Consider the following 144,179-nt stretch of genomic DNA (forward strand, 5'->3'; position numbering starts at 1 on the left):
TAGAAAATATCAGAGATTGAAAATATTCAATTTAGAAAAACTTTGTGATTATAATAATGGCAACATAGGTAACACTGTCAAATTTGGGTGTCATAAACCAGTATATTTTTATTCCTTCACTGGTTCTATGTTGAGCTCATCTTCGTTTGATAACATTCTGCAAAGCCCATGGATGTGAATCCATTACATGGTACAGCTCTGCTATAGAAAGATTCCACAATTAATACGTGTGTGTGTGTGTGTGTGTGTGTGTGTGTGTGTGTGTGTAAAAAGAGTGGTGTTCATGCCTTTGATGTACAGGTTATCAGAATCCAATTTTTGTGCCTACGTGTGTTTCTGCCGCTAGACCACCAGTGGGGGACAATGCAGGATGTAGTAATAGTTAACTACTAGTTTAATTTTAGTACGTCTGCAGCTGTGGAAGTATTAGCATATTCATGCTTGCAGTAATTAGGTTCAGCTATTGACAATGTGCATTGTCACCAAACACAGAAAAGTCTAAGTAGTTAATATTTAATAAAGAGCATAACTTTCTTGTCTGTTTATAGAAGAGAACAATTAACTGCTTTACTAAGTACAATTTAACGTAATCTCAGTCTACTGTAGAGCCAGTTGCTAAATAACATACAGTAAACACCTTCCCATTAAATATCTTCCGAAGAAAAGTATTTATTAACCAGATACATTGTTATTTGATAACTCATACGTGTGGTTCTCTTGTAAAATTAATGACCTTGCATAATTGCATTTTCATCACTGTAGGCAAAAGAGGTATCGTCACTGTTGACAAATGTGGAAACTGCAGCATTTGACAGTATGAAGAGTCTATGCTGTTTATTATAGGGTGCAATGAAACAACCTGTTTCAGAGGAGATGTGACTGGATTTTGGTGCCATAAACTCAAAGCTAACCTGGAAGTAACACGGGCAGGACTCAATTAACAGCATCGTGGTTAGGAACAGTATAGATGACAAAACTGTAGTAAAACCTGCCAAAATAGGCAAGATATTTAAGGGATGCTGTAAGTATCTGTGTTTTAGTCTACTTGTTTTCAGAAGCTTCAGTGCCCAGGAGACTGCAGACATGAGTATGCAGGCAGGTTGCAGAATTCAGGAACAGTCTAATAAGATAGGGGGGAAAGTGCAAGCTGAGGCCAACAATATTCAGAGAGCTAAAAACATCATGAAAGTCCCACTTAGAAGTAGTCATGGGAGAGGGATGTCAACTAATACAGAAGTCTTTTTGTTGTGAATACCAATTATTTTTAAGTGCATCCTTTGGAAGTGTCACATGATGTTTAGGCTTTCTGGGGGAAAGATCTTGGTGAAGCTGATGTAGTCATTATTGGTGCCAGGAAAATAACAGGTTGGACCATAAGCTTAAGCTATGCAATGTAGGATGCTGTCAGACAAATTATTGAAACTGTTCCTCACGTTAATGTGAGTCAACAAACCCTCATCAAAGTGTTAGTTGAGCATGTAAATTCAGGTCATTAGTAGTAGCTCAACAGGATCCAAAATCACATGAAGGTGTAGCTAGTGTGTCATTCTTTTCGTGGTCATGCATCAGACACAGTATAATCTGCATATCAATGTTTCCAGTAATAACTTACTTGCATGACTAATCTCCAGATCGAGTCATTGTAACCAGAGTACTGCCTGCCCATTCCCTGTAGTTTCAGTAGGTATTTCTAAGGTTAATATAGATTTCTTAAAACAGTGATTTTCATAACTTAGTGACAACAACAGTTTCACTTATCTTATTATCAAAATGTTACTCTATTTTTGTAGTTCCAATTAATTTACAAACAATAAAATTTTCTTTTGTGTTAGAAGTTCTTTATTTAAATAAATACTTGTACAATTCATAGACAGAATCATTTAATTATAGGAACATTTTTTTGTGCCAGATAAGTCAATATATTCCCTATGTGGTAAAATGTTTTTATTTGACTAACCTTTTGTTTCATAGGTGTGATAATTAAGATTTCTATGTAACAGCACCTCAAGTGGTAAGAAAGATACGTCTTCGGTTACAGGACTGCAGTTGAGGCCAAAACAAATAGCTGATTTGATATGCTGTGGTGTTAAAATTAATTTGGTGAGAGAGTTGTCAATCATCAGTGTATTTTTCTAAATGCACCTAAAACATGTCCGGTAGTAAACGAACAAATGAATGAATGAATGAATGAATGTTACATCACACCACACTTAACACTCTAACTGGGAAGATCTAATGGCTGTTTAGAATACTGGGGTGGGGGATTTTTTAATTGGAGTGATGTACAATTATTATTGCTTATATAAATGGGTATACACATGGGACAAGGTTATCTGTTTTCTGACTTGTACTGAATATGCATGTATCTAAGAATGAATATGTATTTACTACTATGTGATCTGTTTTTCTTCCTTTCATGAAAGAGATAATACCTATCAAGTTACAGCTGATTTATTTAAGTTTTTACATATTGGTAAAACTAAAGGATCTGCCTGAGCACATGGTCATCAGGTTAAGGGGAAAGTATGCAGCCATCTATTCAAAATGCTTTTTAATTGTGTCAGTACTACCTAACATGAAAATAAATGAAATAGAAGTCAGTCAATTGAATAATAATGGCTCAATCATTCCTAAAATAAAAAAGTAGTACATTACTCAATTTTGTTAATCAATATTAGTACATTGATAGGAAGCACCAGCATCTCAGGCATAGGTTTCAAGAAGTTTCAAGATCTTCACAATTTTGAAGCACATATTTCTCCCACCCCTTATTTGCTAAATGGTCCAATGAGAATTTCAAAAGGTATTGCTTATTTTAAATCAATTATAGTTTAACTAATGCTGTAATTTACACAACCACAATATAAGAAATAAAAATAATGTCTCTGTAGACTTTGCCTCCGTAGCCAAGATTCTGAATCAAAGGGAGTTACAACTCGCTAGAAGGATGAAATGGTGAGTCACTGTCTGGCACAAACACAAGATTGAGAACAATGCTAGTTTTTGGCTATATCTTTCTTTAGAACTATAGAGTACCCATACACTAACATACGTACACAGCAAAAATTGAAAAGGGTAGATTGCTACTTACCATATAGAGGAGACTTTTACTTGCCGACTGACACAGTGAAAAGTCTGTTATACATTTAAGCTTTCTGCTGAAAGCCCTTTCTCCAAAGTAGAAAACGCGCAACTCTCACACATTATCACTTTCTCTGGCTGCTGTGGCCAGACTGCGGACAGCAACTGTGCTTGGTGGGAGCAGCAATTTGGTATGGGTGGGTGGGGGGGGGGGGGGGGATAGCAGGGTAGGGGGTTAGGGAAGGTGTAGTGCTGCTTGTGAAAGTACGCAGGGACATGGTGGGGACAGGTAATGAGCTGCTAGATGCAGCATCCTTTGTGGCCAGATGGTGGGTATATGGAGGTGTGGGAAGTGGTATATGATGAGGGATAAGGTATGGGAGATCTGTTTCTAGACAAAGTTGGGAGGGTAATTTTGGTCTGAGAAGACCTCAGTTAGGCTCTTGGTATATTTCGAGTGGGATTGCTCGTAACAACAGATGTGATGGCTCATATGGGTACTCAAACAGCATCACCCTGTGCTAAACTATTCATGGGCTGTCTAGAGAAATCCTTTATAACCACCCAGAATCCCAAACCCTCACCTGGTTCAGAGTCATTGATAACATCTTCATGATCTGGACTGAGGGTGAGGACACCCTATCTTCATTATTCTACAACCTCAACACTTTCTCCCCCAATTGCTTCATTTGGTCCTCCTAAACCCAACTAGCCATCTCAATGTTGACCTCCACTTCAAGGATGACCACATCACTACCATTTCAAAAGCTGCCCTGATTCTATACCAAGAAGTCCCTTCCATACAGCCTAGCCACCCAAGGTCGTCACATCTGTAGTGATTCTCCAGATATCCTAAGGGTCTCAATGAGGTATTCACTGACCAAAATTATCCTTCCAACCTTATGCAGAAACTCGTCTCCCATGCCTTGTCTCTCCAGTCACCTAACACTTCCCACATACCCACTGCCGGGCCACAGAAGAGCACTCCCATCATGACTCAATACTACCCAGGTCAGGAGCAACTGAATCACATTCTCCGCCAGGGTTTCGGTTACCTTTCATTGTGCTCTGAAATGAGGGATATCCTACCCACTATCCTTCCAACCCTCCCACAGTAGCATTCCACCACCTACAGAACTTATGCAATATTCTTGTCCATCTCCACTCCACCCTTGCTCCCAACTCCTTGCCTCATAGTTCGTATCGCTGCAATAGCCCTAGGTGCAAGACCTGTCCCGTAAATCCTCCCACGACCACCTACTCTGGTCTAGTGTATCTCCTATCCCAGCAATGGTTGCACTACCTGTGAAAGCAGTCATGTGATCCACAAACTGGGCTTCTCGGTCTGAGAAGACCTCAGTTAGGCTCTTGGTATATTTCAAGTGGGACTGCTCATAACAACAGATGTGATTTGGGTAATCACACAGCATCATCCTGTGCTAAACTATTCATCGGCTGTCTAGAGAAATCCTTTATAACCACCCAGAATCCCAAACCCTTCACACAATCACTGTGCTGCTTTCTACCTAGGGATGACAATTAACAAGATGTCTATTTGCATGAATGGCCACAGACAAACTGTGGCTAAGAGATGGCTGGTCTGCTCAGTTGCTGAGCATGCTGTCCAACACAATGTGCATCACTTAAATGACTGCTGTACAGCCTGCACCATCTGGATCCTTCCTACCAACAACAGCTTTTCTGAATTCTCACTGCAATGTATCCTATGTTCCTGTAACTCTCCTGGTCTCAACCTTTGTCCTCCACCTACCTACCCACTTTCCTGCTCCCCCTACAGTACTACACAGCCTTCAGCCTTCTATTCCACCAATGCACCCACTAGTCTTTTTTCCTCTACTCTACTGCCTTCCTTTTCTGCCTCCCAACACCCCCTCTTCCCCCCCCCCCCCCCCCCCCCCCCCCATCCTCCCTAATCTCCTGAATGCACCTGACAGTCCTACTGTGTCCCCACTACATACCTGCTCACTCCCACAAGCAGCACTACACCTTCCCCTACTCCTGCCATACTATCTCCCTCCCCTCTGCCCCTTGCTGCCTCTTTACTTCCAATGCCCATGCCAGATTCCTGCTCCATCAGGTGCAGTTGCTATCTGCAGTCTGGCCACAGCAGTTGTGCTTGTGTGAATATGTGTTTGTGTTGTATTTTGGAGAATGCCTTTTGGCCAAAAGCTTTAATGTATAACAGGCTTCTCATTGTGCTGTCTGATTCAATATCTTCTCTATATGGTGAGTCGCAATTTTTGCTTAGTTGCAATTTATGCCATTTGTGATACTCTTGTTGTTCCATCCTGGGCTTTCCACTGTTTAACATCCATACATGCATCTGTACATCTGCATCTCTACGTCTGCTGACTTCATTGGGCCAGCACTGCAACTCGATTAGGACACTGGGTTGTTATGGGTGAAAGGAAGCAGGGAGTGGGAGGAAGGGTTGGTGAAGGATGGCTGATGACTGAGAGGGAAAGGAAGAAAGTGCACAGGATCAAAATGTGACACTGGAGATCTTGTTTCAGCCACAGGTGGGGGGAATTGTGTTGTGGAGGAGTAGATTGGTAGTGGAGTTGGGTGTACCAGTTTTGTGTATTGGACAGGTTGTGCCTGGGTCTTTTATAGGGGTGTACCCATGTGGCAAGGTGGTGGCTGTAAGTGCAGCATGAGTATTGGCTAGGAGATTGTCAGATACTACTTTGAGAGGGGTGGGAAGGGTTGTGGGTAGGATGTTCCTCATTTTTGGGAATGACTGTGAATAACTGAAGCGTGATTTGTTTCATTAGGCTTACGTTCAGATAGGCAGAGCCAACAGTTGGTGAAAACTTTATTGAGTCCTGTCTTCTATACCATCTGGGAAACACCACAAATTTTTCACCAATTTAAATGCGACACTGCATCATCTAAATAAATTTAAAGCTAGTAGGAACTTTACTGACATTCACAGTAATGTTAATGTGCACAAAAGATTATTAATAGGTGTGTCAAAAAATAATTTGATATTATGTATATATAAAATTTATTTTTTTAAAGTATTTAACATTAAACATAGTACATATGTATTTATAAATAATTGCATAGTTCAAATTATTATATGACAAGTAAATTTTCACTTTTGATGTGTGCTTCATCATCTTTGGAAAGTTTTGTGAAGTCAAGTTATAACAGTTTGTGTGTGACCAGTCTTACAACTAAGTTCTGTTTCACAGTACTAATTTTGCATATCTGCTGGAAGCCACATAAATAAACAATTAGTTTATGTAATTGCTGATTGGCTACTGTTCTTGTTCTTCCAGTTTTCTTTATTGTAATATGAGGAAACAGTTCTGGACAACACTTTGAAGCTGAAAAGACATGTCGCCAATCTGCAGTAGATGAATGCAGTTTCATTATTAATCAACTTCTAGTTTCCGAAAACTTCCTGTTATACCAAACATGTCATTTTCTCTGCCACAGTACATCCCCTTCTTGAGAGCAGACACTGCACCTTCTTTTGCTGCTGCACTGTACATTTCTTCTCGGATCTTCATCTCATCATTGGCCAATAGTATGTCTCTGGATTGTCTCAGCTCCTCTTTCCATAAAGCTGTGAAAGGAATTGCGGAAAATTGTATCTATTGTGCATATGTTTGAAATTTGCATATAATTTATAATACAAGTAACAAAAGGCCATCAAAATTACAAAGCCATAAATAAAGATCACTAAATAAATCTTCAAGGTTAAATAGTTTTTCCATTGCATAAATTACTTTCACATTTTTTTATAATTTGCCTGCAGACTGGAGACTGAGCAGCCAAGTCCCCATACTGTCTGCCTAGCTACACCACAAGGAGTGAATACGGTCTGATTCACCAACTTGTATCAGCCATTCCACAGTGTGCCTCTTAAACCAATAGCAATGCAGTGCTCATACATCCTGGAGGATGTTTATTTTTCACAAAAATGTTAATTCTGTATGGAATACAGAAATTAGTAACTTATATAACTAATGCACAAACATACATGAATAGAATCTACGTAAATCACTGCATGCCGCACTACCTTGCTATAGGGAAAATTGATTTTTTGGGGCTGTGATACTCATTAGGAAAGTTCACTTCCTCCAGCATGAGTGCTGCTCACTCTTTAGTTTACAGACAGATAATGGGAATAGTTTCAATGTCTGAAATAAGATTTTGAATGATTTGTTACATAGTCACATATTTTAAGTACAGTAATTATATATAACTCCCAGTTTTAAGCCATACTTATCATGTCAGCCATTGGCATAACACCTCCATATTCTTTAGGGAGGAGTTTGCGATCTATGAAGTCCAGTGTGTCTTCAACACAAGTGTATAGCTGAAAAGAAATGAACTCTGTATTACTTCCATATTTACAGAAACATAAGAGATGGCATAAAATTTTGTTTATATGAATAAACTGTCTTTTTTTTTTTTTTTTTTATAGGAATGAAAACAACACCCACTATGAACATGTTATTGTAGCATAGTGGAACATTTTTATTTTTTATCTTTAACCATATTATCACTATGCCAAGGAGCAAAAGAATAATAGTCATATCATATCACCTTGATTCGTTTCTTGATCTTTTCTGTTATCAATGAAAATCCAAAGTCCAATGCATATTTCAGTGAAGGATGAATATTAAACCCATGAACTTCCTTGTGTCGCATTGGAAGGGTGCGCTGCAATAAAATATATTTATATTTTATTAATATGTGTCATACGTAAAAATATAAACGCTGATCCACAGGTATCCAAACTTACCTCTCCATTTTTAACTATCCGAACAGCTTCTCGGGGCGTGAACAATGTCAAATATGGGAGGCCAACACCAGCTCCATCACCAAAGTGTACGTATCCCCGCACTTGATTTTCTTCACATTCCATCAAAGTTTCCCATGCAATCCCATGAACACGACACATGTCCTCATTTGTGAATTTATATGGGTCAAACACACCTACAGGAAAAAACATTGGTGACTTATAATCCATAGTTATCTTGTCTATATACTTTGAATATGTCAAATGCACCCTATATTATCTGATTGTATTATGTGCAGGTTAGTCTCAATGAACAAAACTTAAGTGGTAACAACAGTGTTTGATTTGTGATGGATCGTACCGGTATGCTGTACTGGTACCTCTGATGGAAAAAGAAAGAGAGAGAGCTGCAGATATTGAGATGCCTATTTGGTGTGTTTTATTTACACTTTTGAAATGCTTAGAAAAGCATGACAATAATAATTTAAAAATTGTAAATTTCAAGTGCACCCCCACAGAACGTCACAGTATCAAAACCTCATTTGTTGCATCTACAACTACATCGATATTCCACAAGCCACAATTCGGTGTGTGGTGGACAGTACCCTGTACCACTACTTGTCATTTCCTTTCCTGTTCAACTTGCAAATAGAGAGAGGAAGAAACGACTGTCTGTATGCCTCCATATGAGACCTAATTTCTTGTGTCTTATCTTCATGGTTGTTACACACAATATGTGTTGGCAGCAGTAGAATTGTTCAGCAGTCAGCTTCAAACACCTTCAGCTGATACACGTCTACAGAGTGGCACGTTAAGTGTTTACCTCTTTCCGTGTTTTCCAACTAGTACATTTATTAAATTTTTTTCCTGTTTCTCTGTTTAAGAGGTTTAATCTCGTGTTTTAGTAAGTGTAAATTCAGTCAGTCTGTAGCACAGTAATTGCTCATTTCTTTGAAAGCAACCATCGGTTTGTTTAGTAAGCCAGTTTGTAAGACTCTAGCTCTCAGGTGATACATGTCTACAGAGCGGCAAGTTAAGGGTTTATCTTTTTCTGCAATTCCCATGTAGTGTATTTATTAAATTTTACGCGTGTTTCTCTTTGTAAGAGGTTTAATCTTGCGTTTTTGTAAGTATAAATTCATTCAGTCTGTAGCGCAATAATTGCTCACTGAACAGCCAGCTATGAGATTATTAGCACATCAGCATCCACTGGTAATGCATCAGGAGGGTAGCAACTTGCATATCTAGGATTTTCTGTGCTTTCATAGTTCACTTCCTCAGTTAGTCTTGCTAGAATGGCTAGGACGTGTGCAAGCTGTGTGCGGATGCAGAAAGAGCTGGCTGCAGTTTGTGAACAGCTGAACGTACTTTTTGCTACAGTCAGTCACCTTCAGGCTACTGCCTTGGGGTGTAGTGGTGGCGTCGGAGAATCTGATGCATCACATGGGACATCTCAGGTGTCACTTGTTTTGCCCATGGGCTCTGCTTCCGAGGCACCTCTTAGTGCACCTGACGCGGTGGATTCACCCTTATAGCTGACAGAGTGGCTGGTGGTAAAGCATTCGTGTTGCTTGAGGCAAGCCATTCATCCTATGAGTGGGCAGGTAGCTGCTCCTTCAGCAGGATCCAAGCAGGCACATGGGAGCTCTAGCGTTGGACGTGTTATAGAGCCCCTTAGAGAGATTGTGTGCAGGGCTGGAAAGAAAGCCAATGTGCACTCAGTATGTCTGCCAGGTGCCTCATCCAAAAAGTGGAGGCAGCATTGACTGTGGCTATTGAGTGTGCTGGGTGCACTCGTCTGCATGTTGTGGCTCACAGCCGCACTGATGAAGATTGTCACACGGGTTCTGAGGCAATCCCCAGTTCGTACAGGTGGCTGGCAGAGGTGGTGAGAACCGCTGGCCTTGTGCACAGGTGCAAGCAGAGCTCACAATTTGCGACCCAGAGATGATCAGAGTCCTTTGGTTTGGAACCGAGTGGAAGGTTTCAACCAAAAGCTTCGTTGACCCTGTGACAGTTTTGGGTGCAGATTTCTAGACTTGTGTTATCGTGTGGGGATTTGCAGGACTCCCCTTGATAAGGCAGTGGTGCACTACCAAAAGGAAGCAGCTATTTGGGAAACAGGAAACTTAATGGAGTGCACATGGGGGTTTTTATGCTCTGATGAACACTCGCCAGTCGATATGCAGCAAGGGAAGTCAACTAGCATTCAGAATAAAGACATTTTGACTGTCATAATTTTAGCAGTAAACTGTCCAAGTATGCATCGTAAAGTTCTCGAATTTACTACCCTTCAAAAAAGTTCTCGTACTCAAATTATCCTGGGAACAGAGAGCCAGGTGAAACCAGAAGTGGAAAGCTCTGAGATATTTAATGAGTCGTGGAACATATAACGGAAAGACAGATTAGAGGCCATAGGAGGGGGAGTGTTCATTGCTGTTGACAAAAATGTTCTCTCTATTGAGGTCAAAGATGAGTGTGACAGTGAAGTCATCTGGTCATGTGTAACAGGTGTAGGTGAAACCTAGTTAATTGCTGAATGTTTTTACTTGTCACCCGATTCTGCTGTGGCAGTTCTGGAGTCATTCACAGAAAGTCTACGGTCAACAGGATTTAAATACCCAGATCATGCAACACTGGTCGAAGGTGACTTTAGCGTGTGGAGTACAAACTGGGGTGTCTATGGATTCATTTTGGGGGGGGGGGGGGGGGGGGGGGTACAGACAGTCATGCAAAATACTTTTGAACACATTATCTGAAAATTGTCTTGAGCAGCTAGCCCAGCAGTCCACGCACAATGGAAATATTTCAAACCTTGTAGCTACAAATAGGCCAGATCTTATTGACATTGTCAGTATGGAAATGGGGATTAGCAGTCGTGATGTCATTATAGCAACTATGATTACGGCAGTTAATAAGTCAGTCAAGAAGGCCAGGAGAGTGTTTCTGCTATTTAGAGCAGATAACCAGTTATTAACACCTCACTTAGACAGTGAATTGGCATCACTTAATTGCAGTAAGATGGATGTAGAGGAATTATGGGCAAAGTTTAAGCAGATTGTAAATTGTGGTCTGGAGAGTTATGTGCCTAGTAAGTGAACAAAGATAGAAAAGACCCACCATGGTTTAATAATGAAATTAAGTGGATGCTGAGGAATCAGAGGTTGTTGCACTTGCAGTTCGAAAGGGAATGCATAAATGATGACAAGCGAAGGTTAGTAGAGATTTGTGCATCTTTGAAAAGAGCTATGTGCGAAGCATACAACTACCACCGTCACAACTCAGCAAAAGATGTGGCAGAGAACTCGAGAAAATTCTAGTCATATGTAAAGTCGCTAAGTGGGTCTAAGGCTTCCATTTAGTCCCTTGGTGGCCCGTCTGGTGTGGCAATTGAAGATATCAAAACAAAAGCTGAAGTTTTAAATTCACGTTCAAGAAATTATTCACACGGGAAAATCGTATAAACATACCATCATACAGACTCCTGTATGGATGATATAGTAATTAGCATACCTATCATACAGAAACAGCTGGAAGATTTGAAAACAAATAAATCACTAGGTTCGGATGGAGTCCCATTTCTGATTTGCAAAGACTGCTCTACGACATTGGCTGCTTACTTAGCTTGCATTTATCATGACTCTCTCACTCAGAGCAAAGTCCCAAGCTACTGGAAAAAAGCACTGGTGACTCCAGTATACAGGGTGGAGAAAAATTGTCACAAAATTTTAACCCTGGATAGCTGGTGCCAATAGGAACCAAAATTACTAATGTTGTGTTGGTCAACAACACACAATTTTTAAACTACAGAAACTTTGCGCCACGTGCTCCAATTGGCTGCAGAATTGTCCTGTTGCGATGCTCTGGACAACACATGACCGTGAATGCTTTGCCTGCTGGAGATCGCGATGTATCCAAGGTGGCCCGCACGCTCGGTGGTAGTGCGCCAGCCCTCCACTCTGGAGGCCTGGGGGCGAATCTGCTGGGCTCCCAAAACATCCATTGTAGTTTCATGATAAGATGTACTGGGAACAAACCCATCAACAGCTGTTAGTTGGCATACAGAAAGTCTTTTACAAATTGTGTCGGCCCTGAAAAGGGTCTTTTTTGCAGCTAGGATGTTGTTTACTTAAATCAGGTGCTCGAATGGTGACCTTCTGATGCAACACAAGCTTGGTAACATCGAACGGTGTTTAGCCAAACTCTTTCAAAGATTCCTGGGATTGCCCCGATGTGATTGGTGGCATGTTGAATGGGATCCATTAATTCCTCTTCATTTCTAGGTGGTTCGTGTCCTAGTGGGTGAACTAGAACCTTGAAGAATCCCCACAGGAAAAAGGCCGGTGGCATGAGGTCTGGTGATCACAGGGGCTATGTCTTACGACCACCTCTGCCAATTAACCAGCCATTGAAGAGTTCATTTAAATAACTGTGCACAGTACGACTGCTATGTGCAGGTGCCTCATCATGCTGCAACCAATTGCGTAGCCTATGTCCAGGGGAACATCTTCCAGCAGGCAAGGTAGAGTTTCTTGCAAAAAGTGAAGGTAATTTGCCCTGATAAGTCGAGGAGGTAGATGGACCGGCCCAGTCAGATGGTCATCCACAGTGCCTGCCCAAATGTTGAGCAAATACGTTCCTGGTGTCTGTGGATGTATGTGACATGAGGATTTCCCCTTGCCCAGTAATGAAGAACATTTGAGTGTTGTAAAGGCCATCCTGATGGAGGGTGCACTCATCAGTGAACAACACAATAGTGGGGAAGTCAGGATCTCATACAGCCCCTCGCAGAAACCACTGGCAAAACTGTAACCTATGTTCATAATCCACCACAGGATTTAGGTCTTGGCCAGGGTGGAAACTAAATGGGTGCTGGCCATCATCCCTCAAAACATCTCAGACTAACCGATGAATGACCATCATGTCATGTCCATCATGTCAAGTACTTGTCATAGGTGCTTCCTTGAAGCTCTCTTCAAATGCAGCATCCTGTCATGTTCGAGGTCTTCCAGCATCACCATGAAATCCATCTAACGAGCCTGTTTAGCCAAGTCGCTGGTGAATTGCTGTAAACATTTGCGGGTAAACGTTTGTGGGTACATGTTTGCAGGTGTGGATGGTGTCTTGCTGGGTACTGTTCCTCATACAACTGTTGAGCTTCATGCGCATTACCGTCAGCTAGTCCATAAACAAAACCATGTCTCAGTGTTCTTCAAATAAATGCTGTGCCGCCATGCTTACTGTATGACTAAATCACAGGTGACAAGTGTGTGCTCCGAAGTGAAGCTTACATGTGAATGAGGTGGAGACCAACATTAAGAGCTATTCATCACATGTGCGTATCACCTTGAGGCAGTGATGGGGTGAGTGATGTTTGTATGTGCAAACTGACAACCATAGCACTGCTCATCAACTGACAAATGGCAAGGCAATCCCACGGCCAATCGGAGCACGTGATGCCAAGTTTCCATAGTTTAAGAATGGTGTGTTGTTGACCTACACATTAGTAATTTTGGTTTCTACTAGCATCAGCTATCGACGGTTAAAATTTCGCGTCACAATTTTTCTCCACCCTGTACAGGAAGGGTAAAAGAATGGACCCACAAAATTACGGACCAAAATCCCTAATTTCTATTTGCTGCAGAATTCTTGAAGATATTCTCTGTTCAAATATAATAAATGTTCTTGAGACTGAGAAGCTTATGTACATAAATCAGCATGATTTTAGAAAGCATCGCTCATGCAAAACTCAGCTTGCCCTTTCTCGCATTATATACTGAGGACTGTGGATGAAGGGCAAAAGGCAGATCCAATATTTCTAGATTCCTGGAAAGCATTTGACACAGAGCCCCATTACAGGCTGCTAATGAAGGTACAAGCATGTGGAATAAGTTCACATATATGTTAGTGGCTCAAAAAGCTTCTTAAGTAATAGATCCCAAATCGTTGACCTCAACAGCGAGTGTCCATGAGAGACAAGGATGTCGTCAGGAGTGCCCCAGCTGTTCTGTATACAAATAAACGATTTGGCTGACACAGTGAGCAGCAATCTGCAGTTGTTTTCTGATGATGCAATGGTGTACAGTAAGGTGTCAAAGTTGAGTGAGTGTAGGAACAGACAAGATGACCTACACAAAATTTCCATTTGATGTGATGAATGGCAGCTAGCCATAAATGTGGTGAAATGTAAGTTAACGTAGATGAGTAGGAAGATCAAACCTAATGTTTGGATACAGTATTACTAGCGTTCTGCTTAACACAATCAAGTTGTTTTAATACATGGGCATAACTTTCAAAGTGATATGAGGTGGAACGAGCATGTGAGAACTGTCGTAGGAAAGGCGAATGGTCAGCTTTGGATTTTTGGGAGAATTTTAGGAAAGAGTTGCTCACCTGTAAAGGAGACAGCATGTAAGACGCTGGTGTGACCTATTCTTGAGTACTGCTTATTTGTTTGGGGCCCGTTCCATGTCAGACTTAAGGAAGACATTGAAGCAATTCGGAGGCATGCTGCTATATTTGTTACTGGTAGGTTCGAACAACACATAAGTGTTACAGAGATGCTTCAGGAACTCAAATGGGGATCCCTGGAGGTAAGGTGACATTCTTTCGAGAAACACTATTGAGAAAATTTAGAGAACCAACATTAGAAGCTGACTGCCGAACAATTCTACTGCCACCAACATACATTACATGTCAGGACCACGAAGATAAGAACTGAAAAATTAGGGCTCATATGGAAGCATACAGACAGTTGTTTTTCCCTCTCTCTATTTGCAAGTGGAACAGGAAAGGAAATGACAAGCACTGGGTAACACTAATACTTTAATTTCGAGTAACTGTAAAATCCACTGATTTCTTTATATTAGAATTATACACACATCAAAAAAAGTTTTGCATCAACGCAGTTACCAGAACTCCTGAAGATAGGCATGACTGTTGATATTGTATCACAGATACAGTCCCTTTGACTGTTCAGAGATGTCTCTAAACCTGCCCAAAGATGTAAACAACCAAACATGAGCAGCACCTATTACATGGAGGGAGGCCGACAGCCGATCAGTTCTAGTCATTCCACCAGGAAGGAGGTACATGGCCAGTGTTGTCTGTAGTTCAACCATGTCTATACGGTCAGTACCATGGTTCGATCTCGTCTGCATTGTTACTTTGTGCCAGGAAGTGTTTTCAAAAAGGGAAGTGTCCAGGCATCTCAGAGTGAACCAAAATGATGATGTTCAGACATGGAGGAGATTCAGAGAGACAGGAATTGTCTATGACATGCCTCGCTCAGGCTGCCCAAGCGCCACTACTGCAGTGGATGACTGCTACCTATAGATTATGGCTGAGGAACCTTGACAGCAATGCCATCATGTTGAATAATGCTTTTCGTGCAGCCACAGGATGTCGTGTTATGACTCATATGTGCGCAATAGGCTGCATGATGCAGATACACAACTTCACTCCCCAATTCCCTGGTGAGGTCCATCTTTGCAACCATGACACCATGCAGTGTGGTACAGTTAGGCCCAACAACATGCTGAATGGACCCGCTCATGATTGGCATCATGTTCTCTTCACCGATGAGTGTTGCATATGCCTTCAACCAGACAGTCGTCGGAGACATGTTTAGGGCAACAATCAGGCTGAATGCCTTAGAGACACTGTTCAGAAAGTGCAACAAGGTGGAGGTTCCCCGATGTTTTGGGGTGGCATTATGTGGGGCCGATGTACGCCACTGGTGGTCATGGAAGGCACCATAATGGCTATACAATATGTGAATCCATCCTCTGACCGATAGTGCAACCACATCGGCAGCATATTGGTGAGGCACTCGTCTTCATGGATGACAATTCATGTCCCCATTGTGCACATCTTGTGAATGACTTCCTTCAGGATAACGATATCGCTCGACTAGAGTGACCAGCATGTTCTTCAGACATGAACCCTATCGGACATGCTTGAGATAGATTGAAACGGGCTGTTTATGGATGACGTGACCCACCAACCACTGTGAGGGATCTATGCTGAATCGCCATTGAGGAGTGGAACAATCTGGACCAACAGTGCCTTGATGAACTTGTCGCAATGAATACAGGCATGCATCAATGCACGAGGACGTGCTACTGGGTACTAGAGGTACCGGTGTGTACAGCAGTCTGGACTACCACCTCTGAAGGTCTCACTGTATGGTGGTACAACATGCAATGTGTGGTTTTCATGAACGATAAAATGGGCGGAAATGATGTTTATGTTGATCTCTATTCCAATTTTCTGTGCAGGTTCTGGAACTCTCGGAACCAAGGTGATACAAAACTTTTTTTGAAGTATGTATTTTAGACTTAGAATCATTACTTGATTTTTTTGGATATTAATTTCTGTCCCTTAATTCAAAATGTCAATAAAGTTCAGTCTCAAACCAGTACTTTGTGTTTAGGAATTAACTGATTGTATTGTGAGGACTGCAAGGCATTTATTCCATTTTAGTTTTATGTTCTGAGTCTTTTTGATATATGCAAGTACTACTATAGAAAATGTCACGCCGGCACTGCAACTCTGCAACTTGATGGGTGTGTGGGTTTGTGTAGAGAGAAATGGGCAAGCGAAAGAGGAGGTAGGGAGCAGGAAAAAAGGATGGAGGAGAGTGAGTGACAAATGGAGAATAAAGCAGCCAGTTCACGAGATACGAATGTGGTAGGGAGGGGGTGGGCTCACACACTGCACAGTGACATGGAGGCATGGATTCAATCTCATTTAGGTGCCTTTTGATGAATTCATGCTGCTGCTTTCTGATGAGTAATCACCTTTACTCCTTAAGTTATATACATTCCACCAGGACTTTCCATTACCATTTTTTTACAGCTGATCACTCATAACTGAAATCAGTCACATCATCAAGTGTTTCACAAAATTTTTTAGTGTGTTGGGAAAAGTTTGGGGATATGACAGTAGATGTCATGGGTAATGCATTATGGAAGCCAAGCATATTTTGATTAATGTCTACCATTTTGCAGTTTTATGTTTTGCTCTGTAGCTACTGTACAGCAGTTTTATACAGCTTTATGAACTGCTTACTTTGAATAGAACAACAGATCTTCTGAATGAAATCATTCATCCATTTCAATGTGGAGAGAAAGGGGGAAGCTGCACATTTCAACTAAGGGTACATTGTGATGGCCTGGAATCTCTTACATCTTACAACTGGTGGCAGTCTGTGGTGCAGCTTAAGATTGAGTAAAAGTTTTGGAAGGCACAAGTATCTTATAGTACACTGTTCATCATTTACTGTAGCAAATGGGTCTTTACAGCAGATAGTTTACAGCTTCATTTATGCTGTAATACCACCAATTAAAAATATATGAAAATACAGTAAAGTGAGTTGTGAAACACAGGTACAGGTTGCTTGGTAAGTTAAATACAGCTTCCTGTTACGTGAGGTCACTGCAGAAGATGCTTTTTTTCCTGAAGAGCACACAGAATGCATACATTCTTCTGATGTAGTATTATGCTTGATAGACATTTGACTGGATCACCTGGGACCAATGGCTGCTTTATCATGCTAATGTTGTTGTCATTGTTGTTGAGCACCTAATCCCCTTGATGACTGAAATCTTCTCCAGTATATGTGACAGTTGTTCATCCTACAAGACCACAGTCAAGCATGTTTCATACGTTTGAATTCCGGTTGATGTCTTGGTCTCCTAGTATGCTGGATACCCAGCCTATGAGAAACAAATGTGATACCATTAAGCACTCACTCACAAACCATCTTGTAATCAACAAGAACTGATTTGTATATGAAATGGTGTCATTCACAACTGGCTATGTACTAAGAACTTTCGAATACACATCATACTGTATTTCAAATCCCTTATTTGTTGAAGATGGAGAAACATGATGTTAATGTAAAATGATATGTCTTGTTTGAATGTTTTCTTTGGCCTTGCATTTGGAGAAAGAGACTAAATGTAACACAATTTTAACAAATTATTAACCCTTAAAACATTGTGTCAAATATATTTATCAGTTTCTTCAATTAGATTACAAGCCAGCTGATATAGCACACCAGCCACACAAAATAAGCTGCATTTGAATGTAAAGCCTTCTTATATATTTGGTGTCTCAAGCATAATAAGCCTTTGTCCAATAGAATGAAGCTAAGTTTGTAATATTTACCTGGACGATAAATAACAACACGGCGCCCCAGTTTATCTCTTTGTGGTGTTGCAAAAACATACCTGCAATGAAAGTGGCCAAAATTAATACTGTATTGCAAGAGCTTACCATTAGTAGGATTATACATTTTTACTTGTTAATCAGATGTAACTTAAAGATCATTTAAATAAATCCAACAAGGCTCGTGCATGTGGATATTTCTGTAATTATTTCACTTACCCAGCAGAAATAAGATAGTCCATTCTCGGGTTGTTAATGTCTAAGTTTCGGAATGCATGCGAGAAGGTCTGGCGTAAAAGTAGATACCTCTCTAAACTTTCCTGGGCCATTGGACAGCTGAATTTCTTTGTTCTCAAGAAGCGAAGTAAGAAATTAGCATCTGTGGAGGTTGAAAGATGAAAATTGTGTTCACACCACTTTGATCCATGTGCACAAATATAACTTTTTCTGTTAAGATACATGTATCACTTATACAAATCATTTATATCTATACAAACAAATTATAAACTACAAATGACTTTGTTAATTTAAAGCTAGCTTCTTATCATACAAACACAAATCTGTAGCTTGTTAGTGTAATACTGAAATAAAATTATCGAAGTATATCCATTTAGTAAGATCTGTAATGTGTACTTTCATTTGTGGATAAACTGATTTCCAGTAATAATAAAAATATAACTATCAATACTTTCCCTCCTAATACTCTGATTATGTCTCCTCCAAGTCACATATGTCTTCTTTTAAACTGATTTTAAATTCATTTGTAATCTTTGTTCTTCTCTTGAAACAAAAAATGGGAATAAATTAATATGACAGTATTTCACAGATACAATTAAAAAAGGTAAAATTAGTACACTTACCAATTGTAGGACAACGATAAAGCTGACAGCAATGCAAGCATTAAAAATGATCCTATTTTTGGCAGCTAATTATGAAAAGAAAATAAGTGTGAAGATTATGATACTAATTTTAAGTCATTCAGAAATCTTGGCTTAGAGTCTTAGAAAAATCCTGACCATAAGGTACTGTAATGGACAAAATATTCTCTTTTAATTTCTGAATTGAATGATTACAATTTGAGTCTATGGCAATTTCTTCAGTTCAGTGTGTACATTTGTAATTTTGCCTATAACTGAAAGTTCTGAGCCAGTAGAAACATGTTGTCAAATATGTACCAGCCTTCATGAAGTAGATTTGACACTGCTCACATCAACATGTAACTGCTGAACATTAATAATTACTGCACTTATATTATACACATGGCAAAATTTATCCTATTGTCTGTGAATTCAGATGAATACCATGTGCAGGGTAATGACAGAAAAAAAAAAATGCAAAATGAGGGGACACTGTACAGAGGATAAAACTTGCATCTGAAAAGTATGAATGTCAAACCAATCAACATATCAGATGAGCATGTGGAGAATTTTAATCTTTGACAGTTGAAATAATGTGTGAAAATAACTTCTAAGAGTTCTTTGTTACATGGCCTCCATTTACTTGGGTTGCCAAAAACTATATGCTCAAGAAATCAATAAATGCAGTTGTTGCCAGTTTTAAGTACATAGTATTTTATTAGAAATGATTCTGGGAGAGATGGGACTGATCACCAGGCCACATCCTGTAATCTGTACCCTACAGCAGTAATTAGGCTGCTTATAAATGTTCCATTGCATATTTGTTATAAGTTTATATCCATTATGCCTGCACCTATGACAAGAACATGAAATGACAGAGCCCAGGAAGAACCTTCTTCTGGGTGCTAATAAGGATAGTAAAATGCATCTCTATAGCCTCATGTTGATCCATGATGTCATGTGTACAACCTGTAATACCTTTTGTGAGTAGATGAAGAGGCATGTGCAGGGAGCTGAGGATGAAAGTGTACTTCAGTACATAGGGAGGATAGACCTACCGTCCCTCACACAATGCTGTCACTACAGCCATGCTTTCTGCTCTCTGTAGTGTGTGTGTCCTTACTGTGGACAGTGGGTTTCTGTTTCTAAGAAGAAGTCAGAAATAGCACCCACGATTAACCAGGAACTACTTCGTCACTCATTCTAGTACAAAGGCAGCATAGCAAAATTGTAATGTGACATTCCACAGTGGCTTCTGTAGTGCTACTGCACAACATATTGCTGACAGTGGATATATGTAAAACTCTTCTGGCCCAAAGCCTTCCCACTTCTACAGATTCGGAATTAGGCACCCCCCGAGGCTCAAGGTTTACTAATAGCAGAGAAGCAATACTGTACTGGCAGCATCATGGTACTCTTTAGATAATGTAATGTTAGATCACAGCTGCCTAGTTAAAGCAACACCACCATCAAATGAGATATGTATAATTTGAAGAAAAGCTTTTAATTCATTATGATATCATATACAGCAAATATAATATCATATACCACTAATTTGATAGTAACTGGCAGTAACTGCTGACCTATTCCTTCTTGTTTAATATTCAGAGTTATGTACCTGGGGCAAATTTATTATACAATCTCACATCTAACATAAAGCAAGAATTGGGAATCCCAAGGAGTTCAAAAGAAAATTAAAAACATAGCTCGAGAGCTATTACATTCAAGTACTGAAAAGTTCTGTTACCTATGTGGCAAGTAGCACCTTCATTTTAAACCTGCAGGATAAGAAGTAATATGTTATAAAGAAGACTCTGTGTTTACTTTGTAGGAAACTAATTCCTTTAAAATACCTTTGTAAGCAAGCAAACATTAAGCTAAAATAGCTTAATGTATTTAATACATTTTTATAAGTTCAGATATGATAAAATCACTTTGTTTGTGAATGATGACCAAATATTAATAGGTGTCCATTGTGAAAACTGATCTGCTTACCGTATTCATGTCTTGATCTCCATGTTTCTCTCCAGTACTAAATTGATGATTCCTTGATGCTTCACAATGTGTCCTATTGACCAACCCCTTCTGCTAGTCAGGTTGTACCACAAATTTTTCTTCTCCCCAGTTCTATTCAGTACCTCCTCATTAGTTATGTGATCTACCTACCTAATCTTCAGCATTCTTCTGTTGCACCAAATCTCAAAAGCTTCTATTCTCTTCTTGTCTAAACTGCTTATCATCCCTGTTTCACTTCCATACATGGCTACACTATACCAATACTTTCAGAAAGGACTTCCTGACACTTAAATCTATACTTATTGTTAACAAATTTCTCTTCTTCAGAAATGCTTTTCTTGCCATTGCCAGTCTACATTTCATATCCTTCCTACTTTGACCATCATCTGTTATTTTACTTCTCAAATAGCAAAACTCATCTACTATTTTGAATGTCTCATTTCCTAATCTAATTCCCTCAGCATCATCCCATTTAATTTGACTACATTCCATTATTCCCGTCTTCCTTATGTTGATGTTCATCTTATATCCTCCTTTCAAGACACAGCTCATTCCGTTCAGCTGCTCTACCAGGTCCTTTGCAGTCTCTGACAGAATTATGTCATGGGTAGACTTCAGAGTGTTTATTTCTTCTCCATGGATTTTAATTCCTACTTCAAGTCTTTCTTTTGTTTCCTTTACTGCTTGCTCAATATACAGATTGAATAACATCGGGGATAGGCCACAACCCTGTCTGACTCCTTTCTCAACCACTGCTTTCCTTTCATGCCCCTCAACTCTTGTAACTGCCATCTGGTTTCTGAACAAATTGTAAATAGCCTTTCGCTCCCTGTATTTTATCTCTGCGACCTTTAAAATTTGAAAGAGCGTATTCCAGTCAACATTATCAAACACTTTCTCTAAGTCTATAAATGCTATAAACATAGGTTTACCTTTCCTTAACCTATCATCTATGAGAAGTCATAGGGTCAGTATTGCCTCACATGTTCCTACATTTCTCCAGGAACCAAACTGATCTTCTCCGAGGTCGGCTTCTGCCAGTTTTTCCATTCTTCCGTAAAGGATTTGTGTTAGTATTTTGCAACCATGAGTTATTAAATTGATAGTTTGGTAATTTTCACACCTGTCAGCACCTGCTTACTTTGTAATTGGGATTACTATGTTCTTCTTGAAGTCTGTGGGTATTTCACCTGTCTCATACATCTTGCTCACCAGATGGAAGAGTTTTGTCATGACTGGCTCTACGAAGACAATCAGTAGCTCTACTGGAATGTTGTCTACTCCTGGGACCTTGTTTCAACTTAAGTCTTTCAGTGCTTTGTCAAATTCTTTACACAGTATCATATCTCCCTCCTCATCTTCATCTACATCCTCTTCCATTTTCATAATATTACCCTGAAATACATCTTCTTTGTATACACCCTCTATATCCTCTGTCTGCCTTTCTACTTTCCCTTCTTTGCTTAGGACTGGTTTTCTGTCTGAGCTCTTGATATTTCTCCAAAGGTCTCTAATTTTCCTGTGTGCAGTATCTGTCTTACCACAAGTGATATGTGCTTCTACATCCTTATATTTGTCCTCTAGTCATCCCTTCTTAGCCATTTTGCACTTCCTGTTGATCTCATTTTTTAGACATTTGAATTCCCTTGCACCTGTCTAATTTATTGCATTTTTATATTTTCTCCTTTTGTCGATTAAATTCAGTATCTCTTGTGTTATCCAAGGATTTCCATTAGCCCTCGTCTCTTTACCTACTTGGTCCTCTGCTACTTTCACTAATTCATCTCTCAAAGCTACCCATTCTTCTTATACTGTATTTCTTTCCCCTGTTCTTCTCAGTTGTTCCCTAATGCTCCCTCTGAAACTCTCTACAACCTCAGGTTCTTTTAGTTTATCCAGGTCCCATCTCCTTAAATTCTCAACTTTTTGCAATTTTTCCAGTTTTTATCTGCAGTGCATAACCAGTAAATTGTGGGCAGAGTCCACATATGCCTTGCAAATATCTTACAATTTAAAACCTCGTTCTTAAATCTCTTTTTTACTGTTATGTGATCAATCTGAAATCTTCCTGTGTCTCCAGGTCTCTTACACATATACAACCTTCTTTCATGATTCTTAAACCAAGTGTTAGCTATTAAATTATGCTCTGTGCAAAATTCTACCAGACATCTTCCTCTTTCATTCCTTTCCCCCAGGCCATATTCATCTATTACTTTTTCCCTCTCTTCCTTTACCTGCTATTGAATTCCAGTCCCCCATGACTATTAAATTTTCATCTCTCTTAACTAACTTACTGATTTCTTTTATCTCATAAAACATTTCCTCAATCTCCTCCTCATATGCAGAGCTACTTGGCATATAAACTCTTACTACTGTGATGGGTGTGGCCTTCAGTCTATCTTGGCTACAATAATGCATTCACATGCTGCTCATAGTAGCTTACCCATGTTCCTAGTTTGTTATTCAGTATTAAACCTACTCGTGCATTACCCCTATTTGACCTTGTATTTATAACCTTGTATTCACCTGACCAGAAGTCCTGTTCCACTTTCCACTGAACTTCACTAACTTTAAGCTATCCATTTCCCTTTGTAAATTTTCTAACCTACCTGCCCGATTAAGGGATCTGACATTCCACTCTCCGATCCATAGAACACCAGTTTTGTTTCTCCTGATAACGACATCCTCCTGAGTAGTCCCCACCCGGAGATCTGAATGAGGGAATATTTTATCCAAGAAGATGACATCATCACTTAACCATACAGTAGAGCTGCATGCCCTGGGGAAAAATTACAGCTGTAGTTTCCCCTTACTTCCAGCCATTCGCAGTACCAGCACAGCAAGGCTGTTTTGGTTAATGTTACAAGGTCAGATCAGTCAATCATCCAGACTATTGTCCATGCAACTACTAAATAGGCTGCTGCCCTCCTCAGGAACCACACTTGTCTGGCCTCTCAACAGATACCTCTCTATTGTGGTTGCACCTATGGTACGGATATCTGTATCACTGAGGCACGCAAGCTTCCCCTACAAATGGCAAGGACCATGGATCACAGGGAGGCAACATGATATATGGAAGGCAATATGTATTATTATAGACAGACAATGATTTTTTGCATCAGAATTTTTTTGAAAATTTCATATTGCTGCTTTAAGGTGAATTTACATAAACAGCCAATTATGATTAAATTGACTGATTCATTATCATTATTTTAATATTTCTGCTCCAGCAACAAAGAGTTAGTTGTAGATAAGACGCCTCCAACTTATCTTGTTTATTTGATACCATTTGGTGTTTTGAATTGTGAAATCTGTGAGGATGTCCTTCTTTCAATAGTTAGAAGGACTTCCTCTGGGTCCTTCCCTGGAACACTTTTGTCAACGTAAACCTGAGGTGTCCCATGAGGCCATCCTCTTTGTATGCCCATACCATTTCAATATCTTCAGTTTGAGGATCTCCTGCAGGTTTCTTTCCAACCCCAGCTGTTTTTGGACATGTCATTCCTTATTTTTCTAATCTGGTTTAATGCAAACAAGAATTAAGGAACTTCAGTTGTGTTGCCTGGAGACAGTTCTTATTTGTTGCTTCTAGTCTATATGCTAGTGTAGGCATAAGTAAGACATATCTTTTGAACAGGCTAATCTTAGAAGGTTATGATGATGACCCTTCCAAAGTATCTGTTGTACTGTGTAGTAGAACTTGGAAGCTTTTGTTATTCTTTCCCCAATCTCTTTCTCTGAGGAATCAATACAACCCAGCTACAGTACTGGAAGTTATTAGCCATATCTGTCTCCAGTTCTTAAATGAAACGTCTAGAGTTTCTCTTCAACACTGAACCAACTGTCTAAGTTTTGCTGATTTTAAGACCCATTTTTGTGAATTCTGTATGACAAATATATCCAGTTTGGTTTATTCCTCCACTTCTGTCTCACCCCATACCATTACATCACTGGCAAAAACTAATACATTAGTTATTGGTCTCATTATTTTGACTGCGTCTGGGACTTAATCATTACCATTATTATAAAAAAAGAGGAGTAGTGAAAATCAACTTCCTTCTTGACTCGACTCCTTGGTTCCATCCAGCCTGGCTTACTATTCAGCTCTTCATTTCATCATGTGCCATCATCACCCTACTCATGCTATACTGTTATCATGAAATTTCTTATACCCGACTCATTTTCATATATGCATGTGTGGTATATGCCCTAGTTCTTTTTAAATAAAAAAGTTACACTTTTTTATTTTACTGCCAGTACTTCTCATACAGCCTTCTTGTGACAAAAACGAGGTCAGTATCTGATCAATGAAATCTAAAACCATGTTCCTCCCCATCCTCAATTGCAGACTCAACAGGTTTCCTTATTTTGACTAAAATGATGGTCTGATTGAGATTTAGTGGCTAACAGAGCTACATCTTTGTAGATGGTGCACTTCTTACTGTCACACTTTTCGACCTGTAAGCCCAGCTACTCGTCCAAGTCGTGGGTGATGGGTAGTGGCATGAACTACGTGACTGTCTGTGGGGGATTTCTTGTGCCCCGAAAAGGTAGGGCCCTATGGGAACCTGAAAAAGCGACGGTTAAAGGGGCTATGGTCAAGCTATGTTAGGCGAAGCTGGTCATTGGTGAAAAAAAAGCATGCTGTCAAGACAAAAAGGAGCCTCAGATGTAAATGAATCGATCATTTGATGAAATAGTGGCTGGCTGATGTACTGTTTTCATAAAAATAGCACCAGCCTCAGTTAAAATGCGGAGACAATCCAGGTTTGATTCCTGATAGCGAGGAAAAGAGGAATAAGTTCAATAATTGCGAGAATATTGTCATTTGTTAAAATGTTTATACAATGTGGGCTAGTGTATCATGCGCCATTACAGTGCGCTGTGAGGTAAACGTACCGAGCCGGCAGTTGACGATGCGCGGGTTGGAGGTGATCCAGGAGCGCATCTGCTGCAGCGCATGCTGCCGCGTAGCGGGGTCCTCGCGAAGCTCGACGCGCGCCAGCTCCTGTGTCTCCTCCGATAAGCTGCAGACGTACTCGTCCGCGGGACGCACCCACTCGCGAGCCATTCTGCGGAACAGCAAATCAACAATCACTACGCGTCACTCCAGGCGAGAAACAGTTGATCGCTGGCATTTTCTGTGACTGTACCAACGGTTTCCGTTTTATCTATTATAAAAAAGAAATTATTAATATACTAATTATTAATAATATTAAAACCGTATGCATACGTGACGGGAAGCTGTATTGGGGGGAGGGGACGACAGTAACAAACTATAACCCCTCTAGAACCAAATCACGTGTCCGCTACGATGCTTTCGCTTTCTTTCTATATAGTGGCGATGTTTTAATATAGTAGTGATAAAAAAGTAGTCGACTAATTCGAATCTTGATGAATCGATCTTTTTATCAAGTCTCTTGAAAAACTACAAAAATCGACACAATCCTACATTTTTTGGTACAATTAATAAACGTAACCGATTATCATGACAGACTGCCCCGCAAACACACTATAACTCGAAGTCAACGGCTATGTAATACTAGGTAATTCAAATTGTTTCGTCACTCAGCTGTTCGCAATACTCCTTTGTTTTCTCGTCATGCATAGCCCAGTACTGTAAATAAATCAATTGTAAAAATAACTTCAAAGAGGTGCAACAGTTTGAGTTTTACAGGAAGAAATATTTAATCTGAAACTCTTAGCTCAGGACAGAACCAAGTAGAGGGCACTACATATGGCTCAAGTTGGAGAGAATAGTTGACCATGCATTGGATAGCTACATACCTAGTTGAACAGTTCATGGTGGGAGGGACCCTCTATGGTATACACCCAGTGTAAAGAAACAATCTACTACGTAGTAAGTGTAAAACAAGCATGTGACTATAGACAGAGAGGCGATGAGTGAAACGCGTTTGGCTGTAAAGAGATCATTGCGGAAAGCTTTGAAAGACAACCATAGCAGAATATCGTCAAATTATCTTTCACAAAACCTGAAGAAATTCTGGTCATGTGTAAAGGCCGTTGGTGACAGAAAAGTTAGTGTCCACTTACGGTCGAGATTGGAACTGAAACTGAGAATAGCAAAGAAAAAACAGTAATTATTAACTCTGTTTCCAAACGTTTCTTTACAAAGGTAACCCCAGAAGTATTGCCCAAATTTAATTCTCGTATCTCTGAGAAGAAGGGTGACATTGGGGCTTTGAGAAACAGCTGAAATAGTTAAAACTGAAGAAAGGCTCAGGGGATGATGGAACCCTTATCAGATTTTATACTGTGCCCAAATGTAGCTGGGTTATCCAGTCTGTTAATCATAATCTATTGTACGAGGTGCATTCAAGTTCTAAGGCCTCCGATTTTTTTTCTAATTAACTACTCACCCGAAATCGATGAAACTGGCGTTACTTCTCGATGTAATCGCCCTGCAGACGTACACATTTTTCACAACGCTGACGCCATGATTCCATGGCAGCGGCGAAGGCTTCTTTAGGAGTCTGTTTTGACCACTGGAAAATCGCTGAGGCAATAGCAGCATGGCTGGTGAATGTGCGGCCATGGAGAGTGTCTTTCATTGTTGGAAAAAGCCAAAAGTCACTAGGAGCCAGGTCAGGTGAGTAGGGAGCATGAGGAATCACTTCAAAGCTGTTATCACGAAGAAACTGTTGCGTAACGTTAGCTCGATGTGTGGGTGCGTTGTATTGGTGAAACAGCACACGCGCAGCCCTTCCTGGACGTTTTTGTTGCAGTGTAGGAAGGAATTTGTTCTTCAAAAGATTTTAGTAGGATGCACCTGTTACCGTAGTGCCCTTTGGAATGCAATGAGTAAGGATTACGCCCTCGCTGTCACAGAACATGGACACCATCATTTTTTCAGCACTGGCGGTTACCCGAAATTTTTTTGGTGGCGGTGAATCTGTGTGCTTCCATTGAGCTGACTGGCGCTTTGTTTCTGGATTGAAAAATGGCATCCACGTCTCATCCATTGTCACAACCGACGAAAAGAAAGTCCCATTCATGCTGTCGTTGCGCGTCAACATTGCTTGGCAACATGCCACACGGGCAGCCGTGTGGTCGTCCGTCAGCATTCGTGGCACCCACCTGGATGACACTTTTCGCATTTTCAGGTCGTCATGCAGGATTGTGTGCACAGAACCCACAGAAATGCCAACTCTGGAGGCGATCTGTTCAACAGTCATTCGGCGATCCCCCAAAACAATTCTCTCCACTTTCTCGATCATGTCGTCAGACCGGCTTGTGCGAGCCCAAGGTTGTTTTGGTTTGTTCTCACACGATGTTCTGCCTTCATTAAACTGTCGCACCCACGAACACACTTTCGACACATCCATAACTCCATCACCACATGTCTCCTTCAACTGTCGATGAATTTCAATTGGTTTCACACCACGCAAATTCAGAAAACGAATGATTGCACGCTGTTCAAGTAAGGAAAACGTCGCCATTTTAAGTATTTAAAACAGTTCTCATTCTCGCTGCTGGCGGTAAAATTCCATCTGCCGTACGGTGCTGCCATCTCTGGGACATATTGACAATGAATGCGGCCTCATTTTAAAACAATGCGCATGTTTCTACCTCTTTCCAGTCTGGAGAAAAAAAATCGGAGGCCTTAGAACTTGAATGCACCTCGTAGTGCCCCCGAACAAGAAAACATGCCCCACAGTTGGGAAAAACCCACAGATAACATCCGTCTACGAGAAATATGGCAGAAGTGAGCCACAAAACTACTGTTCAATATCTTTAGCATCCATTTGTTGTGTAATACTAGAAAATATTCTGCGTTCAAACACAATGATGTATCTCAAACAAATTAACCACCTCCATGCCAACCATCACGGATTTCGAAAACATCGATCATGTGAAAACCAACTCGCACTTCAGGTAGAAAAATATTTGATTCAGTACGACGTCTACGCTTATTATCAGAAGTACGATCGTATGGGATATCAAGCGAAACTTGTGACTGCACAAGATCTGTTAAAAAATTCCGGGACATTCGTAATTTCGCGCCAATGGTATGTTTGAGGGAAATGCAGTTTGCATCCGTGCATTCCTGTGTTTAATGTGTAACTGCCGGAAGTTCTGTATGTCTGTTAGTTATTGTTCAGAGCTCTACTGAGAAGAACGTTGTGTCCCACATTTTGCGAATTTCGAGATGGCAGAGTAGAGGTGCCACGCATCTGCATTAAATTCTGCGTGAAAATCAGAAAGCCTTTGCAGTGGCGGTGATGAGTGCTTAAGCGTACATGATGTTGCGATGGTTCATGCGGTTTAAAAATGGCCGGATGGAAGCTAAAGATGACCCTCGTTCAGTACGCCTTTCGACCTCTACCGCGTACGCTTATGTCAGGAACGTCAACGAAACTGTGCATGTCCATTGAAGACTGACTGTCCGAGAGATTGCAGAAGAATGTAACATTTCTGTTGAATCGTGTCATGAAATCCTGACAGAGCATCTTAGAATGCATCATGTTGGTCCCAAGTTCGTCCCATGGCTGAAGAGTCAAGACCAGGAAGACCTTCGCCTTGCAATCTGTCAAGAGCGTTTGGATCGCGCAATTGAGAACGAGATTTTCCGTAAGTGAATCGTAACTGATGATGAGACGTTGGTCTACGGTTATGAGGTCGAGACCAAGGTTCATTATTCACAATGGGTCGGGAAAGGTTCTCCAAGACCAAAAAGGCTCGTCAGGTCAGGTTATTTAGGGGGAGGAGACTAGACAGCGAGGTCATCGGTCTCATCGGATTAGGGAAGGATGGGGAATGAAGTCGGCCGTGCCCTTTGAAAGGATCCATCCCGGCATTTGCCTGGAGCGATTTAGGGAAATCACGGAAAACCTAAATCAGGATGGCCGGACGAGGGGTTGAACCGTCGTCCTCTCGAATGTGAGTCCAGTGTGCTAACCATTGCACCATCGGTCGTCACGTCAGGTCAAATGTCAAAGCTGTGCTGAGAGTTTTCTTTGGCTGTTAATCGATGATTAAGGTTTTCCGTGATTTCCCTAAATCGCTCCAGGTGAATGCCGGGATGGATCCTTTGAAAGGGCACGGCCGCACATTCATCCCTGTTGCTGAGTGACTACTCCACAAAAAACGAAATCACTGCGCTGTCTCATCCTCCGTACTCTCCAGACCTGGCCCCTGCGAACGTTTTTTATTTCCAAAGTTGAAAAGCCCGTTGAAAGGACGAAGATGTGCGACAGACGAGATAAAAGAAAATTTGCAGGCGGCACTTCATGCGATCCACCAAGAGGCTTACGAAGCCTGGTACCGGAAGTGGAAACGGCGTTAGGAGCGGTACATTAATTGTGGAGGGGAGTTTTGTGAAGGAGGCCATGTGCAGACAAATTTTGTGGACAATTTTTTGAGTAGACGTCGTATTGGGGATTTTTTGATAGGGAGGACGTAGCAAGTTATCTCAGCTGGAGAGTCACTGACAGATGTATTATGGAAGTAACTTGGGGCATGTTGGGTCCCCTGCTATTCATGTTATATATTAATGAACTTGCAGACAATATTAATAGCAACTTCAGGCTTTTTTGATAACTCTATCTTCAGCGAAGAAACTGCACAAATATTTAGGCAGATATTTCAAAATGGTGCAAAGATTGGAATTTGCTTTAAATACTCAGAAATGTAAAACTGTGCCCTTCACAAAACGAAAAAAAAAACTTGGTGTCCTGTGACTATAGTATCAGTGAGTTACACTCGGAATCGGTCAACTCATACGAATACCTGGGTGTAACACTTTGTAGGGACATGAAATGAAACGGTCACATAGGCTGAGTCGTGGGTAAAACAGGTGGCAGACTTCGATCTATTGGTAGAATACTGGGGAAGTGCAATTAGTCAACATGGGAGATCACTTTTTCGACCCCTTCTAGAATAATGTTGGAATGTGTGGGACTCGTAGCAAATAGGACTAACAGATGATACAAAACTTGTATAGAGAAGGACAGCATGAAAGGTCACACGGTTCAAACTTCCTGGCAGATTAAAACTGTGTGCCGGGACCAAGACTCGAACTTGGGACCATTGCCTTTTGCGGGCAAGTGCTCTACCAACTGAGCTACCCAAGCACGACTCACGCCCCGTCCTCACACCTTTAATTCCGCCAGTACCTCGTCTCCTATATTTCAAACTTTGCAGAAGCTCTCCTGCATGGCTTGCAGAACTAGCACTCCTTGAAGAAAGGATACTGCGGAGACATGGCTTAGCCACAGCCTAGGGGATGTTTCCAGAATGAGATTTTCACTCTGCAGCGGAGTGTGCGCTGATATGAAACTTCCTGGCAGATTAAAACTGTGTGCCGGACCGAGACTCGAACTCGGGACCTTTGCCTCGGTCCGGCAAACAGTTTTAATCTGTTAGGAAGTTTCATATCAGCGTACACTCCGCTGCAGAGTGAAAATTTCATTCTGGTCACAGGTTTGTTTGGCCCATGGGAGAATGTCACAAAGATAACGCTCCCATAGGGATCATGAGGACAAGATTAGATTAATTATAAGACACAGAGAAACATTTAAACAGCCATTATTACCATGTTCCATACGTGAATGAACAGAAAAACCCTCCAATAACCTATAAAATGGGATGTAACCTCTGCCATGCAGTTCGCAGTGGTTTGCAAAGTGTTGGTGTAGACGTAGAAGAGGCAGTTTGTTGCTGTGGCATGTGGAATGGAAAAAAAAGCCAGTATGCAGTTCACGAACCAATGTGCAACCAGAAATGTAAAAATGCACTGCAGCCGCCGACATGTGTAATTCTCGCCTTCTGAATCCCCTAGAGTAATATGCCTTTTATAAAAGCGATGACTGAAATTTTAGACGCTGACAACAGCTATTAGGAAGTTAACATTGAGTTTGATGGTCTAATACAGATTCTAAAGTGCCGAAATGCACGCTGCCAGGAGACCGCATCAGATTGTGGCACATTTGTCTCTCATGTCTTCGTTCTCTTAACGGACAGGACTGCCCCGCGGGGTAGCCGTGCGGTCTAGGGCGCCTTGTCACGGTGCGCACGGTCAGGGGCGCCTTGTCATGGTTCGCGCGGCTCCCTCGTCGGAGTTTCGAGCCCTTCCTCGGGCCTGGGTGTGTGTGTTGTCCTTAACGTGAGTTAGTTTAAGTAGTGTGTAAGCCTAGGGACCGATGACCTCAGCAGTTTGGTCCCATAGGAACTTACCACCACTACGGGCAGGAGTTTTGTTTCAGCAGAGCACGTAGACGGAAGTGAAACTCTTTCCTAGGACCAGTCGTGTACTGTTCAGTGGTATTGTGAAAAATTTCCGGATCAAAACACTGCGGCTTTTCCTAGTGCTGGGTAACACTAAAATAACATGCATTCTTTGTCACAATTCGAGGATGGCTAGAAGCCCACTAGTGCGTGGAGTGCTTCTGATCGCTGTTTCAGAAAATATGTCGTTGACCATGTGTTTCGTTTTCTATTCTCACGTCATATATTTTATTTTCTGACAGCCTCTGTTGAGATAGCTCGTAAGTCAGGGACGGTTAACCTTTGTTTATCTACTGCCCAATTTTGCATGTCTGTATAAGTAAGATAACCCTCTGGTTCCAGAGTAATGGTAATTCATAAAATAGGAAAGTAACTTTACTTTTATAAAATTTTTACAGCAGAATCAGAGCAAGTAGAAGCACATAATACTAATAATTACGTACCAAATAATTTATGTCAAAATTTTATGAAAACTTGTTAATATTGTTTTCGAAGTCCCTACCGCCCACCAAGAAAAATGCAGCGCCCACTGTTGGGCGATAGGGATCAGATTAACTACTACTGTCGTAAGGGTAAGCCAACGGTTTTGCCGCAGTGGTAACACCGTCAGATCACCGAAGTTAAGCGCTGTTGGGCTTGGCTAGCATTCGGATGGGTGACCATCCGGTCTGCCGATCGCTGTTGTCAAGTGGGGTGCTCTCAGACCTTGTGAGGCAAACTGAGGAGCTACTGGACTGAGAAGTAGTGGCTCCGGTCACGAAAATTGAAATGATCGTATGGCATTGTTGGCGTGGAGGCCCCATACGGGGAATTTCGGCCGCCGCATTGCAAGTCCGTTTTAGTTGACGCCACTTCGGCGACTTGCGAGTCAATGACGATGAAACAATGATGAATGACACACAACACTCAGTCCTCACGAGGCAGAGAAAATACCTGACCCGCCGGGAATCGAACCCGGGACCCCATGCGCAGGAAGCGAGAACGCTACCTCAACTCCACGGGCTGCGGAAGGGAGAGCGGTGTGCTGACCACATGCACGTCGATATCCGCATCCAGTGATGCCGCTAGGCTGAGGTCGCCCAGTACCGTTGCGCCTTCCGAGGCCTGTTCGGGTGGGGTTTAGTCCTAAGGATAAGTGTGGGCTCCTGCCCACTCGTCTATAACTGGGTGTCTAGGAAGCTGTTTTTTCGGATAACTAGGCAACATACAAGCAAATCGTATTAATGTAGTTTATTACAGTAATTGAATTGACAATACTTAACTTTCGTTTCTATATGATGGGACGCAAGCAATGGGCGACATGCAAATAATCAGTGACCTTTGATAGATACAGTTTCCATGCAAGCTGATCACACAAGTTCATAAGCCACTGCTGTCGTTTATATCCCTGCGGCTCTTCTAGTGCTCTCTTCTAGTCCGGGTCTACTAGTGTGGCCGAGGCTAGGCGGCGCGCCGCTTTCATTCTCTTGGTGCAGAGGCCGCTCCAGTCGTGGTGACGTCCTAGTCAGCGCGCTAGTGGTTGACGTCGTCTCACAGCCCTCTCCGCTGTATCGCCCTTGATCTTCGTGCAGGCGCTTGTCGTTACGTTGGAACAGTAAGAAAATTTAATCGATATGTTATATGTAAACCGAAGGTGGAGGGGGCAGAAAGAAAGGAAAGGGAAGGGAAGAAGGGATTGTTGGTGTCAGCTGTATAGGGACTTCAGGCGGAATCAGCGGCGACGAGTGAAAATGTGTGCCGAAACCGGGATCTCCTGCTTAATAGGCAGCTGCGTTCACCATTGGGCCATTTATCGAACTGTGTGGACTATCTCGGTACACTCCACCTGGCACCACCTATCCGCAGTCGCCTTCCATGTCCTCCATGGTTGCTACTTCCAGATTTCTGCAGGAGGTGAGACGTGATCGTGTATCCGCGCTGAAACAGGTGGGTTCGTTGCCCATCGAGGCGGGGCAATTATATGACACCTTGCCTCAATGGACAGCGAATCCACCTTCTTCAGTGCGGATGCACGATTATGTCTCACCTCCTGCAGGAATCTGGAAGTAGCAATCATGAAGGACATGGAAAGCGACTGCGAATAGGTCGTGCTAGCTGGGATTGTACCGAGATAGTCCACACAGTTCGATAAATGCTGCGTTCGGTTGGCCCAGTGGTGAACGCAACTAGTCGCCGCTGATTCCGCGTGAAGTCCCGATGCAGCTGGCATCAATAATCCCATCCAATCTCTTCCAATCCCTTCCCTTCCCTTTCCTTTCTTCCCCCTCCACCTTAAATTTACATATAATGTATCACAGGTGCGGATTCCACGCATCCATATAATTGATCGATATGGTCCTGTCCGTCTTCTGTGTAGCTGCTTGACATCTTACGAAGCAGCCGACGTTGCGCCACGTTCAAGAAGAATGGTAACATCAGCCGCCGTTTATGGAACATGGCCGTTTAATGTGCCAGTAATGTAGCTCAGTAATGGGCTGAAAAACTTTAAAAAGTTTATGATTTCCGGGCACGAAAATGAAAAGAAGCAAAAACGTTCCAATAAACCTGGGTTTACGAGCTGCCAATCACTTTAATATGAAACATTGTTCTCGTTAAATTAGTTTTTAGATGGGATCTGCCTTGAGCGATACACAACTCTTTTTTCTTCTTTCACATATGCTTTTTTCACTGCTGTTGCAACTTCATCGGTAGGTTTTTCTTTCTACTAAGCAACTGAGTGGAGAAACTTCAGGATAAGGAAATCAGGCACAAGTACATAACAGCGATCTCAGAAAGGTACCAGCTAGTTGAATGTAGTCAATTACAGTCATTGGAAAAGGAATGGACAAGGTACAGGGTCACAGTACTAGAAGTGGCTAAGGAATGTCTTGGAACAGTAGTGTGTAAAGGTAGGATGAAGCAAACAGCTTGGTGGAATGACACAGTCAAGGCAGCTTGTAAAAGGAAAAAGAAGGCGTATAAAAATGGCTACATACTAGAACTCAGGTAGACAAAGAAAGTTATGTTGAAGAAAGAAACAAAGCCAAACAGATAATTGCAGCATCCATGGAGAAATCTTGGGAAGACTTTGGAAACAGGTTGGAGACTTTGGGTCAAGCTGCTGGAAAACCATTCTGGAGTGTAATTAGCAGTCTTCGAAAGGGAGGTAAGAAGGAAATGATGAGTATTTTGGACAGGTCAGGAAAACTGTTGGTGAATCCTGTGGATTCCTTGGGCAGATGGAGGGAATATTTTGAAGAGTTGCTCAATGTAGGTGAAAATACGATCAGTAATGTTTCAGATTTCGATGTACAATGGGATAGGAATGATGATGGAAATAAGATCACATTTGAGGAAGTGGAGAAAATGGTCAATAGATTGCAGTGCAATAAAGCAGCTGGCGTGGATGAAATTAAGTCGGAACTCATCAAATACAGTGGAATGTCAGGTCTTAAATGGCTACACAGGATAATTGAAATGGCCTGGGAGTCGGGACAGGTTCCATCAGATTGGACAAAAGCAGTAATCACACCAATCTTTAAACATGGAAACAGAAAACTACAGAGGTATCTCTTTAATCAGCGTTGTGGGTAAAATCTTCTCAGGTATTGTTGAAAGGAAAGTGCGAGTATTAGTTGAGGACCAATTGGATGAAAATCAGTGTGGGTTTAGGCCTCTTAGAGGCTGTCAGGACCAGATCTTTAGCTTACGGCAAATAATGGAGAAGTTTTATGAGTGGAACAGGGAATTGTATCTATGCTTTATAGACCTAGAAAAGGCATACGACCGGGTTCCTAGGAGGAAGTTATTGTCTGTTCTACGAGATTATGGAGTAGGAGGCAAACTTTTGCAAGCAATTAAAGGTCTTTACATGGATAGTCAGGCAACAGTTAGAGTTGACTGTAAATTGAGTTCATGGTTCAGAGTAGTTTCAGGGGCAAGACAAGGCTGCAACCTGTCTCCACTGTTGTTCATATTATTTATGGATCATATGTTGAAAACAGTAGACTGGCTGGGTGAGATTAAGATATGTGAACACAAAATAAGCAGTCTTGCATATGCGGATGACTTAGTTGTGATGGCAGATTCGATTGAAAGTTTGCAAAGTAATATTTCAGAGCTAGATCAGAAATGCAAGGACTATGGATTGAAGATTAGCATCTCCAAAACGAAAGTAATGTCAGTGGCAAATAGATATCAACGGATTGAGTGCCAAATAGGAGGAACAAAGTTAGAACAGGTGGACGGTTTCAAGTACTTAGGATGCATATTCTCACAGGATGGCAACATAGTGAAAGAACTGAAAGCGAGGTGTAGCAAAGCTAATGCAGTGAGCGCTCAGCTACGATCTACTCTCTTCTGCAAGAAGGAAGTCAGTACCAAGACTAAGTTATCTGTGCACCGTTCAATCTTTCGACCAACTTTGTTGTATGGGAGCGAAAGCTGGGTGGATTCAGGTTACCTTATCAACAAGGTTGAGGTTACGGATATGAAAGTAGCTAGGATGATTGCAGGTACTAGTAGATGGGAACAATGGCAGGAGGGTGTCCACAATGAGGAAATCAAAGAAAAACTGGGAATGAACTCTATAGATGTAGCAGTCAGGGCGAACAGGATTAGATGGTGGGGTCATGTTACACGCATGCAAGAAGCAACGTTACCCAAGAGCTCATGGGTTCAGCAGCAGAGGGTAGGAGGCGTCGGGGCAGACCAAGGAGAAGGTACCTGGATTCGGTTAACATCAGAACAGGCACCAATGGTAGCACTGAATAGGGGATCATGGAGGAATTTTATAAGGGGACTATGCTCCAGACTGAACGCTGAAAGGCATAATCAGTCTTAAATGATGATGATGATGATGATAAGCAACTGAAAAAAAACTTCTTGTTACCGGCTATAGACATACCCTGTAACGACATGCTCTGTCTTTCGTGGTTTTTTATGTTTAGCGTTCCAGTTGTTTTCCTTCAACTGTTTATCATCTGCAACCATATAGAACTTTATACAGGATAGTCCATTGATCGTGACCGGGCCGAATATCTCACGAAATAAGCGTCAAACGAAAAAACTACAAAGAACGAAACTTGACTAGCTTGATGGGTGAAACCAGATGGCGCTATGGTTGGCCCGCTAGATAGCGCTGCCATAGGTCAAACGGATATCAACTGCGTTTTTTTTTAGGTAGGAACCCTCATTTTTTATTACATATTCGTGTAGTACATAAAGAAATATGAATGTTTTAGTTGGAACACTTTTTTCGCTTTGTGATACATGGCGCTGTAATAGTCACAAACGTATAAGTATGTGGTATCAAGTAACATTCCGCCAGTGCGGACGGTATTTGTTTCGTAATACATTACCCATGTTAAAATGGACCATTTACCAATTGCGGAAAACGTCGATATCGTATTGATGTATGGCTATTGTGATCAAAATGTCCAACGGGCGTGTGCTATGTATGCTGCTCGGTATCCTGGACGGCATCATCCAAGTGTCCGGCCGCGCGGGATTAGCCGAGCGGTCTTGGGCGCTGCAGTCATGGACTGGGGGGCTGGTCCCGGCGGAGGTTCGAGTTCTCCCTCGGGCATGGGTGTGTGTGTTTGTCCTTAGGATAATTTAGGTTAAGTAGTGTGTAAGCTTAGGGACTGATGACCTTAGCAGTTAAGTCCCATAAGATTTCACAGACACACACCACTTCCAAATGTCCGGACCGTTCGCCGGATAGTTACGTTATTTAAGGAAACAGGAAGTGTCCAGCCACATGTGAAACGTCAACCACGACCTGCAACTAATGCTGACGCCCAAGTAGGTGTTTTAGCTGCTGTCGCGGCTATCCGCACATCAGTAGCAGACAAATTGCACGAGAATCGGGAATCTCAAAAACGACGGTGTTGAGAATGCTACATCAACATCGATTGCACCCGTACCATATTTCTGTGCACCAGGAATTGCATGGCGACGACTTTGAACGTCGTGTACAGTTCTACCACTGGGCACAAGAGAAATTAAGGGGCGATGACAGATTTTTTACACGCGTTCTATTTAACGACGAAGCGTCATTCACCAAAAAATGTGGTATTTGCAGGTAATCACGCTGTAACAGCATGCGTTCTCAGAAATGATAAGTTCACAAAGGTACATGTATCACATTGGAACAACCGAAATAAAATGTTCAAACGTACCTACGTTCTGTATTTTACTTTAAAAAACCTACCTGTTACCAACTGTTCGTCTAAAATTGTGAGCCATATGTTCGTGACTATTACAGCACCATCTATCACAAAGCGAAAAAAGTGGTCCAACTAAAACATTCATATTTCTTTATGTACTACACGAATATGTAATAAAAATGGGGGTTACTATTTTAAAAAACGCAGTTGATATCCGTTTGACCTATGGCAACGCTATCTAGCGGGCCAACCATAGCTCCATCTGGTTTCCCCCTTCAAGCTAGACAAGTTTCGTTCTTTGTAGTTTTTTCTTTTGACGCTTATTTCGTGAGATATTCGGCCCGGTCACGATCAATGGACCACCCTGTATAGAAAAGTTATTTACATTGAAAATTTACGAATAGGAATGTCTGGCTTTAGCCTTATATTAATAAATTCTATGCAGAAGACTGTGTGTGTGTGTGTGTGTGTGTGTGTGTGTGTGTATGTATGTATGTATGTGTGTGTGTGTGTGTGTGTGTGAGAGAGAGAGAGAGAGAGAGAGAGAGATGGAGGGAACGAGGGAGGGGTAGGCAGAGGGTGAGGGAGAGGGGGAAGAAGAGGGAGAGAGATTATGGGTTAGTGTTGTTTGACAGTTCTTTGAGCGCAAAGAACAGAGTTCCGTTGCTGAGACCTGTGTGTTGTTTATCATTTCTTTTTCTTCAACACTGGCTCTCTGTATCTGGTAGCTCTCTTCACTAATTAGTTTTTTTGAGGAGCTGTTGCCGCACTTGACAATTTATATGTCAGTGCCGCTATCTGTTGGTCTGTGTTCCTTGTCCATGAGTTGTTTAGAGAATGCATAATGAAAGCTATTACCTTACAGTGTGCTCTTCTGTATTCAGTGTACCTAACATTGAAATTTCGACTGTCCAATATAAACTGATTTTCAGGCCTGACAAGTCAGTTGCTAAATACAAGGCATGTTGTATTTGTGTTTGTATTGATTGTCGTTAGTTTTATCTGTACTGAATTATCTATTCTGTAGAGTATGTTTAATTATCGTTGTCTGAGTATGTCGCCAACCCCGCGGACTGCTCTATTGCTTTAAGTTGTCCTAGTTAATACAAATGTAGACGAGATGTGGCTCAAATTCAAAGATATAGTAGCAACAGCAATTGAGAGATACCTCATAAACTGGTAAGAGATGGAACTGATCCCCCATGGTACACAAAACAGGTCCGAACGCTGTTGCAGAGGCAACGGAAAAAGCATGCGAAGTTCAGAAGAACGCGAAATCCCGAAGATTGGCTAAAACTTACAGACACGCGAAATTTGGCACGGACTTCAATGCGAGATGCCTTTAATAGGTTCCACAACGAAACATTGTCTCGAAATTTGGTAGAAAATCCGAAGAAATTCTGGTCGTATGTAAAGTACACAAGCGACAAGACGCAGTCAATACCTTCGCTGCGCAGTGCCAATGGTACTGTTACCGACGACTGCGCCGCTAAAGCGGAGTTATTGAACGCAGTTTTCCGAAATTCCTTCACCAGGGAAGACGAATGGAATATTCCAGAATTTGAAACACGAACAGCTGCTAGCATGAGTTTCTGAGAAGTAGATGCCTTAGGGGTTGCGAAGCAACTCAAATCGCTTGATACGGGCAAGTCTTCAGGTCCAGATTGTATACCGATTAGGTTCCTTTCAGATTACGCTGATACAATAGCTCCCTACTTAGCAATCATATACAACCGCCCGCTCACCGATAGATCTGTACCTTCAGATTGGAAAATTGCGCAGGTCGCACCAGTGTTTAAGAAGGGTAGTAGGAGTAATCCATCGAACTACAGACCCATATCATTGACGTCGGTTTGCAGTAGGGTTTTGGAGCATATACTGTATTCAAACATAATGAATCACCTCGAGGGGAACGATCTATTGATATGTAATCAGCATGGTTTCAGGAAACATCGTTCTTGTGCAACGCAGCTAGCTCTTTATTCGCACGAAGTAATGGCCGCTATCGACAGGGGATCTCAAGTTGATTCCGTATTTCTAGATTTCCGGAAAGCTTTTAACACTGTTCCTCACAAGCGACTTCTAATCAAGCTGCGGGCCTATGGGGTATCGTCTCAGTTGTGCGACTGGATTCGTGATTTCCTGTCAGGAAGGTCGCAGTTCGTAGTAATAGACGGCAAATCATCGAGTAAAACTGAAGTGATATCAGGTGTTCCCCAGGGAAGCGTCCTGGGACCTCTGCTGTTCCTGATCTATATAAATGACCTGGGTGACAATCTGAGCAGTTCTCTTAGATTGTCCGCAGATGATGCTGTAATTTACCGTCTAGTAAGGTCGTCCGAAGACCAGTATCAGTTGCAAAGAGATTTAGAAAAGATTGCTGTATGCTGTGGCAGGTGGCAGTTGACGCTAAATAACGAAAAGTGTGAGGTGATCCACATGAGTTCCAAAAGAAATCCGCTGGAATTCGATTACTCGATAAATAGTACAATTCTCAAGGCTGTCAATTCAACTAAGTACCTGGGTGTTAAAATAACGAACAACTTCAGTTGGAAAGACCACATAGATAATATTGTGGGGAAGGTGAGGCAAAGGTTGCGTTTCATTGGCAGGACACTTAGAAGTTGCAACAAGTCCACTAAGAGACAGCTTACACTACACTCGTTCGTCCTCTGTTAGAATATTGCTGCGCGGTGTGGGATCCTTAGCAGGTGGGATTGACGGAGGACATCGAAAGGGTGCAAAAAAGGACAGCTCGTTTTGTATTATCACGTAATAGGGGAGAGAGTGTGGCAGATATGACACGCGAGTTGGGATGGAAGTCATTAAAGCAAAGACGTTTTTCGTTGCGGCGAGATCTATTTACGAAATTTCAGTCACCAACTTTCTCTTCCGAATGCGAAAATATTTTGTTGAGCCCAACCTACATAGGTAGGAATGATCATCAATATAAAATAAGAGAAATCAGAGCTCGAACAGAAAGGTTTAGGTGTTCGTTTTTCCCGCGCGCTGTTCGGGAGTGGAATGATAGAGAGATAGTATGATTGTGGTTCGATGAACCCTCTGCCAAGCACTTAAATGTGAATTGCTGAGTAGTCATGTAGATGTAATGTAGAAATGTATATGAAATGTAAATCTCCGTCTAACTACTTTCAATTTTCGCCCATGGGCCATGGTTGGGAAATGTGGTACATGCATGCTTGGGTAACGGTACATATTGTTGCTGAATCTAAAACGAGAAGGTTCAAATGGCTCTGAGCACTATGGGACTTAACATCTGAGGTCATCAGTCTCCTAGAACTTAGAACTACTTAAACCTAACTAACCTAAGGACATCACACACATCCATGCCCGTGGCAGGATTCGAACCTGCGACCGTAGCAGTTGCGCGGTTCCGGACTGAAGGGCCTAGAACCGCTCGGCCACTGCGGCCGGCTTTAAAATGTGTAGGGTCTTACACGTGGGTCATCGATTTTGATCAGATTTTGAAAGGAGATCCAGTAATGAAAATAAAGGAACTCGTGTTTCGGCCTTTTATAGACACTCCAAAGTTTTTGAAAAACTGGAGATCAAAGTTGATGATGGAAAATCGTATTTTAAGGGTATAAATCGAAAGATTGTCTAAAAACAAATATTTTGTATTAGTATAACAAGGGGTCCAAAGTTAATAATGTGAGAGTTATTAACGCTTTTATGTTTTCATGCTGTAGCGCAGGTACTCGTCTTTCTGCGCATATAGCAGAGCGAGGATAGCAATCGAGTGGTCGAAGCATGAGACCATCAAACTGCTGGTCCGCTTTCGATTTTTAGTTGTAGCTTTCTTTGTCAGAGATTTCTTTTCGGTGTATCTGATAAAACTGTGATAATGTGAATATCTTTCTTTGTTGTAAACCATCGTGATGTGCGACAAATAACCAAAGAAGTAAATACAGTGTATTGAAAGTTATTTTAATAGTGATACATGATGAGCTACGATAAGACTTTTGTAGATGATGGCCTGCAGCGTGAAACTGATACCACCGAAATGCACTTCTCTTTGTCAACCGTGTGACGTTAATTTTTTCCGGCAGGTGAAGAATTTCATCACATGACTTCAAAATCTTGCGAAATCACAGCAGAGTAGAGATTATTAGATAGGTCGCGTACTTTCAAAATTCATGCGTTGGTCCATAACCAGTTGTCCGCGCCTGCCTTTCAAGATATGATTTTACACGCTTGGTACGCGTCCAAATTGATATCTGATAGATTTGTTTTCAGCAAGGTGAATCATATATGTTTTCTACAAACAATGTACCGCAAAACATTTACATTGCGGCGAGATTTTGTTTGTGTGTTGCGCATGGTGCGAGAAACATTTATGAGTTGTCTGTTTCTACGATAAGTTTCAACCCATTGATTGCGAAAACGCTCACGAATAAGCGATAAGTTAGAATTACGTAATAATACGTGGGTGTATTTTTGTACTAAGTATCACGATGAAAATAACTGTCAATGGATTATATATTTATTTGGTTATTAATAGTACATTCCGATGTTTTACTTAAAAAAAGGCAAAGAAAAGTATTTCAATTATCAGAATATGACAAGATTCACCGAAAAAAATATCGAATGAAAAAAAACTACGACCGCGTATCGAATACACACCAGCAGCTTATGGCTCGACCACTCTTCTAGATACGTAGAATGACTGGTACCCAAGCTACAACACGAAATACAGACACGTTAATAGCTCGAACATTACTAACCTTAGGCCCTATATTATATTAATAAAGAGTTTTTGTTTTTAGACAAACTTTCGATGTATAGCATTGAAAATACGATTTTCGGTCATCAACTTTGATGACACATAAGTGTGTCTAACATAAAAAAAAAAAAGAAAAGAAACACATGTCTCTTTCTTTTCAATCTAGAACGTCCTTGCCAAATCTGAATCAAATGACTGTCCAACATGTCAGAGCCTTCCCTTTTAAGATGACATCTAACTCGCCAGTTTGGTCCAAGATGGATAAGTTGAGCAGGTGCACTACCCTGGCCTACAACGTCACCTGACCTCAATCCTATGGATTCTTCTGCTCGGGATCAGCGCAAAGTGAAGTGTACAACACTCCCGTTGACACAGTTGAAGAACTGCAACAGCTAACTGAACAGTCTTGTCAAGATATACAACATGCGCTTGTCACGGTTTACTATATGTTTGAAGGAATTTGTTAAGTAAGCACAGAGACGAAAGCAATGTTGCATTCAAATGCGAGAACCACACCCGGAACACCTCCTTTTAACACTTACATATGTAGAGTAAAGAGTAACATGCAATGCGCTGAAGTAATCGTACTGTATTGTATTGTATGTTAACCGGGGGCCTAGAAACGACAGAGGCTCCGTCACCGCCGCAGCCGCAGTGGTCCGCAACCCCACGACGACTACCACAGTCCACTCCTCTGTCGCCCCACACCGAACCACTATTTCAGGGTTATTGTGCGGTTCGGACCCCGGTGGACCCCCCCCTCCTCCGGGGAAGGTCTCACACCAGACGAGTGTAACCCCTATGTTTGCGTGGTAGAGTAATGGTGGTGTGCGCGTACGTGCAGAACTTGTTTGCGTAGCAATCGCCGACATAGTGTAGCTAAGGCGGAATAAGGGGAACCAGCCCGCGTTCGCCGAGTCAGATGGAAAACCGCCTAAAAACCATCCACTGACTGGCCGGCTCCCCGGATCTCGACATAAGTCCGCCGGCCGGATTCGTGCCGGGGACCAGGCGCTCCTTCCCACTCCGGAAAGCCGTGTGTTAGACCGCACGGCTAACCGTGCGAGCTACTGAAGTAATACTATATATCTTAATAAAATAGGTCAGGTGTGAAATTTGAGCATAATCAGATGGAGACTTAATGGAACTGTTCTTTCTTTACAATGCATTTGTAGTAACTAGGATAATGTTTTATAGCGAAATCATTTCCTAAGCACACATCTCGCAAACGGCTTGTTTTCAGTCCTGTGTTTTCTGGAAAGTTTTCGTTTGTATTACTGTTATCGTATACTATCAGCCTTGTTAATTTTCGCTATTTTCTTTTAGCGATGTCACTGAAGTTGAGGCGTCTCATGTAACTTTTCTGCTAAACTGAAACAGATTTTCTAGTTTGCGGTTATATAAGGGCCGGTCAAAATTTTTCCTTTCGAATATCACATTAATCCCTTGCCTACAAGTCGGTGCTTATACACCGGCGTCAGAGACTCGCTGGGTTGCTTATATGCTGCAGCAACGCCCTCAAACGGAAATTTTTATCGCTTCCCCTGTTCGTCGATTACTCGTACACATAACAGACTGAAAGTATTGTTTCCCTAGTTCATTCGTACGAAATAACGACCATGACAAGCAACAGAGTGCACAACTTGAGACTTCTCGTGTCTCATGTAGGGGAAAGTCGGACAAAGGTATTCCTATTTTTTAAGCTGAGTAGCAATGGACCGAAATGCTTGGAAATGACTGTTTGTAGTCTACAATTATCGAAGTATAGTACGCAACAGTGTAGTTTTTTCAGCACCAAATTAAGTGTTGAAACAATTCAATTTTCACGAAGTGGCAGAACGACCACTTTGTCAGACATTAACGGCGAAAGCTATCACTTGGCTTTAAACTTAAAAATAGGGATAAAATACGTAACGAAGAAATAAATACATTTTACGCTGAAACATGGTTCGAATTACACATTTCACAAATAAAAGTCAAACTATGTCCCTCAACTCGTATACAGAGTTCGTGGGCACAGAGGGAGCACATTTGTCACTAAATCAACTGTTTTTCTGGCCTTGCGTTTGAAAAATTTTCTTCGTAGTACATGCACTCTCTATCTTCATCATTGCAGCCAAAAACAGCTCTTCTAGGGTTGGGTTTCCTGCTTTTTACACTCTTCCTTTTTACAGCCTTTCTGCTCTTCGGCTGCTTTCCGTTTTTCCTTCTTTTTACTTTCTTTTTCTTCCCTTTCTTTATTTGACGCTGCTAGGTCACTGTTATAAGTGCTCGCTATCAGTAGGCCTATGGCCATGGAGTCCTTCTTTCGGCTGGTGCTTTTACGTTTTCCCCTTACACAAAGTGGCCAGAAGCTACCGACGAGGTGGCTATTTTGCCCGCATTGATGCCTTTACACAAAAGCTGTAAACCCTCTAATAGCCTATTCGAAATGTCATTCGTAGCCGTCGATTTGCTTCGGACGAAGTGGTGTACGTCTGCATACAATTATCGTTCGTAGGCAACCGAAAACATTTTTCCATGAAGGCACTGACCGTATTGTCTCGCAGTGGGGTAAATGGATTAACAGTTATGGCGAATACTTTTGAAATAATGAACAGCTTACTTCCTTTTTTCCATTTGTCTCTTTTTCCTTTCACTGCCCCTTATGGTATAGTCACAACGGGTTTCAAGAGGGTAAGTGTTGCAGTTGACGAAAGAAGTTCGCACCCGTTGTGGAAAATAACATGGCGGAAATGAACAGAATGCCCCAGTTATAATATATTACGAAAGCGCTGATAGCTTCTCCTTTCACGGCGCGACGAGTCATGGTTACGTCATCCTTTCTCCGTTGAGCAGACCACGCAGACGGCCACCAAAGCTTTGCTCTGCATAAAACGAGCGGTTCAAACTGCTACGGTGGTTTGGCATTTGCGACAGAAGAGAAATAGCCGTGATTTATCAGTTCAACTGACAGTAGCTTTCGGCTCGGTAGTGTATACAGTACTTATAGTCAGTTCCACAAGAAAGTGTAAGCCGTTATCTGTGTGAAATAAAAGGCACTATTATAAATATGTATTTACATGAAAATGCATGTTGTTACTAATTGCACAGTTACCTAACAGTTGGTCCATTCGCCGTCATTATCGATTACAGCATGGCACCTTAGTCCTCTCTCCGGTGAATCACTCATGTTTCCAACCTGTAAATATCGTTTGACCCACTTCGCAACGAATGTGTTTGACTTTCTAAGAATTTTAGCAGCAGCTCCACATGAAAGCTTTGGTTCCTTTGGTGAAAGCTTCGGTTCCTTTGGATGATTTACAAGGAACACTGCCTCGTGACGCTGCAGATATTTTGCACTCATTTTAAACTGCAACCGACAAAACAAAACATTCAGCTCTCACACTGTTTATCTGTACACTGTGCAAAAGCGCACTGGTTACAGGTTCGAGACCACTACGAGAGATATCGCTGAGGACGTTACATTTAAAATTATGGCATCTACTTTCATGTGGAACTGACTGTGTTCAGATATCAGGAAGCCTATCCGATATGGATAATTTAATTTTAAAATCGCAAAAGATTTACTAAGCCCATTAAGTTGGTACGACGGATATATCCGTTCGCAACATTCTATGGCTTGTAGCTAACTGGAAAAACGTGTTTCAGGCGAAAAGATGTTATAATGCAATTATTTAATGCTTTCTTCACCAGATGTCAAGATAATGTATTCTTAATCAGTTGTAACATTTTCCACTGTTGTACTGGCAAGGGCACAAATTGCAACAACCACTATCTCTTTTTCTTTTGAGTTTCTCCCCGCATCAAACGGTTATTAGCGAAATGGTTATTAGCGGATTTATCATGTTTAATTTAAGGGGTGGCCGGGTGCTCTTCCTGTCATCACACCGCTCATCCCCACCCGCAACAAAGTGGATATAGACACGAACGTTCGTGTAGTGGCAATATTTTTACAATGAAACGCCCCACAGAAAAACAAAGTGAATTTAATTTTGAAATTCACATTGCTTTTATAGATTTTGAAAAAAAAAATCTTGATCAAGTTGATCGAAATAAATTACGGGCAATAATTAATGACATTGGCTACCCACCACACCCCACAAGGGAAATCAAAAGATTATATTCTGAAACCAAAATAGTAATAAATACAGGAAAGAAAATAAATGAGATGAAAAAATAATTAAGGAGTGAGACACGGATATTACCTTTCACCCACTCTTGCTTCATTACGTTAGATGCAAGTTATGGCTAGCAATTAGCAACAGAGTAATCGAGCAAGTCTCACATTTTAAATATTTGGTTACGATAAGGGAAGAGGTGAAAAACCGCACAAATTTCAAGCAATCTGCGGAACAATAAACAGAACACTTTAACTATAAACCCGCAAGGACACAAAAATTAAATTTTATAAAAATACGGCGGCACGATTAATAATTTGTGGAAGCTAGAACTGCATAGATAAAACGAGAGATGACAGAAAAATGCAAGCAGCTAGATGAGATTCTTGAGGAGAGTACGGGGCTACACAAGACGAGATTTAACAAAGAATGCAGATGTTAGAAATGATTTGAATGTACATACTATTACTGAAGAAATAACGTAATACTGAGAGAGGTGGCAATAACTTACACTGAGGTGACAAAAGGCGTGGGATTGCTGCTAACATCGTGTCGGACCTCCTTTTGCCCGGCGTAGCGCAGCAACTCGACGTGGCACGGAGTCAACAAGCCGTGCAAGCCCCTTGCAGAAATACCGAGCCATGCTGCGTCTATCGGTGCCCATAATTGCGAAGTGTTGCCGGTGTAGAACTTTGTGCACGAACTGACCTCTCGAATACGTCACATAAATGTTCGATGGGATCCATGTTGGCCAATCTGGGTTGCCAAATCATTCTCTCGAATTGTCAAGAACGTTCTTCAAACCAGTCGCGAACAATTGTGGCCCGGTGGCATGACGCAGTGACATCCATATCGTGATGTCTGTAAATGGCTGCAAATGGTTTCCAAGTAGGTGAGCGTAACAATTTCCAGCCAATGAACGGTTCAGTTGGACCAGAGGACCCAGTCCACTCCATGTAAACACAGCCCACACCGTTATCGAGCCACCACCAGCTTGCACACGGCCTTGTTGACAACTCGGGTCCACGGCTTCGTGGTGTCTGCGTCACACTCGAACTCTATCATCAGCTCTTACCATCTGAAATCGGGACTACTCTGACAAGGCCACGGTTTACCAGTCTCTGGGGTCCAACCGATACGATCACGAGCCCAGGAGAGGTGCTGCAGGCGATGTCGTGCTGTTAGCAAAGGCATTCGCGTTGCTCGTCTGCTGCCATAGCCCGTTAACGCCACATTTCGCTGCACTGTCCAAATGGGTACGTTCGTCGTACGTCCCACATTGATTTCTGTGGGTATTTCACGCAGTGTTGCTTTCTGTTAGCATTGATAACTCTACGCAAACGCCGCTGTTCTAGGACGTTAAATGAAGGCCGTCGGTCATTGCTTTGTCTGTGGTGAGAGGCAATGGCCTGAAATTTGATTTTCTCGGTACACACTTGACACTGTGTATCTCGGAATACTGAATTCCCTAGCGATTTCCAATATGGAATGTGTCATGCTGTAGGGAAGCAGCCTACTCACGCTGTAGTAAATTCACATCAGTTTCCATTGTGTGCCAGCCAGTCTGCTGTAACTAGCTCTCATGTCATAAATGTTGCGCAATACCTTAAAAATCAAGCAAATGACCTAAAACCTTTCTAGCATGTCAGGAATAATACTAAATTAATGTGTGTTAAATATCAGTTCGATAACTTCAGCCATTTTCGAAATTTGGACGTTTTTCTGGAAAAATCATTGGCGCAACAGAAAAGAGCTAGAGACTTCAAAATTTATATTTAGATTCATCTTTCATAATGATTTAATAAAAACAGTACTTTGGATTTCACAAATTAAGATTTTAGTGGAAATTCATGATTTTGTGGCTTTCGTCTCAAAACTGAAGGAAGCAAGATAGATTAAGTAGGCTAATAAATAAGGCTACGATGTTTAGATTTAAATAGGTTGGAGGTCCGCTATGACTATGAAGATGTGTAAAGTTTCTTTTTAATACCTATAAAATTATAGCGATAGCGGATCTCAATAGGGCCAGTTCAGAGCTCATCTACTGCGTGCAGTGTAATTTAATTAATTCTCTCGCCCAAAATATTTAACTTAGCCACGTCAAAATTTTATTATCAATACTTACCTGCGTGCTGAATGCACGTTTAAATTAAGAGCTTCATCGGCCATCAGCAAAAGAAGCTATAAATTATTATGTAACTTGAAGTGGTGCGTTACTAGCCCAGCGGCTAGTCGGGAGAGCCGAAAAGATCAGGCGTTCCCTTAGCCGTCCGCACCGCGGCTTTATATATAAGAACGCTGCGCGAGGAAAAAAGGCCCCAGTTCTCTCCAGACGCTGAATGACACGCCATCTGTGTCGGGAGCCGCGTCGCGTCAGTGTCACTGCTACAAACAGCCTCGGGTGCCGTATTAAGTTACTAGAGATACGCGGAACCAGGAAAACATTTCAAGTGAAGTGTTAAGTCTGGGATGGTTTTCATTATCTAGCTTCAGTTTGCGTATTGTCGTATTTTCACGTGCCGTCGCGGGACAGACATTCTACCAAATATTTAGCGTGGCGTTTGATGAAATACTTTCATCAAATTATGGCGAGCATTCTTTTTAACATTTAATTCGGACATTTATAGTTGCATCAGCGCATTAGACTCTGAACTGCTCTGTTAGTTAGGTTGTAGGGATACTTGTGTTTTTTATCAGTGAATTTCAGAATATACTCAACTATTTTGGAAAACCGTTTTTGATTAGAAATCCCGGACAATCTCCTAATTCCTCAGAGCTATAAGCTGCAGCTATAATAACATTCTCAGATAAAGTGGGCACTAGGATCTCTAATTACTGGTTCCATGTTTTATTAAATCACTTTCTGGGTGCCAAAAAGTAAATAGAGAGCCAGTGTTGAGAACGGTGAAAGACAGCATTAACAACATTCTAAAAGCCAGAAACTGATTCAACATGCAAGCATTTATACAGCAATTTAATTATTTTTACAAACTCAACCGCCGCCCCACAATGCGTACCATTCCGTGTTCAAAGTTCATTCCTGTCGAATCCTGCCTCAGGCATGGATGTGTGTGATGTCCTTAGGTTAGTTAGGTTTAAGTAGTTCTAAGTTCTAGGGGACTGATGACCACAGACGTTAAGTCCCATAGTACTCAGAACCATTCGAACCATTCCTGTCGTGCGGCCATTATCACATCGGAAACCTTTCTACATAATCACCCGGGTACAAATGACAGTTCTGCCAATGCACTGTCCTTCCAACCTTCTGTACCTATACTATCGCCGTCTGTGTATGTGCATGTCGTTATCCCATGGTTTTCGTCACTTTAACGTATGCTTGGAATGAAAGATGATCGATTACACATGAAATTGCTGAACTAGAAAAATGTTCAAATGTGTGTGAAATCTTATGGGACTTAACTGCTAAGATCATCAGTCCCTAAGCTTGCACACTGCTTAACCTAAATTATCCTAAGGACAAACACACACACCCATGCCCGAGGGAGGACTCGAACCTCCGCCGGGACCAGCCGCACAGGCGATGACTGTAGCGCCTAGACCGCTCGGCTAATCCCGCGCGGCGCTGAACTAGAACCCGAACAGGGAACAGGTACATGTCTAATAATCGAACGTAAGAAGGCGACGATACCGAAACGTGCAAGTTTCATTTAGAGACCGTTTCCGTTCCCCCTGCCCTGTCAAGCTGAGTCAGAGATTGTAATATCTTTATAGACGATCTACTGTAACTTTTATACAGTACAAACTAAGGTCAAATACAGAGTTAATTCGTTGTTTCTTACACAATGATTACCGACATTTACGACAGATTTCCTGCTCCGCGTGTTAGTTGCCAATAGAAATGAGAAGATCGCCAAGGAAACCTCGAGGCAGCAGAATGGCCACTCGGCGTAGCTCGGCCCTTAAAGAGCTGACATTACATGAGACCATTAGAGAGATGGCTCGCTGGCAATATCCTCTAAGAGAATGTGGAACTGCAATCTTAGTTGCGTATTTTCGCACGTCGTTGCATAACAACAAAAAGCGCAAGTAAGAAACGGAGGTAAAAAGAAGAAGTGTGATTGCGGAAGTCTCGCGCCAGCGGGAACGCCTGCCCACACACTCTCTCGGGAGAAAGTGGGTTCGCCAGAGACGATGACGCAATAATAATCGCGGCCGCTGTGTTACCGCACAGCCTCCCGGCCGCGGCCGGCCGTCATCTTTGGCCGCGACCAACCGCCAAAGTGTGGTGCTGGCGAGCCGACTCCCATGTCGAGCTACGGCGACACTACATCCACTAGATTACTCTGCAGTTCGCACTTAACTGTTTGGCAGAGGGTTCATGAACACGCTCTCAAATTATTTTTCGATCGCTCCACTCTTCAATAGCACGTGGGGAAAACCAACACATTAAAGGCCCGCCGCACGGTGCACGCAGCAGTGGCAGAACGGAGGCGGCGCGGCACTCGTAAGGCACTCTTTTCGATGAAGCGCCGCACTCTGGACGCTACAGTGGCGCAGGGCAGGACAATGGGCCGTATAAATAAAACGGAGAATATACTTCAGGCACGAAATTTCAGAGAACATTCTTAGGTTCGCGTGAATAAAGCGAGTCAGACAATATATTTCACACGAGGATGTTCTCAGAGTGAGTAAAGGGGTTGAGAAGGTCGCTCAAAACAGTGAATATTCTCCGATTTCGTGTGAATAAAACTAGAGTAGCTCCTCACAAACGGAGAACATCTCCGTTTTTTGAAGTGAGCTCTGTAGCATACTTCGAGCTGAGTAAGTTCTGTTGACGTTAAGTTACACCGAGCTTTTATTTTAGTAAAAATGTCAGAATTACTTGGAAGGTAAAAATGGATATGATTAACCAGAAGAAATACTGAAGACAGAAACTGTAGTACTTTATACTAGTTTAACAATAAAAACATTATGTACCTGGAGAACTTACTTTCCGAAAATCATGAATAAGGGCCGGCCGGAGTGGCCGAGCGGTTCTAGGCGCTACAGTCTGGAACTGCGCGACCGCTACGGTCGCAGGTTCGAATCCTGCCTCGGGCATGGATGTGTGTGATGTCCTTAGGTTAGTTAGGTTTAAGTAGTTCTAAGTTCTAGGGGACTGATGACCACAGCAGTTAAGTCCCATAGTGCTCATAGCCATTTGAACCATGAAAGAGGAGGCGCCCTTTCAAAGAAGTTAAAATTAAAATATTTTTGTTCTATTCAGCATATACAAGTTTTCGGACTGGTTTATTACGAACCTAACGATCTGATGGTCGTAACGAGCCGCACTGGTGACCGCTTACGTACATGATGTGCGAGAGGACCAGTATGCGTCGTATTTAGCCAAAATTATATCGCGTTAGAATACTCCGACAGAGTTCGACTTGGAGTAGATGAAAATGTCATGTAATTCTAAGATTTCGTTCGGATAATGTGTTCATCTAACTTCAATAACAAAAAAGTTTCCGCACGCGGAAAATTCGGTAACATCGCAAGACAATGCATTTTCGTAAACTGTCCGTAACTAACTTAATAATTTGTTGCCGTACATAAAAATAAAATCGAAACGTTGTGCCACTCTTCCGGAACACACTGATGCCAGTTCCATAGTTGTACACTGAATAGTTTGCATGTTTGAGCGAGCTGAATAAAATGTAACATTACTCAAGTGTTCTAAGTCGGACACGGCAGACGACACAAACCGAGAATCTTCTCGAGAAGGAAGGGCGGTATTAAGGAACTACTTCAAATTTTTTTTATTGATACGAAACTGTAAACTTTCTCAGAGAATATTCATTTGCTCTCAGAATCTTGTCTAGAGAATATTTGTTTTTCTTCACACGACCCTCTAGGTGCAGATTCCAAAGCGTCATTTGTCAGCTTCATAATGAACTGCCCGTCATTTCGTTAATGGTCATAGATCGTGATATTTCGAGATTAGGTACTGTACTACAAGAAATTCTTGAAGTTTGCATTGAAAAATAGGGTTCGCTATTAATGTTGCTACGTATGAAATGCAGCTAACGTCTTGAATTATTCTTTGAACTTGGAAGGATATCGCTACCCGTCTCCAATCTCAAGAAAATGGATCGTATTTAAAGCGCTCCGTCCTAATCGTGCGTACCAGCAAGAAAGCCAGAGTGAAATATTCACAAATCCCTCGTATTTCACAAACAGTTTGAGATATCGAAACAAGATTTTGGTAAAAGCTCGCATACAAAGACGAAAGTATTTTGCCATTGATTAATATGCAAAATTTCCATGTGTATGGCGATATTCAAGAAACTACTGACTTTTTCAGTGAAATAATGAAAGATGAAACTGGGAGAAAATTGCAGAGGCATTGCATCATAGCAATGTACGTATTCTTTATTATTCGATTTTTTTTGTGTGTGAAATCTTATGGGACTTAACTGCTAAGGTCACCAATCCCTAAGCTTACACACTACTTAACCTAAATTATCCTTAGGACAAACACACACAGCCATGCCCCCTCAGCCGGGACCAGCCGCACAGTCCATGACTGCAGCCCCTAGACCGCTCGGCTAATCCCGCGCGGCTATTATTCGATTTATTTATTTGTTTTATATGCACCTTCACAATAAACGTTTAATATTAACTACGTTAACTTCTTCACTTTAGTAATGGCGTCTTTTATGATTGCATCGTGCCAGTGATCTGAACCTACTGGTAAGTTGAAACATTCGAAAAATCTTTCTCTTCCAAGAGAAGCTCTACTCATATTGCTACACCTGCTTATAGCAAGTGACAGAAGTTAATTAAAATGAACACACTTCATACGCCGCGACCACAGTGTGGACGCTTTTATTGCTTCAAGATGACTGGTTTCAAGAGTCTTATGCTGCCATCATCCGATCTTCTGAACTTGCTATAAAACTGCCATGTTACATAACAAGAAGTCAAAGCTTAAAAGGTACTCCCCACCCTTACATGTCTTGATAAAAATCCAGTCGATAAAATACAAACAGTTGGTAAAATGCACACAAATGATAAAAGACGCACAGTTAAAATCCTCGTATCGGCTGCCGGCAAGCTTATGAGAATCATGGTTGCCGCCAACTTGCATGGATTTTAATTGTGTCCTTTTTATCATTTGTGCATTTTACCAGCTGTGTGTATTTTATCGACTGGATTTTAATCAAGACATGTATGCGTGGGGAGTGCCTTTTATGCTTTGACTTCGTGTTATGTAAAATGGTAATTTTATAAAAAGTTCCACAAGATTAGACGATGGCAGCAGAAGACTGTTGAAACCAGTCATCTTGAAGCAATAGCAGTGTATACACTGCGATGGCGACGCATGATGTGTGTTCATTTTCAACCACGCCGGTCACTCCACAGCACAGCATTTGTACCTTCCACAGAATCTGGTTAGTAGCCAGTGCTCCCTTTTCCACCTCCTTGGCGAGACCCCTTGACAAAATGTTTTCAGTTCGCAATTCACTATGCAGTTTACAAACAGCCATCACAGTTATACCTATTGTCTCTAGCTTACATTCGAAAAGCCGTTTAAACAGACGGAATCTGTTACTCAGTGTACCAAAGGCACACAGAGTACGAGAACGTCTGTAGATAAGAACTTTATTTTTGTCGTTAACAGTAACTCTGCATTTATGATACGTCCCATTGAGTGTTTTAATAACGGAAATGTTTCGTCACCTACGAAAACGTAAAAGGCTCCTGATGTAACTGCACAGACAGAGCCACGGTGGACATAGCAGGGTGCTCAGTGCTTCGCGAGTGCTGGACGAGTACTCAGCTGTGCCGTGGCTCTGCTGCTGACCTGCAGAAACTCTGCTGCTCTGGCCGGCTCCTGCTCTGCCTCCCACTGCTGCGTGCAGTGTGAGGCGGGCCTAAATCTTTTTGTGCGAGCTCTGGTTCCTCTTGTTTTATCACGATGGTAATTTCTTCCTAAGTAGGTGGGGATCAGCAAAATATTTTCGCATTCGGAGGAGAAATCTGATGATTGAAATTTCCTGAAAAGATACTGTCGCAATGAAAACTACCTTAAATGATTGTCATCCTTCCTCGCTTATCATATTCGTAACATTTGCCCCCTATTTCGTGGCAATACAAAACGAATTACCGCCGTGAACTTGCAAAACGAACTATCTCCATGAACTTTTTCGATATTCTCAGTCAGTCCTATAAAAGCCTATCTGGTAAGGATCCCATACTGCGCAGCAGTACTCCAGAAGGGTAGCGTGGGCAGTCTGTTGCATCTTAGGAAATCTGTTGCACCTTTAAAGTGTTCTGCCAATAAAATGCAGTCTTTCGTTTGCCTTTCCTACAACTTGTTATATATGACGGCTCCAAATTAAGTTGTTTGTGACAGTTTTAATCTGCCAGGAAGTTTCACAACAGCGCACACTCTGCTGCAGAGTGAAAATCTCATTCTGAGCCGACCGCGGTGGTCTAGCGGTTCTAGGCGCTCAGTCCGGAACCGCGGGACTGCTACGGTCGCAGGTTCGAATCCTGCCTCGGGCATGGATGTGTGTGATGTCCTTAGGTTAGTTAGGTTTAAGTAGTTATAAGTTCTAGGGGACTGATGGCCATAGATGTTAAGTCCCATAGCGCTCAGAGCCATTTGAACCATTTTTTCTCATTCTGAATCGACATTCTTTAAATTTGTTTTATGTCTTGTATAACTGGAATTTAACGGCATAATTTTAGCACTCATTTGGAATGCATCACACCTTTTATTGTTTAGTGACAATTGAAATTTAAAGAAACATGCAGATATCTTGTCCAAGTCATTCTGCAAATCGTTTAGATCTTCTGTTGACTTTACAAGACAGTAAACGACAGCATCATCTGCAAACAACCGAAGAGAGCTGCCCAGATTGTCTCCTAAATCGTTTATGCAGATTATGAACAGCAAAGACTTGTAACGCTTCCGTGGTAACCCCAGATATCACTACGTTTTCTCTAGATGATTTCCCGTCAACTGCTACGAACTGTGACCTTTCTGATAGGAAATCAGGAATCTAGTGGCCCAAATGAATCGCTTCTCCACAGGCATGCAAATTATTTAGAAGTCACTTTCACACGTCACTGCAGAACTTCAACCAACGAGTCAAGCGTCTCGATTACATGTTAACGTCCCGATTATCACAATACACTCCTTCAGTGCGATTGTGCAGATTAAAGTGTGTAATATAATCGAGTGGCTTTCAGTCGATCAATGCGAGCATTGTTGTGTGGCGTCTTAGTATCAGAAAATCGATTTTCAGCACCAAATGGATCGATAGAAGCATTTCGGGCTTCCGAGTTCTTTGATTACGTTTGTTAACAGTTATAAATAATCTGCTTGCTTCATCTGTATATAAGCCTGGAAGTAAATTTAAAGTATGTTACAGTAAATGCTATAAATTAGTCTAAATGTTGTGCAATGAGACTTTGTCAATAAAAAATTAAATATTTGTAAATATTTGTCATTAATAATATCATTTTTTTTACGTTAAAATTGTATGACTGAAGAGTGGAATATTGAAAACAAACGACAAAAAAGGAGAGAACAGTCATTTTAAGGTAAGCTTCTTTCCAATTCGTTTCATGCTGGTTTTGTATTTTACTGTACGAGGTCGCCTTTTGTGCATAGCTCGAAGGCTACGTCTTTATATTCCATAAGCAGCGTGCGAAGTGAAGCAAGTGTTTGACATAATTAAAGACTGTCTGTTTGGTCTAGAATTCAGTTTTGATGAAACCTCGCGTACTGGCAGGCCGAAAGAGAGCAAAAGGAGGGGGGGGGGGGGGGAGGAGGAGTAGAGTGGTGGGCACGAGGGACAGACATTCCCCTGTACGACGAAAGTGAGGGGTGTGAGTGAACAGTAACAGTTTCCATCATCGGCAGAGTTTCATATGCCAATGGTCAGTGGCAGGTACGGAGGGTAACTGTTGTCCCAGAAGATGCAAAAGAAGGCAAAGCAATCCAAAGGGGCGCACACTTGAGACTGATACGAAAAATGTGATCTGTTTGATGTCATTTGTGGCTGATCGGTAAAGTTATCTCACAAGGGAGTCACTTCACGTCGAGCAGATAAAACCGAATAAAAATTATTTTAAAATACGGAGCGTTATCTGTTCTAATACCCATCGAGGTCGTGTCTCTGTAAAACCCCGTATTTGTATACAGTCGTTGTTTGTAGGCTAACAAATGGAAAGCCTAAAAAAGCACAAGTGACTGAAGTAACAATACTATGTAACAGACACTCAGGAGCAGCAGAGTCACAAGAGTCATAATGTGTGACAGTAGAGAATTAGGGCGAGTTAAATTTCGAAATTCCCCAAAAGCATTTGAGATGCGAAATTTTCTGTACCCTCATCTTCGACAAATGAGCAAGCTTGTACACAAATGGTTTTATTATAGTTCTAATATTTATTAAATAGACTGAACGTATTCTCAAAACATTATACTAGTATATAATTTATGTCCTAGATGTGTTCATATATTTGTTCTGTATTTTATTGTTTGTTTGAGGTACTAGTTGGGTGGCGAGGGGCAAATGGAGTTTGTCAGCAGCCAGCCCTACGTCACAGCAGGTGCTGCACGTATCTGCAGCCGGCCTGCGGAGTGCCAAGAGACACCTCAGGGTGCTCTGTTCTATGAAAAACGATGGAGGAGCAAGTTAATCATGACAATGAGAAAATAAATTTGGAATTTACGTAAAAAACAGATAGTCGGATTTAACTTTAGCTCTAGCTCATAATACACACTTGTACTGATTCGTGCAATAAAAGTTAACCGTTATTTGAAATTTATGGAAGGTATTTCGAAGAAAATAATAAAAGAAGGTAACTGAAATGAAAAGATTGTATGGCACTGACGGCCGGGAGGTCATCTGGGGAAGTTCGGCTGCCGAGTTGCAAGTCTTTTCAGTTGACGCCAAATTGGGCGACTTGCTTGTCGATGATGAGGAAATGATGATGAGGACAGCCCGATAGGGAATCAAATTTGAGCCCGCTGCGTGACAGTCAGACGCGATGACCACTCAGCTAAGGGGGCGGGCAGAAGACAACTAATTTATTATAGTTAAAGAAGGTCAATAATCCAGAATTGGTGCCAGCTTTCAGATGAAATATTATTTGGCAAAAGGGTAAACATTTACTTCAAACAGTGCGTAGACTGCTGACCATTAAAAATACAACACCATGAAGATGGCATGCAACAAACATCGAACTGTTCCGAAATGTACTACATCCTTGTATATTAAAATTATTAGCATTTCAGTGCAACCATAGTGAAATATGTAGGAGTAACACTATCTATAGTCTGTATATAACGAAAGATTACGGAACAAGTTTCTCTTTAACAAATCGCATTTGAATGTTGTTTGTTTGTGGGAAAAACGTATGTAATACTACGGGTAAGAAGGAACAATTCTACCAGCACTTGTCGGAATTCGACAGCGACAGAATCCTGCTCTATCGAAACTGAAATTTAGCGTGTTGATCAGGATCCCACGACTGTTACATGAATATGGAATCAGTAGGTTCAAGAGAATTATACTCTACAACTCCACGCTACGCAGTGGCCCCAGGCGACTAGTGCCCGAGAGGACAGAAATATTGCCAGTGTAGGATCGTACTTTGTGGTGGTAAATGGACTTGTTTGCGGCAAGACAAGCATCTACGCTGAGAGTGCACTTCCTCTGTAAGCACAGTGGCTACTGTTGCAGCTTCCCTACGACAGAAGCAGAAAGAGGTGCGAGAACAGTAGTGCACCCAACAACACTGGATATTGGAGCGGCATCCAGTTGTCTCTTGAGACATGTACTGGATCTGCATACAGCATACCTTTGTGGGGGCTCTGAGGAGAACACACATTGAGAGACTTCGTTCATCACCACACGGGTGTAGCACCTGTCAATATGATGGGGTGCCGTTGGACACACGACACAGTTACCTCAGGTTCACATAGCCGGTGATCTGAAGAGCAGCCGTTACATTTATGATGTGTTAAGGCCGGTGGTGAGCCCTATCTTCAAGATCTCCGTGACGTTGTCTTTCAACAAGATAACACAAGACTGTGTACAGCTCGTGCTGTCTTATCCGACCTCGATGTAAGGGGCGTTCGACTGTTGCCGTGGCCAACATGTTCTCCAGGTCTCTCACCTGCTGAAAGCATCTGGCCAGGGGTCGCGGAGAGACTGGCACACCACCACTTGTCAGCCACTAAAACTGATGAATTCTCCCACACAGTTGAAACAGCATGGAATGACGTTCCGTCATCCGAGCTCAGTTGCAGTCGATGCCAAGCCATGTTAGAGTCTTAGTTATTGCCAGAGGTGACAGCTCTGCGCAATAAATGTCGCACTCCACTTACCCCAAAGTCGCCAACAAATTTAGTCATGTATCCTTCCTACAATACTGTATATTCTCAAAAAGTAATATTTCCTTACTTTCTATCCTTCCTGGTGCTGTAATTTAATAGACATCAGTGTATGTTTACACTTGCAGTACTATTAGAGCCGTTTTTTTTTTACAAAACAGGAAGTGCTGTGTTGTCACGAGTTCTTTCCTTATTCGTCATCGAAGAGCAAATATGGACTTTCAGTTAAGAGCTTACGACACAGCGCGGAATACAACATTAATGGACCCTTTTCAGGGGCAACACGTGGACATGTTACATAATTTGTCCTCAATCCTTATTCACTCAACGGAGGAGATGTTCTGTCTACTAAAAAGTAATAACACGTGAGCATTAAACATGCTCAATATTTCTACAAATTATTTGGCCTAAGGAAATGCGCCTGCAATTGCCAATAGAATTGTTCTGTGTCTGTGATAATGCAGCTGCTACTGAGAATAAAAATCACACCCTGCTATAGCTATTCTGCTTGTCAAGTGCTTGCCATAATAGAAACACAGTAGACGACTCATAAGAAGCAAGTGCTGTCGAAAATACATGTATGAATACGGAGATAGGCATCAAATATCAACCGAAATTGTACTAAGAAATTCTCTGAAAATTATTCCGAGCAGTTAGTTCATGAGTACACGCGAATAGTAAACGGTTGCGAAAATACACTAGATCTCTTAGCAATAAATAATCCTGAGCTTATTACAAGCATCGAAACGGACACAGGGATTAGTAAACACAAGGTTGTCGTAGCGAGACGGAATATTGTAACCCTCAAATCCTCCAAAAATAAACGAAAAATACACCTATTCAAAAAAGCAGATAAAAATTCGCTTGACGCCTTCTTGAGAGACAATCTCCACGTCTTCCAAATTAACAATGTAAGTGTAGGCCAGACGTTGCTTGAATTCAAAGAGATAGTATCGACAGCAATTGAGAGATTTATACCAAATAAATGAACAAATGACGGAGCTGATCTCCCGTGGTACACAAAACAGGTCACAACACTGTTGCAGAAAGAACGAAAAAAACATACCAAATTCGAGCAAATGCAAAATTTCCAAGACTGACGATCTTTTACTGAAGCTCGAAATTTAGCGCGGACGTCAATGTGAGATGCTTACAACAGTTTACACAACGAAACTTCGTTCGCCCCTGGTAGCTGAGTGGTCAGCGCGACGGAATGTCATACCTAACGGCCCGTGTTCGATTTCCGGCTGGGTCGGAAATTTTCTCCGCTCAGGGACTGGGTGTTGTGTTGTCGTTATCATCATCATTTCATCCCCATCGACACTCAAGTCGCCGAAGTGGCGTCACCTCGAAAGACTTGCACTAAGCGAATGGTCTACCCGACGGTAGGCCCTAGCCACACGGCATTTCCATTTAACGAAACTTTATCCAGAAACCTGGTACAAAATCAGAAGAGATTCTGATCGTGTGCAAAGTATGCTAAGGCGAGACACAGTCAATACCTTCTCTGCGAGATACCAATGGGAATACTATCGACGACAGTGCTGCGAAAGCAGAATTACTAAACACAGCCTTTCGAAATTTCTTCACCAAAGAAGACGAAGTAAAGATTCCAGAACTTGAACCAAGAACAGCTGCCAACATGAGTAACTTGGAAGCAGATATCCTCGGAGTAGAGACGCTACTTAAGTCACTTAACAAAAACAAGTCTTCCGGTCCAAACCGTATACGAGTTAGGTTCCTTTCAGAGTATACTTAAAAATCGTATACAGCCGTTCGCTTGACGAAAGATCCGTACCCAAAGACTGGAAAGTTGCACAGGTCACACCAATATTCAAGAAATGTAGTAGGAGTAATCCACTAAATTACAGGTCCATATCATTAACGCCAATATGCAGCAGCAGGATTTTGGATCATATATTGTGTTCGGACTGTGTGAATTACCTCGAGGAGAACGCTCTATTGACACACACTCAAGGCGGATTTAGAAAATATCGTTCTTGTGAAACACAACTAGCACTTTATTCACACAAAGTGTTGAGTGCTGTCCGCAGCTCGTGGTCGTGCGGTAGCGTTCTCGCTTCCCGCGCCCGGGTTCCTGGGTTCGATTCCCGGCGGGGTCAGGGATTTTCTCTGCCTCGTGATGACTGGGTGTTGTGTGATGTCCTTAGGTTAGTTGGGTTTAAGTAGTTCTAAGTTCTAGGGGACTGATGACCATAGATGTTAAGTCCCATAGTGCTCAGAGCCATTTGTTGAGTGCTATTAACAAGGAATTTCAAGCTGATTCTGTATTTCTAGCTTTCCAAAAGGCCTTTCACACTCTACCACACAAGTGGCTTGTAGTGAAATTGCGTACTCAGTTATGTGACTGGATTAGTGATTTTCTGTCAGAGAGTTCACAGTTCCTAGTAATTAACGGGAAGTCACTGAGTAAAACAGAATGATTTTTGGCATTCCCCAACGTAGTGTAATAGGATCCGTGCTGTTCTTTGTCTATTCGAACGATTTAGGAGACAATCTGAGCAGCCGTCTTAGGTTATTTGCAGATGATGCTGTCGTTTACCGTCTAGTATATTCATCAGAAGATCAAAACAAATTTCAAAGCGATTTAGAAAATATATCTGAATGGTGCGTAAATTGGCAGTTGAACCTAAATAATGAAAAGTGTAAGGTCATGCACATGAGTGCTAAAGGAATCCTACACAGGGAGAAATGACCATCTTAATAAAGTAAGGGAAATCAGAGCTCGCACGGAAAGATATAGGTGTCGGTTTTTTCAGCGCGCTGTCGAGAATGGTATAACAGAGAATTGTTATGAAGGCAGTTCGATGAATCCTCTGCCAGTCACTTAAGTGTGGTTTTCAGAGTATCCATGTAGATGTAGATGTCAGCTGACCATTCTTGATTGCGGAAATGATCTGTTGCTTAACTCACACTCTTGGAAAATTTCGCTATTCCAGCGTTATACAATAAATGGTACCTAAAAGAGGAGCAAGTTCTTTGGTAAAATCCATGGCAACTCTTTCAGGAATCCATTCAGATCCACTTGACTTCCCTCTGTTGATTTAGTTGATTTTCTATTCCGCAACCTTTCATCTCTCAATATCTGTCATTTCTCCCATTTATACCGTTTATGTGCAGTATGATCACAGAGCGACGGTATAGACAACTTTGATACCAAAATTCGTTAGGTTTATTGGTCAGATCGCTAGAAAAAATATAATTTTAATTTCGTATTGCCACACTTTGTTTATATATTTCTTTACTTCTTTCCTCGCAATAAGGGATTGGATAGCACTTTGGAATAAGCGTGATATTCGTTTTCAGGAATCGCTGTCGGTTTGGAAGGTGGTTCACACAGAATGACAGCTTTCATATGCGTCAGCTCCGCATGTGACGGAGGGGGCTGTGGTACCAGTAAAGTGAGCGAGGAGTATTGCAACTGAAAAGGAACTTTATCTCATCTTCATAGATTGGACACTTAGCTATTTCTCGGTGTTGCTTTGTTCGCTAAATTGAGAAGAGAAATATATTGGCTTGAGGCCAGTGCAGTGTAGAAGCAGCTGCTGACCGCTTTCTCTGGTGGTCTCTGGTGTCGATCCCGTAACGGCGGTCTGCATCGCCCTGGTCAGGAACAGCAACGAGTTTTGTTTTCCCGCAGTGTCCTCCTTTTGCACGGTAGCTTTCACCGGGTTGCAAGCACCTGCGACATGTGAGACTCTCTTGCGCAATTGCTGGTGCCCCGATGCTAAGAAATTTTGAACGTGACGCTGAATAGTGCAACCACTACACGGTTTCAGGTATTTCATTTGTTGCGAGCTATAACCAGTTAAAACTTCCTGGCTGAATAAAATCGTGCGCGAGACGGGGACGTGGACCTGGGACCTTTGCCTTTCGCGGGCGAGCGCTCTTGCGATGGAGCTATCCGTCACGACTCACGACCCTCCACTGCAGCTTTATTCCAGCCGGTGCCTCTTCTCCTATCTTTCAAACCTTCATCCAAGTTCTCCTGAATACCTTGCGGGGCTAGAACTTCTGTAAGAAAGCGTATTGCACAGAAATGCTTGGATAACTCAGCCTGTCAATAGGCAACGGTCCCAAGTTAGAGCTCCGGTCCGGTACGCAGTTTTCACCTGACAAGAAATTTCAAATTCGGGCACTGAGTTAAAGAGTGAAAATTAATTCTAGAAACAATCCCCTGGACTGTGGCTACGCCAATCCTCTGCAATACCCTTTCTTGCAGAAGTACTATTCCTGCAAGGTACACAGTAGACCTTCGGAAAGTAGGAAGTGAGATACTGGCAGAAATAAAACTGTGAGGGTGGGTCCTGAATCGTGAGTGGATAGCTCACTCGATAGAGCACTTGACCGCGAAAGGCAAAGGTCCAACGCGCAGTTTTAATCTGCCAGGATGTTTCAAATCAGCGCACACTCCGCCGCAGAGAGAAAATTAATTCTATAATCAATTGTCTCTAGACCAAATTCGCAAGAAAACAGAGAATTTATTTAAATGAATAGGGAGAGTATCAAAATGGCGGCGGGCCTGAACTTTCATATTGCTTCTTACAAACAATGCATTCGATCTGAAATACACGACTTCCATACACACATATACATAGATACTCCGCAAGCGGAGGAAGGGACCCTGTACCACTACTTGTCATTTCCTTTCCTGTTCCACTCGCAAATAGAGCGAGGGAAAACTACTGTCTGTATGCCTTCTTATGAGCCCTAATTTCTCCTATCTTATCTCCGTGGTCGTTACGCGCAATTTTTATTGGCAGCAGTAGAATCGTTCGGCAGTCAGCTTGAAATGTCAGTTCTATAATTTTCTCATTAGTGTTTCTCGAAAAGAAAGTCGCCTTCCCTCCAGGAAAGTTCCCGAAGTATCTCCGTAACACTCATGTGTTGTTCGAACCTACCGATAACAAATCTAGCAGTCCGCCTCTGAATTGCTTCGATGTCTTCCTTCAATCAGACTTAGTATGGATCCCAAACTTTCGAGTAGCACTCACGAATAGGTTGCAGCAGCGTCCTACATGCAGTCTCCTTTACAGGTGAACCACTCTTTCTTAAAATTCTCCCACTAAACCGAAGTCGACAACCACAGTTCTTACACGTCCAACCCATCTCATGACTGGGTCAAGCAGGACACTAGCAATACTGTATCCGAACATTACAGGTTTGATCTTCCTAATCATCGGTATCAACTTACGTTTTTCCACATTTAGAGCTAGCTACCATTCATCATACCAACTGGAACTTATGTCTAAGTCGTCTTGTACAGGGTTAGAATTATTGAACTAGCCCGCCCGGTTGGCCGTGCGGTCTAACGCACGGCACTCCGGGCGGGAAGGAGCGCCTGGTCCCCGGCACGAATTCGCCCGGCGGATTTGTGTCGAGGTCTGGTGAACCGGCAAGTCTGTGGGTGGTTTTTAGGTGGTTTTCCATCTGCCTCGGCGGGCGAATGCGAGCTGGTTCCCCTTATTCCGCCTCAGTTACACTTTGTCAGTGATTGCTGCGCAAACAAGTTCTCCACGTACGCGTACACCACCATTACTTTACCACGCAACAACCACAAGGATGGGATATCTGTGAAAGGCCATACAAACGTGTGGTTCCTGAAGAGGAGCTGCAGCGTTTTTAGTTATGGGGGCAACAGTCTAGATGATTGACTGATCTAGCCTTGTAACATCAATCAAAACGACTTTGCTCTGCTGGTAATGCGAACGGCTGAAAGCAATGGAAAACTACAACCGTAGTTTTTCCCTAGGTTCAAAAACGGTTCAAATGGCTCTGAGCACTATGGGACTTAACATCTATGGTCATCAGTCCCCTAGAACTTAGAACTACTTAAACCTAACTAACCTAAGGACATCACACACACCATGCCCGAGGCAGGATTCGAACCTGCGACCGTAGCAGTCGCGCGGCTCCGGACTGAGCGCCTAGAACCGCTAGACCACCGCGGCCGGCTTTTCCCTAGGACATGCAGCTCTACTGCGCGGTTAAACGATGATGACGTCCTCTTGGGTAAAATATTCCAAAGGTAAAATAGTCCCCAATCCGAATCTAGGGGCGGGGACTACCCAGGAAGATGTAGTTATCAGGAGAAATAAGAATGGCATTCTGTGGATCGGAACGTGGAATGTTAGATCCTTTAATCGGGCAAGTGGGTTATAAAATTTAAAAAGGAAATGGATAGGTTAAAGTTAGACACTGTGGGAATTAGTGAAGTTCAGTGGCAGGAGGAACAGGACTTCTGGTCAGGTGAATTCAGAGTTACAAATGCAAGGTAAAATAGGGCAATGCAGGAGAGGATTTAATAATGAATAAGAAAATAGTAATGAGGGTGAGCTACTATGAACAGCATAGCGAACGCATTATCGTAGCCGAGATGGATACGAAGCCCACGCCAACACAGTAGTACAAGCTTACATGCCAACTTGCTCCGCAGATGATAAAGAGATTGAAGACGTGTATGATGAGATTAATAAAAATTTTCAGATAGTTAAAGGAGACGAAACTTTAATTGTGATGGGGGACTGGAATTCGACAGTAGGAAAAGGAAGAGAAGGAAAAATAGTAAGTGAATATGGATTGGGAGAAAGAAACGAAAGAAGAAGCCCGCTGGTAGAATTTTGTACAGAGTATTATTTAATCATGGCTGACAGTTGGTTTAAGAACCATGAAAGAAGGTTGTATACGTGGAAGAGACCTGCAGACACCGGAAGGTTTCAGATTGATTATATAATGGTTGGACAGTAATTTAGGGACCAGATTTTAAATTGTAAGACATTTTCAGGGGCAGATGTGGACTCTGTCCGCAATATATTGGTTATGGATTGTAGATTAAAACTGACGATCAAAAAGGCAGGAAGTTAAGGAGATGAGTCGTGGATATGTTGAAAGAACCAGAGGTCGTTGAGAGTTTCAGAGGGAGCATTAGCTAACGGTTGACTAGAAACGGAAAAAGGAACACAGCTAAAGACGAATGGGTAGCTTTGAGAGATGAAATAGTGAAGGCATCAGAGGATCAAATAAGTAAAAAGACAAGGCCTGGTGGAAATACTTGGATGACACAAGAGATACTGTATTTAACTCATGAAAAGACGAAATCATATAGAGTGCCTATACAAGAGAGATGTACTTGAAAGCAATAGTATAGAAAGAGGAGTGGACGTAGATGAAGATGAGATGGGAGATATACTGCGAGAAGAATTTGGGAAAACTTTCGAAGATCTAAGTCGAAACAAGGCCCCGAGCATAGAAAATATTCCGTCAGAACTACTGATAGCCTTGGGAGAGCCAATCATGACAAAACTCTTCCATCTGGTGTTTAAGATGTATGAGACAGGCGAAATACCCTCAGACGTCAAGAAGAATGTAGTAATTATAACTCCAAAGAAATCAGTTACCGACAGGTGTGAAAATTATCGAACTATCAGTTTAATAAATCATGGTTGCAGAGTAGTAAAACGAATTCTTTACAGACGAATGGAAAAACTGCAGAAGCCGACCTCGAAGAAAATCAGTTTGGATTCCGTAAGAATGTAGGAACACGCGGGGCAAGACTGACTCTACAACTTATCCTAGAAGAGAGGGTTGCAGATTATCCCCGATATTATTTAATACGTAACGAGGAGTAAAGGAAAACAATGAAAAATTTGGAATAGGAATTAAAGTTTAGGGAGAAGAAATAAAAAACTTTGATGTTTGCTGATGACACTGTAATTCTGTCAGAGACAGCAAAGGGCTTGGAAGAGCAGTTGAACGGAATGGACAGTGCCTTGAAAGGAGGATATAAGGTGAACATCAACAAAAGCAAAACAAGGATAATGGAATGTAGTAGAATTTAATCAGGTGATGCTAAGGGAACCAGATGAGGAAACGAGACACTTGAAGTAGTAGATGATTTTTGCTAAAAAATGGTTCAAATGGCTCTGAGCACTATGGGACTCGACTGCTGAGGTCATAAGTCCCCTAGAACTTAGAACTACTTAAACCTAACTAACCTAAGGACATCACACACATCCATGCTCGAGGCAGGATTCGAACCTGCGACCGTAGCGGTCCCGCGGTTCCAGACTGAAGCGCCTATAACCGCACGGCCACTCCGGCCGGCGATTTTTGCTATTTGGGCAACAAAGTAACTGATGATGGCCGAAGTAGAGAGAATATAAAATGTAGACCAGTTATGCTGAAAAGAGCATTTCTGAAGATGACAAATTTGTTAACATCAAATACAGATTTTAGTGTTAGGAAGTCCTTTCTGAAGTAATTTGTCCGGGGTGTAGTCATGTACGGAAGTGAAACATGGACAATAAACAGTTTAGATAAAAAGAAAATAGAAGCTCTCGAAATGTGGTGCTACAGACTTATCCTGGATATTAGATGGGTCGATCACGTAACAGATGAGGAAGTACTGAGCAGAATTGGAAAGACAAGAAATTTGTGGCACAACTTGACCAAAAAAGGGCACATTCTGAGACATCAAGGGATCACCAATTTAGTGTTGCAGGGAAGTGTGGAGGGTAACAATCGCAGAAGGGGACCATGGGATGAATACAGTAAGCAGATTCAGAAAGATGTAGGTTATAGTAGTTATTCGGAGGTGAAGAGACACGCACAGGATAGAGTAGCATGGAGAGCTGCATCAAGGCAGTCTTCGGACTGAAGACCACAACAACAACAACGCCAGTAGTGCTTACATTCGAAAGAAAGGTCCTCAGGAACATATATTGATCAGTCTGGGGCGCAATTCCTGGAGAATGGAGAAGGTGCCACAATACAGAACTAGAAGAACGGTACAAGTAGGCTAACGTCGTTGGAGTGATGAGAAGCAAAAAACAATGGGATGGAAACGCAGTGAGTATGGGAGAAACGAGATGGTCTAAAATTGCAATGGACTGGATCCAACAGGCAGCAGACCAATGAGAATACAGGATGAGACAGATAGACGGTGTAAGGCAAGACTTGCTGTATCTGTGAGTCTTGGAGAACTGAAGATAGGTAGCAGAAGACAGAATCTTTACTATGACGTTGCACGGTCCCCTGGGCCTGGACGCGTGAAGTAAGCAAGCACTTTAGATATACAAGATCTTCTCTCCTAATCTGTTGTCTTTTGTGGTTGATCTGAATCCAAATACGTTCTCAACACCATTTATGTACATTACTTACAAGAGCGGTTTTTAAGAGAATGTGCAGTGAGGGAATTATTACAGAACAACAGTTTGGCAACTGAGGCGTTTATGAAGTAATGATTGATACGTTTAGAAGCAGATTCAAGTAGAATTGTGAAGATTTATGCACCTTACATTAACAGTATAATTGTATATTACAGCATATCTTTCGCCAGAGGGACTTAAACATTCAGTTCCCGAGAATGACCGAAAAGGTCATGATGATTACTACAAGCTCATATAATTGTTGCCTATGTTGTTAAAAGTTTCTGAGAAGAAAATACACAGTGGAATAGTTGTCTATTTCTCCCAGCACAACTTACTATCACTTTCGCAGTTTGGTTCTGGAAATGACTCATCAGTTGTCTAGTTGCACCATATTGAGGATGGTAGTGGAGTAAAAAGCTACGGCCATTGTAAATGTTTTGTATCTTTAGGAAGGCTTTTGATGTACAGACCATGGCGTAATCCTATACAGGGTGAGTCACTAACTACACTATGTGATCAAAAGTATCCGAACACCTGGCTGAAAATGAGTTACAAGTTCGTGGCGCCCTCCATCGGTAATGCTGGAATTCAGTATGGTGTTGGCCCACCCTTAGCCTTGATGACAGCTTCCACTCTCGCAGGCATACGTTCAATCAGGTGCTGTAAGGTCTTGGGGAATGGCAGCCCGTTCTTCACGGAGTGCTGCACTGAGGAGAGGTACCGACGTCGGTCGGTGAGGCCCGGCACGAAGTCGGCGTTCCAAAACATCCCAAAGGTGTTCTATATGATTCAGGTCAGGACTCAGTGCAGGCCAGTCCATTACAGGGATGTTATTGTCGTGTAACCACTCCGCCACAGGCCGTGCATTATAAACAGGTGCTCAGTCGTGTTGAAAGATGCTAGCCGGCCAGAGTGGCCGTGCGGTTCTAGGCGCTACAGTCTGGAGCCGAGCTACCGCTCTGGTCGCAGGTTCGAATCCTGCCTCGGGCATGGATGTGTGTGATGTCCTTAGGTTAGTTAGGTTTAATTAGTTCTAAGTTCTAGGCGACTGATGACCTCAGAAGTTAAGTCGCATAGTGCTCAGAGTCATTTGAAAGATGCAATCACCATCCCCGAATTGCACTTCAAAAGTGGGAAGCAAGAAGGTGTTTAAAACATCAATGTAGGCCTGTACTGTGATAGTGCCACGCAAAACAACAAGGGGTGCAAGCCCTCTCCATGAAAAACTCGACCACATCATAACTCCACCGCCTCCGAATTTTATTGTTGGCACTACACACGCTGGCAGATGACGTTCACCGGGCATTCGCCATACCCACACCCTCACATCGGATCGCAACACTGTGTACCGTGATTCGTCACTCCACACAACGTTTTTCTACCGTTCAGTTGTCCAATGTTTACGCTCCTTACACCAAGCGAGGCGCCGTTACGCGTTTACCGGCGTGATGTGTGGCTTATGAACAGCCGCCTGACGACGAAATCCATGTTTTCTCATCTCCCACTTAACTGTCATAGTACTTGCAGTGGATCCTGATGCAGTTTGGAATTCCTGTGTGATGGTCTTCAACTGTAGGCGGTCTCTGTCAGTCAACAGACGAGGTAAGCGTGTACGCTTTTGTGCTGTACGTGTCCCTTCACGTTTCGACTTCACCATCACATCGGTAACAGTGGACCTAGGGATGTTCTGGAGTGCGTAAATCTCGCGTACAGGCGTATGACACAAGTGACACCCAGTCACCTGACCACGTTCGAAGTCCGTGAGTTCCGCGGAGAGCCCCATTCCGCTCTCTCACGATGTATAATGACTACTGAGGTCGCTAATATGAAGTACCTGGCAGTAGGTGGCAGCACATTGCACCTAATATGGAAAACGTGTGTTTTTGGGGGTGTCCGGATACTTTTGATGACATAGTTGCTTTCATAGTTGCTTCAAAATGCATGAAGGTATGTTCCGTCTGTGCAACTTAATGGAAGGCAGTTTTTTTTTTTTTTTTAATTCGATAATGTAATAGTTACAAGTATGTTCCTATGTTACGTTTCCTCATGTTACTATATTGTTTTCAGGTTAGAAACAACTTTTGCAGCAGACGTTTCGTGAGGTTAAATTATCGTTTGGAGTTACGATATTCAATGTTGCTAGTCCATATGTGTGGTCCTGAAGATTTGTTTATTCGGTCCCCAAACTCCAGATGGTAGATTTCTAGTGTTTCTTCACCGACATTTATTACAACGCTTCACTTGCATTTTTCATTACGTGTTGAACGTGCTTTTTCTTCCGACACTAGTTTCTATTCACGATGTGAGTTTTCCACTAAATTAGAAATTATTCAAATTTCTTAATTTTTTAAAATTCGGTTTGGGTTCGTAAAACCTTACCCCCAACTACTTGTATGCTAACATCCACATAGATAAATCAATAAATATTATTGGTAACTGTCCTACATTAATTTCCAGAAATGAATTCCTTTATAACTCTTTCTTGGATGATATTATGCAACAGGGTCTGGAAAAACCGACAATGCCAATTTAAAAACATATTCTTAATTTCCGTTTATACCTGTTCCTAACATTGGACAGCAGCGAAATTACCGACAAAGGTCGTTGCAGTTTGTTAGAAATGTGTAGGGGTAAGCGCACCAATATTACACACATCGACAGAAGTATTGCATCACCAATTTTTTCCGAAATTCACGTCACAGAAAACAAATGTTGGCACTCAGACATACGTATATATTCATCTTCAATGTGTGGTCATTGCCAACCAAAAACAGCTCGTTTCAATCGATCCCACACATTTTCAGTTGGGTTCGTGTCCGGAGAACAGGCAGGCCATTCTATTCTGGTAATACAAGCATGCTGAAGAAACATCTTCACGAGAACAGCATGATGAGCATGCGCATTAACGTTCCATCAAGAGGAAATTGTCACCAAAGAATTGGCGATATGGCTGCAGTACTGGCTGCAGAATCTAGTCCCTGTACCACAGAGCAGTGATATTACCCTTGACAACCACGAAAGGTGTACAGTGGCCCCATGTAATGCCGCCCCAGAACATAACACCACCATCACCGTGTTGCACGTGTGTAGTAGGCGTTCGATATTATCAGCTTGTCTCCAAACACGTTGTCTGCGATTATCACGGTACAAACAAATCCTATTTTACGATACGATATTGCAATGCCTGTGTTACTCTAAATACTATGCAAAGTTCCCTTGGACATGCATGCATGTCCAATGGAACAAGCACTGCGGGACCACAGCCGTTATGTAACACATCAAATGAATTAGCAATTGCGAATAAGAACTACCATCAGCTGTAGAATTGGATGACGACAATGAAAATTTGTACCGGACCTGCGCCCCCAGGTGGGGATCTTCATGAGTACTGAATGTCTATTCTTCTAATGGTTTCTATAGCGGTCAAAATGGATGGAAACCGGTTCGTTTGACCCACGGAAGAACGTCACGGACATGCTGAGACGTGTTATCAGACGCTTTCAATATAAACGCAAACGATTCCGCGAAAGCCTAATTACGAAGTTTCAAGGACCAGCTTTAAGTGAGAAATCCAGGAACGTACTACAACCCCTACGAAGACAAGATTAGACCAATTACGGAGAGCATAGAGGCACACGCAAACACGTATGGACCGAAAAAAAATGGCTCTGAGCACTATGGGACTTAACATCTGTGGTCATCAGTCCCCCAGAACTTAGAACTACTTGAACCTAACTAACCTAAGGACATCACACACATCCATGCCCGAGGCAGGATTCGAACCTGCGACCGTAGCAGCCGTGCGGTTCCCGACTGCGCGCCTAGAACCGCTAGACCACCGCGGCCGGCGGACCGAAATAAGCAACCCCAGGCAACGGTAGTATGGGAACCACTCTCTGCCATGCACTTCACAGTAGCAGCGAAGCATAGCAGTAGATGTACAACGGGACTCCAAAAAGTGCGTTACACATTGATATGGCAGGACAAGTAACTTTTATTGACTGCTGCACTATACTTCAACGTGACACAGATAGACGACATAGTTTTTCAACACAGTCACGAAATCCCTGTAAACAACGATCGGAACGTTCTACCAGCCGGGCAGTCCCTTGAGGACAGAAATCCGCTCCTTGGTGACAAGCGCCACGGGATAACGACATGCACATACATAGGTGGCGTTAGTAACGTGTACACAAGGCATAAAAGGGCTGTGCATTGGCGGAGCAAGTGATTCACATGAAAAGGTTTCCGGCGTGCATATGGTCGTCAGAAATTAACAGACTTTGTACGCTGAATGGTAATTCAGACGCATGGGACATTTCATTTCCGAAATCGTTAGGGAATTCAGTACTCCGAAATTCACAGTATAAAGAGCGTACCTAGGATACGAAATTTCAGGCATTATCTCTCACCACGGACAACATAGTGGCCGAAGACCTTCACTTAACTACCGAGAGCAGCGGCATGTGCGTAGAGTTGTCAGTGCTAACATACAAGCCACACTGCGTGAAATTACCGCAGAAATCAATCTGGGAAGTACGACGAACATCTCTGTTAGGACACGCGGCGAAATTCGGCTCTAAGGGGCTACTGACAGCAGACAACCGACGCGAGTGCTTCTGCCAACAGCACGACATCGCCTGCAGCGCCTCTCCTGGGCTCGTAACTATATAGGTTGGGCGCTAGACGACTGGGAAAACGCGGCCTGATCAGATGAGTCCCGATTTCAGTTGGTAAGAATTGATGACACGATTCAAGTGTGGCGCAGACCCCACGGAGCCATGGACCCAAGTTGTCAATAAGACACTGTGAAAGCTGGTGGCTACTCCATAATGGTATGGGCTGTGTTTACATGGAATTGAGCCGATCATTGGCTGGAAACGGTTAAGTTTGGCTACTTGAAGACAATTTGTATCTATTAACGGACTTCATTTTCTCGAACAACGATGGAATTTGTATGGATGGTAATGCGTCATGTCTCCAGGCCACAATTTGTCGCGATTGGTTTGAAGAACATTCTGGACAACTAGAGCGAATGATTTGGCCACCCAGATCGTCCGGCTTGTACCCCATCGAACATTTATGGGACATTATGGAGAGGTCAGTTCGTGCGCAAAATCCTGCAACGGTAACACTTCCGTAGTTATGGACGGCTGTAGAGGCAGCACGTCTCAGTGCATCTGCAGGGAACTTTCAATGACTTGTTGAGTCCATACCACGTCGAGCTGCTCCACTACGCCGAGCAAAAAGAGGTCTCACACGATATTAGGAGGTACCAAACGTCTTTTTTCACCTCAGTGTAATCTACGTCTGCGAGGCCTTGGTTAAAATGTTGGCACCATTTTACTTACCACAGACGCGGCACTGCATTAAAAAAAAAAAAGGTTCAAATGGCTCTGAGCACCATGGGACTTAACATCTGAGGTCATCAGTCCCCTAGAACTTAGAACTACTTAAACCTAACTAACCTAAGGACATCACACACATCCGTACCCGAGGCAGGATTCGAACCTGCGACCGTAGCGGTCGCACTGTTCCAGACTGAAGCGCCTAGAACCGCTCGGCCACCAACGGCCGGCCAGTGCATTTCATGGTGAGTCTGAGAGCAGTTTAGACATTTTGCCCCAAGAATCGTGCTGTCCCGCATACTTCAACTCTGGACTATGTTTACAGTCGCCGCGCCATTTCAATCGCACTGTGCGATGCACCCGTTACCCGAATTGCAGCAGAACTGTGTCTGCAGCAAACACGGAACATATACTCTGTTCTGACAATGTGTCATTTTTGTGTGGGACGACGTCTGTAACTGACTTTCTGTAGTTCCTACGTAGACGAGCTGTACAAAATGAAATGATAGTATGCCATCATTGGCCTGGGGCACGTCTTTCTACTTGATGCCACTTCGGTGACTTGTGTGTCGATGATGATGATCATGATGATGATGTTGATGATGATGATGAGATGTAATGACTAGAACAACACAGACACGCAGTCCCCGAGTGGAGAATATCTTCGATTCTAGCGAGAATCGAATCGGGGAACGCAGGTTCTGCGCAAAACACTAGACGTGAACTGCAGACGTAGCTGTACCAATCATTGACGATGAAGATTGGTGAATGTAGCAGTTAAGGAAGATACTCAAAAATTTGGAGTAACAGACTGGAGACCAGATTTTTGTCTTTGAACTGTTCATATTCTGAAACTCATTGCAAATACTGCAGACGAACTTCTGACGGCGCAGCAATGCTACGTGTCACGTAATACTATGGCAAAAAAAAAAAAAAAAAAAAAAAAAACCCCTCATACGACTTCTGCGTGGCCCCTTACAATCGCTTTTTCTTAAGTAGGCGTTCGGAGAAATAGAAAGGGCCAGAGCTTCACACTTTCTGCCCTCAATGCGCTTTCTCCTGCCTTGGTCACCATAGTGCGGACACAAGAAATTCCTTCCGCGTGAGACCTGACTCGCGGAAATGTGACGCAAAGAAGCGGGTACACTCCACTCCCTTCCTCCTTCCAAGCAGCTACATCGGAACAAATAGACCATCAGGGGCTAATGATCGCGCGTACTACCTGTATTACGTAACCATTTCCTTGTGATGGAGATGGATTATAACATCCGGAGCGCTGTGGATCTCGCAACAGATGATTACAGTGCGACTTCTACTAGAGGCAGGGCAAGCGCTTTCAAATCGAAAACTCACGCACAAGTGAAGAAGCGCCCTGACCCGTCTAATAAAGCAAAATGGTAAAGAAATGGTAAAATGGTAAAAAATGTCTGCTATTCAAACAGTTGCGTACGTGGGCGACAAAATATGCAATCATAGAGACGTTCTAATTCGTTCTCACTATGCCATTTATGAATTTCAAAATAAATAAATTACGCAACAGCCTTGTTGTTGCTCTAAAATTAGGTGGAGAGCAAAGAAAAGTGAATAAAGTGCAAAACAAAGGAACTGCGAAGTTGAAATACTATCAGTTACAGTAGACCTACACGTCAAATTCAGGAAAAAGTCTTCTGCCTGTGTGACGGAATGTTACACCGTGGCGCTGCTAAACATTCAGAAATCTATCACTAAATCATATTGACAACAACCGGGATTCTTGTTTCTCGCGGCGTACCTCATGACGAAATACACTGACGGAAGAAAAATCGCAACACTAAGAAGTAGTAGTGCGACATAAACGAAAGTTGATAGGCATTTTTATACACGTGAAAGATAATGTCTATTCAAATTTCGCGCCAGTCGCGTAAGAGTGGCGCTAGTAGCGGAACTAACAGGATGCAAATCAGGTTTGCTTTAAGTACACGCTGTAATGGTCGTGAGCGTTAGTTATCTTTTTAGATTGGACGAGGTGAGCTCGTGTTAGTCAAGAATGCCTTTAAGGCGACCAAGACATCGTTATGAAAACTTCGAGGGTTTGAACGAGGTCATGTAATAGGGTTACGAGAAATTGGATGTTCCTTCTGCGATACTGCAGAAAGACTTGGTAAGACTGAAGAATGTAGCCACTGTACATGACTGTTGGCAGCGGTGTCACGAGAATCGACGGTCGCAAGAAGACTGGGCTCCGGATGACGACGTAGCACTACCGAGAGGGAAGGCCATCGTGTTCGTCGTATGGCTCTGGCGCACCGTACTGCAGCTGCGACAGCAATTTGAGCAGCAGTTGGCACCACAGTGACACAATGAACTCCTGAATTGTTACAAATCAGTTACTTCATGGACAGCTCCGAGCCAGACGCCCTGAAGCGTGCATTCCGTCTACCCCAAACCACCGCCATGTGCGACTTCAGTGGTCTCAAGCGAGAGCTCTTTGGAGGGCAGGAAGGAGGTATGCCCCGGTGTCAGTGATGGCCGTATGTAGGTTAGAAGAGGCCAGTTCAGGGCCTGCAACCAACTGCTAGACATGCTGGACCTCCACCTAGAGTTCTGGTTTACGGTGCGATTTTGAATGACAGCAGGAACACTCACGTAGTTATCCCAAGCACCCTGACTGAAAATCTGTCCGTCAGTCTGGTGATTCGACTTGTTGTACTGCCATTCATGAACAGCATTTTATTGGGTATTTTACAATAGGATAACGCTCGCCCACATACCGCTGCTGTAAGCCAACATGCTCTACAGAGTGTCCACATGTTGCCTTGGCCTACTAGATTACCAGATCTGTCTCCAGTCGAGCACATATGAAACCTCATCGGGCCGTAGCTCCAGCGTCATCCACAAACAGCTTTAGTCATCCCTGTATTGACCGACCACGTGCTACAGGTATGGAATCCCATCCCACAAACTGACATGCGGTACTTGTGCATACACGTTTGAATGCTCGCATTCAACATTCTGGCGTTTACACCGGTGATTAATGTACCAGGATGTCACATTTGCAATTTCTTATCTCGTACTTACATTAACCTGTGATCTTACAGTTTTAATCACTTAAATAACTTACCTAGACAAATGAATTCACGAAATTTCATTACTCTACTTAACAAGTTTTTGGTGCTCCGATTTTTTTCTGTCAGTATAGATCACTGGTGAACGGCTGGATGCCGCCTGATGATAACGACGCGGTCGCTTGCCGAAAAAAGCGTGTCTGTTGAACACTGACATCTGGCCGTCCACCTGTGAACTACACTCACGTCCAAAATCAAAGCAACAAACCACTATTTCCCTGTCCTGTGTCTAATTTACGATATAATCATACAAACTGTCAACGAATATCCGTACGATCGTGTGCACGGAAGGTGGCATTCTGGTCAACGGACAACCACGCCAACGATGACGTCAGGGCACCTATCAAACGGGGTAGTGTTTGCCGGGTAGTCCCACATCCACAATCGCTATACACACTCACAGACGGTGCAGTATAGCACAGAGAAGACTCCTACCAGGCTCTCTGCGATGCAGGGCACTGGCAAGAATAAAAACAGGGCAGTCACAAACTGATGTGGCCTGATGGCTTAATGTGAATCGTTCTCTTGCTTTTCGAATGTGGCGACGGTTTATAGAGATACAAACTGTACCCTGAAGTCCAGAGCGGGGACGACCAGGTGTAACCATTGTTTGGCTGTAGGGGTACGACGTAACCGCGTTAGTACTGCACGGAAACTGGATCTGACCTCACAGCACCCACTGGACGTGTTGTAGCGAGGCAAACGGTGTACAGAAGGCTTCAGCAGATGGCCTTTATTGTCGAAGACCTGCTGTATGTATACCTCTGACGCGTCTTCTCGGAAGAGAACGTCTAGAGTGGAACTGTCAACATGCCACCTGGACGGTCGAACAATGGGCCACTGTTCTTTTCTTAGATGAACCCCGATTTGGTCTGGACAGTGATTCTCGACGGACTCGCATCAGGAGGGAACATGGAACCCGATCAGATTTTGGGACCCAACCAATATGGAAAGACACTGATATCGAGGATGATCCCTAATGGTGTGGGCAGGGATTATGTAGACCAGTCCAACACCTCTTCATGAAACTGTATGGTTAAATCAGCAAGATTTAACTACTATCAGGTATCGTGGCGAGATCTTGGGACCTCATGTGCGGTTGTTGTGAGGTGCTGTGGGTCCAGACGATAACGCTCGACCTCATTGAGCACAGGTGGCTGATGTTTTCCTGAAAATGGGTATATTGCACGCATGGCGTGGCCTTCTCGCTCTCTCTAGTTCAATCCCACAGAGCACGTCTGGGATCCAGTAGCGACACGGGATGCATCACGTCAGCATCCACCAACCACTCTCCAAGACTTGCGACCAGCGCTGCAAGAAGAATGGGCGTTATTGCCTCACCTGAGATTGATGACATCATTCACAGCACGCCCCGTCGTTTGTCAAGCCTGTATTACTGCCAGAGGTGATTACACCGCATACTGAGCGCATTAACCAGTTGTCGGAATGTGCGTGTAAATCCGTTAAGTTGGCAAAAAACGAAGAACCGTTACACATGTTTTGCAGTTGTTTAGGTTCTGTATTCTTCGTATTGTTTTTACTTTACTATCACCTGATTATACTTCCTTGTGGCAAAATAAACTCAACCTTGCAAAATTTCGTTTTGTTGCTTTATTTTTGGACACCAGTGTATTACGTCTTGGCAACTATTATTTTAACCCCTCCCCCCCCCCCCCCCCCCCTAGTGTCTCATATGTTTCCATAACTAGTCCGTGCTTCTCGATGCTGTCGTTATCTAGAGTCAGCGTTTTCCTATCTCGTAGAACATAGCAACCCCGTTCGTTTCCCACTTCGAACATGGACGCAAATTTTAATTTTTTCGTTACTGTATGTACTTGAAAGAGATATGTTTGACAGTACACGTATCTGCATCTCTCCATATGGGAAAAGAAGTCTTACATTCGCTTCTCGGTACTTTTCATTCGTTATTTTGTGGTATCAGCGATTACATTCGAGTTGGAGCACGCTAATTCAGCATTGTAATCACAAGATACCATCGAAATCTTTGTTCCACAAAACCAAATACAGGAGAAATATCTCCAGTTTAACTCACCCGCTAAAATGAGCGGGTAGTCGCATGAATTGCTATGCCATTTAAATCCTATAACGAGCTCGGCTGCTAATGCGCGAGTCACCGTGTGAGTGAATGGAGATCTGTTTCTAAAAGATGTCTCTTAAACTCATTTTAAAACGAAGCACAGGTCATATGTCTCATGTGGTAGCTGATTTATAAACAACCAAGAAGATACTTGGTGGTGATGACGAGGAGGGATTACGGCAACTACTAGAAGTGCACAGCTACCTGAGTACTCTGATCGCGAGCGAGCATCAGGGGGTGCCACCATTGTGAGATTTCAGTCAGAAGGATGGGCTCATTTCCAAATGAACATACACCCAAGCGAGAAGAAAAAGAATGACACAGAAAGGTGGGTCGTGTGCTACTCAAGGCGAAAAAACAGTGAAAGCGCATGCCAGAGTTGCTCTACATTTAGAAGACTGTTTTGATGTCCACCGTACCCAAGAATCATACTAGCTGATATGTAAAACAATTATAATAGCTGATACGTGTTAAATATGATTTCGCAGCAACCAGCGTGTACTTAAATGCGATGTCACTGGATTAGTAAGGGCGGGGCTAAACTATACGAATTTTCCAAGTCATTTGTACCGCCGTGGTCTTCATGACACACCTAGTTGTGAGTGGGGAAATGAAGCAGCTGGCGATGTGTAGCACCTCCTGTTTGCTTGCCCGCTGTTAAGGATTCAGCAAGAAGAGCTAATGAAAAATGCGATAAAGAAAAGTTTACATCTCTCTGTGTCCAGTCCCTCTCTCTAGGGGTGGTATTTAATGCATGTTTGGAATAAGAACTGTACCTGCATACATACACAGAAAACGATGTGAAATCAATGAATGAAAAATTATGTTTGTAGTGTCTGTGACGTGATATGATATCATACTAATAATTATTCTTTTACTATCGTAAGACTCGAATCTACATACTCATTATTATCAGATAATTAGTACAGTACCTTAATTAATTTTGTTATTCTTAGTAACACTCAGGAAGACCTTTAGGGTTTGATGAAAATCGTTTAAAGTCATTAATCCACAATGATCACATCACGGTACTCGAGAACTGACAAATGTGATGAACTGCAATCTTCAACCATCGTGCGATGTTTGCATGCAGTGAGAAGGTTTAAAAACCGGTATATGGGTACTGCATGCCCTAAGCCAAAATCACAAAAATCAGCAGTTGGTCATATGTACATCTCTGATGGCCATCATCAATTGGCTCGTGAACAGCACCGAACCTTCCTATCCTGTATCGTTACTGGTGATGAGAAATGGTGTCTTTATGCTAAAATAACAAAAGAAAGGAATGGTTGAGCCCAAACAAAGGAGAAACTCCCCTTACAAAGACCTGCGCGCGTTTACAAAAGATAATGTTGTGCATTTGGTGGAACAGCGACGCTGTGATGTAGCACGAATTGCTTCCCCGAGTTGTAACCGTCACTGCTGACATTTGTTGGCAACAACCGAGACGTCTTGCAGACGCAGTCCAAGGACAACGGCCAGGATGACTGCGTGAAGTGATGCTACTCCACGATAACACCTGCATTCTGTTAAACTGGCAAAAAACGCTATACAGGAGTTGGGTTGGAAAGTCATTCCACAACCACATAATTCATCTGATCTTGCGCCCTCAGAATATCATATTTCCCGCTCTCTGTCGAACAACTTTCATGGAACTTCCTTTCCAGATGAAAATGCGCTCCGAACATGGCTGGACGAGTTCTTCGCCTCAAAACCACGTGATTTCCACAGCCGCGGAATCGAAAAGCGCTGGCGCACTATAATAAATACACAAGGGAAATATATTATTGATAACTAATGTCTCTGTTATGTGTATCCGTTCTGCTCATTAAACTTATGGAAAAATGCTACGAACTTATGCCTCAACCCAATACATTTTTGTTGTGTATTCTATTTAAATACCACATTAATAAAAATGTTGCTATTTGATTTATATGAAGTACAGAAAGACATTCGGAGTATCGGCTCTCTCCATTAACATGGCAGAGGAAGGGATCTGATACACAGACTACGAATTTCAACACACGGAAAACTGTGTTAGTAGGTAAACACAACGTAGAGTGTAGGAAGATGAATAGATTGCAGTATTACCGTGATATCTGTGTACTTCAAGGAACCAGATACCAGTTTAAACAAATAAAATAATAGCCGTTGCAGCGAGCACCACTATTTCTCTATCCCAGAGGTTCCCAAACTTTACCCCTTACGGAACACTTTGAGTATCCTGGTACTTCGGTGGAACACCTTCTTTATTTTGAAGGTTAATAAAATTTTAAAAAATGAGAAAAACTTTTTTATTCAATGATTACTGCAATTTTAAATTTTAACTAATAACACAGAAGTCATAAAAAATTTAAAAAAAATAGTTAGTGACGCAAAATGTAAAAAAAATAACTCCGTGCTAATAATAGTGTTTCGCTGAGTACGCTTTCTCTTCCCGCGGAACACAGTTTGGGAAATCCTGCTGTAGCCTACTCGAGTAGCCTACGATTTAGTCGCTCTCGAAGTGGAAACGGAGAGTCTCAGAAGCCGTCGCCCGCCCCGTAAACACTTTCTACAAACACGCGCTTCCGGCAAGTCGCGGAGCCATGGAACGTATTTGACAAGGTGGAAACCGTTACCGTAGTGTTCCCAAGTGGGTCGCGCAGCACTCTATTCGCCCCCCCCCCCCCCCCGTCCTTAAATGTAGAACGGAATTTAACACACACGAATTACAAGGTGCGGTTCCTTAAGGTTGTTGTTGTTGTGGTCTTCAGTCCAGAGACTAGTTTGATGCAACTCTCCATGCTACTCTATCCTGTGCAAGCTTCTTCATCTCCCAGTAGCTCCTTCTGAATCTGTTTAGTGTACTCATCCCATGGTCTCCCTCTACGATTTTTACCCTCCACGCCGCCCTCCAGTACTAAATTGGTGATCCCTTGATGCCTCAGAATATGCCCTACCAACCGATCCCTCCTTCTCGTCAAGTTGTGCCACAAATTTCTCTTCTCCCCAATTCTATTCAATACCTCCTCATTAGTTATGTGATCTACCCATCTAATCTTCGGCATTCTTCTGTAGCACCACATTTTGAAAGCTTCTATTCTCTTCTTGTCTAAATTATTTATCGTTCACATTTCACTTCCATGCATGGCTACACTCCATACAAATACTTTCAGAAACGACTTCCTGACATTTAAATCTAAACTCGATGTTAACAAATTTCTCTTCTTCAGAAACGCTTTCCTTGCCATTGCCAGTCTACATTTTATATCCTCTCTACTTCGACCATCATCAGTTATTTTGCTCCCCAGATAGCAAAGCTCCTTCACTACTTTATGTGTCTCATTTCCTAATCTAATTCCGTCAGCATCACCCGATTTAATTGGACTACATTCCATTATCCTCGTTTTGCTTTTATTGATGTTCATCTTATATCCTCCTTTCAAGACATTGTCCATCCCGTTCAACTGCTCTTCCAGGTCCTTTGCCGTCTCTGACAGAATTACAATGTCATCGGCGAACCTCAACGTTTTTATTTCTTCTCCATGGATTTTAATACCTACTCCGTATTTTTCTTTTGTTTCCTTTACTGCTTGCTCAATATACAGATTGAATAACATCGGAGATAGGCTACAACCCTGTCTCACTCCCTTCCCAACCACTGCTTCCCTTTCATGTCCCTCAACTCTTATAACTGCCATCTGCTTTCTGTACAAATTGTAAATAGCCTTTCGCTCCCTATATTTTATCCCTGCCACCTTCAGAATTTGAAAGAGAGTACTCCACTCAACATTGTCATAAGCTTTCTCTAAGTCTACAAATGCTAGAAACGTAGGTTTGCCTTTCCTCAATCTATTTTCTAAGATAAGTCTTAGGGTCAGTATTGCCTCACGTGTTCCAACATTTCTGCGGAATCCAAACTGATATTCCCCGAGGTCGGCTTCTACCAGTTTTTCCATTCGTCTGTAAAGAATTCGTGTCAGTATTTTGCAGCAGTGGCTTATTAAACTGATAGTTCGGTAATTTTCACATCTGTCAACACCTGCTTTCTTTGGGATTGGAAGTATTATATTCTTCTTGAAGTCTGAGGGTATTTCGCCTGTCTCATACATCTTGCTCATCAGATGGTAGAGTTTTGTCACGACTAGCTCTCCCAAGGCTGTCAGTAGTTCTGATGGAATGTTGTCTACTCCCGGGGACTTGTTCGACTTAGGTATTTTAGTGCTCTGTCAAACTCTTCACGCAGTATCATATCTCCCATTTCATCTTCATTTGTATAATATTGTCCTTAAGAACATCGCCCTTGTATAGACCCTCTATATACTCGTTCCACCTTTCTGCTTTCCCTTCTTTGCTTAGTACTGGGTTTCCATCTGCGCTCTTGATATTCATGCAAGTCGTCCTCTTTTCTACAAAGGTCTCTTTAATATTTCTGTAGGCAGTATCTATCTTACCCATAGTGATATGTGCCTCTACATCCTTACAGTTGTCCTCTAGCCATCCCTGTTTAGACATTTTGCACTTCCTGTGGATCTCATATTTGAGACGTTTGTATTCCTTTTTGCCTGTATCATTTACTTAATTTTTGTATTTTCTCCTTTGATCAATTACATTCAATATCTCTTCTGTTACCCAAGGATTTCTAGTAGCCCTCGTCTTTTTACCTACTTGATCCTCTGCTACCTTCAGTATTTCATCTCTCAAAGCTACCCATTCTTCTTCTACCGTATTTCTTTCCCCATTTTTGTCAGTCGTTCCCTAATGCTCTCCCTGAAGCTCTCTACAACCTCTGGTTCTTTCAGTTTATCCAGGTCCCATCTCCTCAATTTCCCACCTTTTTGCAATTTCTTCAGTTTTAATCTACAGTTCATAACCAATAGATTGTGGTCAGAGTTCACATCTAACCCTGGAAATGTCTTACAATTTAAAATCTGGTCCCTAAATCTCTGTCCAACCGTTATATAATCAATCTGAAACCTTCCGGTGTCTGCAGGTCTGTTTCACGTATACAGCTTTCTTTCATGGTTCTTAAACCAATTGTCATCCATGATCAAATAATACTCTGTGCAAAATTCTACCAGCGGGCTTCTTCTTTCGTTCCTTTCTCCCAATCCGTATTCACGTACTATTTTTCCTTCTCTTCCTTTTCCTATTAACGAATTCCAGTCCCCCATCACAATTAACTTTTCGTCTCCTTTAACTATCTGAATATTTTTTTTTAATCTCTTCATACATGTCTTCAATCTCTTTATCATCTGCTGAGAAAGTTGGCATATAAACTTGTACTATTGTCCTATTCATTATTAAACCTTCTCCTGCATTACCCCTATTTGATTTTATATTTATAGCCATGTATTCACCTGATCAGAAGTCTTGTTCCTCCTGCCACCGAACTTCACTAATTCCCACTATATCTAACTTTAATCTATCCACTTCCCTTTTTAAATTTTCTAACCTACCTGCCCGATTAAGGGATCTGACATTCCACGGTCCGATCCGTAGAACGCCAGTTTTCTTTCTCCTGATAACAACGTCCTGCTGAGTAGTCCCCGGCCGGAGATCAGAATGGGGGACTATTTTACCTTTGGAATATTTTACCCAAGAGGACGCTATCATCATTTATCCATACAGTAAAGCTGATTGCCCTTGGGAAAAAATTACGGCCGTAGTTTCCCCTTGCTTTCAGCCATTCGCAGTACCAGCACAGCAAAGCCGTTTTGGTTAATGTTACAAGGCCAGATCAGTGAATCATCCAGACTGTTGCCCCTGCAACTACTGAAAAGGCTGCTGCCCCTCTTCAGGAACCACAAGTTTGCCTGGCCTCTCAACAGATACCCCTCCGCTGTGGTTGCACCTACGGTACGGCTATCTGTATCGCTGAGGCACGCAAGCCTCCCCTCCTTACGGTACAAAGCTTTTTCGACACGCTGATGCCCGAGGTTGAAGAGCGCCGCACTGTTGGCATTAAATTACAATTACTTGCCTGAAAGACTATGAAGATTCCGATTTTGCTCAGAAGTACTATAGGGTGCCCCATTTGTCTTGACTACCTGAAGAGATTTTTTGTCAAAAAAAAAAAAAAAGAAAAAAATCAAGCCAATATTGACTGACTGTACCGTAACAACATATATTTTAACAACACTTAAGTACTGTAATACATGTACCCATATTGTAAATAGGAAAAACAGCAGTTACTGTTCTGCTAACTGATATTCTCCATAGATGAGTATCATTCCTATCTTCCTTTTGTTGGCGTACATTGTATTCACACAAACCTTCAAATGGAAACTATTGACTGACTACCAGTGTGCATTTTCTTTGTTTCCATTTACTGTCAACTCCAGTTAGTGGACGAGTTTCGTTACTCCTGTTAACGATGTACTAGTACAGGAACAATCCATGTAAGTGTTCTGTTTCGTACTTAATAACGTCATGATTACATGAATGGGACTGTGATACATTTCTGAATAGGACTTGAGGCAGAGTACTATTTAAGAAAGACATACTGCTGTTTATGTCTTCTTAATGAACAAAGAAGGAAGGAAATCGCGTTGGTTAATGTCCCCCCAGATAACTATAGATCATTTACTTGATACATTTTCTTTTTATTTTGCTTCTGGATAAAAAGTTGCCGCATTTGGGTGATCATGATATGCATATTGCGAGATATTAGATACTTTCGGCGACTGAGTTGTTTCGACACGCCTCTGTAGTGAAATCACATATGATCATCTTAAATGACCGGTATGCTAGACATCAGGCATATCGCTTCAGGAGGCACTTGCAGAAATATCTACCCAGTGAGACAAGCACACATGTGTGTGTTCCTGGCAGATCACCGCGTCTTCCACGTAATATGGAGACTCTTAATATTTCATAAGTGGCTCGGGGTATCGCAGCGAGTTTGTAACAAAAAATGGCGAGTACTTCGGTGGACGGTAAATACATCTAAATCTGCACCAGTACTCCGAAAACCCCCTGACAGTGTGTCGCGGAGAGTACTACTACCAGTAGCTGATCACACCCTCCCTGTTCCATTCACGAATGACGCGTGCGAAGGATTGTCGGTAAGCCACTGCATGTTGTCCGACTCTTCCCGGAATGTACTCTGTAAATTTCAATGGTAAATATCTTCGTGAGCCACAATACCTCTCCTGTAGCGTCTGCCACTGGACTTTATTGAACACCCCTACGACGTGTCGCGCCGACTAAATGATCCCGTGACGAAATGAGGCGCTCTTCGTTGGATATTCTGTATCTTTTCTATCAATCCTACCTGGTGAAGTCCGAGATTGGAGAACAATACTCAAGAATGGGTCGCACAAGCGCCTTGTAAGCAACTTCTTTAGTGGTTGAGATACATTTTATTATGATTGTTCTCACGAATCTCAGCCTTGCATCTGCTTTTCCTACTATTCGTTTGATGTGGACACTCCACTTAAAGTCGCTCCGGATAGTTAATCCCAGATATTTTATGGTGGTATTTTGGTTCCATCAGTTTCTCATCAATAGTGCACTTATACAGTAGTGGATTTCTTTATCTGTGTATGTGCAAGATGTTACATTTATTTCCGTTCAGGGGGACTGCCAGACCCTACACCATTCATCAGTCCTCTGGAGGTCCTTCTGCAGATCGTTACTGTCTTTTGGCGTTGCTAACTACTTGTAGACCACCGCATCATCTGCGAACGCTGTTAAAGAGCTTCTGACGCATTCTGCTACGTCATCTGTATACTTATAAACTGTATCGATTCTATCACACTCCATGGGGTAGCCCCGAAATTACCTTTACATCTGTTGGTTTTGTTCCGTTGAGAGCGACGTGTTGAATTCTATCAGCAAGTAAATCTTAAATCCAGTCGCAGATCTTGTCTGATATTCGGTAAGCCCCTACTTGTTTCAGTGAATGACAGTGCGGGACGGTGTCAGATGCGTTCCTGAAGTCAATGAATACGGCATCAACGTGAGCGCCGTTGTCCACTGCGCTGTGGATCTCATGGAAGAACAGAGCGAGCTGAGATCCGCAAGATTTCCGTTTGCAGAATCCGTGTTAGTTTTTGAAGAGGAGATTTTCGTTCACCAAAAACGTCATAATACGTGAGCACAGAACACGTTTCAAATTTCCACAAAAGATTGCCGTCAACAGTAGGTAGACCTATAATTACGACCCAATTCAATCGGAACTAGAAACATATGTGAAACAATGTACCACAAATAAATGATTAATATGGCAGAAAGATGGGATGTACGTTGCTCCGTTGTGACTGGGAAGGTTAGTGTTACATATGAGGTAACGAAGAGCCGTCAAACGAAGCGCAGACATAAAAAATGCAACTTCAAGTATACGAGTGAGTTCGAACGAGTCCACACGAAGTGCAGAGTGCTATTCATAAGGAATCTCAAACTTATTCCGTATATCTAGATTTCCAAAAGGCTCTTGACACTGTATCACACAAGCGGCTTGTAATCAAATTGCGTGCTAATGGAATATCGTCTCAGTTGTGTGAGCGGATTCGTGATTTCCTGTCAGAGAGGTCACAGTTCGTAGCAAATGACGGAATGTCATCGATTAAAACAGAAGTGATTTCTAGCGTTCCCCAAGGTAGTGATATAGGCCCTTTGCTGTTTCTTATCGATAACAATGATTTAGGAGACAGTCTGAGCAGCCGTCTTAGGTTGTTTGCAGATGATGCTATCGTTTATCGACTAGTCAAGTCATCAGAAGATCAAAACAAATTGCAAAACGATTTAGAAAGGATATCTGAATGGTGCCAAAATTGGCAACTGATCATAAATAATGAAAAGTGCGAGGTCATCCATGTGAGTGCTAAAAGGAATACGTTAAACTTCGGTTACACCATAAATCAGTCTAATCTATAAGCCTTAAATTCAACTAAATACCTAGGAATTACAGTTACAAACAATTTAAACAGAAAGAACACGTCGAAAATGTTGTGGGGAAGGCAACCCAAAGACTGCGTTTTAATGACAGAACACTTAAAAAATGTATACAGATCTACTAAAGAGACCGTCTACACTACGCTTGTCCGTCCTCTTTTGGAGAACTCCTGCGCTGTCTGGGATCCTTAACAGATAGGTTTAACGGGGTACAGCGAGAAAGCTCAAAAAAGAGCAGCACGTTTTGTATTATCGCGAAATAGGGGAGAGAGTGTCACGGACATGATACAGGATTTGGGGTGGACGCCATTAAAACAAAGGGGTTTTTCGTTGCGGTGGAATCTTCTCACAAAATTTCAGTCACCATCTTTCTCCACCGAATGCGAAAATATATTGTTGACACCGACTTACATAGGGAGATATGATTATCATAATAAGGGAAATTAGAGCTCGCGCGGAAAGATATAGGTGTTCGTTTCTTCCGTGTGCTATTCGAGAGTGGGATAATAGAGAATTATCGTGAAGGTGGTTCGATGAAACCTCTGCCAGACACTTGCAGAGTATCCACGTAGATGTAGATGTAGGTTAGGCAGAATGGGTGGCCCGCGAAAAACGAGCTGGGCATACCGTGACGTTGCACCTCGCACATGATACGCTTTTCTGACAGCGGTGCTTGTGAGGCCAGTGGATTGAGTAACAGGGTATACGTGGCGAAAAGGTGCTGGGCTGCCACCTTGCGCTCGTTGATCGCACAGCTACGTCCACAGTGTTGACTTGGCCCAGCAGATCTACTACCTTGTGTCGTACCAAGGGAGTGGGGAAGAAATACAGATCATTGCCCTTTTCAGGAAGTGTCATACAAATGCGCATAGCCGTAGACCTACGTGCTGATGTCAGTCTATTGCACCATGTCACACGCACTGTGCCTTGTTTAGAGAACGAAACTCAGTTCGTCCTGTTGGTCCATGTCATTCAGAGGGCCGCAGACAACGGCGTGTCACTGGGAAGTCGCAGCGACACCCTGTTCGTTGAATTCCGGAAGGCGTTCAGCACAGTTCCATAATGTCGTTCACTGAACAAAATACGATCTTATTATAGTACCAGATTTGTGATCGGATTTAGAACATCTTTGCAGACAGAACCGAACTCGCCGTTTTTAACAGGACGAATTCGACAAATGTAAAAGTAATATAAGTAAATGCGTGAGTACTACAGGCTGTTACTGTTTGCAATATGCGATTTAGCGGATAACGCCGGAAACTAGACAAGGCTGTTCGAGAAGGATGCTGTTGTCTATAGAAAGTTTACAACGCCAACAGACCGCAGTAAAATGCGAGAAGACGTGCAGAGGACTGACGATTGCTGCAAGGACTGGCATTTACTCCTGAATGTAAATACAACTAATATACTGTGTATAAACAGGCGTAGGCAGCCATCCGATTCTGTTCGATTACAGCATTTGTGATAAACTACTAGAATCAGTAAAACCGTAAAATACCGCCGGCCGCGGTGGTCTCGCGGTTCTAGGCGCGCAGTCCGGAACCGTGCGACTGCTACGGTCGCAGGTTCGAATCCTGCCTCGGGCATGGATGTGTGTGATGTCCTTAGGTTAGTTAGGTTTAAGTAGTTCTAAGTTCTAGGGGACTGATAACCACAGCAGTTGAGTCCCATAGTGCTCAGAGCCATTTGAACCAAAATACCTAGGCGTAACAGTCTGAATCAACCTAAAGTGGATTAATCATATAAAACTGCTGACTGAGATTCGTTGGAAGGACGTTAAGGAAACGTAAGTAATCCTTGATAGAAGTGACTTATAGAACACTCATCCGACCGCGTGTCGAGTATTGGTTGTGAGTCTGGAACTCTTACCGTATTGGATTAATACAGAAGAGCGAAACAGAGCCGCGCGTTTCGGCACACGATCGTTTAGTAAGCGCGAGTGTTAACGGAGATGCTTAACAAACTCCTGTAGCAGAAACTAAAAGTGAGTCGTTGTGCAACACGCATAGGTTTTCTGTTAAAATCATGAAGCGTACTTTCCAAGATCACGTCACGTCTCTCCACTTAGATCTCGCGAAATGATTGCGACGGAAATGTCAGTGAAATTACAAAGAGCTCATACGGAAGCTCGGAAGCTTAGCGACAGTTGTCCTCCTCAGGCAGCATTCGCCCGCCACTCACCGTAAGATGGCTTGCGGAGTACAGATGTAGATATAGTTGTGGATCTAACTGTGATGAGGGTTCGGCGTCGTTTGCCGCGGACTGGGTTGATGACACGCATACCATAGATCGGTTTTCAGTGTACAAAACCCGCAAATTTAATAAGAGTACGTTGATAATGGAGCTGCAATGAGGACGCCAGCGACGAAGGGGCGAAAAGTGTAATCAGCATCCCAATAGCAGTCTTTGTATTGGTTAGTCGGTCTGAGCCAGGAATAGCAAGTGAGCAGCGAAACAGCACCGGTAGTCCCTGCTTGACTTTTCTTCGCTTTGCCAGAAAGACAAAGGTCGTCACCTAGGTCCCATTTGGACAAATTCTGGAATGAAGTGGCAGTCAAATTGAATGCATACCTTAACCGCACAGTTTTGCTTTTCAGCAACTGTAGTAGATGATACATTTAGGACCACCTGGCTTCCATTCCAAATCCGAAATGTGGTGATGACTGACTATAGAGGTGAACAGTAGTACTTCAACAGTATTTGTTTAAAAAAGCACCAGCTCACACTTTGAAAGTCTAGATGCTTTTTTGTCGAAGGGAAGCAGACTCAATGTACCTTTCATAAGTAATTCAACAATGAACTGCAGGACAAAAGTGACAAGGATAATAAAACCGAAAGAGAAATGTCGTTGGAGGAACGAAGTAACGGTACAGCGCCTTCCCACCGACCTTCAACCTCCACTAGAGAGTCGCAAAAACACTCGACGAAAGCAGTTGCACGCGAAGCATTACTGCATGTGGGACAGGAAGAGAAAACTATACCAGACGAAAATGACGCACTTCCAAACATTTTCATTTCAAGATAAAACTGAACACAGAATGAAGGCAACGAAACCAGCTGAACAGTTTTTGAAATCCACAATGTCTGGCTTGATACTATCTACCATGACTACAATTTGATGATTTCATCAGTGGAATAAATCGATTGCAAATGACTATGATGATGCTGAAAGTCACATGAACATATTAGATTCACGTGAAATGAATTCATAAAAAGAGGTTCAGGTCAAGTGAAGCACAACTGAGTCAGGCGTTGAGAAGTTGCATGTGTTGAGCGTTTGTTTACGTTCCATTATTCTTTTGTTGAAAAATAATTATTTAAAAAAGCAAATCGTTGAAAACCGGGTATCTGTTTCAGTTTTGGCGAGTCTTTTTATTACTTTATATTTATTTTTCTAAAATGTTTTTGTAATAGTAAACTAATTACACGGTATGTTTCAAAGTCCTTGCAACAAACGTTTAGAGATGATATATTACATCGCGGAGAACAACTTTTGCTGGAGATAAAATGTCCGCTGGCACTTCCCGACGACGGCAGGTGTCGGTTAAGACTGGTTACGCTCCTGAGAGGCCGCAGGGCATAGACAATCTCTTATGCAATGTGTGTTGTCTATCATCCAGTCATTTGCTGTGCGTGAAAGGCGGTAGGTCGGACACAGCTGAACTTCCTGATTCGCTTCTGAAATATCTTTCTTCTCTTAGAGACACTCATTCTTGTGGTTTTCTTGTTGAAAATCACCATCAGTTTACTGGAATAGGTATTATGCAGCATACCTGCTGTGTAGACCATGCTAGTTCGGTGAAATCTCATCGTCCCATAGCCGGCGAATACCAGAGGACGGCTAACATGGCTGGGAAGCGTCAGAAAACATTTTGTCTCAACAAAAGTTGTTTTCCATGGTGTGATATATCACTCCTAGAATTTGTCGCAAAGACTTTGAAACACCCTGTATATCTTTATCTGACCCTTATCCACTAAATACTCCTCTTTTAAGATGGGCCTTCCATTGCTTTCGGAATTTATTCGAAAGTTCTGGCAGTTTGTAATCGAAGCTTTCTATTTTAATTCGCATATATTCCGCGTATTTTGTAGGTTGTTTCCGTAAATCGCTAGAAATATGCTGAAGTTGCCCAAACGTATACTTTCCAGAATTAATAGCGTGGGTGACACATTCCCACTCCTTTGCAAACTTTCAGTTAAATAATAACAAGTAGTATTTGAAGATCGAGAGTAGTGAAAATTATGATCTAACAACCGTCGACATCGAGGTCGTTAGAGATGGAGTACATGATCGGAATACATTCTAAGACAAACAAAAGATGCACCAGGAAGGAATTATTCGAATGGAACGAAAATCGGTATATATGATGTACATGTGCACACAAACAAATGATTACACTTTCAGGAAAAATGGATGATTTACTCAAGAAAAAGAGTTTCTCAAATTGTGCAAATCAATAATACAGCCCGACAAGCAGGAGTGATGGTCTGGGGTTCCACTTCATTTCATAGTAGGACCCCTTTGGTTCTCAGTCACGACACCCTTACAGCACAGCGGTACGTAGACGATATTCTACGCCCCATTTTGTTACCCATCATGGCTAGCCACGGTGGGCTTACACTTCAGCAAGATAAAGCTCGCCGGTACATGGCAACAGTGTCTACTGCTTGTCTTCGTCCTCGCGAAACCTAGACTCGGCCAGGAACGTCGCCAGATGTCTCCCTCACTGAGAACATTTAAAGCATTATGGACAGAAACCGCGAACCACCCCGAGATTTTGATATCTAACACGCCAGTTCGACAGAATTTGGCATAATATCGGTCTGCAAGCATCGAGTAACTCTGTCAATCAATGCCAAGCCTAATAACTGCCTGCTTAATAGCCAGAGATGGATCAACACGTTGTTCACTTGCTCAATTTGTGGAGCTCTTTCTCTTGAACAACTCCTCCAATTTTTTTCTGAATTGCAATTATTTGTTTTTCTGCACGTGTACATCACATCGGCCGTGCCCTTTCAATGGAACCATCGAAGCGATTCAAAGTAGCGATTTACAGAAATTACGGAGAATGTCGATGTGGATGGCCGGACGAGGGTTGGAATCGTCGTCCTCCCGAATGTGAGCCCAGTGTGGCAACCACTGCGCTATGGCGCCCGGTTTGAAGAGAGAAGAAGACTCGTATTATTACTGCCTCCTTTAAGTGCAGTGCTCGCTACTCAGCTCCAGGCTGTTATCAGAGCTCCGTAACGAACGCCTCATAAAAGTTAATAGGCAACTTTACTTTAGTTGCTGCCACGCTGCTCTCTTCGACGCTCTTGCCGTTTACCAGAGCTCCAGTATACACGTACCCAGGGCTGCACTGGCCGCATGAAAGCCACTGACGGCGTGCTGAGCGGCAGTTCTTCCATAATGCTGTCCCACTGAGCCCAGCACTAAACTAAAGAGATAGCGCAAATGCCTAGCCAACAAAAATGTCACACAGGCGCCATACTGGAGAGAGGCATTCACAATTGTTCATTGTGATCATGGGTGCACCTTTCAAGTGGTTCTGTGTCTTATGTTTTGAACCAGCACTTTTAAGAATTGTGTTGCATACGAATGCAGTAATCGATGCAGGACAGGAAGTGGCATTCAGTTCTATAAAAGAGTTATGTGCGCAATATAATTTAAAGAAAATTATATTCGGGAAATGCAAATAATACCACTAAGAAAAGTTCCAGTTTCGGTTTCCACATTCACGGACAGAACTGTAGAAATGTGTACACGCAATACACAGGGATTACTGGATTCAGTTGAAACAGCATAATTTGTAACGATGATTTACATGCTACGACCAGGAGCTGATATGCAGCTTTTAAAAGACGTCGCTGTATAGAGGTTATTCTGTTTTCCCGACGATTTGCAGCAGAAAATTAAGCAGGCAAGCTAACTATTTTTGCAAATGTGTGACACTTTTAAATATTTGTGTACTGTGCATTGAAACAAGAACAAATACAGAAAGAAAATGTCCTTCAGATTATGTTATTACTTTGACAATCACCTTCTTCCCCGAAAACTGCTGTCTGCAAACTATTAACTTAACTTTATCTAAGCGGTTCACAGCAATGTTAAAAATATTTTGTTTGTCTGCAGTTAATCTGATTTAGTGTCCAGGACGAAGAAGAAAGCACGTAAATGGTCCGCCTCGGTAGCTGGGTGGGCAGCGTGGAGGATTCCTAAGTGAAGAGGCCTCAGATTCCCGGCCGGGTTACAGATTTTTCTCCGCTCGGTGACAAGGTGTTGTCTTGTCTTTACTTTCGCATCGTCGTAACTGAAATTCCATAGTTGATATGGCTATGTGGGCACGTAACGAAAGCCACTAAATTAAAAAAGTAATAATAAAGCAATGATTGAGAAGTTTTGTTTCCCAATGACATCTACAGAAAGTGTTTTTCTTAGACATAGTGAAACAAGTATTTCCGTCAATCGCAGTTAGCAGGACCCAGACATGGTTACGATAAAATGAATTTACTGTCTAAACATTCGCTATCAGCCGGCCGCGGTGGTCTCGCGGTTCTAGGCGTGCAGTCCGTATCCGCGCGACTGCTACGGTCGCAGGTTCGAATCCTGCCTCGGGCATGGATGTGTGTGATGTCCTTAGGTTAGTTAGGTTTAAGTAGTTCTAAGTTCTAGGGGACTGATGACCACAGCTGTTAAGTCCCATAGTGCTCAGAGCCATTTGAACCATTTGAACCATTCGCTATCAGTCTGACGACGAAATCACAAAATTTATTTGTTTGGCGTATGGTTACCATACTAAAAATTAATATTTACAATTATCTCAGATTACAAATTAATATCTAGGCCACGAATGTAGTCTATTGATCCCTCCGTCATTACCAGTAACTCTGTTGGCTCGCCAGGGAAAGATCTCAGAAGACATTTTAAACTAGACGAAGAACAGTCTGCTTTTCAGCGCAACAGTCACAGCTTGAAGCAATTGTTTCCTTCTCATGGGCAGAGTTTAGGCACACCTGCCAGTATTGGTTTTAACTCGGTTAAGACCCAATCAGTTATTGCGTAAAATTCAAAGCCAGGTGACTCGGTTGATATGCAGGGCATAATTTGTTCCGTCATAGCATTAATCTGCCATGTGCATCTCCAGCAATCATTAATATTAAAGTCCTTTCAGACTAACGTCCTTGTAGTTTTCAGGGGTGGGTGACGAATTCGAAGCCTTCCTTGGAATGTCTATGCGAACAGGGGGTGTGGAGGGGGGGGGGAGTTTTCGGTAGTTTTTTGTATTCCCATAGAAGTGCACTTTCCCGCCGCAAAAAAGGAGATGGTACGTGGCTAAGTACGGGTAGCCAGAAAGTAGATGAGTGTCTGCTTGCACCTGTTATAAGACGGATGGTATGGCTGAGCTGTGTGTTAACACGGCTTGTGTGAGTACTATTCACCCAAGCTCGGGAGCAGTATTCCGCAACATGAAAGAGCTGAAGTACGAAGTTTCGATACAGAGAGTCCGCATGGCATGCCACAGAGTTTATGGAGAATGTTATTTCGAATTTTGATTATGGCAGTTGTTCTTAATAGATGTTATTTGTCATTAAGCGGTACATATAGTGTGACCTGCAGGTATTTCTGGTTTCTCTTACGTCTGAGAAGGAAGTGGTCCAATCCGACAAGTCGAACTCTGTCCTGAAATTTTTTATGGGACGAACACACTGAAAGAAACACAATGTCAAAATTTTAGCTGCTAAGATACATTATAAGTATTTAAAAAATGCTGAGAATTTCCGTATTCGTAGCTCGCTAGATGGATGGGAAACGTACAACCCTACCATACTTGTAGCAGACAACGCATGCACAACACGGCCGTGCGTATCCAAGGTTGTCGGCACGTTGGTAAAAAGGTAACACGGCGAATTTCAGTTTTCGTTGATAGTCTTTCTGTTGCACTTGTTCACAGTTAGTATTCACTAGAATTTGCAAATCACTTAATATCTATAATAATTAGCAGTCCTCTTTGCAGTATCGCTAAGACGAAACTGAATTAATTTTCTTTGTGTTTTCTTCTTACACGCTTGCTAATAGCGTCTGTCTTTGTGCAGGTTCCAGAGTATCAAAGTAACGTGAAACTCAAAATGTTTTAGACCTTGCAAAGAACAAATACGAAGAACGTAGTATATACCGAGGGTGATCTGCGGGACTGTCCCCTCTGTTTGCACAGATCCCGGACATGATACGGAAAAGGAAGTCGCAAAATTACTTAAAGTAAATGTGCAGAGATATCATTAATAGATAATACGTTAGAGAAATTTAGCTGATTTGAAGATAAAGTTTCTTGTTATACCTTAAAATGCTGTATATAAAGGCAATCAGTCAGGTTTCTTGCAAGATCTACGTGCAAACCGCATTTTATCATTTAGAGAGAAAAAAGGTCAGAGTCGCTTGTGCAGCCGATGAATGCTTTAACATATCTGTATACAACAATGCCAGAGATATCAATGGATTAATGCTCCCGCAGCTTTATATAATTTTCAGTATTGCAGTCGGAACGTCTTCTTTCGAGTTGCGGAAACAAATTCATTACTTTTGTTGGACTCTTGGCCTGGACATAACGGCGCCTCTGTCTTTAGAAGAACATCGAGGAAACTGTTAATATAATTCGTATTCTACTCGGAACCAATACCACGTTTCAGCCTTTCGATAAAGAAATGTTTCAGTAGCGTAAAGCAGCTTCCAGAAAATTGTTGGGCAGATATAATTTTCGATAATATTGTTAAACTTGTGTATTGTCAGTTAGCATCACGACGTGTTACGAGTCTGATCAAGTATGCCTGGTATGGAGCACTATATGCAGAATGGCCACGCCCATTTCTTTCCCCATCCAAGTATTTTTTAAATACACTAATAATTACAGCAAAGTGTCTGAGTGTAATAAATTTCTTTTATCAAGTGGACCTGGTGTGAGGGAAGTGTTTGTTTTCGTCATCCAATAGACACTTCGCATTGTCGTGACGACTGGAGGGAACAAACAAGTAACTTTTCCACTATTAATAATATGTATGTTGTTCAGAAATAATCATAAAAACTGTGTTGCAGGAATTGTTACAAAATATTTCATGTTAACGAATTAAAGTCCTTATTGATGGAAGTCGTCCGTAATATAAAATGATACAGCGCCTTGATTCTCTAATCACTTGCGTAACAATTACATCTGCAACAGCTTAGGCGTCGAAATGAACTGCAAGTTATTCGAAAATTAGCGATTTGAGACATTTTAGTTAGTGTTTAAGTGCTTAAAATTCGCAAGTGTGCAGTTTGGATTTCATGCTACGTGGCGCTACACTCTCTTGTCACTGTTGCGGCTGTTTATTCACCGATTCGCGCGTTAGGCAGGAAGGGCTGCACAAAGAGCTCTTATAAGCGGTTCCTCGTGCGGCAGAAGTGAGTAACTTAAAAAAGAAAAGCATTTGCAGTCCATTTTGGAGCTAAAATTTTGGCAGTGCACTTCTTTCGGTGTATTCTTCCTCCGGGAAAAAGTACAGGGTAGATGTCTAATTAGACCATTCCCACGCGAGTAGCCTCCTTTGCTCATTTATGTTTCCGTCATTCTATTAGTCAGGTATGTAAAGTGAAAGTTAAACCTCTGTTGTACAGAAATATGATTTTTTAGGAATTCCATTAGCGTAGATTTTTTGCGAAAATGCAAGCATGACGTATGTAATTATGTATGCGATTCAACTCCGTATCCAGCCCTCAGATTTAGGTTTTCTGTGTTTTCCCTAAATCGCAAGGTGATGGTGAGATTGAACCCTTGAAAGGGGCAACCCAGTTACCTCTTCCACATTTCACCGACATAAGCCCGTGGGCCGCCTTAATCACCTCATCGTTGACGGGACGTCAGGTATAAACTTCCGAAACAATTCTTTCACGCTGCAGCATACTTCTTAGCAGATTTAAACTGTATAGAGGACTGTGACTCAAACCCAGAATGTTGCCATCTGCTGGAAATGCTCTTACTCTCTGATGTATGCAGACACGAGTCACGACCTGCCCTCGATTTTCTTCAAAACAGCGCACAATCCGCTGTAGAAAGAAAGATTCTCGCTCGAAACAATCCTCTTGGGTTTGGCTAAAACATTTGTCCTCAATACTCTTTCTTTGTGGAGTGCTAGGCTAGCAATGCATGCATGAGAACTTCTGTGGTGACTGTAAAGTAAGGGAGAGGTACCAGTGTAAGTGAAGCAATGTTGCGTGCCTGTGTAGGTTCCACGTGCGAGTCCCAGCCCAGTACAATTTAAATCTGCCAGGAAGTTTCTTAAGCTCCTTTCATACTTCTTTTCTTCACTGTGCAGATGGCACAGTTATTTGGTGCAGCGGACAAAGTTAATTATTACGATTAGGAGCCTCATTGGATGCAATATGTTCAAATTATGGTATAAATTTCCTGCCGTTTATGGCACCTAAGCTTGATAATGGTCGTTGAGCGAAACTAGTTGCGAATCGTAAAAATAAATAACAGCTGAAGGTTTCACCATGAATTTTAATAATATGTGACACTTATCAATTGACAGCAACCTTGACAGCAACCGCTACATCGGAGAGGTTTTAAAGCATGAAGAGCTGTATCTCCTTTCAGGCAACCCTGCGTGGCATATTACAGCAGGGCAATGCCCGATCTCATGGGTAGTGTGGAAAGTGCAAAGCCTTCTTTGATGAACGAAAGGAACCACTCCTACTCCAGGCGTGCTCGATCGCTTGACATTTACTTCGATGAACACGTCCGCGATACGGTTGGTTGCCCACCTGCTCGTTACAGTCTTCCCGCAGCCACTGTTGATGCCTTACGGACTCTGGTACTATCTTTGTGGAGTAACAGGGGCAACACATGAGGGTTTCACATCATACTGTACCTCCAAAGTCAAAGAGCATACAGCGTATATCAATAAAACACCGACAACGTTTCGTACGTTGCGCAGGACGGCTAAATGGTCATTTTTCAACAGTAAACTCATGTCTGGAAATGAGCAGTTTAGGTGCTGTGAGGGGTTGAAGTATGAGAAAGGTGGCATCAAAACTTATTCGAACCGTGTTTAGTGAGTTACGCAGCCCGTCAGCCATTAGTGTTAAGCGGACGTACGGGTTGCGCCTGCGGTACCGTCAATGCGTGCATCAGCGTGGTGAACTGACCATTTTCAAGGCAGAACTCATGTCCTGAAATTCACAAGTTTCTGCCCTTTGGTGAGTCAAAATCAGAAAACGGTATGGACATGGTGATGGTTATTGTGTTCAACATTTCGTTAAGGAACTCAACAAGAGTGCCACATCATGTAGTGCATTACAAAATAAGTTCATAGTTTTGATCTCCAACTTGACTGGAGAGGGCCTACACTGACGTTGTGCACATAGTAATCAAGTTGGAGGTAATAATTTTGAACTAATTTTGTAACGCACTACACGGTATGACGCTTTTGTTGAGTTTTTTAACGAAATGTCGAACACCATATGTATCATCATGTCCGAATAATTTTCTAATTTTTACGCCCCAAAGAACCCCAGTCACGAATTTCCAGACATGGGTTCCGTCTTGAAACTGATCAGTATGCCATTCCGCACAAGCTACGAGCTACGTCAACGAAATACTGCCCCACGAGACGCACCCAGCTGCATGCCCGAGAACAGATTTTGCGTGTCACATTTAATGTACGAGCCGATAGTAGCTGAAAATCAACCTGGAGATATAAAATTTACGTGATCTTGAACTTGTGATATACCGCAAGTGGAGATGTTGTGAAATCTTTGTTTTCCAGCAGAGAACGCAGGAACTACAACGATACGGAGAAATGGCAAGCTAAATCAGGCATCTCTCCTGAAAAAAAATCTTAAATCTGCACACAGGTAAAGGTATGAGAAATGGCATCCCATAGAATGTGCGTAACTTCTACGACAAATTTGGTAATTTAACAAACATCACGCTAGCTAATGATATTTACCATCTCTCAAAACGACTTGAATATAATTAATTCACAGCCCACATTAGGCGACTAGAAAGCAAATTGTAGCTGAGATGAAATGCGAAAGTCATGTGGCAAAACTTCCTGTAGCTTAAAAAACGTGATCGCTAATAAAATTACTAAAGCAATTCAAAAACAAATACAAACATAGGTCAAAATCATGATACGAGAACAATAACATGTTTGAATAAGAAATTAAAATAGCATCAAGCATTAGTCATAAAGGCTGATAAAGGAAACACCAGTCATTATGAGTGAAAACAGCAATATATCTAACTGAAGTTTTTCGCAAACGCTGGAATAAAATAAGTAAATAAGGATCCTATAGCGAAACTTCGTATTGATTTGAAAAGTAAAATTCAAAAGTCTAATTTTCTAAGGTTTCCTTGTTATGAACCCGAAAATATCTATCGCTCGAGAATAGGTTAAGCCGGGCAAGCAAGATAAGCCCAGGGGACTAATCTCCAACACATAATGGAGACCTAATGGAACTACTGACAGTTATTTGGTGCGAAAATTAAAAGCTTTACATACGTTCAATTAAAAACTTAGTATTAAGAAAACATGACTTTGCTGATAGCGTCAAACTTATTGCAATACCAGCAGAGACATTGCTTGTGCCATTTGAGGTAGTGAACTTGTTTACAAATTTGCCAATCAGTGAATCCCCGGATTTAATTACAAACACTTTACTGATACATAAAATGTAACTGTAGGAGAAACGATGTATTTAGTAGAGTTTTCAGAACTAACGCTGGCTTCTGATTATTTCACTTTTACCCGTAAAATTTACCACCAATCAGAAGGTTAAGCAATGGGTAACGATCTCGCTAGTACCATGGCTGAAATTTTCGTGGATCATATAGGACAGAAACTTTTCGATGAAAACCCAGAGTTAGCTAAGAAAATAATACTCTATTATCAACATGTTGATTGCATTGTAATGTTAAAAGGGAACGTAAATTAAATCAATGACGATGACTCCAAGTTTAGGGCTTATCACCTCAAAGCTAAATTTCCTGTTGAACATAATGTTTCTTTATTTTATGACAAACGGCTTCGACAGAGTTTGCTGTCATCTTCAGGTCTTAAAAATCTTTTTGTTGTGAAACGTGTTCATTTTACGTTGAACCTAACACCAAGTTGTCAAGTGGGTAAAAGTCAGTACATTACAAAAAATGTGTCATAACTAAAATATTTGAAAACATAAAGCACCTTGTGCAAAAGGCCATGTCCATAAGTACATCGCTCACAGATGCTTGTTACATCACAAAAACACAGAACACGTAAGCTGGACATATTCTAAACAGTGAAAATTCACTTTAAAATGCGTATAAATATAATAAGCGCATAATAAGTACAATAAAAAATATTTTATGCGATCCGGGCTGTCGAATGCTTTTTAGCAAGTCAAACAGATCGCTCCTTCAGTGCTCTGAAAATGAGAAAATTCAATTAAAGAATGCACTTCAATACGTAATAAGCAAGTAGTATTTGGGGATCATCTAACTGAAACCAAACAGTCGGTAAGGGCCAATAAAAACAGATCTTCGAATATTACACACACACACACACACAGCACCTAAGGGAGTTTATTTGTACATCTTGAAAGAATTTGAAATATATGGACATCATCTGAAATAATCAGATAAAACACACAATTTGCATTGTGACGTCAAGAATTCTGCATATTTTAAGAAATCTGACGGTTCAGTTAGCGGCAGCTCTCCAGATTTGCTACAGCCGCACGTTGCTGATAGCGTGGCTGAGTGGCAACATGGCCGGGGGGCACACAGAGCGCGACGTACACAAGTAGCAATGTTTCGATATGTGTGTTGGTTTAATTAAAAATGTTAACAAGATGCCTCATGCACCAATATTAGGCGCACTGTCTAAATTGCTTCTTTGTTACATTTTAATACTGCAAAGTGTCAGTGCTTTTCCTCTCCCCCCTCCAACCTTCCAAGTAGGAAGTGTACCGTGGTGCTGCCATTTTTGTTGAAGTGTGTGACTATGTTATTTTTACAAAATTTTGACTTTTCACGACACATCATTGATTAGGTGCAATTTTAAAAATTTCACTTTTTAAATATTGTCGATCTATATCAACAACTTATTCAGGTTCCATGTTAAGAATGTTAGATTTTAAATATTTTCAGTCTATGTTATCTATTGAAATAGGTGTTTATTAACGTTTTATTTAACTTTTAGATCTGCACATGATCACTGACAGTGATCGAAACTAGTTATCGAGTTTGACTGATTGCAACTGGGACTGTTACATTAAATATTTTTAAAAATATTGTGATCGATGTTTACATTTTACTAATATTTCCTCCCAAATAGATTCTTACAGGTCAGGTTTAATGTTCAGAGTATGGTTGTCTTTGATCCACTAGTCCCACTGGCGACGCTCATTCTCACAGGACCAATCAAAAGCTCTCTGTCAGTTTTCGCCATCACTGTGTGTCGTCGGGTTGAGATACCGGACTGGAAATAAAAATCTTTAGTGCGTCAACTGGTCACTCAGTATAACAGGGCGTCATATGTTGTTGTCATATCGGGCTTCCGTTTCATTTGTAGGGATTTACATCGTACTGTAGTCTTCTTGTGAAAACGGATTTACTAGTCAAGATCGCTATATTAACACAGTTACTGGATTACTACTTTCGGCAATATGTATTGCCATCTTCAGTTCTATAAAAAGAAAACCTGAAGAGGTTACAGGCTTACTGCTACATAAAAGTTTAGGAGGGTATACACAATAGCTCAATGACAAAAATTACGTACCCATAACACCGGACAGTGGCAGCTACATCATGCAATGCTTAAACCACGCTGTCACATTAGGACTATGCAATATGCTGTAAAATAATAACTCTCACAAAGTTTCGCTCATATGGACTAATACAATCCAAATTTAAAATACAATAATAAATACCTGTAGTAAGTAAAATTTGTGTTGTATGATGTAGCTACCGCTGCTCGGTTTTATGGGTAGGTAATTGTTGTCGTTGAGTTGTTGTGTGTGGTCTACTACATTTTTTATGTGGCTGTAGTCCTGTAACCTCGGCATGTTTGTTTTTATAGATCTGAAGATGGCAATACATATTCCCGCAACTAGCAGTCTAGTAATTGTGTTAATATTGCGATCTTGGCAAATAAAGTTGGTTTTCAGAAGAAGATTGTTTCGTTGTTGTTGTGGTCTTCAGTCCAGAAACTGGTTTGATGCAGCTCTCCATGCTACTCTACCTTGTGCAAGCTTCTTCATCTACCAGTACCTACTGCAACCTACATCCTTCTGAATCTGTTTAGTGTACTCATGCCATGGTCTCCCTCTACGATTTTTACCCTCCACGCTGCCCTCCAGTACTAAATTGGTGATCCCTTGATGCCTCAGAATATGCCCTACCAACCGATACCTCCTTCTCGTCAAGTTGTGCCACAAATTTCTCTTCTCTCCAATTCTATTCAATACCTCCTCATTAGTTATGTGACCTACCCATCTAATCTTCAGCATTATTCTGTAGCATCACATTTCGAAAGCTTCTATTCTCTTCTTCTCCAAACTGTTTATCGTCCACGTTTCACTTCCACACAAGGCTACACTCCATACAAATACTTTCAGAAACGACTACCTGACACTTAAATCTATACTCGATGTTATCAAAATTCTCTTCTTCAGAAACGCTTTCGTTGCCATTGCTAGTCTACATTTTATATCCTCTCTACTTCGACCATCGTCAGTTATTTCGCCCCCCAAATAGCAAAACTCCTTTAGTACTTTAAGTGTCTCATTTCCTAATCTAATTCCCTCAGCATCACCCGATTTAATTCGTCTACATTCCATTATCCTCGTTTTCTTTTGTTGATGTTCATCTTATATTCTCCTTTCAAGACACTCTGCATTCCGTTCAGCTACTCTTCCAGGTCCTTTGCTGTCTCTGACAGAATTACAATGTCATCGGCGAAGCTCAAAGTTTTTATTTCTTCTCCATGGATTTTAATTCCTACTCCGAATTTTCTTTTTTTTTCCTTTACTGCTTGCTCAATATACAGATTGAATAACATAGGGGATAGGCTACAACCCTGTCTCACTCCCTTCCCAACCACTGCTTCCCTTTCATGCCCCTCAACTCCTATAACTGCCACTGGTTTCTGTACAAATTGTAAATAGCCTTTCGCTCCCTGTATTTGACCTCTGCCACCTTCAGAATTTGAAAGCGAGTATTCCAGTCAACATTGTCAAAAGCTTTCTCTAAGCCTACAAATGCTAGAAACGTAGGTTTGTCTTTTCTTAATCTATCTTCTAAGATACGTCGTATGGTCAACGTTGCCTCATGCGTTCCAACATTTCTGCGGAATCCAAACTGATTTTCCACGAGGTCGGCTTCTACTAGTTTTTCCACTCGTCTGTAAAGAATTCGTGTTAGTATTTTCCAGCTGTGACTTATTAAACTCATAGTTTGGTAATTTTCACATCTGTCAACACCTGCTTTCTTTGGGGTTGAAATTATTATATTCTTCGTGAAGTCTGTGGGTATTCCGCCTGTCTTATACGTCTTGCTTACCAGATGGTAGAGTTTCGTCAGGACTGGCTCTCCCAAGGCCGTCAGTATTCTAATGGAATGTTGTCTACTCCCGGGGACTTGTTTCGACTTAGGTCTTTCAGTGTTCTGTCAAACTCTTCACGCAGTATCATATCTCCTATTTCATCTTCATCTACATCCTCTTCCTTTTTCATAACATTGTCCTCAAGTACATCGCCCTTGTATAGACACTCTATATACTCCTTCCACCTTTCTGCTTTCCCTTCTTTGCTTAGAACTGGGTTTCCTTCTGAGCTCTTGATATTCATATAAGTGGTTCTCTTTTCTCCAAAGGTCTCTTTAATTTCCCTGTAGGCAGCATCTATCTTAGCCTTAATGATATATGCCTCTACAGCCTTACATTTGTCCCTGCTTTACAGTGCAGATTCATACATCGCTTCCTGCACTGATTGACCATGTCAGGTAACCGTAACTTCCATTGTAGTTTTGGTGTTTGTTTCCATTCATTTGTCGCCTCCGGAAAGCTGCGGATCCGTTGTAAGTGTAGCCTCATATAACGTTTCTTGCCAGATTATTATGTGGCGGCCACAAAGTGTCAGTAGGACGCGAAAGTTAATATATTTTCCGATTTTGCTCTCGCTTATTATATCGGATGTTTCGGACTTCTGGAGACGAACAAAATGAAATGTTTCAAAACTTAGAGCACAAAAATGATGAGGGACCTATTGTATAATTTCAAAACAATAGTATGATCCGGATGTTGACAAGCTAATCAGAAAATGTATTATGTGCTACTCATACGTTCGGCTGTCATGTAAAGCAACACTATGAGGGGTAGTAGTAATCGGCAAATTAGATACTATGTTGTTTAAGCCGTTAAGCACGTGCAATTCGTAAAATGAAGTGGTGTAAACAAAGCAGACGCCTATTGAAGAAAGTTGATAGTTATTTCTCAGAAATGCCATGACTAACGATAATTAAGAGTGAACAACGCAAGCACTCATTAAATCTACACTGATATTGACACAAAAGCACTGAGAGATGTAAGTCAAAACAAGGCCCATGGATTAGGTGACATTTACATGACATTCTCTCAGAATTATTGAGATCCTAGGAAGAGCCAATCATGACAAAACTTTTCGACCGAGTGTGCATTATACATAAGACAGAGAAAATTTCCTCAGATTTTAAGAAGAATGTAATAATTGCAGGTCCAAAGGAAGCAGGCGCAGACACCTACTTCTACATAATTACTCTGAAATTCAAAATTAAGTGCCTGACAGAAGGTTTATCGAACCACCTTCAAGCTACTTCCTTACCGTTCCACTCTCGAATGGCGCGCGGGAAAACGAGCACTTACATTTTTCTGTGGGAGCTCCGATCTCTAGTACTTTATCATGATAGTCATTTCTCGCTACGTAGGTTGGTGCCAATAGAAAATTTTCGCAATAGAACGAGAAAGCTGGTGATTGACATTTCACGAGAAGATGCTACCGCGACGAAAAACGCCTTTGTTTTAATGAGTACCACTCCAGTCCACGTATGTATGATATCCACGGCACTCTCTCCCGTATTTCATGATAAAACAAAACAAGCTGTCCTTCGAACTTTTTCGATGTCATCCATCAGTCCCACCTGATGCGGATTCCACACCGCTCAGCAATACTCCAGAAGATGGCGGACAAGCGTAGTGTAAGCAGTTTCTTTAGCAGTCTTGTTGCACTTTCTAAGTGTTCTGCCAATAAATTACAGTCTTTGGTTTGATTTCCCCACATTATCTACGTGATCGTTCCATTTTAAGTTATATCTAACTGTAACCCGTAAGGATTTAGATTTGTATGAGTTATATCGTAATCGAAATTCAGCCGATATCTTTTGATGTGAATAGTACCGAACCATCAATGAAGTCATGGTTGCAAAAATATTGACACGAATTATTTGCAGAAGAGTGGGAAAACTGGTAGAAGTCAACCTTAGGGAAGATCAGTTTGCATTCCGCAGATATGTAGGAGCACACGAGGCAATATTAACCCCTATCTAGAAGAAAGGCCGAAGAAACGTAAACCCGCATTTACAGAAAAAGCTTTTGACGATGTTGGAATGGACTACAATCCTTGAAATTTTCAAAGTAGTATTGATAATGAGCCGAAGGACATCGAAGGGAGCCGGCCGAAGTGGCCGTGCGGTTAAAGGCGCTGCAGTCTGGAACCGCAAGACCGCTACGGTCGCAGGTTCGAATCCTGCCTCGGGCATGGATGTTTGTGATGTCCTTAGGTTAGTTAGGTTTAACTAGTTCTAAGTTCTAGGGGACTAATGACCTCAGCAGTTGAGTCCCATAGTGCTCAGGGCCATTTGAACCATTTGAACATCGAAGGGAAGTAGTAATTGATTACAGAGTGAAACAGGGTTCCAGCCGATGTTATTTAATCTGTACACTGAGCAAGCAGTGAAGGAAACCAAGGAGCCATTTGGAAAAGGAATTAAGGTATCGAGAAGAAACAGAAACGCTGACGTTTGCCGACAACATTGTAATTCTGTCAGAGTGGCAATGGACTTGAAAGAGCAGACATTTGAACGGAATAGGTAACATCTTGAAAGAGGACAGCAAGATGAATATCAACAAAAGTAAAACAAAGAGTATGGTACATGTTGTATAAGATAATTACCATCTTGTAGAACTATAATGAAAGTCTTGTTAAGACCGAATGCATTTCACTTTATTCTACAGCATCTTCAGCAGTCACTGTAACAATGTGTTTTTTTTTCCTCTTAGAATTTAGTTTGTTAGGATCACGAACAGTTAGCCTGCGCCGGGTGGTGCGGCCAAGCGGTTCTAGACGCTTCAGTCTGGAACCGCGCGACCACTACTGTCGCAGGTTCGAATCCTGCCTCGGGCATGGATGTGTGTGATGTCCTTAGGTCAGTTAGGTTTAAGTAGTTCTAAGTTCCAGGGGAGTGATGACCTCAGATGTTAAGTCCCATAGTGCTCAGAGCCATTTGAACCAAGTTAGCCTGCTTTATTCACTATTACAAAAAGTTTTAATTCTTACCGTTAGTCACAACAAAAAATCTGTGAGTAACGGTAAGAAATAAAACTATTAAAACTGTTTGGTAGCAGTAAGCAAAAGCATCGAAACTGTTCATGATCCCAACAAACAAAACCGTAAGAGAAAAAACCATATTGTTACAGTGATCACTGAAGATGCTTTAGAATAAAGCGAAACGAGTTTGGTCTTAATAATAGTTCCATTACAGTCGAAAAATTCGGTAATAACCTACACAACTTGTTAGGAGTGTGGCATCTAGTCGAATTAAATCAGGGAATTAGATTAAAAAATGAGACACATCAAAAGTGGCGGAAGAGTTTTGCTATTCGGGCAACAAAATAATTGATGATAGCCAAGTAGAAAGTATATCAAATGCAGACTGGTTATATCGAGAAAAGAAATTTTTAAAAAGAGGAATTTGTCAACATCGAATATAAATTCAGATGTCAAGAATCCTTTTATGATGGTATTTGTTTGGCGTGTAGTTTTATACGATGGATTGTAAGCAGTTTAGGCAAGAATAGATTAGATGCTTTTGAAGTGAATCGAAATTTTCGGCCGAAATCGTCCCACAAATGACGCATAACGGCGAGCGACTCAATGGCAGCGCCGAGCGTGCGCTCGGTGCGGCATCCAACGACCGTAGTGATTGCCGAATTTGCGGGCGCACCCCACGAGCGGGACACACGCGGCTGCTCGATGCGCAGTCTGTCATTCGCGCTTGCGGCCTCCGACACTAACAAAGAACACACCTCGTGCAATTGAAGTGTGGTGCCACAGAAACATGGGTAGTTAGAGTAACTAATGAGGAAGTACTGAATCGAACTGGGGAAATAAGAAATTTATAGCACGATTTGACTAAAAGAAGGAATCGCTTGATAGGGCACATCTTGCAACATCAAGGAAAAGTCCTTTTAGTAATGAAGGTAAGTGCTTGGAGGCGGGGAAGGGGGGGAGGGGGAGGGGTTACAAATTGCAAATTGGAGGGGCAACATAGGCTTGAATACTGTAAGCATATTCAAACAGATGTAGGATGCAGTAGTTATTCGGAAATGAAGAAACTTGCACAGTACAGAGTAGCGTGGAGAGCTGCATCAAACAAGTCTTCGCACTGAAGACCACAACAACGTTAATACAAAAGCACAGACTTCTCAATCAAAAGCAAAATGTAAAGTGTGTTTCAAAATTAATCCGTGTGCTTCAAGACTTTGTAGCGTTTAATACGTTCAGCTGACTATTATGAATAAAGCAACAAACGAAAGAGCAACTCAAACAGTTTTTCAATATGAACACATGGAGTCGTTAGGCGACTCCTTCCCAAGCTTTGATCAGTTGGAGTTATTCTTGCATCAATGCTGTTTCACTTTAGGTGTGTCTCGTTGCAACTGTATCATTTCATGACGATTTGCTGTCCATAGATGCAAACATTCTATGTGTTCAGATTTCCACTTCGGTGAAATATCGATCCATCACTGAAAACGACATGTTCCCGAAAAATCTTCATCGACATGCAGCAACATTTCGTTTCCAAAGTTGGCACATAAAGCGTAGTCTGTAGGCTTTAGAGCTTGTAACAACTGCAAGCGATAAAGACGTAGTTACAAGCATCTCCTTAAAACTCCCCAAATACACGTCACTGGAATTGCTAATTCACGACTAGCCTTCCCAACTGATTTCTTTGGGCTGCGCGTGATAGACTCTCATTCATTCAACACGTTGTTCAGTCAATCTTGGTCGTTCCATTCTCTTCCTTCTGTGCATAAGTCTACAAACAAAAACGTATGAGTTGCTCTTTAATTTGATGTATTGTTTATAACTTTATGACGAATGTAATAATAAATGCTACAAAATCATGAAAGCCGTACGTTAATTTTGAATGTGGAAACTTTTGGCCAGTAGAATACAGAAATTGGCAGGCACGCTGAGGTCCTACTCTGAGAGACAAGTTTTTCACACGGGTAGGACAAAGGTCACTCTAGGAAGAGAGCACGCGGCGCTAGCCTCACCTGTGGCTGCCTGCTGTGTTGCGGTGTGGACCCTGCTGCCGCCGCTGCGCGCACACGAGTGAAAGCCGCTGCGCTGCGTGCAGCTTTATGCCGTCTGCAGCGGGCCGGCTCCCTACCCGCCGTCGTCTGGCCACCGCCCGTCCGCGGAAACCACGGAATCCGCTATACCGCATCTCACTACATGGGGCTCTGTCGTCTAGGGTCAAAGTGCGAGCCCGGAAACCGAAAGGTCATGGGGTCGAATCCTGGTCAGACCTTGTTATTTTTTAATCTGTATTTACGATAGACTCCACTTTTGAAACAGCATGTCCCCTTTCCCCGGTAGGATTTTTTGGGCAGGAAGAGGGCGTCTAATTGAAAGCACTTGCTGGAAAAAAATTAATTCCAATTTTGGCCACCAGGTGCAAAACTGAAGCTGTGAATGCAAAAAAGATGTATAGAGACGTTTCCATGTGTAGTGGATTAGGGACGGGACGTGGGCAAAATAGGTCAAACAAACGAGAAAAGCGCAATGTTGATTTTACTACAGGGTGGTCCATTGATAGTGACCGGGCCAAATATCTTACGAAATAAGCATCAAATGAAACTACAAAGAACGAAACTCGTCTAGCTTGAAGGGGGAAACCAGATGGCGCTATGGTTGGCAAGCTAGATAGCGCTGCCATAGGTCGAACGGATATCAACTGCCTTTTTTCAAATAGGAACCCCCATTTTTCATTACATATTCGTCTAGTACGTAAAGAAATATGAATGTTTTAGTTCGACCACTTTTTTCGCTTTCTGATAGATGGTGCTGTAATAGTCACAAACGTATTAAGTACGTGGTAGCACGTAACATTCCGCCAATGCGGACAGTATTTGCTTCGTGATACATTACCCGTGTTAAAATGGAGCGTTTACCAATTGTGGAAAAAGTCGATACCGTGTTGATGTATGGCTAATGTGATCAAAATGCCCAACGGGCGTGTGCTATGTATGCTGCTCGGTATCCTGGACGACACCATCCAAGTATCCGGACCATTCGCCGGATAGTTACCTTATTTAAGGAAACAGGAAGTGTTCAGCCACATGTGAAACGTCAACCACGACCTGCAACAAATGATGATGTCCAAGTAGGTGTTTTAGCTGCTGTCGCGGCTAATCCGCACATCAGTAGCAGACAAATTGCGCGAGAATCGGGAATCTCAAACACGTCGGTGTTGAGAATGCTACATCAACATCGACTGCACCGGTTCCATATTTCTGTGCACCAGGAATTGCATGGTGACGACTTTGAACTTCGTGTACAGTTCTGCCACTGGGCACAAGAAAAATTACGGGACGATGACAGATTTTTGCACGCGTTCTATTTAGCGACGGAGCGTCATTCACCAACAGCGGTAACGTAAATCGACGTAATATGCACTATTGGGCAACGGAAAATCCACGATGGCTGCGAAAAGTGGAACATCAGCAACCTTGGCGGGTTAATGTATGGTGCGGCATTATGGGAGGAAGGATAATTGGCCCCCATTTCATCGATGGCAATCTAAATGGTGCGATGTATGCTGAATTCCTAAGTAATGTTCTACCGATGTTACTACATGATGTTTCACTACATTATAGATGTCTGGCACATAGCACGCGTGCGGTTGAAGCGGTATTGAATAGCATCTTTCATGACAGGTGGATTGGTCGTCGAAGCATCATACCATGCCCGCACATTCACCGGATCTGACGTCTCCGGATTTCTTTATGTGGGGAAAGCTGAAGGATATTTCTATAGTGATCCACCGACAATGCCTGACAACATGCGTCAGCGCATTGTCAATGCATGTGCGAACATTACGGAAGGCGAACTACTCGTTGTTGAGAGGAATGTCGTTACACGTATTGCCAAATGCACTGAGGTTGACAGACATCATTTTGAGCATTTATTGCATTAATGTGGTATTTGCAGGTAATCACGCTGTAACAGCATACGTTCTCAGAAATGATAAGTTCACAAAGGTACATGTATCACATTGGAACAACCGAAATAAAATGTTCAAACGTACCTACGTTCTGTATTTTAATTTAAAAAACCTACCTGTTACCCACTGTTCGTCTAAAATTGTGAGCCATATGTTTGTGACTATTACAGCGCCATCTATCACAAAGCGAAAAAAGTGGTCCAACTAAAACATTCATATTTCTTTACGTACTAGACGAATATGTAATAAAAATGGGGGTTCCTATTTTTTTAAAAAACGCAGTTGAGATCCGTTTGACCTATGGCAGCGCCATCTAGCGGGCCAGCCATAGCGCCATCTGGTTTCCCCCTTCAAGCTAGACAAGTTCCGTTCTTTGTAGTTTTTTCGATTGATGCTTATTTTGCGAGATATTTGGCCCGGTCACGATCAATGGACCACCCATATACATAAACTTTTATACGAAACCATCACAGCGCTAGTCCTACTCACACCAGGTCAATTTCTGAGTAATTGTATTGTTGATAACTCTCCCGATTTCTGACTAAATAGCTTCGTTCTTCGCCACATTTTTCGTTGCATTCAGCTTCCTTTAGGATTATTTACTCAGTTGTTATATTGATATCAGTTGCAGTCAATTTTCCTCGCATTCTATGCCTCTCTAACAATTTACGTACTCGTAATGACAGTTGAGGGGCATGAAAGGGAAGCAGTGGTTGGGAAGGGAGTGAGACAGGGTTGTAGTCTCTCCCCGATGTTATTCAATTTGTATATTGAGCAAGCAGTAAAGGAAACAAAAGAAAAATTCGGAGTAGGTATTAAAACCACCACTTACACAGTTTGTTCAATATGAGAACCGGAAACGTCTAAGAGATGCTGCATCCGAAAAAACAGCTTGACCAACAGTTGCTTGCGGCAGTTCTGGTGGAATCTGAGGAACGTGTTCCTGTATACTGGCCACCATATCAGGTAGATGCGGAACGTGTAAATTCGTTCTTTTAGATATACCCAGAGCCAAAATTCATATGCACTTTTAATACTGTTTCTTATGTCTTAACCACACTTTTATTTTTCAACAACCTTACGCATTTCGACTTTTCGTCATTTTCAAATGCAGTGTTATGTCAATCACATAAAACTGTTCATTAGATACATTGTATCACGCCAACATTCTCAATCACGAGACAAGTATGCACTTGTCTCGTGATCTAGTGAACAATTTTATATGACTGGCATAACACTGACTTTGAAAATGGTGGAAAGTCGAAACGCGTAAGGTTGTCGAAAAATAAAAGTGTGGTCAAGTTATTAAAAACGCATCCAAATGGCCGCGTCGTCTCACAGCATTTTAATGCAAATTGCAAAAGTCAAACAGACTCAGATCAGCTGATTTCGCAGGCCATGCATCTGGAAAACTTCTAGAAATAACACGTTCGTGAAAGGTTGCATTAAGCAGATTTTCGACTGGGTCAGCAACATAACGTGTTTCCTCATCTTGCCTAAAATAGTGGTTTCCACTCAGTTGCCCTCTTCCAAAGCAGGCGTCCATGCTGTACAAGGAGGTCTCGGTACACCTGACAGGCCCTCTGGGTGAATTCTCTTCAAAGAAGAACGGACCGAATATAACGGTGCTTGTGAATCCACACGACACATTCAGGGTGTATACGTGGACGAGGAAAAAAAAATTCCCGGATTTTTCCCGGATTTCCCGGTTAAAAATACTCTTTCTCCATCATGAAAATACGCTTTTTTCGTGTTAAGTAACAGTATACTTTTCCTCCGAACTGTAAAACTTATCAGTCCTTTCGATGGTTGTGGTTTTATACACCGGCGTAGAATTTCCCGGCACTTTAGAAAATGGAACTCAGGGGAAAACACACGTTTTGGAATGATGTCTGATGTGCAGCAACATGTACACTGCATATTTTCGTATTACGAAAGTATAGATTCGAATCCCACCAAACACCACATGTTACTTTCCGACAAAAATAACGTCATTGTTCTGCAAGGCGATTAACGCTTGACTGTGAGAAAGGTGGAAACAAAATAAAATCTGAAACTAATAATATATTTTAGCCTTTCGTAATTATGTGAGTGTATTTTAATTCACTTGATAACTCCCGGCCACAGAAATCCGTTTGGTTCTCATTTGACGTGAGAGCAATAAACGAAGACGAAACAGCAAAATCACTTAACGTAAACATGAGTCACGTGGAGACTACCATCTCCCCACTACAACTCAGACTGCTCTGCGCATCAGGTCCGGATCTACGATATTTCCGACCCGGGGCAGTATTAGATAGTGGCGCTTCCCCTCCCTCCAGCGTTTGAGGTAGAACGCCAAAAATTTTAAAAAATCGACTTTTCAAAAATATCTTCATTTTGTAGCGCACATCTTTCTGAAGAGTCTGATAGATACAACATATATGTTCGAGGGAACGTAAGACGTGTTATTTGGTATGTGTGCCGAAGTGCAGTGCTACGCCTCTTCACACAGCATTCTTCCATCGCACGTCTCTGTATTTCGCTCTTTGGAATTCAAACGTGTCATATTTTGTAATGGGTGCCATTAAACTATATTCAGGCCAGTGGAAATTAAAATGTCCTGTGTTGCCTCTCCTGCTACCAGTCGACCGGTTTGAGATCCTGCACCTCTTTTAAAAAATCTCGCAATTAATACTGGATAGGATCATATGCAACCGGCAGAACAAGAACTCTTCAGCAAATTTGCAGTCTTTACTGCCTATTAGCTAATAACTTGCTGTTTTGTGTGACATAAAATTAAATATAGGATACATAAAACGAGTAAAGACATGAGACAAGCAAGACGGTACACATTTCTTTAATCCTCAAGACCTAGATTTTTTTTCTCTCACTAATCTTGCCACAGCTTTATATGGCGTACTTTCCTTTCTGGAAAAGAATCTATTACCTCGTCAAAGTTCGTCAACGTTTTGCTACATGAAAAAACGAAATGTTGTTGTCTAATACTAGAAAAGTTGTTAATACAAATAGTACCCAAGACTGGCGTGGTTTCTCGATCTGTTTACGCGTAATTTGTCACTGCTAGATAAAACGAAATAGGCCGGCCTAATATCGTAGCAGTTGTTACACACACCAAATAAACGAGACTGTTTTGGCACAAATGGTCATTTTTATAACACGACAGAATATAATGAACGAAGTACCAATATCAAATGTCTATCAGGTCTACTACAAGCAAAAAGTTTGATGCTAGGAAATAGTTTCACATTTCATTCATACTCTCTAGCTTCTGAAGAAATAATATGAATTTGCCCCCCGCCCGAAACTGCCACTCGGGGCAGATACCCCGGTTTGTCCGCGCCCCCTAGTTCCGGGCCTGTCGCGCATACGTGGATCTGGCAGCTTAGGCGCATCAGTAAAAATTTTCCGGATAGCAACTGGCTGCTTGCTGCTATTGCTTATACATATAACTGCCACACTTCTGTAGCCAGAAGCGGGAGTAGGTACAACTCATACGCGACTCAACTGCACATGGGCATTAGCTCGCTTGCAACCGCTCAAACGAATCTAATGTAAATAGTTGTGACGTCACGCTCATCGGAGGCAATTTGTTGGTATGAAACATTGCATAGTCTTCCTAAAGCGTTTGACACATTTTGCTGTTGGCAGACGCTTGTATGAGCACTGTTTTTTGTTCTTGTATATGGTACATTTCCCTTGCAACTTACGTTTTATTATCGTTTTTTCCTCTCGTTCGTGTGTTATTGGTGCAGTATTATTCTGCAGTAGCGAGATGCAGTAATATTTTTTCTTAGAGTATTGGTTCTTACCAGCCAAAGTTACAAAAATTTAACGGAAAACTAAAAAAATGAGAAATTCCCGGAATTCTAAAAAATTCCCGGGTTTTCCCCGGTTTTCTCCCGGATGGAAAAATTCCCGGGTTTTCCCCGAATCTCCCGGATGTTTCGGGTCGTATACACCCTGCACATTACATACGGCGAGCGCACAACATGCGGTTTAACTGTCCTCCAAAGCCGGCCGCGGTGGCCGTGCGGTTCTGGCGCTGCAGTCCGGAATCGCGGGACTGCTACGGTCGCAGGTTCGAATCCTGCCTCGGGCGTGGGTGTGTGTGATGTCCTTAGGTTAGTTAGGTTTAAGTAGTTCTAAGTTCTAGGGGACTTATGACCTAAGATGTTGAGTCCCATAGTGCTCAGAGCCATATGAACCATTTTTGTACTCCAAATTGGGCAGTTATGTGCACTCACAGTACCCTGTAGTGTAAAATGAGCCTTGTCAGTTCATAGAATGTTGGCCGGCCACATGCCATCAACTTCGGTCCGTGGCAGGAAACGAAGAGCAAATTCAGAATGTTGTAATGAATCATGAGGTTAGAGTCACTGCACCCTCTGGATCTTGTACGAGAACTAGTGTCAAACAGACCGCAAAACATGCCATACTGTTGACCATGGGATGGACAATTTACGTGACACTGCGCGAGCGGTAGCATTGCACGGAGCTCGTGCTGCACTTCCGTTACAGCAACAGCAGCCTCGTCAATAACTTCCACCAGGACAGTACACCTTCCTCTTCCAGGTGCCACATCAGCCTCACCCGTGAGTAGCTGCGCTTTAATTATAACCAACCGGTACCTTGGAAAACCGCCACGACCTGTCGAATCCATGCGACGTAGGATAACTGCTGTATTAAATTCCAAAGGTGGACCAACACGCTATTAAACAGTGGTCGTAATGTTTTGGCTCAGCATTGTATTTACTCTCTCATTCCTAGTGTTTATCCCATCTTATGAGGTCCGCTGTTTCGGCAAATTTATTTTTTGTTTTAACAATGAGACCGAATGCGCATCGCCACAGTTGTTAGTCAACCTAAGAGGGGGAAGTCGTTTGCACCATCTTTCTACGAATCGTAAAAAAACTGTTCAGTGTGCAATCGTACTTTAACTGTTTGTGGATGGTATTTTCCGAGGCGGAGATGTGGGGGCAGCCTTGCATATGCTAAAAGAGCGTAAAACCCGTCTAAAACCCACACACAGACTCGCCGGTTTACCAGACTAACGGCCATTATTCCGCGTCTGGCTCATGTGCCTCGCAAGCTGCCGTGCTGCGCGCTGTGAATGTGTAGTATTCATTGAATTCGGAAGATCGAACGGTCTGGCAACAACCTCTTACCTCGCGTAGCAGGCTCAATTTGCAAATTGCTATATCTCCTCTCCCTGTTAACGTCAAAGGCTTTCGTAAACAGTCAATGGCTGCTAACAAAATATTCGCTAATTCCATGTGCAGTATTAACAATGTGTCTTTTCTCATTAAAGGTTTTCTAGCCATACAAAGTCTCCAAAACGTTGGAGTGTAACAATGCTCGACCAGTTTTCGCTTCGCACTTTTTTCACACAGTGTCTGACCTAGATGGGTGTAATATAAATATTTCGCACTCATTAAATGGCGTGACAAATATTTTTAAACATCTCTCCCTCTTCCTCCTTAATTCACTGTCATCCATAAGGAAATCGTACTCTCCCTGTATTAACCCTCTATGGAGGAGCTCGACAAGTTTGTAACACTACCAGTACATTGTTGCTTCTGTACAGCGAGAAGCATTTTCCCGCAGCTGACACACGTCGCAGATTTGTAACGCTTCAGCAGTTGAGTTTTGCGAATTTAGTCTAGCGTGATCGAATTTGTTGCAGCTCTAGTGAACTTACAACACATCGACGGAAAAGAAATTGCAACAGCAAAAAATAGTTAATATAGAGTAACACATTTTCGGAAATACATTAGTAAGGTAACACATTTAAGTGGTTAACACTGCAGGATCACTAGTTAATGTAAGTGTGGGATACGTTATCGAAAATGTGAATTGCTGGGACATTAATAATCTGTGTAAACGCTAATATGTTGAATGCAAGCAAGCAAATGTGCATGCATCGTGTTGTATAGGTGCTACATGTCAGTTTGTGTGATGAGCTCCGTGCCTTTTGCACTTGGTCGGTCAATACAGGGGCGATTATTGCTGTTTGTGTATGACGCTGGAATTGTCCGATGACGTCCCATATGCGCTCGATTGGAGACATATCTGGCGAACGAGCAGGCCAAGCCAACATGTCGACACTATGTAGAGCATTTTGGGTTACAACAGTGTTATCCTGTTCTAAAACACCGCCTGGAATGCTGTTCATGAATCGCAGCACAACAGGTTGAATCACCAGACTGACGTAAAAATTTTCAGTCAGGGTGCGTAGGACAACCACGAGAGTGCTCTTGCTGCCATGCGAAATCGCACCTTAGACCAGAGCTCCAGGTGCAAATTCAGTGTATCTAGCATGCAGGTAGTTGGTTCTAGGCCCTCAACAGCCCTCGCTCTAACCAAAACATATCACCATCACTGGCACCGAGGCAGAACTATCTTTCACCAGAAAACATAACAGACCTCAGTCTTGACCTCCAATGAACTTTCGCTTGATACCACTAAAGTCGCACTTGGCGGTGGTTTGGGGTCAGTGGAATGCTCGATACAGGGCGTCTGGCTCGGAGCTGTCCTCGAAGTAATCGATTTGTAACAGTTCGTTGTGTCACTGTGGTGCCAACTGCTGCTCAGATTGCTGCTGCTGCATATGCCTTACGATGCCCCAGAGCCATACGCCGAATACGGTGGTCTCCCCGTCGGTTGTGCCAAGTGGCCGTCCAGAGCCCGGTCTTCTTGCGACCACTACCATTAGCCACGTACACTGGCTACGTCCCGGCCAGGTCTTTCTGCAATATCGCAAAAGGCAGACCCAGCTTGTAGTCCTATTACACGACCTCGTTCGAACTCAGTGAGATGGTGATAATGGCATCTTTGTCGCCTTAAAGGCAGTATTGACTAACACCAACTCACAACGTCCAGTCTCAAAGGTAGCTAATGATCACGATCATTAGACCACGAATTTAAAGCAAACCTGATTCGCATTCTAGTGGAACTACTAGCGCCACTCGTATGCGACTCGCGCGAAATTTGAATAGACATCATCTTTCAGACGTAGAAACACGCGTAACAACTTTTGTTTATGTTGTACAATTTCGTCTTGGCGTTGTGATTTTTTTCATCAGTGGATATAGATAAAGCCTTTGACATTAACAGCTAAACTGAATACAGGAATTTAAAAATTGAGCCTGCTGCGCAAGGTATGGAGGCTGTTGCCAAGCGGTATGATTTTCCTAATTCAATAAATAACGCCAACATATATATTTTTCAGCTTAAGCATCCATGAGAAAACTTATTTTTCTGGAAAGCCAGTCCTGCAGCGTCCTACGGGAAGAAGAGAAGAGCCTCCTCTCGTGTGACAGGCGGTAAACATGAGTAGTTTCCTGAGTGCCTCCTCTAGTGATACTCATGATGATGTTGGTTAAGTGCCAACAAATAGGGGTACTGTATCGAGCAGTCCTTCTACCGCTGGATTCGTCTTGCAGGGTTATTTATAACTGTATTTGCATTAATAGTTTACAGAAGACTTTTTCTGCAACTTTCAGAGCAAAGTTATTCGCCAGGCCAATGTAGGGCATTGGGCATTTGTGTCAGAGAAAAGTCGTAAACGCAAAACGCCGAACTGCAAGGGAAGTCCATCATCAGTGTGCGAGAAATGTAATGTACATTTGTAAGTAGAAGAAAAACGAAACTGTTTTTTGGAATTCATACGAAGAACAAGAGCAATACAGGTGTAAAAGTATAAAATTCTTATCTGTTATCAAACGTCAGAAAAGTGTATCTGTAGCTGTTCACAAGCCAACATTTAATTCATCTGTATCCTACCATTCATACTGTAACTAAAATGTAACGCTGCAAAATGTTTAAATATACGTTACTTGTGACTGTAGACTTTTCTGCCGTATACTATTGACGGAAAGATCTCAGTTTCCAGGGAGACGACATTGTTGAAATACCGCGACAAAGTGTTCGCCAGAAGATGACGAATACGACACTCTTCGAAACGTCGCAGTATTTTAACATTAGCATACGACTGGAAATCCGAAGGCTATTCACTCATACACCTTTTGATCAAAAGTAGCTGGAAACCTATCAATGGACATTAGTAAGTGATGCGTCCACCCTTCGCATTTATGAAGGCTTGAACTCTGTTCGGGACTCTTGCAAGGGGAAGCCTAGATATCTGTGGATGAATGGCAGCCCATCCTTCCTCAATCAGAAGAAACCAGAGACGGTAGTGACGTTGGACGCCGTTGGACGCAATAAGGGAACCACACCAAAACTACGAAAAACACTGTCCATACCGTCACACCATGTAACAACTCATTTTAACGCCTCCAGCATAGAAACTACATTTTCCTTACATATATTTTAAGTACGTTGTTCTCTACGAGTTTCAGTAAGGCAGCGATCTACATTTTTAACCTATGGAACTTCAACTGCCTTCCTCTCTCCGGATACGGAGACAATATCAAACATTAGTTCTAGTTCGTTAGTCAAATAAGCTACAAGCTTTTTCGGAAAGCTCAGATGTCTCCATTTAGCCGCCATTTTAAGAAAGCATAGTTAATGAAATATTACTGTGCTACATCAAGTATTAGTTAAAATAATATTAGAATGTACTAAGTGCATGTTGGAAATTAATATTTGCAGCGTTCAAAAATAATTAAAGAACAAGTCTCTCTTCCGTCATTTAAAAATATCTACTACTCTTTTACAAATTTATGCTCGCAGAGGTAACTGCCGAACAGTGACGGAAGATCAGAGATAAAATAATTGTTTTCATGCCTCGTACTTGGGGTCCAGCGCACAATTACTGACCTTTACAAAAACTTTTTATCGATATATGAAAATTGGCGACATCGTGTAAACGTTGGATCTCCATTTCAAAAATGTTCAAATGTGTGTGAAATCTTATGGGACTTAACTGCTAAGGTCATCAGTCCCTAAGCTTACACACTACTTAACCAAAATTATCCTAAGGACAAACACACACACCCATGCCCGAGGGAGGACTCGAACCTCCGCCGGGACCAGCCGCACAGTCTGTGACTGCAGCACCTAAGACTGCTCGGCTAACACCGCGATGCGATCTCCATTTCCAACGACGTACAGTCAATAGTTTAATATTAATGTAAATTCAGTTATTTGTCTTATACATATTTCATTCTTTTGTTGTGAATTTTGTTACATGTAGATTGCGGATGCAGATGAATATGTGGGATTTAAAAAAAAAAAAAAAACATATCGACAAATCTATTCGCCTGGATCCGACAGGTACCATTTTTTTCGCTTTCCTAAACTTCACCAATCCCATTCTGTACTGAGTACTATCAACAGTCATTCTCTCCTAGCTATATTAATATATGGAAATACCTATAGCCTCAATAGTAATTTACATTTTTTCCTTAAGTTTAAATGAATTATTTAGAGTATGTAGCGTGAGCGTAACTTGCCCGTAGCGCTATAAGATTGTTTTTCTAAATCTGATTAGCCATTATTGCATGCAACAAACATTTAGGGCCAGCCCTGTTGCATTTACGCTAGCCAGTTACTTTATATATACTAGAGTACTCATTTTCAATAATTTTGTGGTGTAACGAATATTTCCATTTTTTCTGTGAGTTTATAACTCAACAGATTATTGAACAGGAAATGACTGGAATCTTTAGAAAACTTAAGAGTCCACAGTATGTCTCATGAACAAGCCCTAATTACGGAGAAAGTTGACGCAATAGACTGCAATGGCAAAGAGCAAGCGAAAAAAGTTAATACAGTAGATTCTGCTGAAGAACAGACTCCCGGGTCAAAATTGATTCAATAGATTCTATCTCTGAAAAGGTAGAAAATTAAAAAAAAAATGATCACGTCATTGCTGAAACCTGTTAGTTAAAGAGCAGATCAAAATCAACGCAACTGTTGAAGGTTTGTCTATGCGAATGGACAATATTTTGACCGAGATGGACTAAGATATCGAAGGAAAGCTTGGTGAGAATGTTTCTTCAGTGCAAAAGCAAATGTACCAGTGGACCACTTATTAAAGCGTACAATTTGTTACTCTTCTGGGGGTGGGGGTGGGGGTGGGGAGGTGCACAGCCTCTACAAATACGAAGTGGCGCAAATAAAATATTTTCAACACAGTCTGGCAGAGAAATGCCCTTCTTCAAAAAGCAAACAGATATTGAGGAAAAATTCTCCTCACTAGAGCAAGCTCATACTGTGCTGTGGACCGAACAACAGAGCAAACGAGTTAGTACTGAATTCGGAATAACACTCCGTAAGCACTTAACAGGACACGAAGGTGTGCGTTTCCAAAGTTTTAGCAAAGCGATTACAGAAACTTAATTTTTAACTCGATGATTGTATGGAGAGTTTAAATAAAAAAATCAAATCAATTCATCATGAAATAATAGACAAAAAATAACATAAAACTAAAACTGGCGCGTCCCTGTTAGATCCTGACGATGAGACTAGCATACCCAATCACGTTACCCGAAACAAGTGACAGTGCTATTGGGCACACTCAAGTTGGATCAACCACTGCACCACATTTTATAGGGGCAGTGTCACGTATTAATACATATTTAATGGGGGAAAACGTGCTGCGACAGCGACAATTTGCAACTTTTTCCCCAGAATGCCGTTATATACTACAAGTTGTGTTCACAAAATCATTTAGAGGTGTCATTCCTAATAGCTGGAATGACACGAAAAAAATAAAATTCGTGGCCGTCATTGTGCACGAAAATTCCGCCTTATGTGTTGCTGAAGTGTCGGAAAAATGTTTACTGTACGATGACTTCCAGAGAGCGTTTTTGACTAAATACTGGTCAAAGGGCCATCAAGAACTATTACGAAAGGAAGTGTTTAATCCTGCCACATATCGAAGTAAGGAAGGCACTCTCCGTGCTTATTTTGGAAAGTACTTAAGAAAATCTTCCAATGTGTGTGAAATCTTATGAGACTTAACTGCTAAGGTCATCAGTGCCTAAGCTTATACACTAATTAACCTAAATTATCCTAAGGACAAACACACACACCTATGCCAGAGGCAGGACTCGAACCTCCGCCGGGCCCAGCCGCACAATCCAAGACTGCAGCGTGGCTAATCCCGCGCTGCGAAAGTACTTAAACAAGGAGAGTTGGGGTTGTTTGGGGGAGGAGACCAGACAGCGAGGTCATCGGTCTCATCGGATTAGGGAAGGACGGGGAAGGAAGTCGGCCGTGCCCTTTCAAAGGTACCATCCCGGAATTTGCCTGGAGCGATTTAGGAAAATCACGGAAAACCTAAATCAGGATGGCCGGACGCGGGATTGAACCGTCGTCCTCCCGAATGCGAGTCCAGTGTGCTAGCCACTGCGCCACCTCGCTCGGTCTTAAACAAGGAGAAATATTGGCATTAGGAAATGTCGCCCACTGAAGTTTCAAAGAAAGGCTGGTCGTTCCTAATTACGATGTTGAATTTCTGTTGCAACTGATACGATAGATTTGCTGGAAGAGGTCGGGGCAACGCCCAAAACAATAGTCGCACTTCGTGCGATAGCAATTCCGGGCGCCCGAACAGGCATGATAATTCGCGAGATCGCCAAGCAGGCCGTTAAAATTAACACGAAAAAGGAAGTTGCATTCTGGAACCTATTTTAATCACTCAAGCAGGTGTCTGATATGAATAATTCGAATTTTTCCCAATTTTTGAGCGAGGTTTCAGATTTGAAGAAAGAGAAACACCAAAATTTTGGACTTTTTCTGTTTTTTTTTCAATTTCTCTAAAACTAAGTGTTTTATCGAAAACGCTAAGTTTTCCAAAAATGTAGAGCACTAAATTCTGCATGGACTAAGTACCAAAACTTTTCAACACAATTAAATTTTCCTATGGAAGCGCAACGCAAAAAAAAAACGGCAGTTCTTCACGATTTTAGAAAAACAATCGTTTCGTCGCTATGAAACATACATCTTCTGAAAATTGGTCAGTACGATAAAAGAATTTTATAGGAGAAGAGTTGTAGAGCATCAAAATGTGTTTTCAAAATATCAAAGAAAGCGACAAAAAAATCTAGCTGTTAAATACATATCGCCATTATCAAATTATATGAGAATCACATGGTTAATGACTAACATCTACTTTCAACTTTCAGTTGACTGGTTACTTCAGACGTTCACTCTTGTTGTTCACTCTTGTTCGTTTACTTTTCAGTACATTCATTCTCTGTCCACGTAGATATGCGAAAAAAAAAACTGATTTACAAAGTGTCTTATGTCTTCAAAGACTCGGTTGATTTCCGAAAGGATGAGTTCGTTGTAGATGGAGGATTTCTGCTGCATAGTGTGGCATGGGAGGCAAAATAACTATTTTCTTTCATAATTACAAAGTGTGTAGCTTACATCAAGCATTGGTAAGCAGAAAGATAACGAATGTGTGGGGTGGATACCCTGAGTTAACACGTGATAGAACAAAATCAACTGAGCGGCAGCGCAGAGCGACCAAAAAAACTGCACTAACAATCGCATTTAATGATACAACGTCATTAAGTATGGCAAAAGATTTGTTTCTGTCGAACGAACATCGAATCCTGCCTGGGGCATGGATGTGTGTGATGTCCTTAGGTTAGTTAGGTTTAAGTAGTTCTTAAGTTCTGGGGGACTGATGACCACAGATGTTAAGTCCCATAGTGCTCAGAGCCATTTGAACCATTTGTCGAACGAACAAAATCAACAACACCTCATTTCTTTATTGACTGCACAACTTGAGTGTGACCACTTCAATATTAAGCAAGATGCTGAGGACGCCGTATTGTAATCGTAGTTACTGCTGTAGCCTACAGATATTTCAAGTTGTCTCAAGTAACGAAAGACAACATTCTGTTCCTACATGCCTTCAGTGGCTGCGAAACGACTTCGTCGTTTTTCGGCAAAGGAAAACTGGAATTCTTCGTCATTGGGGCTGAAAGCACCTACATGAAAGTAGCAGATATATTCAGCAAATACTGTACTGCTGCTGATGAAATTTATGAAGTTGGATAAAAGTTCATAGCAGTCCTATATATGCAAAAATGAAACAAAGCCATTAAATGCACTTCGCTATCAAATCTTTGGAAAAATAAATATCAAAGACCTCATTCTACCTCACCTCTTTGCTGCTCGACAGTATTCCCAGAGAAAGTATTTGCCGGTGGAAAAACAACCGACTATATTCACTGTAATTGGACGGGAAGGCTTCAATATTCAATCTTTTACCATTTCCCACTACTAAAGAATCAGCACCTACAGAACTTTTGCAAACCATTTACTGCATATGTAGAGGCTGTCATGATTGCTTGATTTATCATTGGTCAACTTATTTGGCTGTTGATACTGCCGATTGGATTTGATCCAGGATTTGCCTCTGTCATGTTAAATCGTCGAAGAATGTCTTTAGCATAAATTTTTTTATTAATATCTACTGATCCATTCTCTTGAGATATAATGTTAATATTTAAGAAACATCCTAGCCTCAACAGTAATCTTAAATTCATCTCGAATTTTCCTTAGGAAAGCTTCAATGTCGTTCTTACTGCATATATTAATCCATTATCGACACAAAAACTACCACCAACTTGTCGTTGCAGCCTTCTCAATAGAAGAGACCCGGATCTGCTTTACTTTCCACAAGCTCAAGATTTTCAGGAACAACTTCAATCGTTGGTTCCACGACACGACAAATGTTCCAGAAGCACGTTACAGATCTAAAAACGCCTTATCGGACATGTATCCAACCTATACTGATGTCAGCAGAATGAATTGCATTCCACTATTCTAATTTTGTTTTAATAAAGTTAGTACTCTCTGTATTGCCACCTACTGTGTCTGTTTTCTATGCAACTACCGCAGATCAGGGACTACGCGTCCCGAAAATTTATCAAAACCAATGGATTGTCTCAAATGGTTCTGAGCACTATGGGACTTAACTTCTGAGGTCATCAGAACTTAGAACTACTTAAATCTAACTAACCTAAGGACATTACACACATCCATGCCCGAGGCAGGTCGCGTGGTTCCAGACTGTAGCGCCTAGAACCGCTCGGCCACATCGACCGGCCCAATGGATTGTTTATGATGAAATGGTAATTTTCTTGTGTGATATAATTCACACTGAGCCACATCTGGTAAAGTAGACTCACTTTCCTGTTGATAACACCAACCACCACTCCATTTTGCTGTTGTCGAATTGTTCTGCCCACCTGATGTCAAACTGTACCAACAACTATTTATGCTGATACCACAATACCGCATACCGGTCTGTTACGGGTTTTGGGAGAGGATTTCCAAGCAACTACCAGGTTAATGATAGGGCGAAAAAGATCCAATCCCTCGACATATATACATCTATACTCTGCAGACCAACGTGAGGCGCATGGCAGAGGGTACAACCCATTGTACCAATTGTTAGAGTTTCTTCCCGTTCCATTCACGTAAAGAGCGCGGGCAGAATGATTGAATGCCTCTGTGTGTACAGTAATGATTCTAATCTTATCCTCACGATACCTATGTGAGCGATACATAGGGGATTGTAGTATATCGCTGCAGTCATCATATAAAGTCGGTTCTTGAAACTTTGTTAATAGACTTTCTTGGGGTAGTTTACGTCTACCTTCTATAGTCTTCCTGTTCAGTTCCTTCAGTATCTCTGTGACACTCTTGTCACGGATCAAACAAACATGCGATCATTCATGCTGCCCTTCTCTGTATACATTCAGTATCCCCCGTTAGTCTTATTTGGTATGCATCCCATACACTTGAGCAATATTCTAGAAGCAGTCGCAGAAGTGGTTTGTAAGCAACCTCTTTTGTGGACTGATTACAATGACCCAGTGTTCTACCACTAAACCGAAGTCTACCACCTACTTTACCCACGACTGAACCTATGTGATCATTCCATATCATATCTTTTACGAAGTGTTACATCCAGGTATTTGTATGAGTTGGCCGATTCCAACAGTGACTCATTGACATTATAGTCATAGGATACTAAGTTTTTTTCGTATTGTGAAGTGCGCAATTTCACATTTCTGAATATTTAAAGCATGTCCTTTGCACCGCTTTGAGATCTTATCGAGATCTAACTGAATATTTATGCAGCTTCTTTCAGATAGTACTTCATTAGAGGCAACTTCATCATCTGCAAAAATTCTGAAGTTGTTATTAATAGCCGCGCGGGATTAGCCGAGCGGTCTAGGGCGCTGCAGTCATGGATTGTGCGGCTGGTCCCGGCGGAGGTTCGAGTCCTCCCTCGAGCATGGGTATGAGTGTTTGTCCTTTGGATAATTTAAGTTAAGTAGTGTGTAAGCTTAGCGACTGATGACCTTAGCAGTTAAGACCCATAAGATTTCACACACATTTGAACAATTTTTTTGTTATTAATATTGTCTGCGAAGTCAACAATATACAACATGAACAGCAAGGGTCCAAGCACACTTCCCTGGGGCATACATGTTGTTACTTCTACAACTGACAAGACTCTCCATCCAAGATAATATGCTGCGTCGTCCCTACCAAAAAGTCCTCAGCCCAGTCACAAATCTACTTGACAATAAGCGTAGGTGTGGTACTGGGTCAAATGATTTTTGGAAATCGTGACATTCTGCATATATATGACTGCCTTGATCCAAAGCTTTCAGTGTGTGATGTGAGAAAAGTGCGAGTTGAATTTCACGTGACCGATGATTTCGGAACCCATGCTGGTTGGCATTAAGGAGGTGATTCTGTTCAAGATATGTCATTACGTTTGAGCTCAAAATATGTTCTAAGATTCTACAACAAATCGATGTCACGGATATTGGACTGTAGTTTTCTGGATCACTCCTAATGCCCTCCCTTTAAATGGGTGTGACCTGAACTTTTTTCCCAAGAACTGGGCATCGTTGTTTCGGTCAACGAATCTACAATAGATTATACAGGGTGACATTTTCCAGCGTGTACAAACTCTATGGATTGATCGATGAGATGATATGGAACAAAAAAGGCCTAGTGAACTTATGTAGAGAAAAGCATGGTTTTCATGCTAGAGACTATTTATTCAATCATATATTGTTACAGAGACTGCAGCCTAATATGCGCACCATAGCTACAGTATGTGTTGAAAATAGTTTCCATGTGTCTCAACGCATACGTGTACACGCCATAGCATGTTCTGTCTCACATGTTCACATGGCCAGGCTGCATTGTACCAGTGTCAAAGGCAGCATTAATACGTTCACCATTGTCCCCACATCTAGGAATGGGCTGTGCATACACGATCTTCTGAGATGGCCCCATAACCAGAAATCACACAGGTTCAGATCTCGTGAACAAGCAGGCTATGTAACTGGACCCCCTCGACCCTTTGAATCATCAATAACACTTCTTCCAGCAGGGGAGGCCAAGTCTTTCACAAGAAACGCCTTAGTTTTGACCTGTTAGGCGACATGAAAGGAAAACTGTTCCCAAAATACAGTCGACAGTTATCCCGGTCCACACATTCCGGCTGCGTTGTCACCACACCATGGGGGTTCTGCATACTATCCCACAGAAGACTGTTATGAACGTTGAAGATACTATCTCACGTAAAGGTGGCCTCATCTGCGGATGGGATGGATGACACAAATCTTGGAATCGTGGTTGCTTGGTGAAGAAACAACTGACAAAGTTGCTACTGATGTGGAAATTCTGTCGCTAGTTAGCCCTGCACATGCTGTAAATGATAAGGGTAGTAACAACTGTCATGGAGAACGTCCCACACAGTCATCTGGCTTACCCTGTACTGGTGGGTCAGCTGCCTGGTACTGACACGGCGGTCGTCTTCCACATTGTTAATCACATTTTCCTCTGAGTGTGGTGTCCAAACACACCCTCTATGAGGACAACATGAATACTGTAGCTGTGGCTGCATGGTACAGTGCAGATTAGACCGCAGTCTCTGTAACAAAGTATGATTGAATAAATTGTCTCTAGTATGGAAACCATGCATTTCCGGACACCATTTCACTAGTCCTTTTTTGTTCCATATCCTGTTTCTACACGGTGGAAAAAATCACTGTGTAGTTAGATGAGGGCCTAATTTCATCGGGCCCTGGAGCTTTGTTCAAATTTAATGATTTCAGCTGTTTCTCAACACCACAGACACGAATATTAACTTCATTCATCTTTTCAGCTATACGAGAATTAAACTGGGGCTATTCTCCTAGGTTTTCCTTCGTAAAGGGAGATTCGAGAACGTAGTTAAGGATTTCACCGTTTTCTTTGCTATCCTCAATTTCAGTTCTTGTCTCATTTGCTAAGGGCTGTATACTAACTTTGGTGCCACTAACGAGTAGAATTTCTTTGGCTTTGTGAAATATCGTTTGATAATACTCTGCTACGGTAGTAACTGAAGGCATCACGCATTGTTCTCGTGACAGTCAAACACGTTTCATACAGCATCTCTCTTTCTACAGTCCTACACTTTGTTTTACTTCTATTATGCAGTAATCTCTGCTTCTTTAGAAGTGATCGTAATACATGGAGGTTCCCTCCCTTTATGAACTGTTCTACTGGATGCATATCTATTCAGTTCATTATCAGCTATTCTTTTAAACTTGAGCCGTAGTTCCTCTACATGCTCCTGCCCTGTGTTGAAAGGTTTAAGCTCCTCATTGAGATATGCCACTACTGATTTTTTTTATCTAGGTTACTAAACGTATATATCTTTCTGCTTATTTTAGTTGTCCTTTGTATTTTGGTAATCATTGTTGCCACAACTGCATCATTGCATCATGGTCACTTATACCAGTTTCGATGTGGACATCCTCAACGAGGTAGGGTCTATTTGTTGCCATTAGCTCCAACATATTTCCCTCACTAGTGGGGTTCCTAACTGTCAGTTCTAGGTAGTTTCAGAGAAGGCATTTAGCGAAGTTTCACAGGTCTTATCATGCCCATCACTAACAAAACTGCAATTTTACCAGTTAACTATTGCATGTTTAAAGTCTCGACCGAGGATTACAGTATGGTTGAGGAACTTACATACAAATGAACTGAGGTTTTCTCTGAGCTTTTCGGTTACATCAGGAGATGAGACTGGTGGCGGACAGAAGGATCCAGTTGTCATTTTATGGATGGAGATTGGCCTAATCTAAAAAACCCTTGTGTACACCCCATACACAGTCAGCTACCTGAGCAGCAGCCTCTGATGTGTAGTGCACACCTGCCTCATTTAGGGCAACCCTACAGTTCTCAACTCTTATGGCGCAAGTCCAGGAAGTTGCAGCCTAGCTTGTCACAGAACATTCCTAGTCTCTGGTTCAGTCCTTCCACCCTGCTCACAACCAAAGGGCCATGAGCAGTTCTACGAGCAATGGTGCAAATTGTGAGCTTTGTTGAAACGCCATGCACAAGGCTGGTCTTCTCAATTTTCTCTGCCAGTCGTCAGAATGACCCAAGTATGACCTCAGAGCCCAGACGACAGGCATCATTTGTCGCAATGTGTGAGATAATCTTCAGTTGGTTGCACCTTGTTCCGTCAATGGCTGCTGGAATATCCTCTTCAACAAGTTGAATGAGGCTCCCAGGCATACATACTGAGTGCACCTGTTGTCCATTCCTGTCCCTTGCTGCCATTTCGCTAAGGGGTAAAATAATTCGCCATACAATTCAACTGCCGAAGATTAATAGACATCTACCCTTTCGTGTTTGCCTCCTCTTGAGCCTGGCCAAAACGGGTTTCCTCAAAACAGTTGAAGTGAGTCCCACTGACTCAGTTTCAGTTTCAGTGAAAGACGGAACCTCAAACTTGTTGGTTAGGGGAACACCCTGAGTCTTCCTTGTTCCTCATCCACCCTGTACAGGATGCCTAGATCTACCACTGACGTGCCACATGCAGTCAAGTGGACGAGTAATGACAGATCCTGTACTTTCTACAGAGGAGACAAGATCCACAGGAGAGGATAGTACTTGAGGTATCTCTGGAACTCGTATCACAGGTAAACGACTCTTGGTAGCTCTTCCACCACACCAATTCACAGCAGCTGCCAATCGTTTGGTAGTAGTCGGGGCGATTTCCAGCTGCTTACGAACGTCAACCGACTCACCCTGTGTTCGAAAACGGCATTCACAGTGCGGCTGCATTTTGGCTGAAGCAATGTATTATAAAGCGGTGAAAAAACAACTTTAAACCAAGCCCACTGATTATCATTTAATCGGTTGAACTAAAAAGTTGCTAATTCCATTGAAGAACTGAAGCAAATACACGAGACCAGATTTATATTAAGGCTACACAGAAACCTATGGTAGAACCACTAGTTTCCTAAAACGTTTTGACGTTAATTTCAATTGTTAGCAAACGCAGAAACAGAGTTAATTTACGATAAATGCAGATAGTACATAGGGCGAGTCAGGAGGGAAGGTACATGCTTTGAGGGGTGATAGCATAAGTGATTCTGAACAAAAAACTTCATATGGACATATGCCCTATTCCGAATGGTTTCCGAGATACAGATTTGAGGTAGTTTCCCGACTTGATAGACCACAAGTGTCCCGTATCAAACTGTTCGTCTCAGCTTGCTACCTCAATATGCTACCCCAAATTGACCTACAAAAACTATGTAAGCTACAGCGCATTGCGCGTCGAGCACGTTTTTCAACATTCTCGCGCTCTCTTCGCTCAAATCATTAGTTCCAGCGAAAAAATGAATAGGACTATTTTTGTGGGAAATTTAATATAGTTTAATTTTGTACTACGACACGTTTTCGCTGGAGGGTGCGGTTTTCGAGTTATTCAAGAGAACGTACATAAGTGATATTAAATGTGTTCTCTCTCGGAAACCATTCAGTTGTGTCTGATCAAAGGTCTCATCATCTGAAGAATCTTGCAAAATTATTTCACTTTCGTCAGCATCAGTTTCATCAACTAGGAATACAGGTCGCTTTGCTTTAGGTCCCTTAATGTCTTTTCGTTTCCTTTTCATTTGTAGCTCATTCCTTTCTGGTGTGTCGGTCGCAATCATTGTTCTTCCTTTAGGCTGTCGGCGACTGCAATTCTTTCTTGGTTTTGCCTTTGGGAAACCTCGTATGTCTTCTGGAGAGAGATTAGACATTGGTGCAGATTTTCCATGTGATTGGGAAGAACTGGATGCTATACACTGTGCTTCACTTTGTGATGGGTGTCCCACAAGAGTTTCAGGTTTAAGGTCTTTCTCGGGTGATAAGTATGTTTCCAGGCTTTCATTTAGAGGTCTGTCAGTAACAGAGGATGGACGAAAATCATGATATTGACAGGAGCCATTCCTCGGGGATATGCTATCCCCACGCAGTGAGCAACATTGTAAATTGAAAATGTTTCACCGGGATGAGACATCAGACAGGCATCTACAGCAGCATCATAAACTGTATGGAAAGGTTTCATGACACTGACATCAAGAGGCTGCAGTTTATTGGTGCAATGAGGTGGAATTGTCAGAATCGTTATCCCATTCTCTTTGCACAGATCTATTGCCTCTATTGAGGGGTAGCTCTCATGATTATCCATCAGTAACAAGGATGGATTTGCTTTGGAGTTGGCAGAGAACTTGATGAAGTGATGAATGACCTTCACAAAACGTTCTGAGTTCATCCAGCCTCCTTTAACGGCAAGACCTAATGTGCCAGCAGGTGAATTCACACATGGAAATATCATTACAGGGGGTAGGCTGAGATAGAGAGTATTTATAACACAACATATCGTAACCAGTGTTCCACGTTCTGCACTGGTTGCCTTGTTAACTTGTTTCATATCCTTTAAGACCAAAATCTTCTTGACTTCTGCACCGTTGTTGTTCCAGTTTCATCTAGATTGAAAATACGTGATACATCAGCAAAATTTGGATGACATTTGATCACTTCTTCAGTTTATTAAGGAAATTTGACACATTAAATTTGTTAAAGCCTGTAGCTCTAGATAAGCTGCATCCTTCAGGGGTTCGAAGAGACAGTTGAGGGAATCTCTGGCGAAAATCTTTCATCCAGTCGATAGATGCTTTCTCACTTTCAGTCCAGGTTTTGGGTAAAACAATGTCATTTTTAATATCTAATTCATAAGCTAAGGTACGGCAGTCGTTCATTTTAGAACACACAAATAGATACTAGATACTAAGCTCCAATTCTGGTGGAAAAATGCGGTTCACTGAATAGTTGGGACACATGTTTGAAGTGTTATCCTCACGATATTTCTTAACGTATCGACTAACCGTTTGAAAGGATAAGCCTTTCAGCTTAGATGCACTCCTGATGCTCATTTTATTTTCGATCACCAGCATGACAGCTACCGTCATTGAAGATTCTGAAAACTTTCCTATTTCCTTATCAGTCTTCTTTCTTCTGGGCATTTTATAACCTAAAAGAAACGGTTGCGCAGTAAAATCTACAGAAATCACTGTTTTATACAGCAAGCACACATTGTCAGACACTATGAACAAACACTGGGAACAGTGAGATATGTCTCACTGTACCCTCATCATTCATGTCTCACTGTTCCCAGTTGCAAACTTTTATCAAAACGGCTCCAAACACATTCATCTTAAAGCAACATTTCAATGAAGGGGATTTATATGTCTTGGAAAAACCATAGTTTTGAGTGACTAATTAAATGATTTGAAAATACCACTGGTCTACACAGAAAGCAGCTACGTAAATTTAGTAAAATGATACTTTTCTTACCTCTCAGCACAAATATATCACCATCGAAATCACAACATCAAAGTCAAGTACCGAACATGGAAAGCCATAGACTAAATAATAATGGTTACAACATTCACAGTAGGTACCAACAACTGAAACCAAAATTCCAGAGATGAAACTGATGTCTCACTGTTCCCAATGTCCCACTGTACCCATTCTTCCCCTACATATGGTAAGGACGCTATTAGTGAAAGAACTCGGGTTCCCGGGTTCGATTCCCGGCGGGGTCAGGGATTTTCTCTGCCTCGTGATGACTGGGTGTTGTGTGATGTCCTTAGGTTAGTTAGGTTCAAGTAGTTCTAAGTTCTAGGGGACTGATGACCATAGATGTTAAGTCCCATAGTGCTCAGAGCCATTTGAAAGACTGTGTCGTGAGTGGTTTCAACACTCAAAGAACGGTGATTTTAATGTCGTAGACCGGCATAGTGGTGGAAGAAAGAATGTTTTCGAAGATGCAGAATTGGAGACATTGTTGAGTGAAGACGTTGAACGGCGTTTGTGTGTTTGTGAACAGTTGCTTCAGAGGCAAAAAACGGAAGGGATTTCTGCATTGCATTGTGACTGGGGACGAAAAATGGGTTCATTATGATAAACCTAAACGCAAAAACTCATGAGGATATCCCGGCCACGCTTCCACGTCGACGGATAAACCGGATATTCACGGCTCCAAGATCATGTTTTGCATTTCGTGGGACTAGCTCAGCGTCATGTGCTAAGAGGTGTTAAAACCAAGTGAAACAATCACAGGTGCTCGTTATCGAACGCAATTAATGCGTTTGAGCAGAGCATTAAAAGACAAACGGCCGCAATACAGCGAGAGGCACGATAAAGTGACTTTGCAGCACGACAACGCTCGACCCCACATTGCAATAAAGGTCAAAACACACTTGGAAACGTTAAAACGGGAAGTTCTACCCCACCCGCCGTATTCTCCAGACATTGCTCCCTCTGACTATCACATGTTCAGATCAATGGCGCATGGCCTGGCTGACCAACACTTCCGATCTCATGAAGAAGTCTCAAATAGGATCGATTCGTGGATCGCTTCAGAAGATGAACAATTTTCTCGACGCGGGATTCGTACACTGCCCGAAATATGGGAAAAAGTAGTGGCCAGCGATGGAAAATACTTTGAATGCTACATGTGTAACCAATTTGTTTCATTAAAGCCTCAAATGTTGGGGAAAAAACGGCGGAAGCAAAGTTGTACACCTTGTATATAAAACAGAAATAAAATTATATTCAAAGATGTATACATTATGTGAGGCAGTCAACATAACTAGGTACAGATAAAAGTGTAAAAATGTATTTACATAAAACAATGATTTTTGGCAGGAGGTTCTTTATCATGAATAATTGATGCAATTTTGTGAACATGTTTTCTTTTCAGCAGTTCAACTTGGCTGAATCCTTCCTTTGAAGTGAGCGAGCGATGTAGGTTGCACATTTATTTTTCGAGATCTTCGCCAGTTGTCCTTTTTTTTCGACAATAAATGATATAATATCTAATGGCGTTGCTTCCCGAGCGGGAAGGCGTGCCAGTCCCCGGCACGAAACCGCTCGGCTGATTAGTGTCGAGGTCCGATGTGCCGGCCAGCCTGTGGGTGGTTTTTAAGCCGGTTTGCCATCTACCTCGGCAAATGCGGACTTGTTACCCTTATCCGCCTAGTTACACTGTGTTGGAGATTTCTGTGCAAACACCATTTCCATGTACGCGTACACCATAATTATTCTACCATGCAGACATTTGGAATTACACTCGTCTGGTACGACACTTTCCCAGGGGAATCCACTGGGGGCCGAACCGCACATTAACCCTGGGTTCGGTGCGGAGCGGCGTTGGGGTGGGTGGACTGCTGTGGGGTTGTGAACTACTGAGGGCTACGGCGGGATGAAGCCCTTCTCTCGTTTCTAGGTCCCTGGTTTAATACATACTTAATGGAGACTGCAACTTCTACAAACCATATCCAAAGTTTGTGAGAATTTTTGTATGTTCAGCATTTGAATTTCTTTCCAACATACCAGTGACTGACCAGTGGCCTGTTGGTTTCTGTCTCTGGTTCATCAGCTAATTTTGGTTTGAAATTTTTCTGACATTTCGCCAGCATGAGTGGCCGCCATTGTCACATCTTTAGCCTCCACTGCTGATGGTGAACTGGAGTCGAGCTTGTGGTCACAGATTGTATGTACCTGTGGTACCAATGTCCGAGGGCTTTTCGTGGCTATAACTGCTGTGATTCTCTGGAGGCTTCTTCATTTCTTGTTGAAGCTATTGCATTTTTGAGGATTTCTATAGCTTCCCTGAACAAACGGGTGTAGCTGCTCTCCTCAACAGCAACAACTTTCATTCAGCGAATTTTGTTATGTGGTTGGTTTTAGACAGCGCATGCTCTGCCACTACCGATTTCTCCATTTGTCCCAAGCCGCAATGCTGCTTGTGTTCGGTGTTCATGCTATTGGTTGATCGTCCAGACTTTTCCACATGTACATGGTATGCGGTATATCCCCGACATTGCAAGTGTGTCCGTTTTCTCCTTTGCCGATCTGAGACCTTCTTTGTTGGCTAAGAAAAGGCCGTACTCGACTTCATTTTTCCGATGTGTTATTTCGCTAAGTGTCTGATTCCGTAACACTTCTTATGTAACCGATGGCGTACCCACTGTTCCTCAGAGCGCTTTCAAAGTTTTTTATCTCGTGTGAAGAAAGCCTTGATAATGCCAGCCATCCGTACTGACAAAAGATCAGAAAAATCATCACACCAATGTCGACCGAAGAACCCGAGACGGAAGCCATCAGGAATCTTGTCAATAAGTGGCCTGACAATATCAGTGATTCCCTTCTAAAGAGCTTTGATATTCTGAGTAGCATCTTTAAAGTTTTCTCTACTGATAGATATGATGCTTTCTTCTCAATTTATTGGAAGTTTAAATGTATCTGGTGCTTCAGCTGGTATAATAGAGTCAGCTTGGCTGCTTTCATGATTTACACTTGATTCACCCGTTATATTTTTGAAGAATGACGCTGAAAATTAGTTACTCAGAGCATATTTTACAAACTGTTGAAGATCTGGACCATATAAATGCAGCGATGTGGTAAGTACAGTACCCCTTTTTTTCTACAGCGCTGAGTTATTTCCACTTCACAATCAACAACCACGGAGGAGTGAACAACGTACAGATTAGTCTTCTCATTGACAAAGTAACTATTGTCATCCTAATGTGTAATATCTTTAATATTGCTACTTAGTTTGTAAATCTTTTCAGATGCTATGTAAGTTTTCTCGCTCTCCAATTGGAAAAATGAATCAACCTTTTCTTGTGGTATGCTTCAAAGGACTTCGCGACAAAATATTCTAACGCGCACATATTAAAAGCTTTACAGTGCAACACTACTACGTGTTTAACAGTTGTATTGATGATTCACAGTAGTCATTTGTGTCACTCCTCCATGTTAAGATGTCGGTGCAATGTGGTAAACACCTCTTCACACGCCGTCGCCACAAATTTTTGGGTGTTTTTCCGGCTTTTTATTTTTCTTCATTTTCTCATCTTTTAATAAATCAGAAATACTGAGTGCAGCTGCTTGCATTGTACTGACATACATTACAGTTTGGAATTTCCTGATGACTGGTTGTGGCAATTCGCCACAAACAGTGCCAAAGAGAACTAAACTGCTGTTTGGAAGTAGAGCTCGTCCTGTCTTTCGTCATAGCTATTATTAGTTGAAAAACTTTCTGGCAATTCTGCACAAAATAATCTTTTGCAGACTGAAAGGAATGTATGTAATGCCTTGAGCTCAAAATGTCAACAGGTAAAGCAGCAATTTTCGTTGCAGAAAATATAATTTTAACACAGGCACTTGTTTGATCACAGGATTCATTTGTATTCAGTATTTCATCAGCCAAACCAACTGTAAGCACTCCTTGCAAAATAGGTGTTGTTATAACGCACACAATTGGTTACCGGTATTCATTGACAAATATACTCTAAAAGAAAAAAAATTACGATGCTCCACGAAGGTATTATCCTAATGGCACGGAAATCGATAGATGCGATGTACAGACAAACACATGACAACAATTTCAGAAAAACTGGATGATTTATACAAGAGAAAGAACTTCACAAATTAAGCAATTAGTAAAGTGTTGTACCACTTCTCGCCCTTATGAAGCAGTTATTCGGCCTGTAATTGATTGATATTATTGGATGTAGCCCTGCAAGATATCGTGTCAAATTCTGCCCATTTGGTGAGTTAGATCATCAAAATCCCGAGATGGCTGGTGGACGCTACCCATAATGCTCCAAACTTTCTCAATTTGAGAGGGATCTGGCCTTGTTGGCTAAGGTAGGGTTGGATAGCATGAAGACGTTTGCGGGCAATCATCATTATACTGAAATGTAAGCCCAGGATGGAATGCCATGAAGGGCAACAAAGTGGGACACATAATATTGTCGACATACCACTGCGCTGTAAAGGTGCTGCAAATGACAACCGAAGGTGTCCTGCTATGAAAAAAAATGGCAGCCCAGAACATCAGCCCATATGGCTGCCGACAGTCAGGTTGGAATCCCACCACTGTACAGAGCATCTCCAGACACGTCTTAGCCCTGGACTTTGGTTGACTGGAGTAGAATTACCTTCAGTGATAAGTTACACTTCAAAATTAGCTCCTATCACCAGTGAATATTGTCTGGAGATGCACCTGACAGCAGCAGGATACCAACCTGACTGTTGCCTGCCATATGGCCCAACAATATGGAGCATATGGTGTCATTTCTTTTCATAACAGGACCCCTTTGGTTGTCACTTGTGGCATCCTTATAGCACAGCGGTACGTCGGCGATATTCTACGATCCGGTTTATTGCCCTTCATGACAAGCTACCCTGGACTTACATTTCAGCAACATAATGCCCGCCTGCACATGGCGAGAGATCCATTGCTTGTCTTCATGCTTGCCAAATCCTGTCTTGACCACTAAGGTCGCCAGATCTCTCCCAAATTGGGAACGTTTGGAGCATTATGGGCACAGTCCTCCAACCACCTTGGGATTTTGACAATCTAACGCACCAACTGGACAGGATCTGGCACAATATCCGTTAGAAAGACATTCAATAACTGTATCAACCAGTGCCAAGCCAAAAAACAGCTTGCGTGAAGACGAAAGGTGAACCAACATATTACTGCTTTGCTCAATCTGTGAAGCTCTTTTTCTTGAATGAACCACCTAATTTTTTTCTGGAACTGTAATCATTTTATAGTCTATACATGTACCAGTATATCACATCTACGAAATCCAATTCCATTCGCATAATTTCTTCACAGTATGCCAGTTTTTTGGCTTAGAACATACATATACATTTATGTTAGATAATTCTATATCTACATCTATACTCCGCAAACCACCGTGAGGTGTATGGCAGAGGGTACACCTCATTGTATCCAGTTATTAGGGTTCCTCCCTGTTCCATTCACGTAAGAGCTGTGGGAAGAATGATTGATTGAATGGCTCTGTGTGTGTGTGTGTGTGTGTGTGTGTGTGTGTGTGTGTGTGTGTGTGTGTGTAGTAATTTTTCTAATATTTTCTTAACAATCCTTATATGGCAATGGAGTATATTTCCCTAGTCATCATTCAAACCCGGTTTTTGAAACTTCGTTAATAGACTTTCTCACCGAAATTTGTGCCTATCTTGAAGAATCTTCCATTTCAGTTCTTTCAGTATCTCTGTGACTCTCTCCCATGGAGTAAACAAACATGTAACCATTCATGCTGCCCTTCTCTGTATACATTCAATACCCTCTCTGTTAGCCCTATCTGGTACAGGTCCACACACTTGAGTTATATTCAAGAATGGCTCGCACAAGTGATTTGTAAGCAATCTCATTTCTAGACTGACTGTCCACTATTCTACCAATAAACTGCAGTCTTTGTTGTTTGACTGTTAGCTCTCCAACACATGTAACAGAAAAAAAGAGTATCACTCTCCTTCATGAGGTCTGTGTAAACACGGACAAGTGTACATCAGAAAACTTCGATACCAGCTATAGTGGCCGCCTTTCACAATTACTGACCATACCTGTAAATCACATTTCGACCAGTATAGAAAATGTTATCCATAAAAGGATTTATAGTAGGAAAAATACTGAATACTTTCAGTACCTAATCAGCGAACAATAACTTGGAGAGAAATATATGATACCTCTATTACCAACGAAAAGATGGAACTTTTTCAAGCATAACTTTGACATAGCTTTTCCACAAGAGAATGTGATTTCCAAAAGCACAGATAGATTCAAAAACTGGATTACACCAGACATTAGAGTATCTTGTAAAAGGAAGCAGGAACTTTTTCTGCAGTCATAAACTCACAGCAGTGCAGAATTTATTAATTATTTCAAAAAATACAAGCTAGTTTTGAAACGTGTCATAAAAGAGGCAAAAATTAAGGAAAATGACAAATATATTATGATGTCATCCAATAAAACTAAGTCCATGTGGAAAGCTGTGCAGGATCTTACAGGGAAGAAGACAACTCACAGATATATTGTGATATCACATGATGGCAAGAACGTCACTGACCCTAGGGCAGTTGCAAACAGTTTCAGTTCTAATTATGTAAGTGTTGCTGGAAAATTAGTGAAGAAAAAATTTGAAAATCCACCTAATACAACACGGAAAGAACTTTCATCTATTGAAATACATAATATATCCATGTTCCTCAGTCCAATAGAGCTCCTACATACCATTAATTCACTGAAAAGTAAGTATCCAACTGGTATTGACGATATTCCAGATTATATTATAAAAATATACAGCAAGACAAATACTTTTACCTTTATTGGACATATGCAATTTATCCTTATCATGTGGCGTCTTCCATCAGCAACTGAAAATGGCAAAGTAATACCGCTACATAAAAAAGGTGATCATCAATGTCTCTATTGTCAGGGTTTTTGAAAATTACTGAAAAAGTGTTTGTTTCAAAACTAATTACATTCTTCGACAAGAATAATATTATTTCTGGATGTCAACATGGCTTCAGACCACAGCGATCAATTGAAACTGCCACTTTCAATCTGATAAACCATGTCTTAAATGCAGTGGACAAACACAGAAATATCTCAGATTTATTCTTGGACCTAACAAACGCTTTTGATGTGATTGATCATTCTATACTCATGGGGAAGCTTGAATGGTATGGTGTAAGAGGTGTGCGAAATCAGTGGATTAAATCATATTTGGAATATCGCTCTCAGGTAACTGAAATTAAGTACATGGGAGGAAATGAACTCCAGGTACACCTTTCAGAACCATGTGGACTAAGTCATGGTGTTCCACAGGACTCCATTTGAGGTCCCTTTCTTTTTTTTGGTGTACATTAATGATCAAAATAAAAATCCGGCATAACCTGTAATATGTATAGATAACCAAAACGTTAGTGTTATCAATGAAACTAAATTTCTTGGGATTCATATCCAGAAAAATCTTAAATGGAGCACTCATATCACAGCCCTAAATTCAAAACTAACAAAAATGAGTTATGTAGTAACAATTCTCTGCAACAATACTAGTGCAGAAACAGTTAGGGCTGTATACTTCGCTCATGTACATTTAATACTGAAGTACACCAGGCTATAACAGTTTAGACTTGTAGCATGCCAGAGACAAGGTCTACCCTCCCATGAAAGGGTAGTAGAGCAGAACCCACCACCAGTCTGGGCATCAATAGTGGTTGTGATAATAGATGGTTTACTCCTTGAATCGCTGAGGTGAGAGTGGTGTATGTAGATATTGATGTGACAGGTGTTTATTGTCTGTAGGAGAGTGGAGTTACAGACTACTCAGAATCCTCCTGGAAGTGTGGAGTCATTTTCTCAACTGTCCAGTGGTGTGTTTACTCACTTGCAAGTTGAGAAAGCACTGGATGGAGTCGGTCACATTCTACCAGCTGTAATTTAGAGTTTTCTTCCAGCTCTGTGGACTGACAAGTTGACTTCCACATGGGGTTGCAGTGAATCGGTGCATGTGTGTGTTCTTAGTCAATATGGTATCAGATTGAGAAAAATCGGTTCTGGCTCGCTTGTGAGCTTTCTTCAATGACATGTTGTTGGTGATTAGGGACATTTACATTTTCTTTTCACATGTGAATCACATGGAGGATCAGTTACCAATAGTTTATCTGTCATGTTTTGTACTGTTAATTACGTATAGAGATCTTAGTTTGTGGAACCTGATTTAAATCTTGCACGATTCCCTAAATTACTGACTGCAGGATTTGCTTAGTGACTTTAATGATGGGGATCAAATACTGCACATCATTCATTGTTGTGCTGTAATTGAATGAGTTTGTCATAATTAAATCAGCTACAACACTGTTTTTTAAATTGTCACTTGGCCAGGTGTTCCTGTTTGGATTGTCTGAGGATGTTTGGTTCACTAAAGCTGTATAATAGTGAGCATTGAGTTTTGGTTGATTGTATTTTATGAACTTTATTTCATCTTGTTGATGGTGTCTCTTGCATAGGTTTCGATTGCACATTTGTGTGCTTATCTAATATAAATTGCTTGTTTGTGTTGATTATTGTTTAGCTTCAATGTTGCTGTTGTGTGTTTGGCATTACGTGTTGATTACTGTCAAGTAATCTACATCTACATGATTACTCTGCAATTCACATTTAAGTGCTTGGCAGAGGGTTCATCGAACCACAATCATACTATCTCTCTACCATACCACTCCCGAACAGCGCGCGGGAAAAACGAACACACAAACCTTTCTGTTCGAGCTCTGATTTCTCTTATTTTATTTTGATGATCATTCCTACCTATGTAGGTTGGGCTCAACAAAATATTTTCGCATTCGGAAGACAAAGTTGGTGACTAAAATTTCGTAAATAGATCCCGCCGCGACCAAAAACGTCTTTGCTTTAATGACTTTCATCCCAACTCGCGTATCATATCTCCCACACTCTCTCCCCTATTATGTGATAATACAAAATGAGCTGTCCTGTTATGCACCCTTTTGATGTCCTCCGTCAATCCCATCTGGTAAGGATCCCACACCGCGCAGCAATATTCTAACAGAGGATGAACGAGTGTAGTGTAAGCTGTCTCTTTAGTGGACTTGTTGCAACTTCTAAGTGTCCTGCCAATGAAACGCAACCTTTGGCTCGCCTTCCCCACAATATTATCTATGTGGTCTTTCCAACTGAAGTTGTTCGTAATTTTAACACCCAGGTACTTAGTTGAATTGACAGCCTTGAGAATTGCGCTATTTATCGAGTAATCGAATTCCAATAGATTTCTTTTGGAACTCATGTGGATCACCTCACACTTTTCGGCATTTAGCGTCAACTGCCACCTGCCACACCATACAGCAATCTTTTCTAAATCGCTTTGCAACTGATACTGGTCTTCGGACGACCTTACTAGACGGTAAATTACAGCATCATCTGCGAACAACCTAAGAGAACTGCTCAGATTGTCACCCAGGTCATTTATATACATCAGGAACAACAGAGGTCCCAGGACGCTTCCCTGGGGAACACCTGATATCACTTCAGTTTTACTCGATGATTTGCCGTCTATTACTACGAACTGCGACCTTCCTGACAGAAAATTACGAATCCAGTCGAACAACTGAGACGACACCCTATAGGCCCGCAGCTTGATTAGAAGTCGCTTGTGAGGAACAGTGTTAAAAGCTTTCCGGAAATCTAGAAATACGGAAACAACTTGAGATCCCCTGTCGATAGCGGCCATTACTTCGTGCGAATAAAGAGCTAGCTGCGTTGCACAAGAACGATGTTTTCTGAAACCATGCTGATTACATATCAATAGATGGTTCCCTTCGAGGTGATTCATAATGTTTGAATACAGTATATGCTCCAAAACCCTACTGCAAACCGACGTCAATGATATAGGTCTGTAGTCTCCTACTACCCTTCTTAAACACTGGTGCGACCTGCGCAATTTTCCAATCTGTAGGTACAGATCTATCAGTGAGCGGGCGGTTGTATATGATTGCTAAGTAGGGAGCTATTGTATCAGCGTAATCTGAAAGGAACCTAATCGGTATACAATCTGGACCTGAAGACTTGCCCGTATCAAGCGATTTGAGTTGCTTCGCAACCCCTAAGGTATCTACTTCTAAGAAACTCATGCTAGCAGCTGTTCGTGTTTCAAATTCTGGAATATTCCATTCGTATTCCCTGGTGAAGGAATTTCGGAAAACTGCGTTCACTCAGCTTTAGCGGCACAGTCGTCGGTAACAATACCATCACAGCGAAGGTATTGACTGCGTCTTGCCGCTTGTGTACTTTACATACGACCAGAATTTCTTCGGATTTTCTACCAAATTCTGAGTCAATGTTTCGTTGTGGAACCTATTAAAGGCATCTCGGATTGAAGTCCGTGCCAAATTTCACGCGTCTGTAAATTTTAGCCAATCTCCGGGATTTTAGCCAATCTTCGCGATTTCGCGTTCTTCTGAACTTCGCATGCTGTTTCCGTTGCCTCTGCAACAGCGTTCGGACCTGTTTTGTGTACCATGGGGGATCGGTTCCATCTCTTACCAATTTGTGAGGTATGAATCTCTCAATTGCTGTTGCTACTACATCTTTGAATTTGAGCCACATCTCGTCTACATTTGCATAGTCAGTTCGGAAGGAATGGAGATTGTCTCTTAGGAAGGCTTCTAGTGACACTTTATCCGCTTATTTAAATAAAATTATTTTGCGTTTGTTTTTGGTGGATTTGGAAGAAACGGTATTGAGCCTAGCCACAACGACCTTGTGATCACTAATCCCTGTATCAGTCATGATGCTCTCTATTAGCTCTGGA

At 42.0% G+C, this 144,179-nt stretch overlaps 1 protein-coding gene across 1 annotated transcript; it reads right to left on the bottom strand.

Moving 5' to 3' along the window:
- Nucleotides 1–6,171: 6,171 nt before the first annotated feature.
- LOC126457804 (alpha-tocopherol transfer protein-like) lies at nt 6,172–109,769 on the bottom strand. The gene is made up of 8 exons (XM_050094411.1): nt 109,727–109,769; nt 25,804–25,976; nt 18,251–18,410; nt 18,032–18,093; nt 7,862–8,055; nt 7,663–7,779; nt 7,339–7,432; nt 6,172–6,676 (listed from the first exon to the last, which is right to left on the bottom strand). The coding sequence occupies exons 2-8, from the start codon at nt 25,973–25,975 to the stop codon at nt 6,483–6,485; spliced, it is 993 nt and encodes a 330-aa protein (XP_049950368.1). The 5' UTR covers nt 25,976; nt 109,727–109,769; the 3' UTR covers nt 6,172–6,482.
- Between the last annotated feature and the right edge of the window lie 34,410 nt (nt 109,770–144,179).

Source organism: Schistocerca serialis, chromosome 1, assembly GCF_023864345.2.
Source record: "Schistocerca serialis cubense isolate TAMUIC-IGC-003099 chromosome 1, iqSchSeri2.2, whole genome shotgun sequence".
Classification (NCBI taxonomy): Eukaryota; Metazoa; Arthropoda; class Insecta; order Orthoptera; family Acrididae; genus Schistocerca; species Schistocerca serialis.

What these genes read in the sequence shown, in the direction of transcription:
- LOC126457804 (XM_050094411.1), bottom strand. Translation starts at nt 25,975, where the DNA reads ATGGCTCGCGAGTGGGTGCGTCCCGCGGACGAGTACGTCTGCAGCTTA. An exon ending in CATCGTCAACTGCCGGCTCG is followed by an intron (nt 18,411 to 25,803) that starts GTACGTTTACCT and finishes CAACCTCCACAG; the next exon opens with ATGCTAATTTCTTACTTCGC. An exon ending in GCCAATGGCTGACATGATAA is followed by an intron (nt 6,677 to 7,338) that starts GTATGGCTTAAA and finishes TTCCTTTCACAG; the next exon opens with CTTTATGGAAAGAGGAGCTG.